This window comes from Castanea sativa, chromosome 2 (assembly GCF_040712315.1).
Source record: "Castanea sativa cultivar Marrone di Chiusa Pesio chromosome 2, ASM4071231v1".
In the NCBI taxonomy this organism is placed as follows: domain Eukaryota; kingdom Viridiplantae; phylum Streptophyta; class Magnoliopsida; order Fagales; family Fagaceae; genus Castanea; species Castanea sativa.
In genome coordinates, this window is record NC_134014.1 from 28960112 (window position 1) to 29104290 (window position 144179).

A 144179-nucleotide genomic window follows, 5' to 3' on the forward strand; every position below is an offset into this window, starting at 1 on the left:
GAGGGAAAATGACCAGTTTGAGTCATTTTTGGTTTTGGACCCGCATGAATGATTTGAGAGAAGAGGAGGGTAGCTGGGAGCTACTACAACTATAAACGAGAGCGGTGTGGCGGTGGCGGATACCACGTGCATCTCTCATTAAAGGCTAATTTATACCTTTTAAGGTCCCAACTACGGTTACGTCAGGAAACCAAACCAACCTCTCTCTCTCTCTGTCTCTCTCTGCAATTCATTGTGTTGCTAGTGCATGATCACATTCATATGCACAAACCCAATAATTCCGGGTCTTTGTTTTTCAAAATTCCGTTTCTTCATTTGCAATGCTTTATACCCAGAAAGCATTTTGAAGCTAATTGATCACAGCTATAAAAAATTCAATTTCTTGTTGCCTATTTTTCCAAGGTACGTGGCCCATTTCTTTCTTGTCTTTTTTATGAATTCTCTCTGGGTAGTTGTAATTGAATCTTTTAAGTCTGATTTGGGTAATGGGTCTTTATCTTTTTGGCTATGTTATTGGTGTTTCGGGAAGAGATAGCTAAACCGGTTAATTATAGTTTGGAGTTGGTTATGGAACTTTTGTCGGTTGGGTGGATTTGGGAATCTATATTTACTACCTTTTTGCGGGTCCTATGTTGTTAGAAGTGCGTTTTTAATCATTTGGTTGGTGCCCTTTTCTTTGCAATCGATGTTTATTTGATACTGCACCTGAGAAACTTTTGCCTTAGGTGTGTTTGTTTGCTCCAAAGTAGAATTGGATAATATAATTAATGGAACAATGGATTTGGGGTTGAGTGTAATCATGCATATTCGAGTTTGCGAAAAAGGTTAACGGTGAAAGGAAGAGTTCCTAATGCCACAAAATCGGAATTCAATATTAGTCCAATTATACGCAACCGACGCATCCTTAGCTCACTTAGTGTATTTTTTTTTGTTAATATTTGCTGTTAAATTGGTCTTAATTTAGAAAATTTTGGTAGACTTTGTTGTTCACTTGAATTTGATTCCCTGGAAGAAACAAGTCAATTATGGAAGGCCTAGTGATTATTAGAGTAGCTTTTCTTCCAAATTTGTATGCATAAGTTTGTTGATGGACTTATGCTAGGGATTCTAAAAATTTTACTGCATAAGTCTTACAAACTCTCACTGATCACAAAGAAGTAATTCGGACGTTTATTATATTGTTGAAGTGGCACCATGCACATTCATTGCCATGTCGGTTTGTGGTAAAATTAGTAGTAGCCTTAGCATTTTCCTTGTTGAAGAATGAAGTGACTCATAGAAATTCAATTTGTTTCTTACACTTCCGGTCCACGAACTATTGCTTGCATATTCTCGGGCGAGGGCGGCATGTACGAATCTCAAAGGAGATCCACAATGGCTGGTGTAGGGCGTGTGAATGGGTATGCAAATGGGTTGGTTTCTATCGGGAACCTGCTACAATATACGAAGTTGATGAATTACGCCATGCTCTTGGAGGAAAGAAACCAATCCACAGTATTTTAATTGCAAACAATGGAATGGCGGCTGTCAAGTTTATACGTAGTGTTAGAACATGGGCTTATGAAACATTTGGCACAGAGAAAGCAATCCTGTTGGTAGCCATGGCTACTCCAGAGGACATGAGAATCAATGCAGAACATATTAGAATTGCTGATCTGTTTGTGGAAGTTCCTGGTGGGACCAATAATAATAACTATGCCAATGTCCAACTTATTGTAGAGGTATGTATCATAAACCCTGTGTTGTGCAGTTTTGAGTTTTCCCTTTGTTGATGACTACCATAGTTGTAACAAAAAAGCCAAAATACAAAACAATATAGGCACTTTCTAGCTGAAGAAATGTGATCACTCTCATTTATTTTGATATTAACTATTGATTTTTCATGTAGATAAAAAACATATAATAGAACTGGACAAGGCTAATTAGTTGAACAAAAAATATGAGGTCTGTATCAAGTAGTCAGGAAGTTGTAATGGATTTTTTTTTATATGCTTTTTTCTTCTTCTTAGAAATAGTTTAATTGTCCTGGCTAGCGGTTTGATAATTATAGTTAGTTAAATTATTCATGAATCACTATTGACGTTTTATGTTTTCCTGATAAATTGTAATTCAATACCCAGATGGCGAGAGATAACCCATGTTGATGCGGTTTGGCACAGTTGGGGCCATGCATGCGAGAACCACTGTTGCCGGATGCGTTGATTGCAAAGGGAATCATATTTCTTGGGCCTCCGGCTACATCTATGGCAGCATTGGGAGATAAGATTGGTTCATCATTGATTGCTCAAGCAGCGAAGTCCCCACCCTTCCATGGAGTGGCTCTCATGTAAACCTTTTTACTCTTTAAAATTGCGCTCTATTATTTATTTGCAAGGTCATTACACATCTAATATCTGTCTTCCAGGTTAAAACTTCAGCGGCAAGTTGCTTGGAATTAGTTCCGAAGAATTATATAGGGAAGCATGTGTCTCTACCACGAGAGGAAGCAATTGCGAGTTGTCGGGTTGTAGGCTACTGCAATGATCAAGGCATCTTGGGGCGGCGGCGGCAAAGGCATAAGAAAGGTTTGTTTTATGCGCGATAATAATCGGACAACTTATATAATCTTCCATAACTAATATTTCACGGTATTTTATCCCTTATATGGACAAAGTGTGTGTAAGTTTTTGGGTATAAGTAAAACTAATTAGTTACTTGTCATGTCAAGGTACTAACTCTACAAGCCTTACTTAACAATGTAACTGAAGTAATTTGCTTTGCATGAATTTTCTAGGTTCATAATGATGATGAAGTTAGGGCACTATTCAAGCAAGTTCAGGGTGAAGTTCCGGGCTCGCCAATATTCATAATGAAGCTTGCTTCCCGGGTTAGATAATCTGCGAATTGAGAATCTAAATGACCGGAGCTGCTATAGTCTAGATCATATTCGACTATCCATTTGGTGATTTGTAATTAGAGCCGGCATTTAGAAGTACGGTTACGATGTGATCGGTATGGAAATGTTGCGGCTTTGCATAGCCGTGATTGTAGTGTTCAAAGGAGGCATCGAAGGTAAGCTCATCTCTTATATGGCAAATTTAATTAATTGCTTTTCGGAAGCAAATGGCTTTCTTGTGTTTATCATTACAAATTCATGAATTTATGTTACTTTGTCTCTCTTTCTTTCATATTTTTTATCTCCAAAAATTTTTAATGCATGGTGTCATCCTGGGTATATTCTCTTATTGATCTAAAATGTTAAATAAGGCTACAAATACACTCAAAGCTGAATACGAACGAATAATTCAAGATGCACTGAACCGAGTGATGGTGAACCGGGCTTAAGTAGTAAGGTAGATATTAATTAGAAAAAACTCCATCAAGTACTTTTTAGATGATTGATTCTATGTAACATACAACTTGTCTCATGGTTGCATTTCAGGTCCAGGCATTTTGCAAACATATAGGACAAGTGTCAAGCAGATATGAAGTTAATAGCTATCACCTAATGGTGCAATCGGATGCTTAAGACACATCTATTACTAGCTTAATGGAAATACATTTATCAATGTTCCTGCACTTCAATTCTGTAAGAGAGGGGAACTCTATACTTAGTTATTAATCTAAAAGCTAGTGAAAAGCATTATTAGGACTACAATATAATATTACGACCTGATCCTTTCTTACTAAAGTCATCTGCAAAAAATTTCCTATTCCAAAATTTCCTACAATATAATCCTGATTTTCTTTTTTCTCTGAATTGGTTTTCCATTTTGGAACATGTTCACACGTAGGCTAGACCATGAGCATTCATAAATTAATTATCTCTTCTTCAATTTATATTATTCACATTTCTTTTTATTGTGATTGTGTTATTAAATCATGTTGAAAATTAAAATCTGTATAATTTTATATTCATATATTGAATCTCTGAATCCAATTAGCTTGATTTTAACTTACAGTTATCAGAATCAACTATAGTTTCTTTTTCTTTTTGGAAATTGTTGTTGCCTTGTTGGGTTCCAAATCATTCATGCAGAAAGTGGCAACCAGAAATACCAATGACAATCCAATCCTTGGTGTGAGAAAAATTCATAAGAAGAAAAGTTGAGTGATATTAATGTCAACCATGGTTGATTACATCTGTACGCAAACTTTAGGGATTGGGGTTATGGATGAAGGAACAACAAGATTTTAAAATTACTATCTTTTCTTTTTCACTTATTCAAGAGAACAAATAAAAGATAATTTTTATTTAATGAGTTAGGGTTTTCTATAAAGTTGTAAAAGCAATTTTTTTGAACTCTAAAGTCATACTCCATTTAATAATTTTTATTATCAAATTAATGCTATCTAAATAAATACTCAAAATAGTGACAATTGATTGAAGGGGGCCAAAATGACGGTGATGCGGGTGTAGAAGACGGTAAGCAACTACTCTTGACTTTGGCGGTTAAATCAATGGCCATTGTCTGCTACTATGGTAAAGTCTTGGGCTGCCAAGCCTAAGTACATCTAATTAACATTTGCCTATACCCTTGGATGCTTAGTTTCTGCCCAAAGAACAGGTTTTACTTTACTAATCGGTGCTTGAAAGTTGTGACTCAACAAATTGGTGATCGAGTTACGAGATTAGTTTTGTATTAGCCAATGGGTTAATTGCTTAGCAAAAAATTATTAGAAAACGAGTCTTTTTTTTGCTGCTTTGCGGAGTTCTGTTTTGTGTGTGTGTTTTCATTATTTCTTTGTGTGTGTTTTGTGTGTTTTGTGTGTGTGTTTTCATTATTTGCTGCTCTTCTTGGTTACATTTTTTTGTGTGTCTGTTTTGGTATTGATCTTTATTTCTTTTTGGTTGGAGATTAATTTATTTTGATACACCAATGATTCAGGTTTATTTATCATCAATGATATAATTCCTACGTTTATATTTTGTTTGTGAGTCATTTGCATGCTTGGTGGAAACTATAAAATAGATCGGTATTTCGAGAAAATGAACGGCATCATTTACAACTAATATTCATATCCGCTTTTTTGGGATTATTTTTTACTCAAAGAATATATTTGTAGTTACTTAAACCGGTCCAATTCATGTGATTAATTTATGTTGGACATGGTTTTGGGAAGGTTATGGATATGAAGTGCATCAAGTTCGAGAGAAAATAAAAGGGTACGTAGATCGGTCTCCATTAAACCAACTATTTAAAGACGTTGTGAGAGAGAAGCAAGTTTTTGCCTTTCATTCCAATACAATTTGCACTTGCACTAACTATTATTAATTTACTTGTTTGCAAAGATATCTTCACCAATGAACTGGATTAATCTTGTTTCATTTCTCTTTTAAATTTGACAGGAGAATAATAATATCTTCCGTTGAACCCAGAAATGGTAAAGGGCTTTTTCCTTAATTCTCCAATTATTTTAATTTTATTGATTAAGTAGGAGTTACACTCACACACACAATCCAATGAAGAGATGGATGTGTTACTTTAATCTGTTTGTAACACTTTATTACCTAAAATACTAATATGAACAATACCTTAAAAGTATTCTCACCTCATTGTTTCGGGATGTCTTACCCATATCGTTCTTCCTTGTATAAGAGGATAGATGAACCATCTGGAAAGGAGAAGTATGTGATCTTGTCTACATATACTGAAAGGCCAACCATTAATGAAATTAATGATGACTTCCAAGGAAAACCAAGGTAACTCACATTTTGATTGTTATATATTAATATTTTTTGGATAATTTCTGTTACTCTATGTTCTTGTTGCTGTTCACTTTCAAAAACCAGTGTCATGATTAAACCCTTTCATTTCATTAACAAATGCAGAAATGAAGCTAAGAATACCTCAGGAATTTGGTAAGAAACACCACCTATATGAAAAATTTACTGTACCATTAGTGGTGGCGTGGTACAAATGAAACCCCACCTACATGAAAAAATTCATAGCATTGAGCCCCCTAAATATGTATTCTGGAATCACATTAGTTGAAATGGGTGGTTCTGACTCTTTTTTTTCCTAATTGTGCAAGTTTGGATATTGCCCCCTTGTACCCAATGTCGTTTGTTGGTCAATATTTGAATTAAAAATGGCCTTATATTCTGCATTAGAAGGCTGTATTAACATCAACACTGTACCATTCAATAAATTTAGCTTTCAGTTTTAGGGAGCCGGTGAGTAGTTTCTTGTTTCACATATGGTCCGCTTGGTTGGGTGGAAAAAGGGGAGGATGAAAATTGTGGAAGGAAAATGGGAGTTTTCCATTGTTTGGTTGGTTGGATGGAAAATGATGGGTGGGGATGTCTTCCACCCAGGCCCACCAAAACTTATAATCCCAAATTTAAAGGAAAATGGCAATCAGGAATTTTGTGAGATTGAAAAGGAATTAAAGGGGTAAAGGAACTTGACGAGATTACGCCTATAAGAAAGGCATAGGGAATGAACTTGTTTTATAGTTTTATGATGCTTAGAAGGAAATTGCGGTGTAGCTTTTACGGCCAAGAAATTTGTCCCCTATTAGGCCATGTTTGTCATCTTAATGAACCCATGCTTTTGTTTATTTTCTGTTCATATTATACATCAAATTATAGAATTGAGTACGTGGTGTGCATGCCATCAAGATAAATTTACGAGCAATTACGAATTGAAGATATACATAAATGCTATGCGGAATAGGTACGGTGAGCTATAGCTCAGCGACTTCGTCCTCCCATAATAATGGATTGGATGGTAAAGTTATGGGCTCAAGACCTACTTGGTGCATGTGTAACTTACTAATACAAAGAAGGAAAAAAGAGGCAGAATGGGCTTATTATATAATTGTCATTAGGAAATTATAAACTGCATGTCAGGTCGAGAGAAGATTCTCATGGAAATTCTTGGAGTATTTATCAATCTTAGATTGTATTGAATTCTCTACCTAAATAAGTAAAACTCATTAGATATATTCTAGCAGACTAGGGAATCAAAAAAAATTGCTAAATTATATTTCTTTCTTTGTCGTGTAGTCCGTTATAAAACATGTCTCATTTGTTGTTACGTTTGTTTGCGGGTTCATCGGATAAAAATAGTCTAGCTACCGATGTAGCTATTTTATGCTGGAGAATGCCAACTCAAAGTTTGGTCATGATGATGATTATGCGAAGACATTTGCTTTGCCATGCTTGTTTCCTTTACTCTTAATTCTACCAAAGGTTTTTTGTTCTTTATCTTTGACCTTATGTTTGATTTTATAATATTTCCGTTGTGGCATCAATCATGCATCTTATCCTGTTTTTGTAGATTTTATATATTTTTATTTTGTTTGGTTGTTGATTGTTTTTTTTTTTCTGTCTTACTATGTACGGACACGAGGCTAAATTTGAAGGCTTTGCGGTTAGCCAAGGAAGTAAAGTGGCTGCTTTACAAGAATCTTCTTGTTGCCCCCGGTGCGAAATGGTAAACTATTTTGACGTGTGAGATTCTGTTTCGCTCACTATATTGAGTTGCTCTATATTTTCACAAGAACTCCTGTGTAATGTTTGATAGATTATCTTGATCTCCTGATCATTCTTGGATTTCCATAGAAAAGGAAAATATTAATAACTTTCTATTTGTGTGTATTGGCCATAGTCAAAAGGGGGTTCCTGTATGTTCATGTGCCCCTACAATATAAACTTAGGTTTGGAGTTTTCAATTCATGAATGACCAGTAGCACTGCCAAATATCACGCTATGAATGATCTATATATTTACGGAAAAGGACTTGTGATTGGTGGATGAGATCAAGGAGCAGCAATGTAGTAGGAAAATGTTCATTTAAAGTCAATCTAAAGAAATATTAAATGTTATGTGGAAATCCACTTAAAACATTGGCATTTAAATTGTTGGTGTGGAATCAAAATTGCCATTTCTTATATGCATTAGGGTCAGCTACTTGGATTTGAGTGTGTTAACATGAACCCCGATTAGATGGCTGGTTCGACCCATACAACATGATTTTAGTGTCATCCTAATTGAATAGTTTTGAACGCATGGTTTATTAAATATATATATATATATATAGATTTTTGATAAGTAATGGTATATTAAATATTTTATATGCTCGCTTTCTCTATATGTCTCATTCTCCTTGCTCCTATAAACCCCAAGTCTGTAATTTAGGTATTCTCTTGAAAATTGTGTTAGAGCCAGTTAAATAGCAAAATACGTGCAGCATATTTATAAGTTTGAATTTTTTTGGGTGATTATACCAAAGCCCTTTTTCCTAGAGTCATGTATATATATGCATGTATTTGGGACATTCTTATTTTCTTTCCCTCTTTCGAAAAGTAATTTGGGTCTAGCACATTTAATCGTCGTGGGATGTGGGGTTTCTTATATAGGCTTCCATGTTTTTGTATTTCCCTGGGTACTTTAATATTTCAGAGACAAACTATAGTGGTTAATATTCTCACGTTAATATATATTATAAATCAACAACATTTTTTCCCACACCGCCAATAAAACCTTCGATCTGTTAATTGAATTTTAAGTAGCTTCAGTTTCTTGGTTCCTGTGAAGAGTAGTGATTGACGATTGTAATGGAAAAAGTAGTTTTTAATGTTATGCAACGGGGGTTGTACCTCCATATTTTAATTATTGTGATTGAATTCTTCATACCAAGATTTTTGCTTTTAGTTTAAATGAGTGAAAATTGTCATTCTCATTATAATTTTGTTTGCTTACTCTATCTATCTTAAGTTTCATCCTAATTAATAATTTTGTGGACATTCATTAGTTATAACTATGGACATGCTTTAGTTGTGAGAAGAGTTTTCAACGTTTCCATAGTCACATATTGGAAAATGCATGCGGGGAAGAAAGTCAGAAATATGTAAACTGTGATTTTGGGGGGAGTTGGGTCTACCAAGAAACATTGTTCAAAAAGAAGAAGAAAAACATCCTCACATGACCATTGGAAATAGCCTTGTTTAGTGCTCCATCAATTATGTAATGTACGCACTCTTAATTTTTGTAGGACAATAGCAAATATGGATTTGAAGCTGGATTTGTCCCTCCATCCCTAATAAACTTTGAAAATAGCCTGCCAAGAGACCTTATGATTGTGAAGATGCCTCAAGACAGTTAACCACGAAATCAACTCCATATATTGAAAGTGGTTCAAGTCTCCAGCGACCATATGTCAATAAACTCACATCATATCCCACACCGCTAGATAAAATCAAACATTGGGTAGAAATGTTGCTGATTTCGTCATCTTTTGGAGGTTCATATGGCGGCGGGTTTTCAAGTTTTGCTTCGACGACGGCGAGATTCTCTTTAGCTTTAATGATTCTTTCTTGACAAGATTCTTCTAGCTTCCTCAAGTCTTCCATTTCTTTATATTTTTCCCTCGTACTTGCACCCCCTATAGAAAATGTAAATGAATGTAAACACGAGGATTTAGGAGACAAGAGTGATCTTGGTGGATGAAAGAGATGCTTGTAATGGTGAACTCATATCATACACGGTAGACTCTAGGTGCTACATTGGAATTCAATCAAAGTTGCCCGAGGTTTGGTTTCGTATTTGCAAGAAACATCTTTCACGTTTTTTTAGGCTAAATTTGTATGAAATAGAATTGATCAATTCTCCCTACCCTCGTCTCCCTTTTTTGTGTGATAGTTGTGGACGCTCAAAATGTAATGGTGCAATTGGCTACATTGGCTCCATTGGAAAGGACAAGTTTGGAGAGGAGATGACAAAAAATTTGTCTTCAGCGGGTGTTAATGTGAGTTTCTCTTCGTCTTAGACTTACAACTGTTCTATTTTGGTTATGTCTTCACCTTCTTCCTCATGTTAAGACGATTATCAAAATTGTAATCAGGTACATTATTACAAGTGAATTTTGGTTATGTCTTCGCCTGATTTTACCTTCACTCGCGAAATTGCGGACAATGTATGCTAAAGTAAGTGTTCTATCTTATAACTTTTGACGAGTCAACTATAAATTTTGCTGCGTAAAGATACTTGGTGATCTTTCACAGAAGCTGTACGTTTCTTCTCACACGATTGTATTTATTCTTAGGTTTGGAGGTTCATTTACATTTTCTATAGGGGGTGCAAGTACGAGGGAAAAATATAAAGAAATGGAAGACTTGAGGAGCAAGAAGAATGTCGTCAAGAAAGAATCATTAAGCTCAAGACAATCTCGTTGCTTTCGAAGCAGAACTTGAAAACCGGCCGGCATATGAACCTCCAAAAGATGACAAAATCAGCAACATTTCTACCCAATGTTTGATTTTATCTAGCGGTGTGGGTTATGATGTGAGTTTATGGACATATGGTCGCTGGACACTTGCACAACTTTCAACATATGGCGTTGATTTCGTGGTTAACTGTCTTGAGGCATCTTCAAAGATTTATGCTCTCTTTTTTCTTTTTCCTATCATAAAATGTATTGGTGTACCAAATTAATAACCTGTGATGTTGTTGTTGTATTGGTGCAAGAGTCTCCAAATAAATGATGGATACAATTTTCAGATACCTATGCTATTTATGTTGTAACTTCTTGAGTTCCAAATAATATATGCATAATTTTATGTATACAAAAATCTAAATTCTTCTGTTGATAATAAGCCATGTATATAAGGCCAGTAGCGTGCCTATGATATAAAGAAACTTAACTATTTAATTCCAGAAGTTGGAATTAAACATTAAAGATTACCTTAATTTTTGTTATTTGATAGTGTTTGGGAATTAGTTATTGAATTTGGAAAAAAATAATAATAATTCCTTTTCGCACAATGAGAAAAAACATAAGCCAGTATAAATCGATTTTTGCTTTTAAACTCAATTTCCTTTTCAATACTTTTCTATGAAAATCAAGTTTAAAAGGCTCGATTTTTGCTTCAAAAATATAGTGGAAATCGAGTTTAAAATGCTCGATTTTTTCTTCAGTGGGATTCTCAAAAATATTGTGGAAATCGAGTTCCAAAGACTCGATTTCTACTGGGATTTTGTTTTTTTTTTTTTTTTGGTTGCAGCTACAGCAGCGGTATTTAACCCACGGCCGTGGCATTAACTCTCACGAAACTCACACCCTCAGTAACACACAGAGAAAACCTAAAACAGAGCTCTCAGCCTCACTAACTCTCACTCACTCACCCTCACTAACTCTCAGTCACCCATAACTCTCTCACACCATAACTCTCTCACACCACTCACTCTCACAAAACCACATTGTCCACTCTCACTGCTCTTCCCTCTCAGCAAATTCATATCTAAGGTAAGGGTTTGCATAATTTGATTGTCATTGTAGTTGGGTATGTTGTCTATGGGTGTGGGTGTCAGAGTTTTACCATTTATTTTGTAGATAGTTAACATAACTTAGTTAATTTATCAATATTGTGAATTATAGAACTTGGTCTGATTTGGTCTCATTCGGTCTGATTTGGTCTAATTTGGTCTCATTCGGTCTGATTTGGTCTGATTTGGTCTAATTTGGTCTGATTTGGTCTAATTTGGTCTGATTTGGTCTAATTTGGTCTCATTCGGTCTGATTTGGTATGATTTGGTCTGATTTGGTCTAATTTGGTCTGATTTGGTCTGATTTGGTCTGATTTGGTCTCATTCGGTCTGATTTGGTCTAATTTGGTCTCATTCGGTCTGATTTGGTATGATTTGGTCTGCTTTGGTCTGATTTGGTCTGATTTGGTCTCATTCGGTCTGATTTGGTCTCATTCGGTCTGATTTGGTCTAATTTGGTCTGATTTGGTCTGATTTGGTCTGATTTGGTATGATTTGGTCTGATTTGGTCTGATTTGGTATGATTTGGTCTCATTCGGTCTGATTTGGTCTGATTTGGTCTAATTTGGTCCATTCAGTCCACTTTGTTCCATTTTGGTCAGGAAGATCCATCTTTGTGTACTTACATATATAATTGGAGACAACATGTTTAGGTTGAGAGCCCTTATTCAAAATCTAAATTTATTAAAACAAATTCTCGAGTTTGGGGGTCAGCTGTCTACCATTGCTACACCGATATTCATAGTGCTACATGTCTTGCTCAATAGCTCGGCATTGTTGAACCCTATCTAGTCATATCATTCACACTCACGTCAATACACGGATACGCATCATTTTGCAATGCCTTGTTTTCAAGGATGCGAAGACCCACGAAAAGTTTATGATGCATTTAACACAACTCGGTATTGTCTTGTCAAGTTCATGTCGGATGAAACACAAGCATGCTAAATACTCTTCACATGAATACCGTTCATTTGAATAGTCATAGCGATACACTGCAACTACGCAGAATAAGAGAATCTCACTATGACATTGGGAACATTTGAACAAAAAATTCGTATCGTAGTTTTCCGGCTGTATTGACATGACAAGCCTGAATATGTTAAATTTTATTATTGAATACACGAGTGGAATGAGGTTATAAATGTACCACAATTCTTTTCTTATTCCTACACCACTAACTTTGTAGGTTGAGTAAGCTATGAGTCGCAATGCCTCAACATCATCTCGTACACGTAGAAACAAGTTTCAATCTACTTCAACAAATGAATTATCACAAGTTCCGGCAGATCAACAACTACAAACATACACAGACCACTATGGAGGTAAATGGGTTGGAAAGAAGAGAGATTTCGTTAATATGCCAATATACACGTACGAGATTCTTGGAAGCGTTTGCCACATCATGGTCGGCAAACCTACAAAACAAAGTAAAGATACCACCGCAATGGAGTTCACCGTAGCGAACCACCATGGTCAACCCTATACGAGAAGAGGTGTGAGTTGGAGGTGTATTATCGATGGCACGGGTTACGAGTTCCTAAGGCACGCTCAGCCGAGTTACCTAGAGATGAGCCTGCCAACATACTTGCTCGCCTTGAACAAGAGAACAATCAAATGCAAAGGCGGTTAGACCGTTTTCATGCAGTCCAAAAAGCTAGGAAGCATCTAAAGGGGAAGGCGCAAGAGCGAGCCATGAAGTCTATTAATGAAATTACTGCGTTAGATGATGAAAGTGACATTTCAGACTTCTCAGATTCAAGCAATGATGACTTCCAAAAATTTCTACCTACGAACATTCAACGTTGTTGTTGATGTCTACACGTTTTGTGCAGACTGATCTGTTGTTGATCGTGAGGGCAAATGATCCTATTGTTCGTTGTTGGTATGTTATGAAAAGATGTACTTGTATTAGTGTTTGCAAGAATTATAAGTGCTTGGTGAAAATTATGGTCTAAACTCAATATTCCGTGAGTAAAACTCGCTTTTCTAAAGTAATACTGAATGTCATTATTTAAATTCTTTGACAAATTCTTTGAAATCAATTCGTCCATCTCCATTGTCATCAAAGACTACGATCATCCTTTGGCATTCCACTTCCAAAGGTTCCATGAGCCCCATTTGAACAGATCTAACATTTGAAACAACTAAACCACCGAGCTTTTTTTCTCAAATCAAATAATTTCCTACACGTCACGCCTTAACTCTCTGCTTTTGTTTCTTTTTTTTCTTTTTCTTTTTCCTTTTTATTTTTCTTGTAAATTTTAAATAAGATACAATTTTTAACCTTAGCATATCAATAAACTTCCCTATTTGACAACAATTGATTTGAAATGACTGGTGGCAATATTTATCCCATATTTTAAATTCATGGTTGAAATCTTTTTAGATCATTTAGTTGAAACACTAGTTGAAGTTATGTGATGAGAGGAAACACTAGTTGGAAAATTATTTTGTGATGTCATGTATTCTAAAATCTGACTCAGGACACTTTTTGAGACATTAGCTCTTTCACATGCAACATAACATGCTATAAACTCAAACATATGGCCTATGTCTTTCTTAGAAGGCCATTCTTCGACCAATCCCCTGACATCTTCACTATCTGACCTCTCTGCGGGAAATGTCCCTATTAAGCATACAAATAAGAGAGTTCACTGTATCTTGTAGCAATATATTTTGACATCCATTGTGGGAGAAGGGAGGAACAGTAAATTGTTATGTTCCCTGCTTCTCCCTTCTTGTTGAAGTTATGTGATGAGAGGAAACACTAGTTGGAAAATTATTTTGTGATGTCAAGTATTCTAAAATCTGACTCAGGACACTTTTTGAGACATTAGCTCTTTCACATGCAACATAACATGCTATAAACTCAAACATATGGCCTATGTCTTTCTTAGAAGGCCATTCTTCGACCAATCCTTTGACATCTTCACTATCGACCTCTCTGTGCGGGAAATGTCCCTATTAAGCATACAAATAAGAGAGTTCACTGTATCTTGGACCAATATATTTTGACATCCATTGTGGGAGCAGGGAGGAACAGTATGATTCTGACTCTGACAAGGCTTATGAGGATGAGAAAACTGGATACCTTGTAGCTTCATGGCCACAAGTCATTTTCTAATGAACACCACGTTGCAACACCGCAAACATCAGCAAGGTATTCAACTATCAGACGCAGAAGATCCAAAGCTGATACTGAATTTGAAGCTAATGCAGGTCAACAGTTGATTGTTACCATCCTGCAGTGTCATCTTGAGAGTGTAAGAGCCCTGTGAATACCACAAACCATCAGCTGGTTGATGCGAAACACTAGAGTAAAAAAAATAAAAATAAATGATAGATTAAATTGTTATATTGGACTGTGACAACTAACGAAAATGTTAGATATCTAATGGTAAATGGCAACAAAATTCTAGGAATTGGCCCCGTTAAAAATCGAGTTTAAAAGAATCGATTTACATATATAAAATCGAGTTTAAAACCCTCGATTTACACTGAAAAGCCGCCTTAACTGGCGCCTTTAAAAATCGAGTTTAAAAGCCTCGATTTACATTAGTTACCCAGTTTTTAGATTTTCTAAAATATCATCCCCGTGGAAATGGTGCGTTTGAATCTGCCCAAAGGAAATCAAGTTCCAAAGACTCGATTTCCACTGGGATTTTTTTTTTTGGTTGCAGCTACTGCAGCAGTAAACAAGATTTAGTTTTTTCCCTTCCCCTACAGCAATAAACAACTAGATACAACCAATCAAAGGGAGTAGTACATCAAAAACAAACAACCGGATTCAAACAGTTACTATTCATTGCTGGCTAGGGAAAAGCTGCACAACGCAACTAATGTGACAAGCACAATGGATAGCAAATAGTTCAATTACAACAACATTCAACAATAAACAAAATATAGAAAATAACAACTAACTAAAATTAACATAGTCTACATTCAGCAACAACATTCAACAAAGAAAAAAAAAACACTTGTACATAACCACAACATTCAGCACATGCATATACAGAAGATAACGACAAGTCCCACGTACATTGCCAAAACTTCAATCGGGTCTTCGCTCGCCTGACAAACATGAAAATACAATCGTTAGTTTCCAAATGCGAAGAACAAAAACCAAATGAAATTCATAGCATATTATATAAAAACAGTGAGAGCACTATTTTAGTTTGTAGCACTACCACTTGTCGAAGCCCCACGAGAATTGGGACAGCTTCTACGGTTATGCCCCTCTTGATGACACACTCCACATCGCTGCCTCGGTTGAATCTCCCTCAAGTTCGGATCTTCCCTCCGGCTTCCCCGTTCTCGTCGTACCCCATCCATTTCATTCCTTATTCTTGAGGCCACAGGACGACCTTTAGCCCGCAACAGCTGTGGTCAGGCACCCACCGTGGTCCGCGAACGTCCCTCCACAATGACTCTGACTTTGGCACCACAAAATTATGTGAATATGTGTGAATGGCGTTGTTCAAACTATAACATGGGTTAATATAGCTGGTCGCATCGAGGTGCAGACTTTGGAGAACTTTAATTGCGTGTGAACAAGGGATCTTCAAGCTTTGCCACTTTCTGCAACCACATATTCTATCAAATACGTGTACTTCATGACTGTGGTTTCCCCCTCCACCTCTATGGTCGTTGTACGGGGTAAGCACTTGATATACACCAGTTTCATGATTAAAATTCCTCACAGTGTGACCTGCAGTTTTCTGCGCATTTTTGTTATAGATCTCCATTGCATAATCACTCCACACCTTACCTCGAGAGAGATCTTCCGCAATTTTTTTATGTCGATCGTGGAAATATGCAACAAGTTTGGACCAAGTAAATTCAACCATTGCCGCAATGGGCAAACCGCGGGCACCTTTCAGTACCCCATTAAAGCACTCAGAGATATTGGTTGTCATTGCCCCGTAACGTCTTCCACCATCATGTGACTGAGTCCATTTGTCCGAGATCCTCCTTTGGTTAAATATGTATATGGCATACAACGTGCAACATGGCGACTAGTAGGGTCTACACCCCTCAGTAAATTAATCTCGGCCTCCTTAATGATTTGCATTATGGATTCAAATTTAGCTTCTTGGGTCGCATATCCAGCTTTCAAGGCCAATGCCTTTAGAATCGGGTCATCAAAGCGTACGTTGAAGTTGCTAGCAACATGTCGAAGGCAATATCGGTGATATACACATTCTGTTCCGTCCCTCCCTCTAGGCCTTTGTCGATTGGCATTTTTGATACCTTTATGTCGGTCAGAAATAATGCAAATGCCATTGGCAGGTGTAACATGCTCAATCGAACCCCTGAGACACTCTAAAAACCACCCCCAACTAGCCTCTGACTCCTTGTCCACAACAGCAAAGGCAAGAGGCAAAACCTTTTGGTTGGCATCGGTTGCCATTGCAATCATCAAAACCCCTTTGTATTTACCATACAAATGAGTCCCATCAATGCGATCAACTTTGGCCTACAATATTGGAATGCAGCAATGCATGGAGCAAATGCCCAATATACATAACGTAGTAACGCAGAATTCTCGTATGGCCTAGGTATGGTGTGATAGTTGTGCTTGGGTACCCGAATACTTATCCAAGTAAGCCAACAAAAACTTTCGCAAACTTTGGTAAGACTCCTCCCAATCCCCAAATATCTTAGCAATTGCCTTTTGTTTTGCGTCCCATACTTTATATTAAGAAAGCTCATGTTTATACTTAGTATGCATGATGTCCCAGAGATCTTGTATACGAGCAGTGTGATTTTGTCGCAATTTTCCCACAATTTCTGATGCAACAAAATTAGAATCCATCATTTTACCGTCTCTTCGCAGGCCAAAGGGTATACAAGTGTGTGGACCCACATAAGACGTGACCATCCATAGACCATTAAGTTTAACCTTCATGAATGCCCCAACGTACCACTTGCAGTTGTCGTCAACGCATGCAGCACACAATTTAGTTTTGGTCGACCTCCGGATTATAAAATTTCTATTATCATTTGCTGCGTATATTATTAATGCACGCTTCACCGCCTCTTTATTTGCAAAAGTCAACCCTTTATGAAAATGCATCCCATCTTCCCAAGTAGAAACATATGGTATCTGAAGACGTGAAGGATCAACCATATTTTCCTAAGTATTTGCGGAAAATGAGTCGGCAGGAGGTCTGTAGGCAGTAGTCGTATTTGTATCAGGCTGGATGCCAATATTATCATATGCATCACCTTCATCATGGTACTCCATATTTTCCTCTTCAAAATTGGGAACAACTTCATGGTCATCCATATCGTTCTCAAAGTCACCTCGCTCAATCCTCTCTTCGTATTCATCCACGTCATCAATATTTTCACCATCATTCGCGGCATGATCTTCGTCTTCGTCTTCCTCCTCTAAATGTGTCTCTTGAGGATGGAAGGGTTCACCAGTATTGGCAACATGATCTTGAGATGGGAACGTATAACCTCCCATTGTATATCCTCCCATTGTAGTACATCCATCATCTAGGGCTGTAAATTGTAAAGCCGTAGTTGTTTCTTGCACCACCTCAGTATTTATGTCAACAAGCGGCTCCGAACTTACGTACAACTCAGCAGCATTTACTTGGGGCATTTTTTGGATCCTATTAAACATCATCTTTACATGTTTGTCTTCTTTGATCGCCATATACCCGTAATTTATCCGTTCATGAAGGACTTCTTGTGGGTAACGATAAATAATCTTGATGTCATACCAAACAGGGTTCAAACTCAATGAGTGCATTATTTTGCTCTTCAAATCATCCAACGTCTTCAACTTACGACGTATCATCATGTAGTAGCATTCAATACCCGGCCCTCTAAATGGGAATCCGTCAATCTCTCCAGGATTGTCAAGGGGTCCACCATAGTATACATTTATATCAATATTCTTCAGAGATTGTGAACCTATTAGAGAGTAAAGTATAATATGTTAGTGACATATTTTATCTCTTTTATTTAACATCAATTAGAAAACCTTGAATATCTACTCAAAGTACAAAAATTACAACTTCTCACCCCACAATTGCATATACTCACCCCACGTCACATACGAGACACACTCAATCGTTATCATTTCGTACTCAAACAAATAAAAAAATTAAAGACAAAACTCACCCCCATTACAAAATTTCGACTCAGTTCTAACAAAAATAAAAATAAAAATAAAAATAAAAATATCAAACCAAACAACAAAAGTCATGACGATGTGCAAATGAATGAGTGCAATTTGATCATGAGCAATCAAAATTAGACATATCATCTAATTTCAAAATCAAGGCATTAATATACAGTTAAATATACCATATGTGATATACAAACTCAAATTTAATACAAATTATGGAGAAAAGGAAGCAGATAAATTCACCGAAAGCTACCAAAAAGACTTCCTAGGTCATGAATAATATATATATATATATATATATATATATATATATATATATATATATATATATCTTTCTCCTCACTTTCTAAAATAGATATATATATATATATATTTATATAAATATAAATATAAATATATATATATATAGGTAAGAGTGAGGAGAACGTTACCTGACATGAGGATGTGCAAATATGCTACTAGGAATGTATGAGAGTGAAGAGAGGAGCAATGTTTGTGTGAGAGTTGAGAGAGGAGCAATGTTTGCTGAATGCATATGATGAGATGGTTTTACTGAATGTGTGAGAGAGGAGCAATATTTGCTTTTCCTATACAGTTTTTTTTTTTAAGATTCCTGAGAGACCTAGGAGACCTATTTTCTAAAGAAATACACGCATGCCTTCTTTTTCTGAAAATTCACGTGCCTTCTTTTTCTGAAAATTCACGTGAAGGTTGGACTAACTATTTCATTCAACTAACTATTTCATTCAACACCGATCGAGCGGACTGCGAAGACTCAAGACCGGTTTCGGACGGACCTACATGGAAGTGACGAGATGGGACCCAACGGCTGGGGAAAGAGCCCACCCTGAAAATCGAGTTTATGAGACTCGGTTTCCATTTCAGGAAACCGAGTCTTTAATACTCAAGATCTAAGAAACCCAACGCTGTGGAAAGAGCCCACCCTGAAAATCGAGTTTATGAGACTCAGTTTCCATTTCAGAAAACCGAGTCTTTAATACTCGAGATCTAAGAAGTACACACCTCCAGCCTTTTTCTGAAAATTCTGAAAATTCACGTGAAGGTTGGACTAACTATTTCATTCAACTAACTATTTCATTCAACACCAGTCAGAGCAGACTACTGAAGACTCAAGACCAGTTTCAGACCAGACCTACATGGAAGTGACAGATGGGACCCAACGCTGGGGAAAGAGCCCACCCTGAAAATCGAGTTTATGAGACTCGGTTTCCATTTCAGGAAACCGAGTCTTTAATACTCGAGATCTAAGAAACCCAACGCTACGGAAAGAGCCCACCCTGAAAATCGAGTTTATGAGACTCGGTTTCCATTTCAGGAAACCGAGTCTTTAATACTCGAGATCTAAGTGGCGTTTACGTGGCAAGAATCGAGTCTCTAATACTCGGTTTAAAAATCGAGTCTTATAGACTCGATTTCCAGGTGGTGGCCACCTGGCAAAAACGCCACATCAGACTCGGTTTAACTCAAAAACCGAGTCCCAAAGACTCAATTTTTTGGCCTAAAATCGAGCCTCTGAAAATCGAGATGTTAGTTCATGATATAGTTTCGGAACCGGGCCTGCTAACTATATAGTTGGGAATTGAGGGTTATTTTACTATTTTCTCCGTTTGTTGGAGGGATTGAGTTTTAAAGTTGAAAAAAAAAATTCAACTATTAAGGGCCGGTATGAGATCCGCTTATTTTATTAAAATGTTTGTTTAAGATTTGCTTATTTTGCTAAAATTGAAATTTTTTTTTGTTGAAAGTCCTATAGGTAAAGGTAAAAGTTATCTGAAATAGTACAGTGAGACCCATAAAAAGTACAAAAAAGTGCAGTAGGGCCATGAATAGTAAAATAAGCTGGTTTTTTAAGATGGAGCTAATCACACACTAAATATAAAAATTGAATAAAAGTAAAAGAAATTAGTGAGAGAATTGGAGCGAATTGCTTGAGCAATTGCTAAATGTAATTGCACCGGATCCTAATCCCTATTATAGGACAGTCCCATTTTTTTCTTTTCCTTAAGGGTCTGTTTGGTTGGAATGGTGGAAAAGTGGGAGGATAGAAGATAAAGAGATGATAGAAATGTGAGAGGATATAAAGGTTTTTAGTTTTCCCTCATGGTGTTTCGTTTGAAAGTAGAAAAGTGGAGGGATAGAAAATATAATTTGTATAAATTTATTTTCATGCCCCTAATACATAAAAAATAAGAAAGAAAAAAAATTACAGATGAAAAAAAAAAGCACCAAAAGTGTGCAGAGGAGGACAAAAAAAGCTAAAGAAAGAAATTTATAAAAAAAAAAAAAAAAAAAAGGAAAACGACAAAAATAAAACTAAAGGAGATTAAAAAAAGGAAAAGGACAAAAAAACTAAAGAAGGAAATTTATAAAATAAAAAAGAAATAGCTGACACATAAAAAAAAAAAGACAAAAAAGCCAAAACGTGTAAAAAAAAAAAAAAAAAAAAAAAGACAAAAGACAAAACAGAAAAGAAAGCAAGAAAAAAAAAAAAAAGATTGAACAATACTTTAGCACGTTAGCAGAGAGAGTAGTTTTTCGCCCAAACATTTTTCTCTTTTATTTTCTCTCTATTTGTGAGAGAAAAATTTTTGGTGAGCCTAGGGAGAAAACACCCGGGCCCTATCATTTATTTTTCTTTCTTTCCACCCAACCAAACACACTCCAAACAAGTTTTCCTTCCCATTTTCTCTCTAAAGTTTTTCATCTACCCTATTTCACCTCCAAACAAACACATCCTAAGATAACTGCAAAGATGGACTTGTTGTTGAGGTGAAAACGACTTATTGAATTACTCATGAATATACCTTTCTAAAAGAAAAAAAGAAAAAGAAATTAGTCACGAGTATCATTCCTATGATTATTTTTATTTATAGCGGCCACCCCTAAATAATTAATTACTCCAAAAATATGATTTGATTTCAAAAATATGATTTGATCTCCTTGTTTTCTGTTGAAATAAATCTTTCAATAAAGCCTATTAGGTGATATTAATTGAAAATTGACATTGACGGCATAACTGCATAAGCATTTTTTGATAAGCATTATCGCATAGGCATATATGCACTGGCTAACAGCAACATGACGTTTGGTATGAAGGAATCCGCATTACTTCTAGCATCCAGATTCCGGGGAATGTGATTCCTTGCAATCTGGATGTCTAGGAATGTAACTATTCCTATATTTGGTTTCATTGGGAATCTAATAAGATTCCTAAAAATGTGAGATGATAATGTTTAGTTTATTTTCAGAAATCTTAAATAAATTATTTATTTTTCATATTCCATCTTTAGATTTGAATGTGAACTACCAAGTCATTTAAAAAAAAAATCTTCCTCTAAATAAATAATGAATAACAAAATATAAACTATAAATTATGACCAATTCATTAAAACTGTAGTCTAACATTTCAAAATGACAAGTACAATACAAAAATAACTATTTAAATTCTCAAATGCTTTATTCTTAATAATAATTTTTAAAAGAGCTTAATCCATAATAAAACAACTTGAAAACGTTTAGGTCTATAAGACCATAGAAGTAGCAATAAAAATAAAAGTAGTTCATCAACAATGAAACAAATGCAATCTTTTACATATATAATGTATTCACCCCTGCATCTGTGAACACTTGATCTGAGATACAAATGATTCCAATGTGTTTCAAAATCCAAAAATGCACATACAAATATGATGGGTTCTTAAAAATTAAAAATTTACGCATTCTGTATCATTGTATAACAAACATCAAAAGCACCAGATATGATACAAATTATTGACATTGTACAGTAACATATGAATCTATAAATAAAGCCATTAATCCATAAAAAAAAAAATTACAGATAAAGCCACCAATCCAGATCTATATTTCTAACAACTAAACAAAACCAAGATCTGATATACGAATAAATATATTAACAAATTTCCATGAAAATAAATCCATTAATAATTTGTTGAGCAACACACACACAATTGTAAAAGTGAATACCTGGAAATTATGGAGTGTCCCCTTCAAACTTTTTTTTTCACATGTAAAACCTAAATAGAACTTTGTTAAAGAATATATCAACAAAGTTGTCTATCTTATTTATATTGTTTTGGTGGGAAAAGATAAAGACAAGGAAATAGATATTGATAATTTGTTTTATATTTTATCTTAATTGCTTAAATGATAAGGAAAAATGGTTAAAATTGTTAATTTATAAAAAATACAATTTCCTTTAAGCTTGAAAATCTGGATACCCAATTGATTTAAAGGGAATCTATATTCCTACTGAAAGGGGGTTAAAAAGGGAATCCAAATTCTCCTAGCATCTGATTCCTTAGCGTGATTTGCAACCAAACATGGGAATCTTTAAAAAAATATTGATGATTTGTTTTGTATTTTATCTTAATTATTTAAATGATAAGAAAAAATGGTTGAAATTGTCAATTTATAAAAAAATACAATTTCCTTTAAAATTAGGAATCTAGATACCCACCTAATTTAAAGAGAATCCACATTCCTACTGAAAGGGGATTAAAAGATGTGATAATAGCTTAATTTTGCATATTTATATCATTATTAGAAAGCATTATCATACTTATTTTGAGTTAATTCATGCATTTTATAGTTGGTTTTGGAATAATGCTAAATAATCAATTTTGTGCTTAATTGAATTTTAATGCATGAATTTGTCTTTTGTAGGATATTGAAATTAAATAAGTAAATTTGTGCAAAGAAGAAAACTAATGGACTTTACTTTTACAAGGGCCTTGATGAAGTCAAAGAAAGCCAACCTAATTAAATTTGAGTCCAATTGGAGCAAGGAATCAAAGGAAATTTGCACCAAGTCCAATTTGGATTAGGATTCCAGTTTGCAGACCAGTTAGTATTTAGAGCATAACTTTCAACTCAAATGTCCAATCGAGATTATTCAAGTTGGGCAAGAAAGCTAACTTAAAGGATTACAATTTTCTAGTTTACCAAAAGTCTGAATTATGAAATTAAATGGGCTGAAAACGTCAATTAAGTGAAGCCTAAAAACTTGGGATTTTCTCCAAATGGAAATTCAACTTGTAATAGGATTCCTTGACCTATTTAAAGGCTCTTTAGGGGAAAATTCAAAAGAGAGTTTCCGTAGAACATAAATTAGGTTTTTTTAAAGTTTTTTTACAGTTTTTAGAGTTTTAGGATTTCAGCCTGCGCACCAATTAGTATTTGAAGCATAACTTTCGGCTCAAATGTCCAATTGAGATGATTCAAGTTGGGCAGGAAAGCTAACTTAAAGGGCTATAACTTTTTAGTTTACCAAAAGTCCGAATTATGAAATTCAATGGGCCAAAAATATCGGTTAAGTGAAGCCTAAATACTTGAAGTTTTCTTCAGATGGGAATTCAACTTGTAATAGGATTCTTTGACCTATTTAAAGGCTTTTTAGGAAAAAATTCAGAAGAGAGCTGTTGTAGAACATAATTTATGTTTTCTTAAAGTTTCTTTACACATTTTAGAGTTTTATTTGTATTATGGCTTGCTAAAAGCCTTGCTAAAAAGCCTTGCTAAGGCAAGGGTTGAAACCCAACCATTTATTGGTATGTTCTTAACAATTATTTATTGGTTTTTATATTTTTGATTGTTTTACTCATCTAGAAAAGTGTTTAGCTCTGCATAATTCTTTGATTTATCGTAGACTTCGGACACATTAAATTCTTAGTATTCCTTGCGAACTAATTCACTAGTTTAGTTTTGCCTAAAATCAATCAATTTCATAAAACTACCTTAGACAATTAATTCTTGAGTTTTTATTGTTAAATCATCTGACTAAGATCATCATTTGTTTGAATTTTAGTTGAGTTATAAAATAAATATTGTTAAGCCTACCAATAGATGTGTTGTGTGTGGATACCTAAACCTTAGCGCCTTACTATTGTTATTTTCTCTCAATTTAAATTACCTTTACTAAACCATCAAAAATCTCTTCAATCAAATTTTGTTATTTTAGTTTTATTCTCTTGTGGGTTGCTAATCAATTCCCTTTTCCCTGTGGATTCTACCTTAGACTTACCAAGTTATTACTTCGCAACAATCCTGCACTTGAGAGTATTATTTAAGACGCAGCAAGGGGAATCCAGATTCTCCTGGTATCTGGTTCCCTAGTGTGATTTGCAACCAACATGAGAATCTTTAAACATTCCTAAGAATCCTAAAACATTACCCCGTACTAAACGCCACACAAAAATAAAACAATAAGTAGGACACTCTCAGCAAAAATAAATAAATAAATAAAGACATTAAGTATGATACAAAAATCATCGAGAAGTCCACAATCTTTCGAGTTAAATTCATTTTTTTTTTAATTTTAAAAATAACTAATTAAATATATGCACTTTCCTATATTTACAAAAATTTATTCATTTTAATATTTTTCCTTGTATTGTTGATTGAAATAATGGAATTGATCCAATTGGATAACTTGACAGCCTTTCTTTTCTTTATTTGGCTTTTGAGTGGAGTTGTAGTGTGCTTTTGTGTTAGAACTCATTTCCCTCTCCCTTGCGTGTGTGTGTTTTCATTAAAAAAAAAAATAATACTTAAAAAAAACTTTAATTATTTTTTAACGCTAAAGTAGGCAATCCACTAAAATGATGCAATTGCTCACTAAAGTTTTCCTTAGTTTCCAATTTGGGGTCAAAATGGCCAAATACTATCTTTGGACAAAATATTTAGCAATCTATTACTATTTGAGAAATATTTAGAAATGTTCCACTATTTTGAAACTCGAGTTCATGAAGCTTTTGTTTTACATAGAACTCGAGTTTATGAAAATCAAGTTCCAAAAAATTGTGACATGGTGGCAAAGGCTAATCTGGTATTTTATAATTTAAAAGTCCACGTGGAACTTGAGTTTAGGAAGCTCGAGTTGCTTGTAATATAAATGAGAAATTACACTAAACCCACCTATGGTTTGACTCAAAGTCACTTTGCCTACATGTGGTTTGAAAAGTGTCACTTTGCCCACCTGAGGTAAGGTCCGTTAGTCTCATGTTACCCACATTTGTTAATAATAGGGGTAAATTTGTATTTTTGCTACCCTTTTATATTTATCACCTCTCAAAACATAAAAAACTAAAAAAAATCAAGAGAAAAAAATATCTAAAAATTAGGTTTTATAAAATTTAAAAACATACATAATATTGTTCTTGTAGTTGGGTTGATTGCTCCTATGGTTGAGTTTTTGTAGTTGGGTCGATTGCTTCTATAGCCACCACCAACAATTTTTTATTTTTATTTTTACAGTTTTCTGGTAATTTTTCATTTCCTAACTCTATAATTAATAATTTCCTGTAATTATACATGAGAAGGGCAGATCTAACATTGTCAGTTCTTAAGAAAGTTTGGGTTTTGTGTATTTGATCTAAACTTTGATAGAGTACGGGACATGAACAGGGGCAGCGGCACTTGAAGGGTAGGGTGATCATAGGACCACCCTGACTTAAAATTTTATATTTGTCTACCCTTCAAAAAAAAATTTGGGAACACCCTCAGTTTTTTTTATGCCAATAAAATTAAACTTTGCTCCATTATTTGTTTTACTAACAATATATTGAGGCTTTCAAGCAAAAATAAAAAGCCCAAAAAAAAGTTTTGAACTAAAATCTGAAAAAAAAAAAAAAAAATTATAACATAGCTCCAAAAAATTATAACATTACTTGGTTGTATGCATTGAAAGAGATGTAGCCTTTAGCATTGATAATGAAACTATCATGCAACCATTTCAAAATATAAAAACTCGTAGAAAGAAATTGCAAACTTTATGTATTTGCATATTTTTTTTATTGTTGTTATTGTCAATATATGTGATGATACCGAAAATCGCCAATAAGCTGCACAACCCTTACATGCCGAAACAACACCTGTACAACACCGAAAAAGAAGACCTCAAGAGAGTACCGGTGTGGTACCAGCCAAATACCCTCTAAAGGTTAAGTTAGAAAATTATCACAACTCTAGAGTGCCAGAGTTGGAGTCAGTTATGCATACCTCGTTTTTTGAAAGTTTTGGCCTTTTTATAGTAGTGGGGAACCGACCTTGGTGCCTTGGCAAAGAATGATATTTTCTTGTAGAGAAGGTCCTCATAAATGTGCATAATTTAAGGGACTCATTTCATATAGGGGCTCTACTGACTAGGGTTAATCGTGGAGCACAAGTTATTGTCATTTGAAGTTTCTTGGGGGCCAAGTAAGCTATGTCATTGCCACGTGGCTTTTTTGCCACCGTCAACCTCAGCATTCGTCCGGACCATTATCCGTCCACTGCAGGTGAACCATTCTCTTTAGATCATCCGTCCACCTTTAAGGAGTTTTGTCGCCTCATCTTTTTGTCCGTCGTCCTAGTGAAGCTACCTATAGTAGGTCTTTGTAAATTGTTGGAAAATTTCTCAGAAAAACAATCTGCACGAGCTTCAATCGATCGAGTCTAATTTTCGATCAATCGAGCCAAGTAGATTTTCACAGTAAATCCTGCAGAACACTCGATTCCAACTTTACAACTTAAACATATTTTGAGCAAGTCTAAAACAAGACTAAACGTTTTGATCATGGTTTGCCAACATTACAAATTGAAGTTTTAATACATTTAAACCTAAGGTCTTAGAACCCAACATCTTGTATAGTTTACTTTTAGGAGTAATGATAGGATCACATAATAATTGCACAATTTTTGTCACAACTCCTTATATAGTGAGTTGTGAGTGATAGAAGTGTGATAATAGGTCTATATGAGGACACATATCTACCACTCACAACTCGCCACATGATGAGTTATGGCAAAAGTTACAAAACTTCATATGATCTTAGCACTACTCTTACTTTGACTTGGAATTTTAAAACCTACCTAAATGAAAATTTCTTCCCAAAATTCAAACCGATTTCAAGCCTTGCCAATCCAACCCTAATCTGACTTTTATTTGCTCTGTCTTCCCGTCTGCTTCTTCTCTCTATTCAAACAACCAACACTATCTCCTCTTCATGGTCATTATTCGAGCCCACCTTTCCCATCACATTCTCATCCTCAGAAAGTAAATGACTAGGATCGATTGATTAAAGTCTTAAAGATTTGTTCCTCAATCTCTCTCTCTTTTTATATGATTTTTTTAATCTGGGTTTTAGGTCATACAAAGCTTCATTTGGTTGAAGTATTGAAGATTTGGTTCTGAATTTATTTTTAGAGGGTGAGTATTTGCATCACTAAATTGGTGTCATGACTGTTTATGATTATTAATTCGATTTTAAGAAAGTCTTATGAATATAGCCAAATTTGGACCTTTAGTTGTTAAAATGTTCATTTTTTGACTTTCAGGTGGAGGGTTATGTGGTAGGAAAGCCTAATGGGCATTGCACTATGTTCATGTTGTCATGATTAACTCTGGGAGATTTTGGCTGGTTTGACCCTATTGTAAGATCAAATATAATGCAAGGCTTTCCTTTCTAACAACATTCATTATTGTAGACCAACTGTTTTGAGTTATTGGTTTGGTCTAAAAATGCTTGATTTTTTTTTTTGGGTTGCTAAATAAATTATTTTGATGAAAATTGGTTGTTTTCTAGTGATTTTCTAGCAACTATCCTCCAAAGAGAGAGAAGAGACTCTAAGATTTCTGCCTGCCAATTAGAACTATGGATTTATCATTCTTTAGGGTAGTTAGGGTTAGATAAGGGAAGATACTAGGACACATATTTTTGGTAAAAATCAAAATTTAAGTCTTTGAATTTTTTTTTGGAGGTGTATTACATTCCTAGGTGCAGCTGATTGCGGCATAGGGTCCTTAATTCAAAATACACACTAACAGTAATGGCATTGACCGGAACTAAATCCTTATTGAATACTATTACTTTTCCATTAAAAGGGCTCATGCTTGTATTACTTTAATAAAATTTGGCTTAACATTGTGTATAATGTTTAGAGTAAATTGCTAATTTGAAAAACCAAGATGTAAAATTCAAACACCCCAAACTTTAGGGGTGTAAAATTCAAACAACCCAATGTTTATCAATTACATGAGTCAACAAGGCTACGTATTGATATAATAGAATGATGTAGGAATAATCTATTATTTAAATTTATAATTAACGTAGGAGTATTTGGTTTCCACTTTTTACTATTGTCATACCTACCCTTATAGTTTAGCTAAAATTGATCGACAAAAATAATAATAAATTAAGCATGCAAAAGTATTTTAACAAATGGTTTAAAGAACATGACATTTTGGAATATAAAAAAAAAGGGGTAAAATAGTTAAATTGAAATCAGATTTTTCCACGTCAGCATTTTTTTTTTTAAATTTATAAACCTGATTTTTTTTATATTAAATATATATACTCTTTGTCTATATCTCTTTTTAAAGTATATATATAAAACCGAACTTCTGTTAGCTCCATAATTTTTCACGTCAGCATTTTTTTTTTTAAATTTTTAAATCTGATTTTTTTCTTTTTATTAAATATATATACTCTTCATCTATATCTCTTTTTAAAGCAACCTTTAAGGTTATTTTTCTCGATCTCTCTCTCTCTCGCAATGGCTGATACCACTGACAACGCCACCACCACCGCCTCAGGAAAACACCACGGTTGCTGCTGCTGCTGCTACTGCCCCTCCGCCGCCGCCACAGGAAATCCCTGTTCCAAAGACGGAGACTAAACGCTAGGGCGACGAAGAAGACGACGAACCTTTGGAGGACATAGCAACTTCGTCAACTTCGCAGCAGGACAAAGTCGTCGCCGAACTCAGCGTCGAGGCCTTGACCATCAATGACACCAAAAGCACCGTCAACAAGTATGTCGATGAACCCCGTCGCCAAACTCAGCGTCGAGGCCTTGACCATCGATGACACCAAAAGCACCGTCAACAAGTATGTCGATGAACCCCAAGACGCTCACATCACTGCGGTACCATCAATTTCTCACATCACCAAGATTTGAATTTCTTTATTGGCCTAATCCTAATTAGGATTTCAATCAACCCAATACCTTTGCTGCTACTTTTGGTTAAAATATAATAAAGTATTGTTTTTTATAATTGTTTTAGATCCTAATTAGGGTTTTGAATCTTTATTATTGATATTAATTTTTGTTTTGATGCTTATACAATGTGGTAAGAGATAGTGTTCTATAGTTTTAATTCCTATTATTATGTTACTTGGAACATGAATGCAGAAACACACATGTATAGTTGAGTCTAATAGATATGTTTTGTTCAGTTTTCAATTTTGGGTTTTGATATATTAGGGGATTAATTTGATGTAGGTTACTGTGAATGATACCCCATATACATTGGTGAGTACTTTCGAGGACTTGAATCTGTCAAAAGAACTGCTGAAGGGTTTATAATATTATAAATTGAGATGAAATTCTAGAAGCCAAGTAAAATTCAAGCTATTAGTTTGCCCATGATTTTGACTCCTTCCCATAAGGATTTGATAGCCCAAGCGCATAATGGTTTTTCTGTCAATTTAAGGATTTCGTACTTAATTAAGTTTTTCTGTCAATTTAGGGATTTCAATTCCTAACCCCTTTTTCTCTCTATTCATTTTTGTTGAAGTCAGGGAAACACTCATACAAAATCAAATTCTATAGGTTTTGTAATTCCTCTATTTCAGAACCTGTACATTAATCAAGTTCTATTTCTTGGTTATATCTGTTAGGTGTTTGACAAAAGGCCTACAAGAGTTACTGTTGTACATGTATTGGAATAATAGAATAAATGAACTGGCATAAACTATTTGATTTGGATTGCTTTAATTGGAAATACACAATTATGCAAATATTTATGTGTGCTGTTTCAAGTCCACCCTTTGCAAATTATTTATAAGGCAAACAGTGTTATGGTCAAAGGTGAAAGTTCTTAATTTGAATACTTTGTCTTGGCTTTTGGATCCTTTGGGCATATTTTGATATGATTAGGCTAGGTGGCTATGCAGAATCCATTGTGCCATTTAGAATACTTAATATTTACATTTTCTTACTCTGCAAATTAAGTGCATTTGATTTATGTGTAGGAACTGAAGGCAGCCAAATCATGAGAAAGAGATTGTCATACAAATTGTCAGATTGCTTGCTGCCACCTCCAAGGTTTGATACTTTCCTCTACTTTTTTGTTTTTATTTTGTTAATCTCCGCCCATTCATTGGGGATTCTCATTTCTGTACTGCTGTTTACCTCTTGATTTCATTTTTTTCCTATAATGAATGTGTTATGTAGAGAGAGTTGGAGAGAGAGATCTAAGGGAGACCCTTCACTACTGTTAGACCAGTTCCCTCTGATATTGATGAAGAGATTGCTGCATTAATTGCTGATCTGACATAACCGGATGAAGCATGGAGTCGAATGTTTTGTCTATGAGATTGTTCTGGTACTGGATAGATTCCTTTTCTTCTCTTTTATACTCTTCCATAGATTGTTTGTTCTTCTCTTTTATGTTTTTTTTTTTTTTTTAATCTGAATCATTGATGCAACTAAATGACCAATCTTTGGAACTCTGGCATATTTCTCAAGGAGTCAATAGTTTATAGTTAGCATGTCTATTTACTGGGCTTGGTTCCTGCGGTTGTTGGGTAGTTTTGGGTTGCTGCTGGGGTTTGTTTCAATTTCGAGTTGCTGGAGTTTTTAATATTGTTTTTTATCTGAATTTGTTTTAATTTAGGCTTATGTTTGGATTTATCAAAATTTAGGCTTATGTTTGGGCATGTGATTTTTTGAAAGAAAAATTCTTTTTGTTAATAGAGAATGTTCATAATTTATGATTGTTTAAGGTCCTCGAATATTGTCAAGAACTGTTTTTTTTCTTTTTTGTTTCTCTAAAACTACACAATAAATTAAAACATGCATTTCTCTTTACAAAAACAGTCCTATGGACAGTAAGATTGACATGTCTTTCCATTTGATTTTTGAATTTGATTGTGATTGTCAATTATTCATATACTTACTAATATATTTATTGTTTCTATGTCTTATTGTGGTATAGATCGAATACTTTAGTGGGGTTTTTCAAACTTGGGCTTCTTCCCAGTTAAGTGATGGTATTATGATTTCTTTTGATTACATTTTTGTTTATGGTATCTTAATTTCTAATGTTGTTTCTACTTTGCAATTTTTATTTCATGTTAAATTATGCTTGATATGACTTTTGATATTAGTTCTAATTTCACATTAGCTACTGAAAGCATGATTAATGTGACTTAGTGTTTTGGGTGTGTGTATATATATATAATTAGAAACAGGACTTTAGATATTGATTTGCCATATTTATTATGTGTTTTCAATGTTTTTACTGTAGTTGCTGATATATACAAATGAAAGTATATTAATTTAGTTATTGAATAATTAACTTACTGTTGTAGATTATTGAATTATTTTAGCCTCATGTGGATTTGTGGTTGATTATATATACTTGGTGGCAGTATTCAGTTTTGATCTTAGCCTTCCAATCCTATAGGTTTTGCTTTCATGTGTTTCAATTTCATGGCTTTTTTTTTTTTTTTATTCTTCTTCTTCTTCTTTTGCTTATCTGGGATTTATGGTTTCATCATCGGGCTATATTTTATACTACCTCATGTATTGTTTTCATAAACTATTAATTCATGGTCAACTAGAATGCTTTTATTGTGAAGTCAATGTGACAGTGGTTTTGGGTTTTAAAGGTTTTCTGTTTTACTATGATATGGACATTAGCAAAAGATTTCTAAGTTTGTTTTGAGAGTGATGTTATGGTTAGCTCAAAAACCCTTTAATGTTTGTCCTGCCCTATATTTATATGTGGGTTATGCATTGTTCTCATTGTGAATGATTAATTTTATTAATTGTCTTTCTTATATTTGGAGGTTTTTTAAATTAAAAAAAATTAACGGTTTGGAGAATTGACTATTTTTTTTTTACTTGAATGAATTGACAGCAGATTTCAATGTGATAGTTATAATACACTATTTGATGTGCAGTGTGCATTTTTTGGCAAAAATGTTGTTGAGTTGGGGGGTTGCCATTCTTCATTACTTTGAGTTTTAAAATATGTTATCATAGCTTTCATGATGTTCAATAATAATTGGTATTTGGTAGTTGATTTCACGCTTTGAATTTCTAATTGTTAAAGCCCTATTTTTTTTTTTTTTTAAATGTTTAGTTTTGTCTTTTCTTTTCTATTTTTTTTATAAATCTTGATGAGTTTTTGTAATTGAAACCCTCATTGGAGAATGTTATTCATGATGTTCATTCTGTTTTCTTTTTAAGGAAGAGAGATGCAAATAAGATGCTTAGTGAAGTGCAAAACAAGAATTCTAGGAAGACCTCCATGGACAATGAGCATATGTGGAATAGGCGAGGCCCTATCACTGTTGGTGGGGCATCACACCATTACTATAAATATATATAAAGGGCATTTGTAAATTTAGTTATTGTTTAAATGCTTTGAACCAGATTCTCATGTTGTAGTTGCTTTATGGGATACATATGTTTGATCGTTAGATATTCCTTTTTTTGTTGATTAGTCATAAATTTAATTAAGCTATTTGTATGTTAGTGAGAAGAACATATATTTTCATGCTCTATGGTTCCATTACGTGCTTTGTACTTTGGAGATATGTTTGCATATGAAAGAGGGCGTTACTTTACAATTCTACCAAATTACTCTTGGTCTGAAAAGGTTTTGTCTTCCTCTCTCATTTTTAAGGGTTTGTTTACCCCGTGCATCGCACGGGTTAGCGACTATATATATATATATATATATATATATATATTTATAACTAGTAATATTTTCAACTCTATAATTATTACATAGTTACTGATTTTAAATAAAAATTATTATTACCAACTGGAATTAAAAATAAATACACTAGTTGTTAACCATGTGCATAACGCGTTCACGCATGAGGCTAATAGTAAATAACTATCCTCGGTTTATTTCAAAGTAAAAATTTTATAGAAAAATGTTTTCAACATTTTACTATATTTTTAACATTTTACTATATTTGTTTCATTGTAAAATTTGTTAAACTTTGAAAATACTATCAATTTTCAAATCCCTCATAAAATATTGTAAAAATTTTACCATAAAAACTTTCTTTTTTTGAGAAAAAGGTAAGCGAAGTTTTATTAAAAAATTAAACAGAATAATACTGGAATACAACCTCCAGATCACTAGGCAGATCTTCTATCTATACATCAGCAGATAAAACTGCTCTTCTAGCTAGGCCATGGGCCAACCTATTCCCCTCCCGACAAACATGTTGGAATTGACATTGCCACAACGTACACCCCAGTTGCTTGGTTTCTTGGTTTCTTTAATGACATGACCAAATAAAGTCTTGCACGAACCAAAATTCTCCAAAGCTCGAACAACCTGAAGACAATCCCCTTCTAGAATGACATCAAACAGACTTAATTCCTTAGCCAAGACCACAGCCCTCCTTGCTGCCATAGCTTCAGCTAGCTCAACTGAAGATGTATAACCAATTTTTGGACTTAAAAGCAGAAATAACATTCCTTGAAAAGTCCCGAAACACAACCATAAAAACTTAGTAAAACATTTTAAATTAATACATAGCCCCTTCCCCCTCAATCTGGTGGTGGTTGCCAATCCGTTGGGCTAGGCTACCATAGCCGCTGATCTATGATTGTAGTGCTGATGCCAAATGTCTGATCGTAGAACCTACGATTCTGATAGCTGAACCACCGGTTTTGGTAGTTGGTGTTTATAAAAAATTACATGCCATGCAAAATACCTAAAAATATTTTTGAAAACATTTTACAACAAAACAAACAAAGGGTAAGTGCATACTTTTGCAAACATTCTCTACAAGACTACAACAATAAAATTTTCCATACAAGATCTGAATAGTGAAGCATGAACCAAATGTTTATCTACTAATTTCATGAAATCGAACATAATAAATGGGTTAATTATAACTATTCACCCAAAATTATAAATCATTTACAATACGCCCCCCCAAACTTCCAAATTTGCATTTCACACCATAATTTGAGATTAATTTATAATATCCATCCCAAGAACTGAATTGAGGTCCAAATTAAGAGTTTAGTGGGTATCTATCCACCCTAAACTATAAAAATTCCACAATTGACTCCTGAACACTGAATTAGGGTGATGATAACAAAATTTCGAAGTTTAGGTGTACACTATAAAGGCCCCTACCCTACAGTTTAGGAAGGAGATACTTATTTTCTGAGCAGTCAAATACTCAACACACTTCATCGATGACATTGAAAAAATCCATGAGGTTTCCAAGTAAGTGGTACGGAGACAGAATGAAAGGCTTGTGCAGTGCTTACAAAGCTTTCCATGAAGAAAGTGGTGGAGTTTCAGAAATCTTCCAAGTTGAAGCGCCTTCTGCATATCTGTCACCCTTAACGTCATTCTCGGAAGCAAATGACTCAATTTCAGCAATTTCTTCTGGTGTTAGTCTCACAGACAGAGCTCCAATGTTCTGGTTGAAGTTTTGAATCTTGGTGGTTCCAGGTATGGGACACACGTAGTCCTTCCCTTGGTGATGAACCCAGGCCAATGCTAGCTGTGATGTGGTGTATCCCTTCCTCATTGACATTTCATTAACACGCTCGAATATGGTCTTGTTATGCTCCAGATTTTCAGGTTGGAACCTGGGTAAAAACTGCAAGCATTGAATACATATTTCATTTTAATTCTGAGTTCACTGCATAATAAATGAAAATCACTATAACACTACACATTTATCAAGACTGATGTCACTGCAGATAATTTGAAGGAAGTAGTGTTGTGCATAAAAGCAACGATGAACATCAAACAATATCTATGGCTATAGCCTCATTCTTCAAGTCTCCAGGCATCCATGCTGCCATATGCCTGTCAATTGAGGCAGGCTATGCTTACTTTATTCAGGTCATTAGTATGATGTGCCATTGAAGTATGTACAAATATATATTAAAACGACTGATGTGATCAAACCAGCAGAGTCCGGCCTCCAAACTTTCATAAATGACCATCATAGACAACTTATGTAGGTTACAAAAAATACTTAATTACATCTCTTTGTTAAATTACTGATTGTCCCAAAAGCTTAAGCTATTAGGAAATGGTGAATATAATCATTTAACCATAAGTCTAACGCTCTTATGATCAACAAAATAGCAGGAATCAATTAATCCATATCCATTTTGTGAAAACTAGCTTTCTGTAAAACCAAAAGGAGTTGATAGGAAAATATTCAACTCCTAGCAATATCTTTTTATTTCAGGTGTAATGAGTTAGGAGGAGGTGAAAACCATCAAAGAAAGGAACCAAATATTCTGATGGGCGACATGAGAAATTGAGGTGAGCGAGGGCTACGCAAATACATAATGAACACGAGATATTTGCACTACAAAGATTTAAGCCAATATTTAGGCATAGAAAATCATTTGTTAAGAAAAATTAGGAATATTTCTATTTGGATATTATTACCACAGAATAAAATTTTGGGCATAAGTCAAGGTTTAGATAGAATGTCGACTACTGAATGGTTAAGAGAAACTGGAAAGCAAACTGTAATTATCTGAGCCAATGGTTTCTTGCAAGGAAATAAAATCTTGGAATATTCATATATATATATACACTGATGATGCTATAAAGGTGTCATTCTTATTGTATGAGTAATTGAATTTGAAGCTCAACAGTTGTGTGGTAGATTCACAAACCTTACGAACATCGTTGTCCGACAAATTTTCAACAACCTTAGGCCCTGAAGTAAAGAATCCTCGTCCTAGACTGTATGCAACAATCCCAATGCCTAGTTCCCTGCACAATGAGGACAAAATTAAATTTTGAATCTTAATTATTCAATACCTTAATATGCAATTGTAACTGACACCTCACCTGCAAGTAGGAATTATTTCTTCCTCCACATCCCTTGACCACAAAGACCACTCTAGCTGCACAGCAGTTATGGGATGAACCGCATGTGCTCTTCTAATTGTTGAGGCAGAGGCCTCAGATAGACCTATGTACTTGATTTTACCCTCTTCAACAAGTTTCTTGAGTTCCCCAATCTTATTATATATAGAAGAGAAGAATTAGGGGAAGCTCAACAGCAAGCTTCTTCAAAGATGCATAATGGGACACTGTATTAAGGTACAATAGTGGCAATGAATGTAACCGCTAAGCTAGCATAAAAAAAGATTGCTGTAACATAACCATTCTACAAACAACAGCTTTTTTCTATGAATTAGACTAATTTAGAATACAAGAATGGTGAATTACAAGGCTCGCCAGTCATTGTTTGACAAGCATTACAGTTTAACTTATCAAGAACAGCAGGACAATATAGGCGCATCAGTAAATGATCTTTACCAAATGGTAGTTCCATTTTTTCACATATTTCATAAATAATCATAAAAGAACTGAATGATGGTACTTACCTAGATGATGGCTTCACTTTGCATAGAATTCATAGACTATCCTAAATTTCAAGAATATATATTGGAAACCCTAAACCATGGGGGTGATATCCAGTATATATTAGAAATGAAATCAGACATGTCCCATGCACATCCTAAATTTCAAAAATATATTCTGAAAACTGATTAATCTGGAGTTTGCCTAGGATGCAGTCCAAAACATTTTGGATGTGGAAATATAAATATGAACTAGGTGAAAATGATTTCTTGTAGCCTCATTCCTCATTACATAATCAGGGAGAGAGAGAGAGAGAGAGAGAGAGAGGAACACTCATTAATTTTATTCTTTATTTGGTTCAATTGAGTTTTTTGTTTTCTTAAAAAAAAATGTTTGTAACTTTGGTTGCCTCATTTTGATGAATTGATTGAAGTAAAACAAATGAGGTGAGCCTTAATTGGTTTGCTTTTGGCCCACAAAGTAATTGATGTTATATCCCTTATGACAACAAAGTCATACCAAGATATTCATTCGTTGCTGTAAAACCATCATGGAAGAGTAACATAAGTTTTCAGCTCTTACAAATTGAACTAGTCATAGAGTCAAGTGAGAAAATGAAGTAATCAAAGAGGCAAGTAAAAGATAATTTTAAATGTTTGCACCACCACAAGTACCGAATGGTGGAGGAAATCCATGTAGCATTTCCTGTTTAGAAGGTAGCAAGTAAAAGGCTTAGAGTAATATGCATGGGGGAGTAGTATTCCAAGATGAGAGTGAAAATGATTCTTCTTTTTTTCTTTTTTCTGAAAGAGATCCTCACAATTTGGATCTTCAGTCAAATGATATTAATATGTTATTTCAAGGATATATGATATGACTCTAACCCTATGTTTGGATGGTGGGAGATGTGGGAGAGTAGAGGAGAGGGGAAAAACATTCCGGCTACTTTTCTCCTCTCCTCATCGAATATTCCGGCCATTTTCCCCTCTTCTCTCCTCCCATATCATCCATTCCAAATATACAGTAAAAGAGAGTTTATCAAAAGAAAATAAATTGAAAGATTAGCATCGGATAGGACTCAAAACAGATTCAGAACAAGCTGTTCAAAAAAGTATCAAGAAATTAAACGATATACAAAGACAATAAGCTAAATATCATATAAATGCATGACAAGAATGGATTTCTCTACTCCTAACATTGTGAGGTTAATCCTGAATCAAATACAAATTCTCTGTTTCCACTAATTCTTGTATAATAAAGTCCAATTAAACCAATTTTACAAATCAACAGAGTTAGACTTATAAAAAAAAAAAAAATCCCAAATAAAATAGTTTGGGCTAAATGAATACCTTCCCGTTTTTAATTAAAGTTTCAATGCTCCATCAATGGCAAGGATGGTCTTAAATCTCAAGGTTTTATGTCCAACGTTCCTTGTTGTGTTGGAATCAACAAAATATATTAACGTAAACAAGAGGGAGTTATATGTATCTTCCACAAATATATGTGATGGTGAATATGATGCTAATTGAGGAGGTAAGAATTAACTTAAACTAACCGTGACTTCAATGGGAACACGAGTGTCTATGCGATGCTGGTAATAGAGATCAATATAGTCAACATCAAGGCGCTTCAAGCTGGCCTCACAAGCCTCTCTCACATAAGCTGGATCGCCACGGATCTCTCTCTTCCCATCCACAACCGTAACACCGAACTTTGTTGCCAATTCCACCTTCTCTCTTAGCCCTCCCTTCAAAGCCTGTAAGTGGGGTGGTGGGTGGTGGGTTCACGCGAATTCGAAAGCGATGGTAACATACATACAGTAAAGAAAAGAAAAGAAAGTGAGAAAAAGTCACCGTTGTACCTTTCCAAGGAGGATTTCGTTGAGGAAGGGGCCATACATGTCAGAAGTATCGAGGAAGGTGACACCAGTGTGGATGGCATGATGAATGAGAGAGATCATGTCTTGTTCGGGCTTTGGAGGGCCATACAAAGCGGACATGCCCATGCATTTTAAACCTTGCGCTGACACTTCCAGTCCCTGTGAACCCAGCTTTATCCTTCCAATTCCTGCGGAGGCCATCTTTCTTCAACAACGTTAACTACTACTATTAGTTTTAACTGCAGAATGAATGAATGAATGTGTTTCTTCTCTCTGCCTCGTGTATTTAAACTCAATGATCGACAGGTGTTGGTCAATTTGAGTGGCTTTATTTATTCAAAAATGCTAATTAATAATCTATTTAAATAAAGTTTTTATAAGGAAAGAAAGAAAAACAATTAATGTTTTGATAGCTTTTTTTCATTTTTCATAAAAATAATGTCAAAACTTTCTTAAAATGAATTGTTAACCAATGCTCTGAGGGTATTCGTTAGCATGACCCTTATCTATTTTCTGAATTTTGAAACTTTTAGGGGGTGTTTGGTTGATATTTTTCAAACAATTATTTTCAGTTTTTAACAACATCTCACGCATTTTTACACACTTTTTCACCACACGTATTTCCATAAATATTTTCAAATAATAATTTTCAATTTTTAAACACATGTACTAAACGGGCCCTTAAAATCAAACCACAAAGACAAACCACTGCAACAATAATGGAACTGTTGCCGTAAGCACATACGACAGGTAGCAATAATAAAATAAATAAAAATAAAAGTCCCTGTTAACTTTTTCACAAAATATTAAAAAATAATTTAGCTTAGCTCCGATACTTTGGAGATCTTCTTTTGTTTTAAATACACAATGGTAAGTAGTAGTAGGTTTTTAATCTCCACATTTTATCTATACTACTATTTAAGGGGTTTCCCTTATTTGGATTCCTCATTTTTTAGTTCAAAAATGCTCCTACAGTCCTATATTTAAGTAGAGATAAAATTAAAGAACAATCTGGTAAAAATACAACTCTAACTCCCACTAAAACATTGCGTAAAAAATGGGACCACTCTTCTTTTAATTTTTAAATTGATTTATTCACTTATAAATTAGATTTTTTTAAAATAAAAATTATATATATAAATAATTAAAAACTGTTTTTTTTTTCTACAACTAAAAAAAAAAGCCTCATCGCACGTGCGAACCGCGTGTGATAAGGTTAGTTTAGTTAATGGGTAATGTGACAGTTTCTCAATAAAATAAAAAAATATTCCAATTAAAAAGAAGTAGAGGTAAGCTAAATCCATTAAAAAAATGCTAAAACAACAATTTTTTCCATAAGGCCCACTACTAGCTCACATGACAAGTTATGAGTGGTGGAGTAAAAGTGATAGGTCTACAACTCCACCGTTAACAACTTGCCACATAAACAACTTGTAGCAGAAGTTATGATACTAGAATTATATAGAGACATTTTTATAATATCCTATTATTGGTTCCGCTTAATTTGTAAAGTAAAGATAAGAGTGAATCTACCTACAATAATAAAATAGTTTGTTTTTTTTTTATACAATAAAGAGTAATAATTATTAACTAATAGATCTTGGGGACAAAACCAAAATTTTATCTCTATGAGAGATAGAGTTTTACAAATAAAATATTTTAAAAAAAATATTTTTATGTGTTTGGTGTAATATGTAAAATTTTTCAAGCACAAATCATCAAAACTAGCAGCTTGGTCACTAGAACTGCTAATGTAGGAGGTTCGATGATCAGATTGCCATTCCACCTACTGGAGCAACAACTTTGGCAACCAAATCGCCAGTATTGGACTGACAATTTCAAGTATGTGATTTTGGTTACCAAACCACTAGCTCTGACAACCTAACTGCTGGATCAATGGCTACTGTGACCTAATCACCACAACGCAATGTCCAATAACAAGACCGTTCAAATAATGGCTTTGAGAATCGGACCTTAGACCTAACCACCAGAATAGGGGGGATGGCTGCTATGCATTTTTGTAAACTATTTTACCAAATTTTTAAAGGTAAAATGTTTTACAACTTTTTACAAAGGATTTTACGATCAAAGGAAAATATTTTATAAGTTTGACCACATTTTACAAGCAAACAAAAATCTAAAAATGTGAAAACATTTTACGGAAAATATTTTATTTCAAAACAAACAAAGCATCAATTTCACAACATGTCAAAGTAATCGATTATGAGTAGTGGACACTTTCTGTCTACTAACTTTTACATTGACCCACCTCTTTTTTTCTATCACCCACAATTGATTATTTCGCATGTTGTGAAATTGGTTGGGAAAGTAGGTATGATCAATTCTAGTTAATGTGACATGTGTAATGCGTTTAATTTTTTTTTTTAAATTGAGTTGTAAAACATGTGTCCTAATTCTTAAATTTTGTATATTTATATTGGACTATGCTCCTATCAAAATACAGTTCATAAATTTTGTATTTGACTAAATTATATTTTTTGTTTAGTCAATATTTGTTAACTTTTGGCATACCATGAAGAAATAATTAAGTGTCATAAAGTTGTAGTTCAAGATTAAGAAAGGAGACCCAAGACCAGCTCAAGTAAAACGAAGTGTCTGAAAGCTTCACACATGAATGTGGTGGGCCCTTTTTTTGTCGTATTGGGCTAGACTACCTCCTTTCGTGCTAGGCCCAAGGTGTTCTGGATTAGGAAGTTGGGACCGGTCCAATTGCAATTCACCTTGGTCCGACTTGTGCGCAAACTATGCCCCATTTATCAAGACTGTTGATCACATGCTTGTGACAAGTAGAACTGCTATAGTAATTACGGCAAGCAAATATAATACAGATAATAAAAGAGATTCATTTACTATTTAGACAAAAGTAAATAATTGGTTATTACAAGGAATGCATGTTTTATGAAATAATAACAAAAATAAATACGGGAGAAGTAGTAATGAGCTTATTAAATCAAAGGGAAATATCAATCTGTCGTGTCAAGTTATGTTATAGGGTCTAAGTCGAGAAAGTAGCCATTTCCTCAATGCGAATAATCTCTTCAGGAATAAATTAACTGCTTTGAGAGAACGGGCCTAAATGACTTGTGCTCAGAGAAGTCTCTTGCCTTTAGCAGAGAGCATGGGTCAGAGAGGGAGGGAGGAAATCAACCTATCTGGTGCATGTCCGCCATTCTATTCTCTCTCTTTTTATTTTTCCTGTTCTCTCCAGTTCTTTCTTTCTTTTTCCTTCGTTTTTATCTCTCGATGTTTGCTTAGTATTTATGATTCTTTCCTTAGAGGTTACTGTTGCCCTCCCCCTCTGTGCATAGTAAGGGTTATTCATATAATGTTTGCCACGACAGGCTTTTACCATTTTAGCCTTTAACCGTCTTTTTCTGGTGTGGGTGTCCTTGTCGACCATTACTAATTGGTTAGTCGCCCAACCAGCACCACTTACCTGTGCTGGCCACATCACTCCACATCACCAGACGAATATGCCATTTTTATTTGTTTGCTTGCAGTGGCATTCTTACCTACCACGGCGTGGGTGCTCTCTCTCTCTCTCCGTCCCTTATGGCATACACTTAGTGGTTCCAACTCAGCCTTACTTCTTTTAGGCGATATGCCATCCCAGCAGGACACTTCCCCCAAAAGAACTTGAGCAAGAACCTCAAAATAGATATTTTCCCTCTCCCCACCGCTAGACTATGCTCTCTTACCTCTGACCCATGACCCACCACTTCTTGTATTGGCTGGGTATAGGCTGGTGGTGTCTAGGTCTTGCGCGTGCCTCACTTTCATGCTCGTCCAAAATTTGCCTGCTGCTTATGCGTTTGCCGCGATTTGAAGGCCCGCCTGTTCATTCTGCCATCCGTCCTTAACTTCTTATGGCGTGGGCCATTTCTTGATTTCTTTATGGCTTGCTCCCTTAGGGGCTAGGCTTTGCCTGATTGTGGGCCTTTCCTCCTTTAGGTCATTCTTCTTGCTTTATTCTTGCGGTCTCGCTATTACTTCCTACCGCATCATTCTGCTATTGTTGTTGTAATGTCATTTGACCCAGACCTGCTGGGCCTCTTTGGGCTTGCTGCTTATTTCTTTTTTAGGACCCAATAAGCTTATTGGGCCTTTCACTACATTACTTGCAGGCTCCCATGTCCCATTTACTTCCTTTTGAGCATTCTTCGCTCATTTACTTTTCATGGGTATCCTTGACCCTTTCTACTTTTCCCATGAGCGTTTACTAACTCCTTGGGCTTCCCTGGTCCAATTATTCTTTCCTTCATCCTTGGGGCTTATGGACTCTCCATTGCCCCTTACTTTCTTTACTAGCATTACTTCGGGTCCACTATGACTGTTGTGACCCATTCTCACTTTTCTACATCATATAATGTCCATGAGTTTGCTACTTCTCTCTTTCTGGGCCTTTTTAGGCCCGTTTGCTTCCTTAAGATCCATTTATTTGCTTTATGGACCTATGATCCATTATTCCTGCCGCTTGGGCTTAATGGCGTGGCCGCGTCACTCCACATCACCAGACGAAGATGACTATTTTGTTTGTTTGCTTGCCGTGGCATTCTTACCTGCCATGGCATGGGTGCTCTCTCTCTCTGTCCCTCATGGCATACATCGAGTAGTTCCAACTCAACGTTGCTTCTTTTGGGCAGTATGTCATTCCAGCAGGACACTTCCCCCAAAAGAACCTGAGCAAGAACCTCAAAATAGGTTTTTTCCCTCTCCCCACTACTAGACCATGCTTTCTTACCTCTGACCCATGACCCACCACTTCTTGTATTGGCTGGGTATAGGCTAGTGGTGTCTGGGCCTTGCGCGTGCCTCACTTTCATGCTCGTCCAAAATCTGCTAGCTACTTATGTGTTTGCTGCGATTTAAAGGTCCGCCTGCTCATTCTGCCATCCGTCCTTAACTTCTTATGGCGTGGGCCATTTCCTGATTTCTTTATGGCTTGCTCCCTTAGGGGCTGGGCTTTGCCTGATTGTGGGCCTTTCCTCCTTCAAGTCATTCTTCTTGCTTTATTCTTGCGGTCTCACTATTACTTCCTGCCACATCATTCTGCTATTCTTGCCGTAATGTCATTTGACCCAAATCTACTGGACCTCTTTGGGCTTGCTACTTATTTCTTTTTTACGACCCAATAAGCTTATTGGACCTTTCACTACATTACTTGCGGGCTCCCATGTCCCATTTACTTCCTCTTGGACATTCTTCGCTCATTTACTTTCCTTGGGCATCCTTGACCCTTTCTACTTTTCCCATGGGCGTTTACTAACTCCTTGGGCTTCCTTGGCCCAATTGTTCTATCCTTCATCCTTGGGGCTTATAGACTTTCTATTGCCCCTTATTTTTTTTACTTGCATTACTTCGAGTCCGCTGTGGCTGCTGTGGCCCATTCTCACTTTTCTATATTATATACTGTCCATGAGTTTGCTACTTCTCTCTTTTTGGGTCTTTTTAGGCCCATTTGCTTTCTCGAGATCCATTTATTTGCTTTATGGGCCTATGATCCATTATTCTTGCCGCTTGGGCTTAATAGTCTTTCTATCCAATTGCTAGCTCTCTTCTGCCCACGTTGTTGGGCTTCCTCTCCCTACTGGGCTTCTCAAAATGAGCATCAACATTTATCCCCCAAAGCATATGAAGTGCTCCTGCGGTTCATATGTGAATAAAGACTTCCCTATCCCTCCTATTTTCTTCTTCTTCTTTTCCTTTGCAGGCTTTTTGGAATAGTGGACCCCAACTTGTATTTACATATATATACTTTTTTTTTTCTTTTCCTGCCATGAACAGTGTTGTCTCTTCAAATTTTCTAGTTTAGCAGTTATTCTGAAACACAACCTCCGCTTCATTAACTCCTTCCCTTATCCAATGATTGACCCATCACATCTCTTCGTATCGCTCTTAATGGCGTTGGTATTTAAGATAAAGTCCCTTCACATTTCGGACACAAATACTCTCTCCTTTCCCCTTCCTTCTCTGTGTCTTTCTTTCCAAACACTACAAACCATTTTCTCCGATCAACCGATACTCCATAAAGCCAGTGAAAAGCTAAACTTCTTCCCGTTGTAAGGGAAAAGAGGTTGTCAACGATCCTGCTGTGCGCGAGGTAGGCAAAGAGGCCGCCTATTCTGAATCGAATCATTCCAACGAGGAAGAAGAACAACGCGATCCCAATAGCGAGTGCGCCCCTCTTATAGATCCCTAGTACGATGTCCATGGCCATTTCCCTAAAGTTCTTGGTGATTATGTGCCGCCGCCACCGGGCTGTGTATGGCTTGCCCTTTGTCGCCATAATACAGACGTTTCTTGGGCTCCATTGGCTTCTTCAATTTCCGACCTTGCCATCCGCCAAGGCACTTCACTCCTTGTGCCCATTCACTTTGAATTTGGGTCCGGCGCTGCTTTAGGTTGGCAAGAGTGGATGGATAGGGAGTTGTCCGACACAGGCTTCATAGGTTTGCTACAACGGGCTGGTGTATTAAAGGCTATTGTTTTATCCTGCCGTTTATCTAACTTCAGAGATTTGTTCAACCTTCGCCATTTGGTCCGCCGGTGGTGCACCACTACCCATACTTTCTTTCTCTTCTGTGGTGAGATCACCGTGACTTTGGAAGATGTGGCGAATCAATTACTTTTGCTGATCCTTGGTGATGTCGATCTTGCCGCTTTAGAGTTTTCTCTGGAGGAAGAGGCCGTGGAGGCCGAGTTGAAGAAAAGAATAAGTGGCAATGCAAAGTTGTCATTTTGGATTGGTTCCCCTTCCAAGCTCTCTGTCGTTGCTAGCCGTGCAGCCTTTATCACGTTTTGGCTCTGTAAGTTTGTCTTTAGCTGTCATCCCCACTATGTTGTGAAGTCTTTGTATTTTCGATTAGCTATTAACATTTTTGCTGGGGCGAGTCTGCTGCTAGCACCTATGTTCTTGGGACATTTGTATGTCCAGTTAGATATCATGCGAAGCGATGAGAGTCAAACAGGTTCCTGCCATATAGTCACCACTTCTGTTCATAGTACCATCCTACAGCACTTGTTGTATGAGCGTTGTGTTAGGCATTTGGCGAAGTGTAGGCCCGTCCGTTTTGCTAAGGAGAAGTACCGTTCATACCCAAAGGTCATCACGGATTTCTGTGGTAGGTTTGACTCTGATTTTCCGTTGGTTTTTCGTTGGGTTGGTTTAAAACCAATTGACCATCCTGCTATTGAATTCTTTGATAAAGGGGTTGGGTTTTCATTGAGGGCATATAGGAATTTAGGTACAGGTTACACATGTGTGGATTCTGTGATGGTTACATTTGTTAATGTTGTTGGTAACACTACCCCGTTGATCGGCTTTGAGGAGAGGGGTATCACATATTTGGCAGCCACCAATGCTAGGTGGTTGCCTTACTTGGCTGATGATGGTGTCAAATTTGTACAGTACCCTACTAACAGGGTGAAAAGGCAATTTGGGCTGGATCAGGACATTCTTGATGATATTTCTTTACTTATGGAGTCTTCCTCTTCCGTCTAGCCATTCTTGCAGTACACAACCTTTGAGTTTTGGAGCTAGCGCTTTACCGCAGTTACCATCCCAAGTTTGCAGAGGGAGGGTGTTTGTATTGCTGCTATGCACGGGTACTGGCAGGTGGTGATGACCTCATTCGAGAAAGAGTTGTTAGGCAGTTGTGGATTTTCTCTCATTCCTCCATGGGCTTGGCGCAGTCATCTCTACCAACCCTCAATTGTTTCTGCCTTCTGCGTCCGTGTTGGCATATACCAGGAAGCAAAGTGATCTGCCATATTTGAATGGGTTGAGGAGGAGAGAGGATGGTTTTGGCATGCCGGTGATTATCCTGCGAACTGGGAAAAGAGGGTGAAGGTGACCAATGTCCCCATGCCCGCGAAGAAGAGTTCCTCCAAGTCCAAGTCTGCGAAGAAGAAGAAAGGTGATAATTCCTTTAAGACCTACTCGGACATTGTACCTTTTGAGAGTGACCTTCCTCCTATGGGCAACATAGTCCTAGAGAGCACTACTACTCTCTTTGTTCGCACCCATTCCAACAGGCGCCCTGCCGCAGGCAAGACTAGGCCCACTATTCCACGACCATCTACTGATGCTCCTCCTTCCAGCAGGACCCGAGGCAATAAAAGGAAGACTTCTCCTCCTCCAGCACCCACCACTACTGAGCTGAGAGTATATCATCTCTACCATTTCTTGTTCTTTATTATTTGTGTATAAGGTTCTTCTTGCGGCTAACCCCGTGTACCTGTTGGCTCGTCCCCTTCTTCTCGTCTTTTTTTTTTTTTACATTCTAAGTACAAGAAGGATTCATCTGCTACCCATCCTATTTCACTCAACAAGCCCGAGTTCGAGGTATGTCTCTTGCCTTCTTTCTTTTTTCTTTTTTATTTATTTATTTTATACATGTCATTAACCTTCCTCCTTGTTTCTCAGGCCGAGCCCGAACCTATTTCTGTGTATCACCCCACAGTTGAGGAGATTTTTGCCTCCATGGGTACACCTATGGAGTGTTTTTTTGATGGAGCTGATGTGGCGTTCTCTGCCACGGCTTCTGCCATTCCTGCTGCCACACAGGGAGTTCCTGCCGAGGGGGTTAGTGAAACCACTCCCATTCCTACCGCAACACCCACTCCCCAGGAAGAGGCCGTCGCTTCCACTACTGTTCATACCGAGGCTGTCTCTCCAGTCACACCCCTTGTTATCTCTACCAGTGACCTTTTCGTGACTCTATCCCAGGCCGTGAAGGATGGCTCCTCCTTAGTGGTTACCCCTTCTTCCCTCCCTAGCTCTGCCACATGTGGGCCTGATGTGGACTTATCTTCTGAGGAGTCTGAGGATGTTCTTGGGGACCGAGATGATGAACCTGCCAAGAAGAAGAGGATTTCTGAATCTGAAGAAGAAGAAGAGGAGGGCGCTGAGCACGAGGCCGAATTCATGGGTACATGATTCTTTGTTTTGCTAAAATTCCCTCTCTCTTTTTTTTTGCTATCTCCTTTTTATGTGTATATATTTGTGTCACCCCTCTGCTGCAGCCTCCCTTTATTTTGTATGTCCATTTTTCTGATTGTATAGACCTTTGAAGAGCCAGGAGTTGCAGCAGACAATGATACGCCTACAACCACTTCCCCTGCTACACCTACAGCACCTGTTTCTACCATTCCCACAACCCCTGTTTCTGTCATTCCCATAGCCCTTGTTTCTACCGTTCCCACAACCCCCATTTTTGCAGGCCCTAATAAGTTCTCTCTCCTCTCTTCTCTTCCTCATCCATTCACCATGAATTTCAGTTTGCTTGCTTCATGATTTCTTATACCATTCTTCACATCTCCTACTAGGTCCGCTTCCCATCGTTCCTTCTCAGTTCAAGGTAGGCAGCAGTTCTACCGCAATTCCAGATCCAACAAGTGAGGCCACAGCCTTCTTTACCCGTTTCGACCAGCACGAGGTCAATGACCTCGATCCTGTGGACTTCTGGAGTTCTAGGCCTCCCTATGTCGACTTTCATGGTTTTAGTAGAGGTGAGCAAAACGTCACCGGAGCCGACGTCATCGATCGGCGCCAACGAAACCGTCCCGACTCTAGCGTCGACTAAATGAGCCGAGGCTGACCTTCGAACTTCGCCTTCCGTTCCGATGCCGGTGCGGTGCAGTCACCGGATTGAGAAATCCGAAACTGAGACAGCACCAAACCGAATCGATACAGATCTGTCGTTTTGTTTTTTTATTTTATTTTTATGAAGCTGATAAAACGACGTCGTATGTATGAGTGTTATTAAAAAAACAAAAAAACAAAAAAACAAAACGGTGCGTTTTATGCTTGGTTTTTAGATTCTCAGGGGTATAAGTTCAAAATTTTCTCTCAAAATTTTTTAACTCTCTCTCTCGCTCTCACCTCTCTAGTCTCGCCTAATGCAGCGCCTCGCCTGAGCTCTACAAAACAATGGTAAGCTTCTTCGTGTTTTAAGTTTAGTTTGTCTTTGTGTTTTACTGTTTGAATGTTTGAATGTCTTCTCCTAGTTTGAATGTTTTTCTTCGCCTGAGTTTTACTGTTTGAATGTTAGAATGTTAAATGTTAAATATAATATTAAATAATAAATATAATATTACTGTTTGAATGTTGCCCAACTCCAAGTCGGCAACTAAGGCAAGTAGCTGCTTACATTAGTTACATATATATAAATATAGTATTATATATAATACACGGATGCAGGAGCAGGATGCTTACATATATAATAATACAATATTAACTATTAAGGTTGGGCCAAGTAGCTGCTTACATTAACAATATCCTAACTGACTATGTTATCTGGTTGGCTAATGGCTGTTTGTAGTTGCTTACATATATAATAATATAATATTATATATACACAGTAACATGGATGCATACATATATAATATTAAGGTTGGTGTTTGATTAAGGTTGTGATTTACTGATCTTTATATAAGACTTTAATAGTGGATTGGAAACTGCTGGAAAGACTATTATATTATATAGTCTAATAACTATGTCATTAGTCTTAGTTGTTACTTTAGTAAGTTTATAGGAACAATATAAAGTATAAACTTAGTAAACTTAGTAATACATTGTTAGTTGTTAGTTGTCAGTTGTCACAGTTTACTAAGTACTAACTTTTTTTTTCTTCAGCATTTCAATTTTTAAGGGAGACAGAGATTGAGAGAGTTAAGCATTCAATCCTTCATGGAGAGGTAATCACTAATCACCTACTATATTCAGCATTTTGATTTTAAATTTTTAGTACTTAGTAACAACTGCTTTAATTTTATATATAAAATTAGCTTTTATTTTATATTTATATTGAGAACGATATAATAAATTCCTTGTTAATATTAGTGACATGAATTGTTGAGTAATGACTAATGATTATTAATTTGTTAGTTTGTTATTGTTGTAACTAAACTGATTAATTATAATTTGATATTGTTGTGAAAACTTTTTTTTTTTGTTGATTGGAAATTTTTTTATTAGATGGATGTCGATGCTCCACTTGGATTTGGTGCACCTGGGGACCTTAACCCACCTCCTCTTAGTCTTGGTGCTAACCCTAACTCACCTGAACCTTCAGCACCAATTGGACTTGGTGAATCACTTCCCCCACTATCACCTAAACAAGGTGGTAAAGACCCATCTATAATATGGCAGCACTTCATTAAATTGGTTGGTTTTGATCTTGATAATCCTAGGTCTCAATGCAAGTATTGTAAAAATCAATATAAATGTCATGGTAAGAAAAATGGTACTTTGGGCATGTTGCAACACATGAAGGCACGTAAGAGCCTTTTCCCTGTGATGATAAGCAAAAAATTTTGTCTTTCCAAGCGAAGAGAGAAGGGGAAAGTGGTTCAAATGTGTTAGTGGTTGCAAATTGTAGTAAAGAGAAGATAAGGTTGGCGTTGGCAAGGATGATCATCATTGATGAATTGCCTTTAAATTTGTGGAGCGTCAAGACTTTCAAGAATTTATGGAAATAGTTGAGCCTAGGTTTCCTATTCCCCATCGCACTACCATTGCAAGGGCTTGTATGAAGATTTATTCTAATGAGGTGGATATATTGAGAGGGGCTTTTGTTGGGCAATGGGTTTGTGTGATAACGGATACTTGGACATCCATACAAAACTTGAACTACATGGTAGTCACCGCACACTTCATTGATGGGGATTGGACTTACCAAAAGAAAACCTTGAACTTGTGCCCTATAGCTAATCACATAGGAGACACCATAGGTAGAATGGTTGAGTCATGTTTGTTAAAGTGGAGTATAGACCAATTGTTTACAATCACCGCGGACAATGCTAGCTCTAATGATATGGCAATTGAAAATGTGAAGAAGAAAAAAAAAAAAAAAGATAGTAGCATATTGGGTGGTGAGTTCATGCATATGCGTTGTTGTGCACATATCTTGAATTTGATAGTGCAAAGTGGGTTGAAGTCCATTTATGAATCAATTTCCAAAGTTAGGAATGCGGTGCGATATGTAAGAGCTTCTCCCACAAGGTTTGAGAAATTTCAAGAATGTGTTGAAAATGAGAAAATCAAAGCCAAATGTTTGTTGTCCCTTGATGTGCCAACAAGGTGGAATTCCACTTATCTCATGTTAGAATGTGCTTTGAAATTTGTGAGAGCATTTGATAGGTTGGAAGAGGAGGATGGGCATTACAAACTTTTTTTTTGTGAATCAGATGGGAATGGGAAAAAGCCCATTGGTCCTCCTAACTATCTTGATTGAGAAAATGTCAAGACCTTTGTGAAATTTCTTGGCATATTTTATGAGGCGACACTTAGATTTTCTGGGTCTTTGTTTGTCACTTCTAATACATACTTCCATGAGCTAATTAGCATTAAAGATCAATTGCAACAGTTGTGTAATGTTGATGGGGATCCACTTTTGAAGAGTATGGCGGTAGAGATGAAAAGAAAATATGATAAGTATTGGGGAAGTATGGATAATATCAATTTGATGCTTTTTGTTGCTGTTGTTCTTGACCCAAGGTATAGATTGAAGTATGTAAAGTTTTGGTTTAGGGAGTGGTATGGAAAGGACAAGGGGGATGCGATGAGCTCTAAGGTTAGAGATGCATTAAAAAGGTTGTATGTGGAGAGAGTGGGTCAAAATGGAGCTTCGAGTTCTAGTGGTAATGGTGCTTCATTATCTAGGGACTCCAGACCAAGTGTTGGCAATGCTTCATTGTCTGATCGCATTAAAAGTTATAATAATAGGTTTAAGCAACACTTAGCGGATGAGGACAGTGTGGAAAGCAAATCTGAGCTGGATAGGTATTTGTTAGAATCTTTTGAGGACCCTGATGTGGAAGATTTTGACATCTTGATGTGGTAGAAAATGAATTCTTCTAGATACCTAGTTCTTTCTCAAATTGTCGTGATGTGTTGGCTATTCATGTCTCTACAGTTGCATCCGAGTTTGCTTTTAGTACCGGGGGCATATTTTGGATTCATTTCGTAGTTCACTATCTCCTAATACAGTTGAAGCTCTTATTTGTACCCAAAGTTGGTTGAAGGATGCAAAGAAAAAAAGACCAATAAAGTTTCGGGAGTGCATGGATAATGTGAAGGATATGGATGGTTTTGAGATTGACATTGGTAAATATATGTTTATTTTATTTGTTGTATATATCAATTGTTTATTTATTTACTTAATGTTTACGAATCATTTTATTTTGAATGGGATTGTAGAAATTGCATCGGTTTGCCCAATGCCTATGGAGGAGGATCCAAGCACCATTGTGTTGGATGATGATGAGTGATGTGCTGCTCTTTGCTTGGAGTTAATTAGTAGTTAGTATTATGTAAGTATACATTTGTTTGTGTTAATTATAAATATTTTATTGTTCATAAACGTTTCATTATTATTAACACGTGTTTATTTTGTTTGTTTAGTATTTTGTAGGAGTTCTAGAATAATGCGTGGTACACAGACTTACTGGACAAAGGACTTACAAGAATTAACATTCTTTTGCCTATATGCTAATTATATCTGTACATGTTATCGGTAGTAGACTTTTCACTAATGGTAGTTATTTAGGTATTCATTGGTGGGATTATTATTGGGGATACAAGCAATTAGCATTCTTTTGCCTAAATGCTAATTTAATTTGTATATCTTTCTTTTGGCATTTATGGACAGTGACAAATGGTTCCATAATACGTTGTTAAGTGGATACATTAACGCTTATTGTTATTGACACCGACACACACAGTGACACTAATGATATTATATGCTACATGATAGTATTTTGGGAGTTGAACTCTTATTAAGGCAATTTCAAAATATTTTTGCATGGTGAATGAAATGAAAGAATTTGGATCATTATGTGAACATATTTTTTGCACAAGTTTTGGAATATGCTTTTGTGTGTTGGTTGGATGTAGAAAAATATTATTTGGCATGTAATAAACTTTGCCCAATTTTTTTATTATTAAATTTTTTTTTTTTAATATTTCAAACGAACTAAACCGCACCACAAAAAACCGCATTGCTATAGGTCGGAAAAACGACCTTAGGCAATGTGCATCAATACCAATTATGAACAAACCGATCTCTATCGGTTCGGTAATAAATTTGGAAAAAAACCGCCCCTACCAAACCGCGCACACCCCTAAGTTTTAGGATACTTGAGGACTGTGCTTCTCACCTGGTGGCGATTTATAGCAACCGCAGTGACTTTATGCAAGGATTCCGATTTGGCCGTTCTACTAGGGAACACTTTCTAAAGCTGCAAGGGAGCGTGATAAATGATATTGAGCATAACTTTGTTGACACCGTTCTACCGAGAGGAGCTTGTAGTGGAGGACCACGATTTAGGAGCTCGTTAGTGTGGGGTTTGCTGTAGAGTTCATCCTAGATCATCTTCGTGAGATCGCTCGAGCCTTTTTCATAAGGAAGGTTCAACCTGCCATTGATGCCATTGATACACGCCTTGAGGTTCTGAAGAAGGAGGTGGCAGACTTGGAGGGTCGTCGTGAGTGCCTTCTTTCCAGCATTGGTGGATCCAGCCGTTTTGGAGACCAGACCTTTATCTTTGGACTTCGTTGATGATGATGTTGTTCCCTTTCTTTTTTATCTAGTACCCTTTATATTTCCCTTTTTTTCCTCTCTTTTTTTAGCACTCATCTAGCAGGTTTGCCACAATTTGGGTTTGTAACTATAAAATGCTACACTTTGTTACTGTTTTTGCTATTGCTATGACATGGAATGTTTTATAATACTTCGTAACTTTTCATTGCATACTTCATGAAAGCACATTACAATTCTTTACTTTGTGACATAGTCACTTGAAAATAAAACAAAAGGGAAACATAAAATTCATTAAACAAAATGGGTAATTTCATAACCTCTCCTTCTTCCTCCTTTTTTTCTACGCATAATAACGCTTTAGCCACTTCCCATTGATGGGATCCATCAGGTATTTGCCATCCATCTAGGTCAAACGGTAATACCCAGTGGGATACGTCTCTCTTACCACAAAGGGTCCTTCCCATTTTGATGCAAACTTAGACGATCCTGCCATGCCTCGCCTGATGTAGTCTGCTACTTTTAACACGAGTTGTCCTTCCGCGAACACTTTCTCTTTAATCATCCTGTCATAGGCTTCTGTCATCTTTTTTCTATATCAGCGGCTACGTTCCTGAGCTTCTTCCATATTCTTGTCAAGCCCTTCTAAGTCCTCACACCTTTTTGCCGCAAAGACTTCCTTGTCCTTTTCATTTTCCTTTTCTAGCATCTGCATAACCCTCAAGGAAGGGGTCATTACTTCTGCTGGGCTCATCACCTCTGTTCCGTAGACTAAAGAGAATGGTGAAAACCCGATGGCTGACTTCAATAAATTCTTGTAGGCCCAAAGAGCGTCTGGCAGATGCATTACCCATCCTTCTGTATACTCTTGACTCATTTTGCTGATGATCTTTATGAGAGTTTTGTTTGTCGCCTCCGCTTGCCCATTTCCTTGCGGGTAGTAAGGTGATGAACGATGATGTTTAACCTGGTAGAATTCCAGCATCTTCCTTACGTCACTGTTAACAAATGGCACGCCATTATCGTTGATAATCCTATGAGGTACCCTAAATCTCACAATTATATTTTTCTTGATAAAGTTTGCCACTGCTTCTCCCGTGACTTTGCGAAGTGGCATTGCCTCTGCCCACTTAGTGAAATACTCTATAGCCACCAGAATCCATATGTATCCATGCAATGGTGGGTTAACTGGCCCCAACAAATCAAGCCCCCAAGTATGGAAGGGCCATGGGGTAACCATACTGTGTAAAATCTACGGGTGGGTGTGAATTAAGTTAGCTTGTACTTGGCAACTATGATATCTTTTCACAAATTCTACCGTATCCTTTTTCATGGCAGGCCAATAGTAACCCATCTATAGCAGGCATCTGTATAACTTCTTCTTTCCTTGGTGTTCCCCACATTCTTTCGTGTGCACTTCTTTTATCATATCTTTTGCTTCCTCGAGGCCCAAACAGTGTGATGGATCTCCATCATATCCTTTCTTGAAGAGGACCCCGTTGTGTAGAAAGTAACGTGTTACCAGCCTTTTAAGCTTGTATCGCTCACTGTGTTTTTGTGGCAAGATACAATCTGCTAAGTACTGGGTGAATGGTTTTCTCCAGTCTTTGCTGACGAACAGAGCATAACTTTCTTTTCTGTCTACTGCAAGTTGGCAGGCCTCACATTGGACTTGGACTTGGACTTGGTCCGCGTCTCTTCCCATACTTGGCCAATAAAAGCCTACCTTTTAAGTCTGCGGTAAATTTTGATCTCTCCACAGGATCCGCAAGTTTTTTCGTGCACTTCCTTCAATTTTCTCTGGGCCTCCTCTTGCCCCACACATCTAGACAAGACCCCACTTGGCATCCTACGGTATTGCTCCCCTCTTACTAGGACGTAATCTTTTAGTACCTTTAATCTCGCAACTTCTCCTTCCTTTATCAAGGCCTCCTTTATGGGATTCTGCCAATCTTCTTCACAGTGCTCCTCCAGGAACCTCTCTTTCAATACTTCAATAATAGACTCTTTCCTCTTGCTGACTTCTATTCTGGTTCCCTTTGAAAATTATTTGTGAGCCTAATACGGCCAGCGTATTTGCGAACCGGTTTTCTCTCCTTGGAGCATGCTCTATTTCAAAGGTTCGAAAACTTTTCCTACATCTTCTGGGCCATCACTTTGTACGGGGCTAGACTGGGTTCCTTTAAGGAGAAGCTTCCTTTGGTCTGGCAGACTACTAGGTTCGAATCACCCATTACTTTTAAGTGCTTAATTCCCATTTCGAGGGTCGTGGCTAACCTAGTTAGATAGGCTTCATATTTTGCAGTGTTGTTTGAACAAGGGAATTCTAATTTGAATGATAATGCCATAGCCTTATCTTCTTCATGATACAAAACCACTCCCACTCCCCCTGATTGGGTGGTAGAAGACCCGTCAAATTTCATTACCCACTATCCTCTGACTTCTTCTGCCATGGCTACTTCTCCTAGAACTTCATCATCCAGCAGGAATTCTTCTTCTCTTGGGAACTGAGCCAACAGATCCGCTATAACTTGGCTCTTTATAGCCTTAGATGTTCTCGCCTTTAGATCATACTGTGACAATTGTAATAACCATTGGGATATTCTGCCAAAGAGAATTGGTTGTCGCAATAAGGCTTTGATGGTGTGGGACTTAGTCATCAGCTACACCTCGTAGGCCAAGAAATAATGACGCAACCTTTATGAAGCATACACAATAGCTAGGCATGCCCTTTTCGCTCTTGGGTAATGAGTTTCCATGCCTTTTAGAGCACGACTGATGTAATAAACTGGTTGCTCAATACCATCTCCATCTTCTTGGGCAATCAACGCACCTACGGCATACTGGTTGGTGGCTAAGTACAGCAACAATGGCTTCTTGCAAATTGGGGCTTGCACAGTAGGGAGGTTCATCATAATCTGTTGTAGCCTTTTGAAGGCCATCTGCTGTGCTTCTCCCCATTCAAAGCTTTGCTCCTTCTTGAGCAGTTTGCCGAAAGCAGAAGTGATGGATGCCAATTCAGGGATAAATCTTCAGATATATGAGACCTTTCCCAAGAAAAACATTTTAAAAAGACCTTGTTTTTTGCAAAAAGACTTCATTTTTAAAGAAAGAGATGGGAAAAGATTTTTTTTTTAAAAAAAAGAGTATTTTCTTAGAATAGTATGTAGAGGAAATGTTTTACCCAAGTATGTTTATTTTATGGCAACTTTAACAATGAGAAATGATAAAGGAACAACAATAATAAAGAGCAGAAAATAAAGAGCTTGAAATTTAAATAACATAAAAGTAAAGAGTCTAGAATATTGTAAAGATTGATTAAAAAAAAAAAAATCCTTTCTTAAATAGGTTTTAATCTCTTTCAAGCCTTATGAATTCTTCATCATAAAGAAATGAGAGTTCTAAGCCATCACCATTCTTATGAGACATATCCATATTTTGCTCTAATGAAGGTTTAAAAACCATTGAAGAGAGATGATATAAAATCTTTTTTTTTATTTATCTAGGTGTCTAGGTATAGTGTGTTTGTATGCATATGTGTGTGTGTGTGTGTGTGTGTGTGAAATAAAAGGGGAGAGGGGATGTGAAAGAAATTAAATGGGATGACACAAAATTAAAAGGCAATAATAGTAAATTTCCTAGATGTCTAGGTGGAATGGGATTTCTTCCCCTAAGAGTACTTCCCATACATAGCCTAAGAGATGGTCCAATACCCATCTGGGGAAACAAACACAACAATATAAATCAACAACAATGATATGAACATTGAAATAAAGAGATAGATATATACACAATATATACAAGAGCATAGAAAGTAAAGAAAATATGAACAAGAAGCAAATTAAAAGAAAGATTTTATACATATGGAGAATGATGATTATAGTATAATAAAAAGGGTGGAATGGGTGTTATTAAGAAACTAACCCAGCCCTATAGCCTTAACGACAAAAATTACAACAAAAATGGATGGAGCTATTTTTTTTGTGGGTTTCCTATGGAGAGAGAAACTTTTTTTTTTTTTGAATTTCTAAAGGTATTTTTCCAGAATTTTCTTACTATTTTCTAATTTTTCTTACTTTTTTCTCTCTATTTCACTTTTTTCTCTTTATTTCACTATTTTCTCTACCTATCTCTTCCTATTTTTCTCCATGATTTTTCTCAAAAATGGGGGGAGAAGGGTATTTCCAGGGGAATGAGGAAAATGGAAGGCTAGCATTAGTGTATCAGGATACACTAGTGCTAGCCACCCATGGCAAGGGGCAGCTAGCATTGGTGTATCCTGATACACTAATGGCATCCCACTTTTGCCACCTTATTAGCCTTTTTTGTCTTTTTCTGATTTCTGTCATGATCTTCGATTTGTTGTTTGGAGGTCTTTTCAAACTCCATTTTCTTCAAATTTTATATGCACGGAAAGCCCTAGATGTCTAGTTTCCAACAATTCTAGCCTCGCTTGATTTAGAGCTATGGCAGGAAGATGGTGCAAAATTGAAAAATCCTGTGACATTTTTTCTTGAAAAATTCATATCTTCTTATTCAAAGTAGATATCGTCGAGGCCTTTTGATGAAAATTAGCTATTCTTCAAGATGGTACAACTCGCTTGTTCCAGTTTTTTCCCAATTAGTATAGTTTATTGTGCCAAGTCAGGCAAAAAACTTCCAGTTTCCCTATTTAAAAAAATAGTGAAGATTTTATTAGATTTTTTGGTATTTTGGTGATATTTCATCTGTTTTAACTTCGATTTTAGCCCGTAAAATATCATTTTGAAGTAAAAAATATGTCCTACGAGACGGTCTAAAATTCAACATGATCAAACGATCATATCAAAAAGTCAACTTTTTGACCATACCTAGTTAGGGTTTTGGTCTTAATTGCTGTAAAATGAATTTTTCATTCATTGTGACTTTTTGATTCATCGTTTTAACATGTTGTACTTATTTTTACTCTTTTTGGCTTTGAAATTCATGATTTTGCACATTTTTCAAAATTTTTGATTAATTTGGTCTTTGCTTTGACGAGTGAATCGGGGCCGAACAAATATAGTATCAACAACTCCTCTCGGTCTTCTTTCAAGCTCTATGCTATTTTGATGCAGACTGGGTAGGTGATCTGACTGGCTAGTGTTCCATCACAGGTTTTTGCTTTTTGTTGGACACTTTTCTTGTCTCCTAGCATAGTAAGAAGTAGGACGTGGTTTCCCGTTCCAATACGGAGGTTGCATTGCTGACCCCACTGTTGAACTTATTTGGCTTCGATGGCTATTGACTGATATGGATGCTTTGCAGCCCATTGACAACCCCTCTATTGTGATAATTTCAATGCTATCTACATTGCCAACGATGATGTCTTCCATGAATGCACCAAGTACATTGAGATCAATTGCCACATCACTCGCCAACATCTCAAGAAAGACAATCTCCAGTTGTACTCAATCTCCTCTACCGATTAACCAGTTGATATCTTCACTAAGACTCACTCGCTTGGTCGTCTTCGAGATCTTATATCCAAACTCTAATTGGCTTCCTCATTGCCACCTCGAGTTTGAGAGGGGATGTTAATATATAGCTTAGTTTAGGCTAACCTATTGGGCTTAGCTTGGTATATTGTATTTGTAGTATACTCATATTATTTATACTTCACACATACTCTGCGTATATAGGGCTCTCTATTCTATTAATTGTACAATATTATACACATAGAATCTACATAAATATAAAGATTATTCAATCACTCTCTCTCTCTCTCTCTCTCTCTCATTGAGTCTGTGTAGCCTTACTTTGTTGGACATGTTATAATTTCATTGAATTGATATCTAGAGCATCCTTGATTAACATGTTCAATTTTTGTCATCAGTTCTTGACTATTGACTATTGACTATTGACTATTGATGCATGGTCATGTCCGTAGTTCATACCTTCTATTTTTATTGTTTTTTTTTTAATCGAAAAATGTGGCATTTGGTGAGTCAGAGAAATAGACGGAGAGATTTATTAAAAACATAGTCGGTTGTAGAGATTTTAAAGTGGACAGTCTGTCAATGCTTCGATAGATGTTCATATGTAAGCGAGATATTATTGGGGACCACAGATGCGTAGCATGATCTCGTTTACGAGTTACGACAAATGATATTAAAAAAAAAAAAAAATTTCCCTTCCGTACACGTGGCGAATACACACCAACGGTGAGCCACTCTCAAATCTCCACTCTCTCCTTCAGAATTCAGTGCTTATCTTTGGCTTCCTTCCTTCAAGTACAAACTCACCTCTACTCTATTCTAGACTACTACAGCTCTCAGCAATGGATTCTTTGCATGTTCCCTTGCATTGTTACGCTGCTGCTGCTACTTCTTCTTCTTCACGAAGTGATCTTCCTCGCAAGCACTTCCACTTCCTTTCCAATACCTCTTTCTACAGTTCCCGAATTTCTCTCCCTCTCAACATGGACGTTTCTAAACGCTCTTCTCGAATCATCGTCTGTGGCGTTTCATCTACCGAAACCGCCAGGTTGTTCATCTTCATCTTCATCTTCATCTTCATCTTCTCTCATTCCCTCTGTTTGGTTGCTGTGATTATAAATTTATTTCTTTCTAACTGGAGGAATCAATTCAACATCGAGTAGTGAACTTTAATAATGGCTTCGGAAATGTCTCAATTAGGAGGACTTTTATTTTAGTGATTGAAATGAACACAATTACTACAAAGTAAATTGGATCGATCGAACTAAGTAATTATGATTAACAACTAGGAACTTGATTAAACTAAATCAAAGAGCACAATATGAAAGCTTACTTGAATCTGATTGAAGATCACTAGAATTAGAATAATAAGATTAACTTTAAAAAAAAAACCCGGAATTATACTTTTTCATGTTCCATTTTTGGCAGAGAGGAGGAGAAGAAAAAGACTAAAAAGAAGATGAAGTCTAAGCCGGGACGTGGGAAGGTACAGTTGAATGTTAGGCTGGATCACCAAGTTAAATTTGGAGAGCATGTTGTGATTTTGGGATCAGCCAAAGAATTTGGATCTTGGAAGAAGAATGTTATGCTGAATTGGACGGAAAATGGATGGGTATGCGAGTTGGAATTGCAAGGAGGAGAGTCTGTGGAGTTTAAGTTTGTGATTGTTGGCAAGGGCAAGAGTGTGGTGTGGGAAAGTGGGGATAACCGCGTCTTGAAGTTGCCTAAGGGAGGGAGTTTTGGGGTGGTTTGTAAATGGAATGCAACAGGGGAGGCTGTGGAGTTATTGCCTTTGAGCTTTGGGGAAAATGAGGAGCAGGCGGAAGAGGATTTTGGTGATAATGGGTCTGCTATTACTACTGCTGCTAGTCCTTTGGAAGTGGATGCGAGTCCTTTTGTCGGGCAATGGCAGGGGAAATCTGCGTCTTTCATGCAATCGAATGAGCATCGAAATCGGGAATCAGATAGAAGATGGGACACTTCTGGTCTTGAAGGCTTGGCTCTCAAGTTAGTTGAAGGTGATCGAAGTGCGAGGAATTGGCGGAAAAAGGTACTGCTAGTGATAGTGCTTCTTCCTACATTTAGATTGATGGGAATTTTTTTATAATAGCTATATGTTACATTCCACATTTTATTTGTTTCTCTATGTATGTTGTCTTTTGTGTATTTAGCTGTTTTGTTTGCAAAATTGATCTCAGTGTTCGCAGCTGTAGTTTCTAGAATATAAATAACTATTTATAATGCCTTCAGTTATTAATTTGTAGGCTATATTGACAGAGTGATTATTCAGTACTTCGAGAGTATGACATGGTACTCTGTCCTCTCACATAATAGTGGGTCCTAGTAATTAAATTTATGGGGATCTACCATTCACGTGAGAGGAGGGAGTATCATGCCACTTTACTTCGGGAATGTCTAATAATTTTTCAGCTGGACATCAATATAATACAAATAAAAGGCATGTATAGTGTCTATATATTGCATGGTTGTTGTGCTGCTCTATCATTAATATGAGATAAACAATTATTGGGCGGCACCCAGTAAAGGTTGATGGGACATCATCTGTTTTCATGTACTTTGGTAAGGTTATTTATTGATGCAAATCATTCATATAGATCTACAAACCATAAAGGTGGAAAACCTTTTACATTTTGTATTGATTAGTAGAACCAAATGGTTGATAACTTGATATCTTAACAAATGCTTGAACGGTGAATAACATTGTGCATGTGTATACACACAAGTGCACAAACACAGGTAAAAAATTGAAAAGAAGCACCGAATGACTATTTTTCAGGTTGTTATAACTTAGATTTAACATCCTTAATCTATTGAATAATTTAAGTTGTTAGGGAAATCTAGTGAAGTAGGAAAGAATATATGATTTTCAATCAATCTTGATGGGGGCAATTCACTATTATACAGCATCCGTATTGTTGTTGTTGTTGTTGTCATTGTTTGCTCAGTTGTGGTGCTCATGTCATCTAATCTAATTCAAATGCAATTTAGATTATGTTAGTACTGAAGTGGAAAGAAGCACCTAACTCCTATTTTCATGTTGTTATAAATTATATTTAACAGCCTTAGTCTATTGAATAGTTTAACTTGTTAGAGAATCCGATTCAAGTAGATAAGAATATATGATTTCCTATCAATCTTGATTGGGCAATGCCCTATTATAGGGTATCCCCTATTGTTATTGTTGCTCAGTTGTGTTGTTTGTGGTATATAATAGAATAGTATTCGATCCAGTGAGGGCATATGGTTGGAGGACGCAGCCAAGATTCAAGAGGAATTCTTGAGAAATTTTCAAGCTATTTTTTCCCCACCTGATAGAAGGGAATGGCAGAACCTTGGTTTTGTGTTGCAGGGGCTCCCTATCCCTATGCTTACCTTTGAACAGAAGCAGTTCTTAGGCCATTTACAGAAGGGGAAGTTGCTGAGGCAGTGAGTCATATAGGTGCTGGGAAAGCCCTTGGACCTGAAAGGATACCAGCCTTATTTTATCAGAGCTGCTGGAGCATAACTGTATGAGTTGTTAGGAAAGGATGAATTTAATCAATTAACCAATATTCTCACACTTCCCCTGACATGTGGGTCCAGACTCCTCAATAAGTAGGGCCCAACACGTAAATTTTCAACTTTTTAAATGGGAGATAGAGTGGGAAAAAACTTCAAACTTAGGATTACTTATTCTAATATCATGATAAATTACCATCCCAAAAAAATTAAGATGTTAGGAAATCATTTTAACCAATATCTAAAAAATAATGTTTTACTTCAATAGTCCCATAATGAACGTTGTCCTTTTTGATGTGTGTTAAAATGAATGTCCAAAGCACTAATGATTTTATTTTCCACATTACCCTTAATCATAAAATTAAAACCAAACAATGTGTCTACCCTTCAACTGTTAGAGCATTTAAAAAGGGTAATTTCAAAAAGATACTATCAAGAGTGAGTTGTCATCAGAATTAATTTGCTCTCTCTCTCTCTCTCTCTCTCTCTTTGTGTTTGTCAAAACAGGAAACTAGTTAGGTGACAGAGGGAGTATTCTATTTTTATTTAATAATAGATAGAGGGAGTTTATTGTCCAATTCTTTGATTAACTTCATGTAATAACATCTCTTTTCATTCTTGCTTGCTTTCCCTTTTATTGATGAAGCTTGAAGTTGTACGTGAGCTATTAGTTGAAAGTTTACAAACTGAGGATCGGTTGGAGGCTCTCATATATTCAGCCATATATCTGAAGGTTATCTCTGATACTTTGGTTCTGCTTCTATCTTCAAGTTAATACTTGCATGCTTTTCTTAGATCTTCTTCTTATGCAGTGGATAAACATAGGGCAAATTCCTTGCTTTGAAGATGGAGGTCATCACCGGCCAAATAGGCATGCTGAGATATCCAGGCTTATGTTTCGTGAATTGGAACGAGTTTCTTGTGGGAAAAATATTTCACCTCAGGTGTTCTACCATTTTATTTGACATGGATATGGAGTAATGATTTCTCTTTGTAGTTTACAACACTCTTATATATGCCAATTGGTAGAGGTTGATATGCTGTTATTATTGTAGATACTGATCTGTTATGCACATACTAGAACTCTCAATCTTTTTGGATGTCTTAAACTGCAACATTCGAGTCTTTTTCTTCTCATCTCACGAGTGTTCCATTAAGTTCAATATTTATGTTAAGTATAATGTTGAGTTGGATAATATTAAAAAAGGAATTGATATTTGATCTTGCAACTTTATCTTTCTTATTTACAATTGCCTTCATTTAACATCTAAATGGGCTCACTTGCCTCCCCATTTCTGAATGCTGGCTCACTTTAAGTTAAGATGAAGTTCATCTTTATATGTGGTGTGATGACTTTTTTCCCCCCTTAGTGCCACCCATGAACCTTGATCTTCTTTAGCAACAAACTAAGTCTATAAGTCTAGGGAGAGTCAGTTCATGGTTATATGTGCTTGATGTGGGGGCCTTGAATTTCAGCAATTTGATCTCTGAAGAAATTGGTCTGTTGTTTTCAATAAAGTCCATGTTATAAAAAAGTTGATAGAGGTACTTTCCTTCTAATTTGACTTAAGAATACCATGTATAGTTGCTTAAATGCTTCATAAGTTCTTTCTTTACACATCAATCCTGGAGCTCAGATATACAAGTGCTCAGAACAAGGAAACAAAAGCTGTTTCAAATCTCAATTATAGTCAGGAAAATATGTTTCTTAGATGTGTTGGCCTTTCTAAAACTGCTTATGCCTTTAGTCATTGATCACTGTGCTAGGACTTCATTGGCTCGGGAATCTATTATTTAGAATGAAGTGCTGCAGGATAAGCCCAAAGTATTTCTAAATTCATTTTTGTGACCCCCCTCCCCCCCAAAAAAAAGAAGAGGAATAATGACCTTTATCTAGTAGGCTGCTTAACAAATGCCTTGCTATTTCAAAAGATGCATGATACATTTTCATTTCTTTTATGTTTATGCTTCTTTTGTGTCTCTCAGTTAATGGCTTTTCTTCTGTTGTTCAGGAAGTACTTGTTATCCGCAAGATTCATCCATGTCTGCCTTCTTTTAAGGCAGAATTTACTGCATCTGTTCCTCTAACTCGTATTAGAGATATTGCTCATCGGAATGATATCCCTCATGACCTCAAGGTTATTCTTTGCTGAGCTTGCATGGATTTTCTTCGTAATAATATGATCTGCTAATTCTGTTATTTTTTTATTTTTCAAATTCCAGCAAGAAATAAAGCACACAATACAAAACAAGCTTCACCGTAATGCGGGCCCAGAAGATTTGGTTGCTACTGAAGCTATGCTTGCAAGAATTACCCAAAACCCTGGAGAATATAATGAAGCATTTGTGGAGCAGTTCAAAATTTTTCATAAAGAACTCAAAGATTTCTTCAATGCTGGAAGGTTTGATATGAAGTTAAAAGTTCACATAAAATTATATACACCTCTGATTGCCTGAAAGCTTTCATGACACATTTATAACAGTTTTGAAAATTAGTTCTGCATCCCCAGAACAAAACTCACCTAACCTAATTTACTTATAATATATGAACAGTTTACTTTGGTATAATTATATGACTTGTCCCAACTTCCAAGTTCAAAAATTTGGAGCTGGAGAGTACTCCAATATAAAGTTTGTGCTTTGAATGTAATTGCAACATTCTAAATTGGTTGGTTAGTCATTCATTTATGACTGAGCTTTTTGCAGCCTTGCCGAACAACTAGAATCAATCAGTGAATCAATGGATGAGCGTGGCCTTCCTGCTCTGACATTGTTTTTGGAGTGCAAAAAGGTGGATCTTCATTTTTAGATCTTCTTAAATTTCATCTGTTGAGGTCATGTATTTTTATAGCCAGCAACTGAGATGTGAATCTGAACATACAAGGTATTGCTACATAACTACATTTTGATTGTAAACTCAATAGCTGAAGCAGCCAAGGATAAGAGTCAAGTTGCTATATGTAGAACGATTTTTCAGTTTTGTCAACTTAGAAATCTTCATGTGTAGCACCAACATGTGAAGTGCAATTGAAGCACAACTTATATTGTTTTGAATGTCTAGTCATAATTATTCTAGGTATAAATAAGATTTTAATTCGGATTTTTAGATCTTTTTATGCATTTATGCTTGCTCTGTTACTTATGTTTCTGAGAAGTATCTCCAGAAACATTCTAACAGGGGAAGCAAGACCAAGGGGAAGATAATCTCTCTGCTTATATATGTAACTATAACAGTCTGATTTACTATTCTACAAAGTCATCAGTTCTGAACCACAAAAAAGAAAAAAGAAAAAAAAAAAAAAAAAAGAAAAGAAAGAGTAAAAAGAAGAAATCATGAGCAATGGTCATCAAAGCAAGCACAAAGTTGTGCTTTCCACCTTTTCTACTTAATAGTACTTGTCTGATCTCCCCCACCCCCTCCCAAAAACAACACCTACCTTTATCCTTGAGCTGCTTTTATATCAATACATCCATTTTGTTAAGGGTTAATTAATAGTTTTTTGGCATCTGATCTTATATGTGGAAAATTTTATTTATTTATTATTATTTATTTTTTCAGAATTTGGATGCTGTTGAATCAAGTAGTTCTTCAGAAAACATTGCCATTGATCTTTTATTCAAAACCATGCAATCTTTGAATGCTCTCAGAGAAATAATTGTAAAGAGACTTGAAAGCGGTCTTAGAAATGATGCCCCTGATGCTGCGATAGCTATGCGTCAAAAGGTGAGATGGTGAGATCATTTTTCTTTGTTGCAACATTTAGCTATGTTGAAATTTGACCTCTCTATCTCTCTTGGGAGGACAGTGGCGACTATGTGAGATCGGGTTAGAGGACTATTCATTTGTTCTTTTAAGTAGGTATGTAGAATTCTGGGATTTCTTGTTATGGAGGACATAAGCACATTTTTTAATGTTTATAATGGCATGTTATTCATTCCAATAAATCTGAAACACTTTCCTATGAACCATTTGGCATGTTGGAAACTTGTCAAGATAGTCTCTGTCAACATGTGTTGGACATCTTTTAAGATTATTACAATAGAGTTTGTATTTATTTACTTCAAGAGATGCAGAATGATGGTTACCTTTCTATTTTTATATTTTTATTTTGAAATTTTTAAATGACTGAAAATTGCTTTTAAAAAATGCGATCAGACAGACCCTTATTGTAAAATTTTGGAAACTGTGTAAAAATACTGTTTTGTCATTTTTAGTTTCATCAATGTTGTTTTTTGATCGTTTCATATTAATTTCAAATTTAAATACAGTTAAAAATATATTTGGTCAGAATATGAGACATATAAACACAGATACATGTGCATCAAGTGTTTAAGCTGGCAATGGAATGCCATGACTGGAGTAGTAATTACAACCCATGTACTAGATCACTATAAATTGTCACCAAAAATTTATCATCTTTCTTTGTTAATCAATACTTCCTGGATTAAAAGCCTCGCTGACCCTCATTGATTTGAATAGATTCCTCAATGTGCTTGAAACTGTGGGAGGGGCTCATTGGCTGGCAAAGAGTGTGGAAGCTAGGAATATAAACTCTTGGAATGATCCTCTTGGTGCACTTGTTGTTGGCATTCATCAGTTAGGGTTATCTGGTTGGAAGCCAGACGAATCTGCTGCCATTGAAAATGAACTTCTTGCTTGGAGAGAGAGAGGTCTCTCTGAAAGGGAAGGTGCCATCATCTTCTTTTTGCTTTAGTTCTCTATTATATGATTAATATAATACAATATTTAGGCTTGCATCAAAATTCATAACCTGGGTCTCTTCCCCCACACCCCCCCCCCCTCCAAAATGAATAATGAAGGAAGTGAAGATGGCAAGATGATCTGGGCATTAAGGCTTAAAGCTACTCTTGATAGAGCCAGGAGGCTAACTGAAGAATATTCTGAAACGCTTCTTCAAATATTCCCTCAAAAAGTCCAGGTAAGAAAGGAAAAAGAAAAGAATTTGCTTTTCTTTTAGGTTGAAAATATCTATGTATCCTATTATTAAAGATTCGAAACCTGCATGTGGGTCTTCTTGGATGATGATTTTGTAAAATACTATTTTTCTTGTGTGTTAGAATTATGAACTGCAGCGGTAATTCTTTTTAATGTTTCGTGATGCTAAATTACTACAATATGTGAAAAAAGAAAATGGCAAAACCATCTCAGTATGTGATGCTAAACTTTAAAATGAAGTGACCTGAAGTTCATAACGTTATGTCATGGCACTTGCAGATGCTAGGAAAAGCTTTTGGAATCCCTGAGAACAGTGTAAGGACATATGCTGAAGCTGAGATTCGTGCTGGGTATGACAACTTTGTTTTAAATATTTTGGACAAAATTTCTATTTATCTGTAGGCTAATACGGTTTGCAGATTTATCTAATGTTAGTTTTCTGGACCTTGTGATTACTGAATTGATTATCTAACTAGTATTCTTCTCTAACTTCTACTGGCAATGTCATCTGTAGTATAATTTTTCAGGTTTCAAAACTATGTACCCTTCTTTTAAAAGCTGTTAGAAGCACAGTTGGTTCTCAAGGTTGGGATGTTCTTGTTCCAGGAGCTGCTCTGGGAACATTAGTTAAGGTAACCTCAATTTCCTTGATTGAAATAACATCAAATACTAGGTTGTCCAGCCTCCCCTAACCCCCCGCCTCCCAAAAAAAAAAAAATTAAAAAAGAATCAAGTAAAGAAAGAAATTTCAAGGTTGATGTTCAAATTGCCTCTGATTTGGTTGATTTTTGTTCTAACTTGCAACTTGTAAAGCTTTTGGAGGTCTGTACCCTTCATTTAAAAGCTGTTAGAAGCACACTTGGTTCTCAGAGTTGGGATGTTCTTGTTCTGGGAACATTAGTTTGCAGTAAATTGCGTCTTTGCCCTATATAGGCTATAAAGCAATTGAATAGGCCTTTAAAGAAATTTCTGTCTGCTAAAGTCAAAATGAAATAGAGAATAGGCCTTTAAAGAAATTTCAGTCTGCTAAAATCAAAATGAAATAGAGAATATTGTAGAGAAGGTGGAAGCAAGGAAAGAGAGAACAAGAACACAAGGGAATTATGTGGTTTGGCCCCTTGGCCTACATCCACGGGACAAGAGCACAAAGGGCTATGTTTTCTCATATACATTTCTTGATACTACATTACAATGGAATCCATATTTATGATGGAGATTATGCCTAAAAGTCAATGATAATTTAAAATTGAATTGGATATTGATTGTCTCAATCCCATTATTTTCTCTAGCAATCAATGTCTTGATTTGGTATTTTACTTTCCAACACTGTCCATAAGAGCTGACCATGTATTCATCCTTCTTTATAAAGGCATTTCGTTCAAATCCATGAGCATGGCCTCCACCCTAGGTGTTGGGTAAAATTTAATCTTCATGCTGTTTGTTTTAGGTTTTGTGTTCCATTGCTTGGCATGTGAGCTTAAGTTTTTTTTTTTTTTTTGGGGGGGGGGGGGGGGGGGGGTGGTGGTGGTGTTATAAGTCACGTGAGCTTCACATTGTTGGTGAGTGGTGACAGGCTGGATCAGAGAACCTGCTATACAAATTTTGGCCCATTTCTTTTTTCACATCTTCCTTAGAATTTCCCTAGGGAATTCTTTTGGAAGTTTGTGGCAGCATGAGCTAGTTTGCATCATGGAAAAAGGAAAATTTCTTTTCCTAAAACTCAAGACCACTCTAATAAAGTCATAAACATTGATTTCAGCTCAATAATCCAGATTTTATTCTGTTAAATGTGTGATAATTCGTCTTACTCTATACCACCTGTAATAAGCAGTTAAGCACAGAGGGGCAATATTCTAAACAAAGGATCCTGTGTATACCAAATTACTTCCCCCTACCAAACAGCAGATCCACTACTCTCTTCGGCATTACCCATCGAACCCCATATACAGGAAGTTTAAACTACACAAAGCAATGACAGATAATTCACAATTTCATGTGATAAATTACTACTTGATCCCAAAAGCTTAAACTGTTAGATAATGTATTTAATCACTTATCCATTTTCCCCATAGTGCATGGGCCCTTATTTCCCCTTAATAATTGAGCCTTAACATGTGAGAATTATAACTTTCTAAATGGGAGATAGGGTGGAGATCTAATTCGAACTCAAGATTACTTGCTTTGATACCATGTAAGCCAGAGATTTGGCTTAGGGTAAAAACCTTATTAACCCTAATACTATCTATTATTTATATATTAGGCCCTAAATACAATATGGCGAAACTACCCTCATAACACATCTTAAGTGATCATCTTTTTATTAAAAGGGACCACCCTTGTCTTTTAACAAAATTTCCTCATTGAATACTAACTTTCCTTGTATTTCCACTTATCTATCTTAACATTTTCATTTCATCTACACTCATTTTATAAATATGTTTCTTAATAGCCCAACATTTTGTACCATGAAGTATAACTAGTCTTATAACAGTCTTATAGAATTATACCTATAACTTTATAGGCATTCTACATTTAAACAATATTTCTGATAGGCTTTTCCACTTTATCCCCCTGGTTCTTACCCTATGATTCTCATCCTTTTCAATCTCTCCATCCTTATGAATTATTGATCTAAAATATCAAAAGCACTCACTCGTTGGTATCTATGGACCATCAAGTCTTACAAACCCTTTATCTTTATTTCTATTTTTATTTAATTTATATTCCATTTACTTTGCTTTAGTTCTACTTAGCTGAAAACCTTAGATTCTAAAGTATCTCTTTAAATTTCTAACTTGACACTAGCTCAACATCAAGTTTCATCTACTAAAACTATATCATTTGGGAATGGCATACACCAAGGGACTTTCACTTGAATTGATCTAGTGAGCTCATCCATGACTAGTGCAAAGAGATACGGATTTAATGTTGATCCTCGACGCAAAACCTATAGTGATAGAAAACTCACTTGTATGCCTCTACTTGGTCTCAACCTTTTGTCCGAAGATAGCTTCAAAATAAAACCCACATCTTAGAAGCAAATCTGGTTTGGATCTACCCAAAATATTAAGGTCTAATAAAAAAATAGTAGATGAGTAACCACCAATGAATCAGTGTCAACATTTCTCATGATGGAACCAGCCAATGGCCCCTTCCCCTTTGTTAACTTTTTAGTAAGTGCTTCCATAACAACAACAAAAATAACAGGAGAAAGGATCCCCTGCCATAAACCCTTCAAACTCACCCCTCTCCCTTCCCCCACCACCTCTCCCCCTGCCACCACCATCACTGCCTCATCCATTTTCATTCCCACCTTACCCCCCCTTCTCCTTCCCAGCCTTGCTACCCCAATTTCCTTATGCCCCTTTCTTTTGGCCGAATCCCTTTGGCCAATCCCAACAACTATGTCCTATCTCCACAATTGTTAAAAACATTCACCACCTTTCAGACACTAACCCGCCACCACCCCCCACCAATCTCTCAGTATCCAACCACTCATCACCCCTATCTACAAAGCTTCTTACTCTTTCTCTACCCCAAGCTGCCAAGCCTTTTCCTAAACCTGAGGTGCTTAAGGGGAAATCACATGTTTTTCGGATAGGTTCAAAAAAAATTTCTTTGGTTTTTGATGGTGGAATATTTGATTCTTTTTCCATTACAGAACATCGGGGTATCTTTCATGGTTCTATTCGTATGGGTTGTTTGGGCTTGGACTGGATTATTGCATGCTTATCTGAATTAAGTCAGTGGGATTTTAGGAAAAAACATTTTTACAAATGTTTTAGGGAGAGCTCTAAGAATTTGGAGGGGCCACCAAGGGCCGACGCAACCTCTGGTTTGGTTTCCTATGTGTCTTGGAAAGTTGAGCTTAAAGTTACCTCTGTCTGAAGATAATCCAAGTGTTGATGTTGTTTCTCCGGCAAAATTGGTGGGTGAGGAGTTGGTTGACATGCTTCGATGCAATAATTTAATGGGTCCTAATCTTCTCTCCTCTTGATGCTTTGGCAACTGACCCAAGTGGGGAGGTAGAGACTTTGGGTTTTGGAGAGGAGGATTGTCATTCCTGGGAAGGTGGTCCTTTAGCTAAGTGGGATCCCAATGAAGCTTTGGTTTTGTTTGCAGAGGAGTGTGCAACAGATGATGGTTTTCCAAAGGAGGTTTTAGAGCCATCGGTTTGGGTGAAAAGGATGATCAAGGGTTTTGGCAAGAATGTGGGTTTTCCTATTGACTCTTGTGAGAGTCAGTGCATTGTTTTTTTCACAAAACTGGAGAAAGTTTGGGAAGAAAAAATTGAAGTTGTCAATTCTAGTAGGACAGGGAACAAAAGTAAGAAAGATACCAGGGAATTAAGGAGTTTAGTCTCTTCCATTAATTATGATAGGAAGGTTGGTACAAACTCTAAAGGTAGTTTGAAATTCATTGGGTTGGGCACAGATCAGTATCCATGAATTTAAAAATCCTATCTTGGAATGTGAGGGGTTTAAATAATTTTCATAAGAGGGTTATTTTGAAAATTTTGCTTAAGGAGTGGAAGGGTGATGTTATTTGTTTACAGGAAACCAAATTGGACGGTACAAACTCTAAAATTGTGAAAAGTTTATGGGGCAGCCCATTTGTAGATTGGGCAGTTTTGGATGCAATTCACACTGCTGGGGGTATTTGGTTGGCGTGGGATAGGAGGGTGTTTGAGAAAGTTGATCATTTTGTAGGTAGATTTTCTGTTTCTGTTTTGTTGAAGGGAGTGGTAGATGGTTTTGAATGGGTATGTTCAGGGGTGTACGGTCCATCTGATGACAGTGCTAGGAATGAGTGCTAGGAATGATATGTGGGTGGAACTTGATTCTATAAGATTGCGGTGGAGTTCGGTCTGGTGTTTGATTGGTGATTTTAACATCATCAGATATTCGGTAGAGAGGCTTGGTTGTAACTCTTTTAGCTCAGCCATGTTTAAATTCTTTATAACTTTTTTGAGAAACACAGTATGGTTGATCTGCCTTTGGAGGGAGGTGATTACACCTGGTTTCATGATTCTAATAATCCTTCCATGTCCAGAATTGATAGGGCTCTGATTTCAGCTGACTGGGAGGATGATTTTTTGGATGTGACACAAAAGTCTCTTCCTCTGGTGTTGTCAAATCATTGTCCTATTTTAGTGGAGGCAGGAGGTATGTTGAGGGGGAAGAGTGCTTTTAAATTTGAAAATATGTGGCTGAAAGTGGAGGGTTTTGTGGATCGCGTTCAGCAGTGGTGGAGGGGTTATCACTTTGTGGGGCCTCCAAGTTATGCTTTAGCTTGTAAATTGAAGGTTTTGAAAGGTGATTTGAAGAATAAGCATGTGTTTGGGGATGTGGCTTTTAGGAAGAAATGTCTGTTGACTGTGTTGTTGGAGCTTGATATGAGAGAAAAGCTGCAGGTTTTGTCTCTGGAAGATAGATCTAGAAGAATTGCAATCAAAGCTGATATCGAGCATTTAGCTTCTTTGGAGGAAATTTCTTGGAGGCAAAAATCCAAGGCCTTGTTCATAAAAAAAGATGGGGATAATAATACTCGGTTTTTCCATAGGTTGGCTAACTCACACAGGCGAACCAATCAAATTAGGGGGGTGGAGGTTGAGGGTGTGCTTTATGAGGATGACAGGGAGGTTCAAGCTCAAGTGGTGGAATTCTATAAGAATCTATATCAAGAGCTTGAATCTTGGAGACCTATTATTGATGGCTTGGAATTTGCTTGTTTGGATGAGTCTGAGAGACTATCTTTAGAGAGGGAGTTTGATAAGGAGGAGATTCTTGCAATTTTAAAGGAGGCTGAAGGTGATAAGGCACCTAGGCCAGATGGTTTTACTATGGATTTTTTTTCTAAAAGTGTTGGTAGAAGAAGATGTTATGGCTTTTTTTGTGGATTTTCATAGAACTTGCATCTTTGAAAAATCCCTTAATGCCACTTTCTTATGTTTGATTCCTATGAAGACCAATGCTATTAACATTAAGGACTTTCGTCCTATTAGCCTTGTGGGTAGTTTGTATAAGTTGCTATCAAAAGTGTTGGCACATAGGCTTTGTTGTGTTTGGATAAACTTATATCTAATTCTCTAAATTCTTTTGTTGGGGGGAGACAGATTCTTGATTCCATTCTCATTGCTAATGAATGTATGGATTGTAGAATGAAGAGTTGTATTCCAAGTGTGATTTTCAAGTTGGATATTGAGAAGGCTTATGATCATGTGAATTGGAATGTTATGTATTATCTCATGGAGATGATGGGTTTTGGAGAGAAGTGGGGGAGGTGGATGAAGTTTTGTATTTCGAAAGTCCAATTTTTAGTTCTTGTTAATGGCTCTCTAGTGGGTTTTTTTGGTAGTACTCGGGGCCTTCACCAAGGGGATTCCTTGTCTCTACTTCTTTTCCTGTTGGTGATGGAAGTTTTGAGTAGGTTGTTGAAAAGAACAGAAGAGGGAGGCTTTATTAGGGGTTTTCAAGCGAATTCCCGCTCACAAGGAGGTTTGCATATTTTTCATCTTCTTTTTGCTGATGACACTATCCTTTTTTGTGATGCAATTGGGGAACAACTTTTATATATTCGAATGGTGATGATTTTCTTTGAGGCTATCACAGGCTTGAAAGTTAATATTGGGAATAGTGAGATTGTTCTAGTGGGGGTGGTAGGAAGTTTGGATACTCTGGCTGGTGTCTTAAGTTGCAATGTTGGTAGGCTGCCCATGATTTACTTGGGTTTGCCTCTTGGAGCTCATTTTAAGGATCCATCAATTTGGAATCCTATTATAAAAAATATGGAGAAGAAGCTTTCTGGTTGGAAACGTTTATATTTGTCAAAAGGGGGTAGATTAACCTTATTGAAAAGTACCCTATCAAGATTTTCCACCTATTTCTTATCCTTGTTTACTATCCCTCTAGCTGTGGTAGATAGATTAGAAAGGATCCAAAGAAATTTCTTGTGGGGGAGTTCTGAGGAAGCTTTAAAATATCCTCTTGTTGCTTGGAATAAGGTGTGTTGGCCAGTTGAAACAGGAGGTTTGAGTTGTTTGATCAAGCCCTGCTTGAAAAATGGTTGTGGCGTTCTGGAAATGAAATCAATCACTTATGGCGTCAGGTTATAGCTACCAAGTATGGAGAGTCTAGTGGAGGTTGGTGCACTAGAGTTAGTAGAGGTGCTCAGGGATGTGGAATGTGGAAAAATATTAGGAAAGGTGTTGAGAGTTTCTTTGGTCATGTGTTGTATGTGGTGGAAGAAGGTCTTTGTATTTGATTCTAGTATGATATTTGGTGTGGGCACATTCCCGGATCTTTACCCTGATCTTTTCTCTCGTGCTATAGGTAAAGGAGCCTGGATTTCTGAGTTGATTATTATTTCACCAGATGGTGGTAGTAGGAGTTGGAATATTCATGTCCACAGGTCTCTTGATGATTGGGAGGAGGAGACAGTGTTTGCTTTTTATGAGCTTATTTATTTCAAAATGCCTAGGGGTGAGGGGACTGATAGGTTGTTTTGGAAGTTAAGCTCGAATGGTGTTTTTGATGTGCGCGATTTCTATAATTCATTATCTGCCCCTCCTACCTTTCTTTTCCCGGGGAAATGTATTTGGAGTAGTAAGGTACCTACAAAAGCGTTTTTCTTTTTGTGGACTGTAGCTCGAGATAGTATTCTTACTATTGACAACCTTGTAAAAAGGAACTTGTCTTTGGTTAATTGGTGTTGCTTGTGCCGTTGTGATGGAGAAACAGTGGATCATCTCTTACTTCATTGCAAGTTCACACACGCCTTATGGAGTGAAGTGTTTTTGATGTTTGGTTTGCAGTGGGTGATGCCAAGGACGGTTGTTTCTCTTCTTTTTGCATGGGAGAATTATTTGGGATTACACTCCTCTACGGTCTGGAATATGGTTCCAGCCTGTTTAATGTGGCTAATTTGGAGGGAACGAAATACCTGCACTTTTGAGGACATTGAGAAATTTGCGGATTCTTTGAAGTCTTTGCTAGTTGGGACATTGTTTGGGTGGTCTCGTACTTGGGGTTTTACACAATGTATTTTCATTTTTGATTTTGTGCATTCTTTCTCTATTTGATTTGTTTGTATTTGTCTCTAGTACATTCTGTTCATCATCATGAACATGATGTACTTTTTTTTTTAATGAAGACATCTATTACCTATCAAAAAAAAGAAAAAGAAAAGTGAATTGTAGATACACCAAAAGAAATCCATCTCCATTCTTCCAAAATCAGACCGCTCTACATGTATAATATAAAATGTATATACAAAAATATATCCACCTCCATTCTTCCAAAATCAGACCACTCTACATGTATAATATAAACTATCAATGTACATGGTTATAAGCTTTCTCCAAATCCAATTTACTTGAATCATGGCCGTTTTATTTCAGATTATTTGCTTCACACAAACTGATGAAGCTATTATTTCTTGTTATGTGTGAGTGTGTGTGTGTGTGTGTGTGTGTGTGTGTGTGTGTGTGTGTGTGTTTGTGTCTGGTGCTATAAACTCTCTTAAGATGCATAAGTCAGCTTGTTGCCTGTCATTTCGCTCTGTACCTTGGCCAATATGTCATGACACTGTTATCCATTAACACTGGAATACTTGACTTCAGGTTGAAAGCATTGTACCTGGTTCATTACCATCATCAGTTCAAGGACCTGTTATTCTTGTTGTCAACAAAGCCGATGGAGATGAGGAGGTTTAAAAATGCTATATCTTACTAACACTTATTTTTTGTATATCATCACATCGTAATACATAGCATCAAGTGTGTAGACATTTAAACTTACAGTTGAATATCTACCAGGTAACGGCTGCTGGGAGCAACATAGTAGGAGTAATACTTCTGCAAGAGCTTCCTCACTTATCTCATCTTGGTGTTAGGGCCCGACAAGCAAGTCTCTTCTCACTAAGCATGTCATATTTCTTACAAGATGTTGAATTAAAATATGTTGATAAAATATATTTTTAATGGTAATTATAGGAAAAGGTTGTCTTTGTGACATGTGAAGATGATGAGAAAGTTGCTGATATAAAAAAATTTACGGGAAAATCTGTGAGGTTATTTGTCTGGAATCTCTCTTTTTTTATTTTTTATTATTATCTAAAATTAGTATTTTTGTTGAATTAATCTATAAGTTTTTGAAATTCCATTGTTATTGATGAGCTGCATCATGTGATCTCATGATTGTACTTTTTCTTTTTGTTTCTGCATTTGTGGAATTTTACAGGTTAGAAGCATCCTCAACTGGTGTTAACCTATTTCCATCTATACCAAATAATAGCATTAGCGATTTTGCTGGGAAAGCTCTAGCAGGTGATGGTTCATCCAGAGTTGTATCCCCAGGACCTCATGAGCCTTCCTGGTCTGCTGTCAAGGCCCCTGACTCCAATCAGGTGTGATGTTGTTTATTTATTATTCTGGCTTCCTCAACTCAAAATGTCAGATGCTTTGACGAAGTGGTAATAGATGTATCTTTATCCAGGGTTCTATTACTGGAGGAGTTTTACTGCTTGCTGATGCAGTTGCGCAGAATTCAGGTGCAAAGGCAGCCACTTGTGGTCACTTAGCTTCTTTATCAGCTGTTTCTGAGAAAGGTAACAGATGTGGTGTCAGGATTGCATCTTTTCTCTTTTTCTCCCTAAAAGAAAATCCTTAACAACATGAGTGTCTTATGAAAATTTATCCTTCCTAATGGCCATAATATAAACATGACAGCTGTCTCCTTGTTTCCAAACTATTTACTTAATTTGTCTCCTTTTGAACTATTTATTGATTGGTTCATAGTGATGCTAGTTTTGTAAAATTTATTGAGGTAGTTCTGGATTGCAAGCTTATCTTAGTTAACAGGAAATCAAATGATGGGTCCGGTTCACTTCCCATTTAAAAGCCGCCCTTTCTCTCCCATTTTAATACTGATGAACGTGGCAAATACACAATCCAAGGTTAAAAACAAATCCATGTCAAATACAGTTATCTCTTTTAGTTTCGTTCTTTCTTTCTCTCTACAACAAGACTTCCCCCTCTTATTTGCGTCTCTCTCTCTCCCCCAAAATCACTGTCATCACCTGATCAAAGGTGCCAAGATCAGAGCTTTCCAGAGAAGAAGGGGTCAATGCTCGTAGTAATCAATGATAGAGAGAGTAATTAATAATACCCACTGTCAATGTTACCAGAGAATTGGTCATAGCATTAACATCTAATTGAAAAGAACAATTCAAAAGATTTCACAAAATCAAAAAATTCCACAACCTGAAAAGCAATAAAAAATACAGTTTGATCAGAGAAAAGAAATTATAAAAAAAAAAAAAAAAAAAAAAAGCACAAAGAAACCCAAAATGGACAAGATGTGAGTCTGTGCTTGGGGAATTTATATCATTCATGGCATGTTGGACAAGGACCTGAGTGGTGTGCAGTCCAAGAGAAGGTGGAGTTAAGGACAACGATGGTAAACTGCATACCTACCTCCCTCGCACAGTATAGCTTGCTTTGTTTCCCATAAGGCCTCAAGGATCTTTCACTCTTTTTAATTTCCTAACCCAGTGTCCCGTTTTGCCCCTTCTTCTTTGGCAAGCTTTGATTTCGATGCCTCTGAAGCTTAGGCGGTGGTGGTAATGGGGAAGGAGCGAGAGGCAAAGAAGAGGAGAAAGGCTTGTTGGGAAGGGCAGAAAGAGACAAATTAGGAGAGAAATTTTTATTTGGCGTGCCTTCTTTGTAACCTTTAGATTGTATATGCCATGTGTTGTTCTTCAGTATTAAACTGGGAGAGAATGGGAGACTTTTAAATGGGAGGGAAGCCGGATCCTTAAATGATATGTTCATGTGGATTTGCAGGACCATCATGCATGTATAATCCCTTGACAGCTACATTCAATGCGGAAAACATGATATTCAGTTGTAATTATTTATACATATTGTTTAGAACATGATGTACTCTTGGAAAGTAGTCATGGCCTCAAAGTTGCATTTTAAAACATGATATACTTTCTGGTTTTCCCCAAAACTTGATCTGATGTTGATGGCTTAGAGGCTGTTTGGATTTGCTGTTTCCATAACTTATAACTCTGTTTCTATAACTCATAACTAAAAAATGGTGGGACCCATGGCTGAGAAGGTTGTTTGGATTTTGTTTCCAGTTTTTGTTTCCATCACTCATAACTCTGATTTTTGAGTGATGAGTTATGGAAATTGAAAACACATTTTAAGTGTTTTCAGTTTCCATAACTCTGTTTTCAATGGAATTTCCGTAATTAAACATTAATTGAGGGACCCACTAGTCAAGTCAGCCGCAACTTTTGACCACTTTTTATTTATTTTTTTATTTTTTTATTTTTTTTTTCTCACTGGGTTTGGTGAGTGGTCTTCTTCTTCTTCTTCTTTTTTCTTTCCTTTTCCTTTCACACTACTTCTTCTTTTTTCCTTCTTCTTTCACTGGGTTCGGGTTTCTGGGTTTTTTTTTTTTTCTTCTTTCACTGGGTTCGAGCTCCCCCCGCATCTCCACCTCCATCGCCCTCTTCTTCCTCTCCCTCCTGTACTCCTCGTAGTCATTCGGGCTCGTCGGATTGTACTCCTCGATCACCGACAACGTCACCCCAACCAATGCCGGCTGCGCCGAGTCTTCCTTTATCAGCAATGGCATTGCCGAAGCCGCAAACGATGTCACGCTCTTCGGCTGCGCCGCTAGTGCTGGATTGGGGGTTTTGGCCTTGGTTTGAGATTTGAGAATGTTTTGCGGCGGAGCGAAGACCGAAGAGGACTTGTGGAGAGTTGGTGGAGCCATCTTGGTGCTGCTGGACTAGATGGTGGTGTTGCTGGGCTTGTCTTCGTCGGTCGAAGAGGGTGGAGGGAGGTCTCCATACAACCCAATGCAGAAAAGACCAAAAAGAAAGACATGAGAGAGAGAGAGAGAGAGAGAGAGAGAGAGAGAGAGAGTTATTAGGGGGTGTGAGTGAGTCAGGCATGAGTCCCACAAAATAGTAAAATATTTGAGTGATAACAAGTTGAGTGATGGTGCCAAACGGGTGTGTTTGGGAAAATTGGGATATTTTAAGTGATGAGTAATGAGTGACAAAAATTGAGTGAGGAGTGATAAGTGATGACCAAAAAAAATCCAAACAGGCCCTTAACTTCTGTTCATCATGCTTATTAAATTATGGAGAATAGTGCCATTACCTGTACTTCCTATTAACCCATGATATCAGAACTATTGCATGGGCACATTATAATATGTGAAATTTCCATGGGGAATTTAGTCGTACATGGACATCATATATCCAGGAAAAAAAAAAAAAAATCATCTCAATCTCTTCTTGTTGCGTGCACATCGTAGATGGGGGAGGAAGTGACACTAAGCCATATGGCCATTAGCAAAAGAAACTTCAATGTTATTTCAAAGAATATGCAAAAAGAAATGCTCCTATATCAATATCATTAGTAATTTTTTATTTTATTTTTTTGGCTGAATTCCTATACCATTAGTTGTGCTCAAAGTTTTGTATATTGATTTATAATTACCTCTAAATGTAATGTAGACCACACTAGAACCATGACCTTACTTGATCATGATCTGTTTTATATACCACATTAGAACCACTAGGATTTTAATAGGTGCCCATCCATGATGTCTGGATCTTGCACCTTGACAGCTTGCTACCGCGACATTATTTGAAGCCAATGTTATGGACACTACCTTGACTGGTTGCTAAATAGAGTTACATGAAACCTTAAAATAATAATTTCAACAAGCTGCATTAGAGTGTAGCTAGAGAAAAATTGCTGGGCATACTATTCCATAAAATGGAGGACTAGTTATTGATTCTCATTAATAGAAAATTTTGGTTAAATTCTTGTCTCTAATGTTTTGCTAATCTTCTCATGGATTTCTTGTTTTAAAAACAGTATACAGTGATCAGGGGGTGCCGGCTTCATTTCATGTCCCAGCAGGGGCAGTGATTCCCTTTGGCTCAATGGAATTGGCATTAGAGCAAAGCAAATCTGTTGAAACATTCAGGTCTCTCCTAGAACAGATTGAAACAGCCAAACTGGAAGGTGGTGAACTTGACAAACTGTGCTGGAAATTACAGGAACTGATCTCATCCCTACAACCCCCAAAAGACATCATTGATAGCATAGGGAGAATATTTCCAGGCAATGTGCGCTTAATTGTTCGTTCAAGTGCCAATGTTGAGGACTTGGCTGGAATGTCAGCTGCTGGACTTTATGACTCAATTCCCAATGTTTGTCCTTCAAATCCAACAGTTTTTGGAAATGCTGTTAGCCAAGTATGGGCTTCGTTATACACTCGGAGAGCAGTTCTAAGCCGAAGAACTGCTGGTGTGCCTCAGAATGAAGCTACTATGGCAGTTCTGGTGCAGGAAATGCTTTCACCAGACCTGTCCTTTGTACTCCACACACTTAGCCCAACAGACCATGATCACAATTCTGTCGAGGCTGAGATTGCTTCAGGCCTTGGTGAAACTCTGGCCTCAGGTACCCGTGGAACTCCCTGGCGTCTATCCTCTGGGAAGTTTGATGGCCTGGTGCGAACCCTGGCATTTGCGAATTTCAGTGAGGAGCTTCTCGTACTGGGTGCAGGTCCTGCTGATGGGGAAGTTAGCCATTTGACTGTAGACTACAGCAAAAAGCCATTGACAGTTGATCCAATTTACCGTAGGCAGCTTGGTCAGCGCCTTTGTGCAGTCGGGTTTTTCCTTGAACAGAAGTTTGGCTGTCCACAGGATGTGGAAGGATGTGTTGTTGGCAAAGATATCTACATTGTCCAGACACGGCCACAACCTCAGTAAAAAGCGTCTTTTTTTCCTTGACTCACTGCTCGCTTTTAAAGTAGGTTGGCAATGTATGATTAAGCACTATTGATCTTTGCAAATGTAAATGATAGCTACGGTTTGGAACACTTATCCATTTATGTGCACTAGAACACGGTTGTATTTGCGATCTCAAGCAACTCAGTGGAAGTGTGGCTTTTTTATGCTTGGTGCTGATAGCTCAGATGTGTACAAGTTCTGAAGATGTAAACACAGATTTTAGCTTAAAAAGTCTAAAAGAGATGCGAGTGGGAATATCTGTTGTAGCATGGAAACACATAAGTACCTTCTTTTCAGTTCATTTTTGATTGAAATGCTTGGCAAAATAACTTCCACAACCATAAATAATGTTTTTGGACGTGACAGTGTTCCATAATACTAATGTTTCATTATCTCCCTCCCCAAAATTCATGATAGCGGAGGTGTTACGAGTTTCTTTTTGGGAATCTGCACATTTAAAATTGGGCACTCCGCACTAGCTTGTGTTCTTTAAGCTCACAACCGTGGCACTCAAAAATAAACATACAAGAGGAACACCACAGGAACTTAAGACAGGAAAAATAATAAATTATAATTTTTTTCCTTGAAATTTGGTGTAACTTTGATTTTAATTCCTCAAAAAAAAAAATTATAGGTTTGATCTCCAAAATTTCAAAAATGGGAAAATTCAGTCCCTCCATCTGCATTTTTGTTTACACAACATGATCAACGCGATCTGAAGTACCCATTTTTTTAAAATCGAACAAACCACATGTTTATTAACCACAGGTCTAATAAGGTGAGCGTGAGACCTTATCCTATACATTCATTTTTTATATTAAAGATCTCATATGAAAGATAAAAAAATATTGGGAAAATTGCAGTGAATCCCTTTAAATATAGGCGGCTTTTGGTTTGCTTGATGTTATATGAAGTTGTAATGTTACATTATCGTAATCTCATATTCTTTTTTTTTGAGAAATCCGAACATGTATTCAATAAATCAACAGAAACTTCTATCAAACATTACTAGAGTGGTAGCATCACTATGAATGTCTTCTAACCAAATTTGAGAAATCGGGGATCCTTTAGCTAAGTTAGCCAACTTATCAGCAACACCGTTTCCTTTGCATTATACATTGGAGAAAGCAAAGGATCTAAAGGTCGATAAAAGTTGAAGAGAATCCTCAATCAGGTGGCCAAAAGGTGCCAGGCAAGCCTCCTCTGAGTTGAGAGCTTTGATAATGATCTCAGCATCTCCTTCAAAGACAACCTCTTGTAAACCAATATCCTTGGCAAAAGATATAGCTTTCCTACAAGCTAAAGCTTCTACATCCTCAATTGATGGTGGCAAGGCAACCCTTTCAGAAAGAGCACCAATAACTTGGCCTTCGTGATCCCTAATGACCACTCCCAGCCCAGCTGCAACTATGTCCTTAAAAATAGCACCCTCAAAGTTGGCCTTGAACCACAGGCAGGGAGGTGGAGACTAGTGCATTATAGGAGAGGGCTGCAGTGGATAAGAGGGCAAGTCTTGGGCTATTTGGAATTCCCGTAGTCACTTAACAGAATCGGCATGAATCTTGGAATATGGCAGAGATGGTGAGTCTAAACGAGCAGCATTTCTTTTATACCAAATGCTCCATGAGATAAATGCAAACCGTTCTACTAATTGTGGAACCTGAGCATTGAGGATTCCCATGAACAGGTCCTAGAAATTGACAAAGTGTTTCGATAGCTGTGGTCTGCAAAATTCCTCCTCCCACCAAATTTCTTTGACAACATAACAGTCCCAAAGAGCATGGATGGTGTCTTCTGCTTGGTCACGGCAGCAATCACCAGTATCATTTGTGGTAATCTTCCTTCGGAAAAGATTTCCCTTAGTTGGGAGTGAATAAGAGCAAGCCCACTGTAAAAAAAGCTTAATTTTATTTGGGATGTCAAGCCTCCAAATTTCTGTCCAAAAGGCGTTGTTGAGAGCAGGATTTGAAGGCCCTGGTTTAGCAGTAGAATCTGATTCGGCTAGAATACGATAAGCAGACTTAGTAAAGTACACACCATTCTTTGTTTTCCTCCAAATGCGGGTATCAATAGACCTACAAGAGCTCAGTGGGATGCTGAGAATATTCTGAGCTTCATGAGGTAGAAATTCATCCAGCACCCGGTCCTCAATCCAGCTAGTACCTTCATCATTCAACAACGCGCAAACCTTAGAGTTTGCTGGGAAGTTTTTAAGAGGAGAGATTACCTTACTAGAGTGCAAGCCTCTGGTAACCATTTGTCGCCTCTGATCAGAACACTACGACCATCACCAATACACTAAGCTGACCCCAAATCAATGACCTTCCAAGCCTTGAGAATGCTTTTCCAAGCATAAGACCCTTGAGTTTTAACCCCTCTGTCCATGATAGAGCAAGATGGAAAATACCTTGCTTTGAAAACCTTGCAAAATAGAGAATCTTGATTGTGTAGTAATCACCAAACCTGTTTCCCAAGAAGTGCAAGGTTGAAGTTTTCAATCTTCCTAAAACCCAATCCTCCTTGAAATTTTGGTAGACATAGTTTATGCCAAGAAATTCAATGAATTTTGCGCTTGTCACCTCTATATCCCCACCAAAACTTTCGAATGAGTGATTCAATATCTTTACATAAGCATTTTGGCAGCTTAAAGCAATTTATGGTGAAAGTCGACATCGCTTGCAAAATGGCTTTGATCAAAACCTCCCTACTTGCCTATGAGAGTAGCTTTTCCTTTCACCCCTGGATTTTGTGCCAAATTCTTTCACGAATATAGCTAAAGCTTTGTTCCCCCCCCAAAGGAAGGTAATCCCAGGTATTTCTCAAAATAGGCAGTGACCAAAACTCCCAGCCTACTTTTGATTAAATCTTGAGTTTGTTGGTCCGTGTTTGAACTGAAAAAAAAAGCTGTGTTTTCTCATGATTGATTTGCTGGCCAGATGCCAATTCATACTTGTCCAAAAGTTCCAGTACAGAGCTGCAATCATGATCGTTCGCTTGACAGAAGAGCAAACTGTCATCTGCAAAAAACAAGTGAGTAACTTTAGGCCCATCTCGGTAGAGAGAGACACCCTTGATTGCTCACTATTCTCAGCTTGCTTATAAGTGCATGTAAACCTTCTACACACAAAAGGAAAAGATAAGGCAACAATGAGTCTCCTTGCTTGATACCTCTTAGAGGTTGGATTAGGCCATGGGGTTCACCGTTAATCAACATCGAGAAGGAAACAAACCGAATGCAAGAGTTGATCAAATCAAACCATTTCCTCTCAAAACCCAATCTGTCCATCAAGCTTTCAAGAAAACTCCATTCAACACAGGCATACGCCTTGCTCATGTTTAGTTTCAAGGCCATGGAGCCTGTCTTCCCAGTTCTTTTATTTTTTAGGTGGTGCAAAGTTTCAAAAGTTACAAGGATATTGTCTGTGATGAGGCGGTTTGACATGAAGGTACTCTAAGATTCAGACACTAGTTTAGGAAGGCTTTTTTTCAAGTGATTGGTTATGGTTTTAGAGATGAGTTTGTAAATGAAATTGCAAAGGTTGATAGGTAAGAAATCTTTGGCTTTTTTCTAGGGATTTTATCTTTGGTAAAAGGCTAAGGATGGTTTGGTTGATGTTGGGGGGTATAACACCTATATTGAGGATAGACAAGGTAGCTGCAAGGACAACTGCAATGACAAAGAGGGGAGGCATACCATCTGGACTGGGAGCTGTGATAGCTTTCATTTGTTTCAAGGCTTACTCCACCTCCACTGTTGTGTGGTCCTTAGTCAGTTTCCTATTCATCTGTGGTGTGACTTTCCTCTCTATCCCCTACAGGATTGAATCAAATATGGAAGGGCAGCAGTTGTAAATAGTTCTTGGAAGTAATTGACCTTTGCCTTCCCAATTTCCTGCTCTTCCTCAATCATGGTTCCATCCTCCCTAATTTGCTTGGAAATAAAATTTCGACGATTCTGTTGGTTAGCCCGGCTACAAGAGTAGCTTGTATTGAGGTCTCTAGCTTTCAGCCAATTCACACTTGATCTTTGCTGCCACATACAATCTTCCTTGACCCTTAAATCATAGACTTCCCCCCTCAGGATCCTCACTTGCTTATGGTTACGTCTTGACATTGATAATGCCTCAGCTTGGGCTAGAAGCTTTTTCTTCTGGACTAGTAGGCTTCGGATATGGCCAAATGATAGTCTGTTCCAAGTTTGCAATTTTGTTCGACAAGAATCAACTTTGGTAACCAAATTACTCATTGGACAACCAGTATGGTGGCCTTCCCAAGCGCTCTTAATCACCCTTTTACAACGCTTGTCTTCATCCACATGGCTTCAAAACGGAAAGGCTATCCTCGTTTGTAGAAGCGAATATTCTCATCATTAGAACAGATCCACAAAGGAAAATGGTCAGATAAAGAGCCCAACATATGATAAAATCAAACAGAAGGGAACATTTGAGACCAAACAAGTGTGGCTACTCCTCTGTCCAAATGGATCCATGTAACCACTTATTACACCATGTGAATGGTGAACCAACAAACCCCAAGTCCCTGAATCCACTGAAATCCAAAGCCCCTTTAATGTCCACCATTTGTCTTTCGCGCCTAAGCATCCCACCCGTTTTTTCCTCTGCGTTCACAATTTTGTTAAAATCCCCCACACAAAGCCAAGGGAGATTTAATTGGAGAAATAAGTGCTTAAGTAGTGCCCAAGAGTGTTCTCGGTTGGCTGTTACCGGATTTCCGTGGAAATCAGTAAAACGCTAGGCGTCATCCACTCCAGGGTTGACTATGGCATCAATGAAAGTTGGAGTTGAACTTTGTACCTGCAAATCAATACCATTTTTCCAATACAAAGCAAGACCTCCGCTTGTATTATTTTGAGGCACTATTAACAAATTTTCCAGTTCTAGCTTATGACAAAGGTTCATGAGAAACTTATCTTTTGATCTGGTTTCCATGAGGAACACGATTGATGGAGACTGCTTCTTCACCATTTCAGTAAGTTCAATAACTGCTCGTGACTTCCCCAAACCACAACAGTTTCAACTGATGCAGTTAATGGAGATCGGCGTGACTGGGAAACAGCCATCGCTGCTGGGAATGGAGAAGGGACATCATTGTTTGAGGGAGTTGACTATTTGGTTGGGCGTAAGTCCTCAGGTTGGACAGGATTTCTCTTGGACTTAATTAATAGTATAGTTGAACTTGGGGATGGCTCCTTTACCTTTCTAGTAAATCTGGTCCTTGTGCCTTTTTCCTTGGGCTTAGGCTCGAAAATCCCATTTTTTCTCTCTGGCTTCATGCATGCCAAAGGGCCTTTATACACAACATGCCCATACATGGGCTTTTGACATGGAGTAGGCTGAAAGTTATCATTGGGCTTTGATGGTGGGGGTTGGACCAAAGGAATAAAAAAATCCCGCATACTCTTATTTTCAAAAGAGTTGACTTGCTTAGTTATAGTAACCAAATCTTTGCTTACGAAATTTAAGCCTAAATCCTTGTCAATCTCTTCTAGGGTTTCCTCGAAATCAGTCACCATTGAAGAATCATGCAAACTTTCCTTATTACTCACGTTGAATTTTGGGCTAGTTCTGTTCTGCACCGTCACTTCTTGTTGGGCTGATGAAGAACTGGAATATTTCTTTTTCATCCCTATATTATCCCTATCCTTACTGTTGAGCCAACGTTGGTAATCACGATCATCATAGGTGACCAATCTGCACCATTAGCAGAAAGTTGGACGGCATTCATACTTCAAAGCAGCCCAACCAATGACCCTACCCTCCAACCATATTTTACGAACCCTGCTGATAGGTTTGGATATATCAATCCTGACTCTCATGCGAAGATAACCGCCTCTGTTTACTTCTTCTTCCAAATCTATCATTTGGAGCAAAGACCCTATTGAGCTTCCTATTGAATTGCAAAATTCTGCTGTCATGTAATGCACCGGGATATCGTGGATTTGGATCCAAAAAGAAGCAAACCAGAAGGGAATAGCAGAGATAGGAATGTTTTCCACTACCCTCTCCAGAATAACCAAATGCTTGTCATAGGACGAAGGTTCGTGTTCCAAAACTCTTTCCAAGTCGTATTCGTCATCGAAGTCAAAAAACAACTTGCTATCCCCCATATCTTTGATCTTGAATTCCTTTTGGGTTCACCATAGGGGTTTAAAGGTGCGTGCAACTAATTCTATGTTCACCGTTCTTCTAGTTAGAAACTTCGCTGCCAAAAGGATATGTGGAGAGAGCGACTCCTTAGAGCACTTTACCCCCGATTCCTCTTCATCATCTAGTTTCAGGTTACACCAAAGCCCCCTCTAAAGCCTCCATCAGGGGTTGAGGGGAAGAGATTTGAGATGGAAAAGCCTACTGAGTAGCCAGCCACTCGAGAGTACATGAAACTTGTATGGAGACAAGGATTGGAAAGTTCCACTACTTTAGGTTTTCACAACGAAAACCCTAGAGAGGCAGAGAGCGACCTATCTATTTTCAGAATCATTGTAATCTTATATTCATGTAATCACATTACCTTAATATGACGTTAAGGTGTTTAGTTCATTAAATCATATTTCAATCATAATCCAAGAATGTAATAAATTGATTGAAAATAGCCTCAATGCCAAAAAATGCCAAAATTACCCTTGAACCCAAAAATACCATTGGAAGACGCAACAATGACCAAATTAGCCCTAAAACCTCAAAAAAAAAAAAAAAAAAAAAAACACACACACACATATACATGAAATCTAAAAATTGACCAAAATACCCTAGGAACTTCTAAAATTACCAAAAATACCCTAAATCTAATGAAAATGACCAAAATATCCCTAGAAACCTCAAAACGACCAAAATAGTCTTGAAATCTAAAAAATGACCAAAATACCTCCAAAATCACTAAAATGACTAAATACCCCTAAAATCTCTAAAATGACTAAAATACCCCCAAAACGACCAAAAATACCCCGAAATCTTTTAAATGACCAAAATAGTCCTAAAATCTCTAAAATGACCATAATACCCCTAAAATTGCTAGAATAAGCAACAAAAAAAAAAAAAACCACGAAACCTCGAAAATGATCAAAATATTCCAAAACATCTAAATGATTAAAATACACCCGAAATCGCTAAAATGACCAAAATGCCCTAAAATCCTCTAGAATGAGCAAAAAAACTTGAAACCTCTAAAATGACCCAAACACCCCCAAAATCTCAAAAAGACCATAATACCCCTATAACTTCAAAATGAACAAAATACCTCTAAAACATCAAAATGACCAAAAATACCCTGAAACCTCTAAAATGACCAAAATATACCCAATCCTATGAAATGACCAAAATTTCATTGAAATCTCCAAAATATCCTAAAATATTTAAAATGGCCAAAATACTCTTTAACTTCTAACAAAAAATATTCTGGACCTAAAAAAATGACCAAAATACCCCTAAAAACACTAAATGAAATAAAATAACCCGAAACCTTTGTTTATTTTGAACGTTTTAGATATTTTAGACTAGTTTTAAAGTTTCGAGGTAGTTTAGTTATTAAGATGGTTTTGGGTATTTTTGATGATTTTATAGGTTTCGAGGTATTTTTGGTCCTTTTAGAGGTTTTAGGGTTATTTTGGTCATTCAAGAGGTTTTAGTGTATTTTTGGTTGTTTTGAAGTTTTGGGCGTATTTTGGTCATTTTTAATGATTTCGAGGGTATTTTGGCATATCTAGTGCTTTTCAGGGGTATTTTGGTTATTATGGTGGTTTTGAAATTTTTTTCATCATTTTAAAGGCTACAGAGGTATTTTCATCATTTCAAATGTTTCAAGGGTATTTTGATTATTATGGTGGTTTTGAAATTATTTTCGTCATTTTAAAGGCTTGAGAGGTATTTTGGCCATTCTACTCGTTTCGGGGTATTTTTTAGTCATTTTATATATTTTGGGGTATTTTGATCATTCTAGTGGTTTCAAGAGTATTTTGGTCATTTTAGAGGTTTCTAGATTTTTTTTTTTTTTTGTCATTTTAGAGGTTTTGAGATTTTTTTTTTTTTTTTTTGTGTGTGGTCATTTTAGAAGTTTCAAGGCATTTTTGCTCATTTTAGAGGTGTTGGAGGTATTTTGGTTATTTTAGAGGTTTTACAGTTATTTCATTAATTTTTTAGGTTTTGGGGTATTTTCATCATTTTTTAGGTTTCAAAAGTTCAAAACTTCATTCACTTTTCCATCTCACACTCTCACTCTTCTCTCTCGATGCCCTCTCACTCTTAGTCTCTCTCAAGTCTTACCCACTCATATTTATTTAAACAATTTCTTATTGGGTTTGTAATTTAATACTTGTTTTAGGTTTGTAAGTTATTTCATGCTTACTTTAGATTTGTTTTCATTATGGCTGTGATAATTGAAACTTGAAACTAGTAGGCATAACTAGCAGTGTATATGGTACACTGTTACGAACATTATGGTTAATGCTTGTTAATTTTGTTTTTTTGTTTTTTTTTGTTATAGGTTATATTTGTTTGACATGTATAATTGTGTATGGTTTATTATCATGGATTTATATATATGTGTGTGTGTGGTACTTTTAGTTTACTTTCAATACATCATGGGTTCTTTTTCGTCTTTTACATATTTGTGTTATTTTTTGTACGTGCAAGTTAGATTTTTAGAGGATTCTCAAAAAAAAAAAAAAAGGTTAAATTTTTAGAGATGATTTTATGCTAACCCCTAAACGTAACAAGAGCATATTTAAACAATTAAACACCATTTTGTCAAAGATTTAAAATGGTATTTCTCTACTAATAAAATGAGGTTGCAGAAGCCTAAAGAAAGTATATACGATGCTCTCTTGATGGAACAGAAACTAAACTACTAGTTTCTAGTAATAAACCTCAAATCCATGAGGGGTTTCCCTGAATCCACAAGGAGAAGAAAACTAGAATCCACCAGAGAAATAATTTGACAAAAAGTTTGTGTTTATTGATAATAGTTTGATTTGCCTCTGATGGCTACAAAGCATATAAATACTAAGAAAAATGTCTAAAACTCCAATTCGCATAATTACGCAATTGGGTGATAAAATACTGAAATTTACCAAAGATAGCAAAATTGAGTTAAATGCGGAATTATAAACTACTGATCTTAAGGGTCATTCTAAAACAGACAGGACCTTATTTTGACTTTTAAACTAAAAGTTATTAAGGAAAAAACAAATATTACTATAAATAACAAAAACACTTTTTTTTGGGCCTTAACGAAGGATTTTGCCTAAATTTAGACAACACTCATAACATGAGTCTAGATCAGAATGCCGTTTCCCTTCAACCTGCCAAATTTCATGCAATTCCAACATTGTTGCCCCAATGGCCTCTACCAGCTCCTCCTTTAATCTTGCGTTGTGACTTCCTGCAAACCTGTTGCTCTAAGGAAGAGCAAGAGCAAACTAAATAAAGAGACAAAGACAAAACATTACGTGGAAAACCCCATGACAAAGGGGTGAAAAACCATGGTGAGGACCAAGGATTTGGTGTCCATACTCCTGCACTCCTTTTCAATGAGACTGATACTACACTTTTTTCTCTCTAGTAGTAGAGAATTCTTTCTAGTTTAAGAAAGTATGCGCATTGGATCACCTATTTCTATGTAGTTTGGAGTACATTTGCGCAGAAAGCAAGTACCCAAGCAATTTTGCACTACAAACTCGGAAATTTCAATGAAATTTTCCACTTCCACTCTCAGTTCATGGACTTCCGAATTTCAATTTGGCCCAAATGAGGTACTAATGAAAAGCTCGTGATACCAGTTTTCATTCATGCCAAGTACACAACTCAACAACTTTTAGTACAGAAATTACAAGCACACGGACACAATGCCCAAATACATTTATGCCGAAGTTATCCATTTTCGTGACTTCAAATTGTACGCTTGGATTTTTTGCACCTGGAGCTTCTCCAATTAAAACTTGTCTAATTCTCTTACAATGCCTCATTCGCGTTGATCCAACATCATTTGACCCTAATCCAATATCTTGATTTAAGGTTATAGGGCTTAGTCGATTTGGTCTCTAAAGCCTTGAGTGTTATCTTTTATAAATACAAAAAAATTTCAATTAATTGGGTGTAGGAGTGTGCAAATAACTCGTTGATTCGCCAAAACCGACTTAATTCGCCAAAAAATCCAACTTGTCAAGTTGGGTCGGTTTTTAGGGTTTGGTAGGTTGGATTGGATTGTCAAAAAAAATCTTTACAGTGGGTCGGGTTGGGTGCGGGTAAGCAAATTCTCAAATTTACATAACCTAACTTGACCCATCTTTATTTAATATTTATTTAAAAAATATGTTATTTGATTTTATATTATTTACTATTTTGTTTATCAATTGTGTTGGAATAGAATTATATAACATCTTACTAACTATAGAATAATAAAACTAGTTCATTTTTTTTTTCTCATCTGAATTGAGATAAAAGTATTTGATATCTAACTAACTAAATGAAATGTAATTTGGTTTGATTATTTGTGTTGATTTGATGTACTAACAATATAAATTTGTTGCTATTGTACAGGTTTATTAGGTTATATTTGTGTTGGTATTGTACTAATGCTCAATTAAAAAAAAAAAACTGTCCAACCCAGTCCAGGTGGGTTGGACCCCTATGATAAGTTGGGTTGAGTTATATTTTTTTTTCAACCTACCCATGAGATTTTTTTCAACCCGCCCATGAGGGGTTTAGATTGAAAAAACCCCTCAACCTAACCCAACCCGACCTAACCTATACACACACTTGCTTGGGTGGCATGAAATATTTGGACGAGAGTTACGGGTCAAAACAGGATGAAAAAGAAAAACAGTTTATATAAATGGATTCTTTTGCACACCTTATTATAACTCTCCTAAATAAGTTACTTTAAATCCATCTTCTCATAAAAGAATTCAAATAACAAAAATAAGATTGTTGTCTCATTTCCATCATTTACTATTTCTTTATCATTTTAATATTTATTTATTTACTATTCCTTTATTAACTGCCAAGCGAGTGATAAATGAAAATATTCCGGAAGCAGTGCTTCCTCCTATAAAATGAATAGTGAGTTTTATTATAAATTTAATTAATTAGATTTACTATTATGTGAGTAGAAAATATAATGCTCTCAGAGTACGGAATAATTACAATTTATTTTTCCATAAGGACATTTATTTAATTGGGACATCTAAAAAGAGACATGTGGATTGCTTTACAACAATGCTACATATATAGCAATTTTCTCAACCTTCTTCTCGAAGGTGGCAACTTGTGATTAGCTTAATTGCAATATCACTTTCATAAGAGATTACTACCGACATCACTTTTGTTATACACAAATCACAACCCACCACTTTAGAAATTTTTTGTGTATCTAGACTTATTATTATTTTTATGGGATGCAATAAATCTAGGCACAAGATATTTTTCATAATATATTGTTGATATGGCCAGTTATGATTGGTACATAATAAAAGTAATGTCAATAGTAGACTCATGTGAAAATGATGTTACTCTAAGCGCAATATGTTATTTCAGCAATTGTAAAAAATGTGAAAATTATTATGTACCTAGTGTTACTTTGTAACAATTCTAACATACTTAACGGACATGATAAATTTGAAAATATGACATTTGCAAATATAACTGCTCTTTTTTATCAAACCAAGACACTAATTAAATTTTGGTATAAACAAGATTCAAACCTAACTACTTATTTGATGATAAAAGATTTTACCAATTGAGATGATAACTAAAACCCACTTTTATCGTTTATCCTTTATTTACAGTCTATTTATGAACTTTTATAACCTGAATTTGATGTATAAATGTCACGTTCCAATCGCATCACAATGTGATAGCTAAATTTTATTTTGATACTTTACGAGGAAGAAGAGGATCTTTTGCACAACCTTTGTCAAAAACATTACTTACCAAGAGGTAAAAAAATAAAAAATAAAAAATAAAAAATAAAGTATACGTGCACATGCAAGTCATTAGACTGGGAATCACAATAGGCCCACAGCTAAAGCATGTATCCAGCGGTAATTGAATTACTTTTTATTTGTGGTCTCCTGTAGAATAGTTGTGGTCTCATGTAGTTCATAATATGTACAAGTTATATGTGTCATGGAAGAATTGGCAAAGAAAAAGTCGGGCCTGGGATGGACCGCGAAATTGAAAAACCTGACAGATCACTCACCTGCAACTGCACCTGCACCTGCACCTGCACCTGCTCCAACTTTAGCGGTTTCTTTTCTCCTACTTTATAATATCAACCCCATGTATTCCAACTGCTTTTAATTTTCTTTACTTTAAGGTTCTCTCTCTCAAATCCAACGTTAACCATAATTCCTGTCGACCTCCAGCTCTTCCCAAGGATATAGATAGAAAAAGATATAGAAAAAAAGCACCCAATTTTAGTATTATTGGCCCTCTAAATTTGGCACAAAGTTGGAAGTGCTACAAACCAACTTTCAACAAAAGCTCCGTTCTTCTTCTTCACCAATCAGCACGAACTCTTACCCATTTTGTCTTTTGGGGAAAGTTTATTTGAGGAAAAAAAATATGTCGGCTGCTGTGGGAGCTGCTATTTCTGCAACCAAGGATGTTACCTTCAATCCTCAAATGGAAGAAGAAGAGCTCATGAATAAAAAGAACAACATGGTTGGTGGTGAACCAAGCCGGCTCCCAAATAGTGATAATGGCCATGAAAATGATCATGAAGATGATGATGAGCCAGAGGAAGAGGATGATGTAAAGTTGAAATCTAACAAGGAATTGGACCTTGGTCCTCAATTTTCTCTCAAGGAGCAGCTAGAAAAAGATAAAGTATATATATGATTTTCCTTTTTTTTCTTTTTTCTCTTCTCTCTTTCAATTTTGCATGGTTGGATGAAGAAAACTTTTTAAGTTTGGTTTTTGTCTTTTTTTGATGCGTGTGTTGTTTAATTGCTCTTATATTTTTGTCTCCTGAAGGATGATGAAAGTTTGAGGAAATGGAAGGAAAAACTTCTTGGAAGTGTTGATCTCTCTGCTGTCGGAGGTATATCTCTGTCTTGGGTTAACATAAATTAGGACTCTTATTATTAGAAACCAGCTTTCCTTTTAGCCTTTTCGGTAAATTTTAGGCTAAGCTACTCATGTTAACTGCCATTTCTTAATTTCTTCCAAATGTTTTACTAAAACCATAGAAAGCAGCTTAAATTGTTAGCCATTCTGCAGATTCATTTCAGCTCTCACATGTTTTTTGCTTGACACCCAAAAACAAAAACAAAAACAAAAACAAAAAATCCTAAATGTTTTGAAACTAAGATATCTGCATTCTATTATTGAATCAGAGAGTAAAGAACCAGAAGTGAAGATGCAAAGCCTCACAATACTATGCCCGGGGCGACCAGATCTCATTTTGCCAATTCCATTTGGTAACAAATCTAAAAGGATTCTTTTCACCCTCAAGGAAGGAAGTCAGTACCGCCTCAAATTTAGCTTCACCGTCTCCAACAATATTGTCTTGGGCCTCAAATACACTAACGTTGTGTGGAAGACCGGTATGAAAGGTATAGAAGCAAAGTTTTTCATTAATTAGCATTCATATCATTTAACTCTTAAACCTTTTGCATCCATTCTCTTACATATGTTAGTCATGAAATTCATTTACAGTGGACAATTCAAAGAGAATGTTGGGAACTTTTAGTCCTCAGCAAGAGCCTTATACGTGTGAAATGGAAGAAGAAACCACCCCTTCTGGCATGTTTGCAAGAGGCACTTATTCTGCGAGAACCAAGGTAATTAAAGTAAACAAACTAATTTCAGAATTAAAAATTAAGAACAAATAAAAAAAAATACTTTGCATTAATTTAGCTCTGTTGATTTTGTCTCAGTTTGTGGATGATGATGGAAAATGCTATTTGGACGTGTGTTACTACTTCGAAATTCAAAAGAATTGGCCAAAACCCTCTTAAGGTCTTATCTGATATTTTACTGGCATTGGCTTGGTAGTGCTTCAAGTGATCACTTTAGTGTAGAGTGATTTTCTTCGCCTGGTATGTTGTATCTTGTACAAATGGCAAATGGGGCATCCATGTCTTGATTCCATTGAACTACACCACTGTACATGTCCTGCTTCCTCCTCCTGCTCATCATTATTGATCGTCATGTTCTGCTTATCTTCTCCTCTCTATAATTTTTACTTTTTTTTTTTTTTTTTTTGAGATTTTTCTGTAGTATGAGTCTGATTTCAATCCCATTTGTCTCAAATATAGTAGATGTATTTCTTAAATGGAACTTCAAGTTACACATGGTGTAACTCTTTTCAATGTTACACCAATCCATAACTTTTTATTACATATTTTTATTGGATTACATAACTTTTTATTACGCATTCAAATTTTTAATATTTGAAAACTTAGTGATTAGATTACTTTTTTTTTTTGTTACTCTTAATATGTATGTCAAATTTTGTGTTTATTTAATGTTATTTAGCATATTATTTACAAACTTATGTTTTGTATATAATTTTGAAGTTAGAAAAACTAAAAATTTAGTCATTTTATGATAAGACAGTTATTAAGTTTTGATAATTTTGATATGTTACAAGTATGGAGGCTATAAGAAGTTAACATAATCCAACAATTGATTTTTCATGTAATTGTCAAAATATTTTCAATGAAAATTTATGGAGTAGTGTAATATATCATAGAGTTGATTATATTGGATGTAATTTGAACATAACTATAAGTATAGTTAGGTTCAAGTTACACATTGTGTTTTTTAAATATTGTTAGACTATTTATATTTTTTTTACTGAATATAAATTTTGATAAATCCACTTAAAAATTACATTTTTTTTTTTATATCTTCAATTTTACCAAATTTCAAGATAATAATCATATATCAATCACCATATCATCTATAAAATGTTTAAATTTTATTATTTTAAAAAATATTATGTAAAATAAAATTTCTAATAGTAAATAACATTCAATTGTTACAAAACTTGATATAAGAATTGTGGGGTCATGGATTTTGGGATTTGGCCGAGGGCATGTGGTTTTGGCCAAGAGTATGTGGTTTTGGCCAAGAAGCATGGGTGGTCCGAGTCCAAGGAGTACTATTTCCTCAGATAAAGCCAAACGCAAATCTGATATAGATCCTAATAATCAAGGATGACCTTCCAGGAAGTTCTAATGATAGCAACGAGTATCATGAATGTACAAGAGGGATAAGGACTAAAAAATATCTAAGGAAAAACTGCTACCACCGCATTAATGAGGAAGTGACCTCTGAACAGTATTATAACAGCCTTACAGCCACCCCAGAAGACTTTTAGAGGGGCTGATGGGACAACCATCAACTGTCTACATGTGGTCCACGTGTAGGGTAAGGATGAAGGGAGAGATGTAATATAAATAAGGGTAGAGATCCCAGAGAAGGGGGGAGGGGAAAAGGAGAAGAGAAAGTACTATAGCAATCTCAACAACTCCTGTAACCATTGTCATCAAATATATGCTAGAACAGAGCTCCTCGGACTGTGCTGAGAACCAACTTTCTCGCACAAACTGGGTTCAATTCTTGTTGGCTCATCATTCAAAACTATATTAACTGTTATCCAAGCACTAAAACCTAGCTCTTTGACCCACTCTCTACAAATTTATTATACTGGGTTCACTGGGCCAAGATCCCTTATATTTTGGGCTTAGTCTGAAAATTGTGTCCCTACAATTGGCGTCGTCTGTGGGAAGAGCTTGTGTGATAGTGAGTACAACGGTTAAATATGATACAATTACGCCCCCATCAATAAGAGTCCCTGTGGAAAGTCATTGTGGTGGCCAGTTTGCTATGTGAGCAAGTCACTACATGAGGCACACAGTTGTTGTCCTAACTTAGCTTTCGCTCAGGTCTATACTACAAAGTACGGATTATACGGGGAGGATTGCTGAATGGGGCACAGTTCTGGGAGCTTTTGACATCAAGTACATGCCTTGTACCTCTGTCCTGGGCCAGGTCCTCGTGAATTTGGTGGCCGAGTTCGCTGAACCTCCATTAGAGGAAGTGGCAGCAACATATGAGCAATTCAAAGGGGCTTTGCGGCGGGGTTAGTTCTTGAAGGTATATATTGATATCTTCTAATCTATTGAAGTGGTTAAACAAAACCTTAGCTATGTCGGGTCCTCAGACCTCCTGCTTTGGGGAAATTAACACACATTGGCATCTATTGAAGTGGTTAAACAGAACCTTAGCTATGCCGGGTCCTCGGACCTCCTGCTTTGGGGAAATTAACACACACTAGCATCTTTTGAAGTGGTTAAACAGAACCTTAGCTATGCTGGGTCCTCGGACCTCCTGCTTTGGGGAAATTAACACACACTAGCATCTTTTGAAGTGGTTAAACAGAACCTTAGCTACGCCGGATCCTCGGACCTCCTGCTTTGGGAAAATTAACACACACTGGCATCTTTTGAAGTGGTTAAACAGAACCTTAGTTATGTCGGGTCCTCGGACCTCCTGCTTTGGGAAAATTAACACACACTGGCATCTTTTGAAGTGGTTAAACAGAACCTTAGTTATGTCGGGTCCTCGGACCTCCTGCTTTGGGAAAATTAACACACACTGACATCTTTTGAAGTGGTTAAACAGAACCTTAGTTATGCCGGGTTTTCGAACCTCCTGCTTTGGGGAAATTAATACTCACTGACATCTATTGAAGTGGTTAAATAGAACCTTAGCTATGCTGGGTCCTCAGACCTCCTGCTTTGGAGAAATTAACACTCATTGGCATCTTTTGAAGTGGTTAAATAGAACCTTAGCTATGCCGGGTCCTCGGACCTCCTGCTTTGGGGAAATTAACACACACTGGCATCTATTGAAGTGGTTAAACGGAACCTTAGCTATGCCGGGTCCTTGAACCTCCCGCTTTGGGGAAATTAACACGCACTAGCATTTATTGAAGTGGTTAAACAGAACCTTAGCTATGCTGGGTCCTCGGACCTCCTGCTTTGGGGAAATTAACACACGCTGGCATCTTTTGAAGTGGTTATACAGAACCCTAGCTATGCCGGGTCCTCGGACCTCCTGCTTTGGGGAAATTAACACATACTGACATCTTTTGAAGTGGTTAAACAGAACCTTAGCTATGCCGGGTCCTCGGACCTCCTGCTTTGGGGAAATTAACACACACTGACATCTTTTGAAGTGGTTAAACGGAACCTTAGCTATGTTGGGTCCTCGGACCTCCTGCTTTGGGGAAATTAACACACACTGGCATCTTTTGAAGTGGTTAAACAAAACCTTAGCTATGCCGGGTCCTCTGACCTCCTGCTTTAGGGAAATTAACACATAATAATGTGAGAAAGTTAACACTTCATGACATCTCTCTTCAAAGTGTTTAAACTATAACTCAATCATGCATCGGTCCTCGGACCAGATGATGTGAGAAAGTTAACACTTCATGACATCTCTCTTCAAGGTATTTAAACTATAAACTTAATCATACCTCGGTCCTCGGACCATATACTTTGGGGAATTATCATTTCACAACATCTATTTGTTTCTCACTAAGTGTCAAGACATGCCCAAAATTATAACCAAATCCTCAGATTGGTAGCTCTGAAAGGAGAAATTCACAGTATAAATATGGGGCGCTTGAAACGACACTCCCACAAGTGTAAATCAAAGGATCAAAGCAGAATCAACTCTTAAGAATTCAAAACCCCACTTTTCTCCTCGGATGCGAGGAGAAAATCGGAGTTTTTAGGGGCTATTGTGGGGTCATGGATTTTGGGATTTGGTCGAGAGCATGTGGTTTTGGCCGAGAAGCATGGGTGGTTCGAGTCCGAGGAGTACTATCTCCTCAGATAAAGCCAAACGCAAATCTGATAGATCTTAATGATCAATGATGACCTTCCAGGAAGTTCTAATGATAGCAACGAGTATCATGAATGTACATGAGGGATAAGGACTCAAAAATATCTAAAGGAAAACTGCTACCACCGCATTAATGAGGAAGTGACTTCTGAACAGTATTATGGCAGCCTTACAACCACCCCAGAAGACTTTTAGAAGGGGCTGATGGGACAACTATCAACTGTCCACATGTGGTCCACGTGTAGAGTAAGGATGAAGGGAGAGATGTAATATAAATAAGGGTAAAGATCCCAGAGAAGGGGAGAGGGGAAAAAGAGAAGAGAAAGCACTATAGCAATCTCAAAACTCCTGTAACCATTGTCATCAAATATATGCTAGAACAGAACTCCTCGGACTGTGCCGAGAACCAACTTTCTCGCACAAACCGGGTTCAATTCTTATTGGTTCATCATCCAAAACCATATTAACTGTTATCCAAGCACTAAAGCCTAGCTCTTTGACCCACTTTCTACAAATTTATTGTATTAGATTCACTGGGCTAAGATCTCTTATATTTTGAGCTTGGTCTGAAAATTGTGTCCCTGCAAAAATAAAGATAAAATATTAAAAAATAAAAGAGATTTTTAAAATTTTAATCTAACAAATATTTATTAGGGGTTGTAATCCGAATCCAATAGATCTAACTTTTAACTTCTGCTTTTACGCTTTCCAAAGCAAGGTGCCAAAAGGCAGGTCAATTTGTTGGTGGTCCAAACGGTTTTAATATGACCCAATCGATTCAGAACACGAAAAGAAGGTATAGAGAAAAGATGTTATTTGATGGGACCATATATTGCCTTTTCCTCGTTAGTGTTGAATAGATTAAGGTACCTGGAATCTAATGACATTTTTTAGAATTTTGAGAGGCGTTACCGATTAAACTAACTAAAATTTATCTATCAGTTATTTCTTTGTGTTTATAATAAATTCTATCGAAAAATAGTAGTAGCAATTTAGTTAATTATTGTTGTACACAGTATACATATTTTAAGAAAATCTGAACTATCGCGTGCATTTGGTGCGGTGGTCACTCTACAGGTATAAATGTTTGTGGGGTTAAGGTCGGAATTCAAGTCTCCAGGAGGAAGTTTCACACACATATACACTTAGATTAGACTAGAGTAAAAATTCTATCTTGTATAAAAAAAAAAAAAATCTGATTTTAGTTATAATAATTGTAAAATCGTATTTTCGATCCGTATATATGTACAGTAAGATAATGATTACTCTAGCAATATGGCCCCTTTGGTTTATGATGAATGAGATGGACAGGATGGTTCCTGGCCATGGTTTTAGTTAGACCGTTGGTCACTTAATAATTCATAGTTGTTCTGTCAACAGAAATCTTGGTCTAAACCAGAAATTACCAATCCGTTAAACCATCCAATTCCAATCAAACACTGCCACTGAGGCTTCAATTAGTTGTTGGCAAAACTAATCATCAAAATCATCAGGGTAGTTAAAGAGCATGAGTGTGTTTGGTAGTATGGAATATATGGCAGCTGTGGCGGTAAGTGAAGAAATATTTACTAATTAATTCAATATGATTTTGGTATCGCATCTACGTGCGAAATTATATAACTAATTTCTCGTTTGCTTTAATTATTACTCAACTAGTTTTTTTGAGGGTGAATTACTCAACAAGTTGAATTGATGTTTACACTACAGAACACTCTATCAAGCATTATGCAAAAAAGACATACTTTATTTGAAAATTATTCATTTCATATTTCAGATATTATTTAAGATGTGCAGTGTCACGTCATTTATATTTTTAATTAAAGCAGCACTTTTTATGCAAGATCCTAACGCTTCTTCATTTAAAATGGATCCATTAAATAATATTTTAAACCTAAAGATGTATATAGTATCACAGCATAATTTCATATTAAAAACTAAAATTTTAAGTGAAAAACTCTCTTTTTAAGTGAAATTGAGAAAATCTTGTGATATTAAATCCAAGATATACAATTTTACCATTAAATAATGCAAGTGCTGCATCGTTGACCATTGCGGTTATAAACTGATATGATCCTAATTGGATTTGCTCATTCAATGAAAATTCTGAACGAATGATATGTCTTGACTCTTGAGGACGGAGAACCAGCGGTATCTGCCCTTTGGTTGCTTTTTAAGCATGAGATTTTGACACTTGCATGTCTACCATTTTATCAGCAAGATCTCTTGAAAATTAATTGTACATGCCATGAACATGATATACCAATTTCTTACAAACTTTCCAGCAAAATGCCTTATATCTAAAACTAATTAGGAAAATGCCCCTATTTTGAAGCTTGATTTTCTAAAAATCGAGTTTCAAATGTATAACTCGATTTTTGGAAAATCGAGTTATAACGAATGTGGACTTAGAAATTTTTTTTTTTTTCTAGAACTTGAGTTCCACCTGAATTTTTTCAAGGAACTCGAATACTTCACATGGAACTCGAGTTCCAGAATTTTTTTTTTTTTAATTTTCAGTTCGCTATAACTTGATTATGCAAAAATCGAGTTTCAATTGAAACTTGATCTTTAGAAAATTAAGGTTCAAAATAGGAGCATTTCCCTAAATAGTTTCAGATATGGGGCATTTTGTTGAAAAGTTTTGGTGAAAGGGGCAAATGCCCACTTTGTCCCCCCCCCCCCCCCCCCCACACACACACACACACACACACACACACACACACACATATATAGTGATAATATTGTGAGAAATTTGCAATTTGGTAAAATTGATTTCTTGATTTTCATTAATTGAGTTTACACGTTATATACAAACCCATGATACACTCTGTAACTAACTTAACAAACTTCTGAATCAGTTACAATTAGGGCTATAAACAAGTCGAGCTTTGTCGAGTAGTGCATGTTCAAGCTTGGCTTGTCAAGAAAAATCAAAAGCTCGAGTTTGGCTTGAGCTTGTGACAAGCTTAAAAATAGTGTTTGAGCTTGAGCTCGTGGGAAAGCTAAAAAGTTTGAGCTTGGCTTAGCTTAGCTTGATTAATTAGTCAAGTCAAACTCAAATTTAATATCAAGCTCAGACTTGAGCTCATGTCAAGTTTTTAAGCCTAAGATCTAAAAAAAATACATTATTAAATGCTTAAATCTCTAAAATTAAGAAAAAAGAAAAAGAAAATAGTATACTAATTTTATTATGCATCTAGTCTTACTTATGATTAGCTATTATTCAAATTAATAATTTATATAATTAAATTCATTCATTCATCATTCCTAATCTACAACTTCAGTAATTGTTCAAAATATAATTTTTACATTCATGTTAGATGGTAAAGGACTAGAACAATACATGTTTGTAACTATTATGAATGAGAAAATACTAACATGTTTCAAAACTTTATTTTAGATAATTGATAGGGAAGGATCATATGTGGCCTACTTAGTTATTTATTTATTTTTAAATGTAATTATAGTCTAAAGTGGTTTTTGATCAGTTTAAAGGGAAGGAAAAAATTAAGGTAATGTAGGTAGTGGTCTCATGTTGGCCATGTCATTATTAAGATATGTGTAATGAGTATATTTAGCTAACACATATAAACTTATAAATGAGTCTATGCTTGAATTGTTGTGTATCAAACCTTATAGCTCACGAGCTTGTTCGTGAACAAATTTTTTTTCTTGAGCTTGGATTGTTTATTAAACGAGCCTACAACTAAGACTCAAACTTGGCTTATTTATAAACAAACAAACATGAACAAGCTTTTTATTGAGCCAAGCTTGAGTTGTTCATGATCGACTTGGTTTGTTTACAGCCCTAGTACTTACAGTGAATAACTAACCAAGACACGGTGAATTAAAGACTACCTAACTCTAATTGCTAAACTACAAGTCGTTGAGCGTACAAGTCTTATTTACAGAACATAAACTACATTGCCGTTTATGCAGCTTCTTATTCAACTTCACTATTTTCTCTTGACAACTCTATGCTTCTTGCTCTTGGTAACTTGATGCTTGATTCCTTGTAGACTTTTTCTATTCAATTTGCTTGGATGAGTGCAATTCCACCTACTCTGCAATTGAACCCTTATCTGCAGAAGTTGAATCTTCAAGTTGCTTCACCGCAACTTTCTTGCTTTGGCTTCGATACTCCACCTCAAGATGGACTGAGGAAGAGTAAATGTTAATCAATCCCATCTTGGACACTAGCTCAGAAAATTGTTTATAACTCAAAGCCTTGGTTAATAAGTTTGCTAGCTGACATTGAGTTATTACATGAATCAATTTGATGACCGTAGCTAGAACCTTGTCCCAAACAACATGGCAATGAATCACAATGTGTTAGGTCCTCTCATGAAACACTTGATTGGACCCTATGTGCAAAGCTGATTGACTATCACAAAACAATAAAGCTTCTCTATCATGAACAACCTGCAAATCTCTTAACAAATAGAGAATCCACACAATTTCACATGTTGACACAGCCATGGCTCTATATTCTGCTTCAGCTAAAGACCTTGAAACAGTTGATTGTTTCTTTGACTTCCAAGAAACCAATGAGTCCCCAATGAAGATACAATAACCTGTGATTAACCCCCTTGTTTTAGGACAAGAGGCCCAATCTGAGTTAGTAAATCCTTTGACATGAAGCTGTGATTCTACTGAAAAGAAATACCCTTTCCTGGTTCATTCTTCACGTAATGAAAAATCTTCAAGACAGCTACAATATGAGGTTTCCTATGCTTAGCCATGAATTGGCTTAGTTTATGCACTGCAAAGGTGATATTTGGCCTGGTGATGATTGTGAGAGACATGTCCCTCAAAAAAAGAGATTCGGGTACCTTTTAGGGCACCTATCTTTTTGGGTAAGTGGTATAGAGTCACCACTCATTTTTTATGTACAAAAAATAAGAAAAACTAAATACAAATTTACATGACTGAATGTTCCATTCATAGATAAAAATACAAGTTCGAAAATTTGAACTTTACATGGCTTTGGGTCCTAGTTATAACCTACCAAATATACATGGCTTTTTGGTCCTAGTTACAATCTACCCAATATATATATATATATATATATATATATATATATATATATATAACAAAAGATAAAGCTAAGTCTACTTAACCAAAAATCTAAATCCGGAGGCTAGGTTACGAAATGAGAAGGTACTAGACATCCATTCTGCCCAAACAGAGTCTGATCTTCTAGACTCTTGTGACCAATGTACTATTTTATGCATGTTATGTATGATATGTTGAACATGTAAAATAAACTAATTACAAAAAACCATTTTGAATGCATCCTCTTTTTCATTTAAAAAAATTCAAATATGTTTTTATGATTAGAAGAAATTGATTTTGGCATAAAAAAAAAATCAGATCTATTTTTGTTTATGGAAAAGATTTTTGAAGAGAAAATTCAAATTTTTTTTTTTGCTTAATGAAAACAAAGTATTTTGATTGGTTTTTAAAATATTCAAATCTGTTTTTATATTAAAAAAAAAGATTTTTTACGTGAAGAGGATCTCATTCACAAAATAATTTCATGCTTCATGAGTCAAACAAAACAAATAAAAATATATGATCTCCTTCTTTATTTCAAATATCTACATGCATTAAAAAGTCAGATCTGTATCTAAAGAAAATACAAAATCTTTTTATTTTAAGAAAAACTCAGATCTACATCTAAGAAAGATGTAGATCTGTTTTGTTTTAAAGAAAATTCAGATCTACATCCAAGAAAGATGTAGATCTGTTTTGTTTTGAAGAAAAAAAGAGTTAATTGCATGCAAATCTTTAAAACTAAGAAACCGATTATAGTAACAATAAAAACATGATCATATTTTCACAATCTACATTAACAAGTCAAAATATGAGTGTTTAAAAACAAGAGAGCATACATCATCAAGATTATAGAAATATAAGAACCAAAGGGTTAGAGAACAACCTCTTGCATGAGCACACTTTGTTCTTGAAAGGATGTTTTAGGATTCAAAGAAATTTTTTTAATTCTCTTTGAAACCTAAAAACCCTAATTTAGGCAACAACACTCAGAGAAAGAATAAGAAAATATGGCGATTTGAAAGCCTAAAACTTATGCCTCTTAGAGCGTAGCAAAAATGTGTTGAATTATGAGGTTTAGTCTCTATTTATAGAGGTCAAAGGATTCTAAAAAATAGGTACGGACAGTTAGGGTTTAAATCCGAGCGCATCCTTTTGCAAAAAGGTCGAAAAGGGTGTGCCTTATCGTCACCCGAAGGTCGTTGGGCTAAAAGCCCAACCAAGTGCAATTCGACACTTTTAGAGTTCCGTTCGGCACTCCAAATGTGCCGAATTGGCTCTTGGAGACCGAACGCGCTTTCGTGTTTGGGTGCCATTTGGACTCCTCTTTTAGCATTTTTTGGCCGATCCTTGTATCTAGACGTGTTTTTATCCTCCGTCTATGATTTTTTTTATCTCTTTTCTGGATAATTTAGGCTTTTTAAGAACAATTATCTTGAATCATTATCTTAAACAATTATCTTGTGGATAATCCCTTAAAATGGATCTTGATAAAGTTTAGATTATCCACAATTTTATTGTTATCCAATCATCCCTTTTATTCCTATGCATGCATCCCCATTTTAAACACTAATTATCAACCAATTACAAAATTATTCAATAAATTTTAATCGTTTGACCAATCAGAATTAATTTAAATTAATCGTGTGTGGTTGACTCTTCCTAAACACAATGCATATGGGCAAACTTGATCATGCGATATGTTTCGATTCGACGGTCCAATTTGAAAACTGGAAACACCGTCGTGACCGTTAGAATCTGAAGATCATTGTTATGATATGTAAAGAATGACATGATGCATGTAAAGCAAGAACAAATTATTGCATGTGATGTGGAAACAAAATGATGCATGTGATGCAAGAATAAATTGATGCATGTGATGCAAGAATGATTTTTGGGGTACATGGATGGTCACTCTAGTCATCTTCTTTAATTAAATCATGGGTGCAAAATTGAGTGTCTAGAGAATATCCTGCATTAACAGAGCTTGAAAAGTGAATGTCAATGTAAAACGAAGGCACTGATTTCAGCGACCATGATTTAATTAAGGTTAAATTTTCAAAGATTACCTAGCCCTCGAACATAAAACTTTGGAACATAGAACTAGTCTTATCTTTTGACAAAAAGAATGAAAATACCGGACTTAACTGGTAGTTGATGACTCTGGACATGATTCTTGGCAATTGGGGTGACCAAAGGACTTTTCTATCCTGGTCTTGGAAATGGAATTTTCTGGGATGAGGATCAAAGGTCTTCTTCTACTTTGATCTGGAATTGTTGAAGATCAAAGGTCTTCATGTACTTCGATCTGGAATTGTTATGTCGATCAAAGGTCCTTCTCTACTTTGATCTGGAATTGGATGGTGATCAAAGGTCTTCGTCTACTTTGATCTGAAATTGGATGGTGATTAAAGGTTCTCCTCTACTTCAATCTGGAATTGAATGACGATCAAGGTCTTCATCTACTTTGATCTGAAATTGTTGAAGATCAAAGGTCTTCCTCTACTTTGATCTAGAATTTTCTTTCTGCAAAAAGGTCAAAATTTAGAGTTAGACTTTTAACTTATAGGTGCTTTGTGGTCCCACTGCTTCTGAAATGTGTCATTTTCATTTTTCATTTCTAGGTTTGAACTTTATCAAAAAAGCTTTGATTGACAAAAGATTTTTCTTTTGAGAAACTTTTTTTTTTTTAATTTGGAAGTTTTGAAATTTTTATTTCAAATTTTGAGACCTTTGAGATTTAGAAATTTTTTCTTGAAACCCGAAACTTAAAATCTGAAATTTTAAGCCTTAGAATTTTGAAAATTGAGGCTTGGGATTTTGATCATAAAATTTGAGGCTTGATTTTTTTTTTTTTTTTGAAAACTGAAGATTTGAGTTTAAAATTTGGGCATTGAGAATTGAAATTTGAAAATTAGGGAATGAAAATTTTGAATTGAAAACTTGGATTTTTAAAAGATACTTGAAGACTTTGGAAAAAGTTTTTTTTTTTTTTTTTGGATTGACTCAGCCTTGGCTAAGTTTAAGCATGTGGGGGCCGAAATTCCCCCCCCCCCCCACTTCCCTTTGTCTCTTTTTTCTTTTTTTGTTTCATCTTTCGCTACCTCTCTTCCTCAATTGTCACTATTCACTCTCTTCTTCCCCTTGGATTTTCTTCTTCATCTCATCATTTCTTCTTACAAACAACACTTTTCTAAGTTTCTCAAGTTTCCCTCATCCATCTCCATCAATATTTTTCTAGATCTTTGTATTTTGAGCATTTTCATCAAACACCCATTTTGGTGAAAACCCATCTTTCAAATCCATTTTTCTTTGCATCAAAATGGATTTTTCTTCCAAAAGGCCTTCTTTTCTTAGTTTTCATGGTAAGAAATATGATCCAACATTTAATTGGCATAAGGAGGATGGACTTCTTCAAGACCCTAGGACTCATGCTCCATATTGTCATGTAGACACCAAGGTGAGCTTTTCTTTGGTTTCTTTGCTTGGAAAAATTGCTGTTGCATGTTTTATTGAAACTTTCATGGTGAGATTTTGTCATTTGGTTGTTTGAAATTTGGGGCATTGCTTGATTGGTTATGGTGGAAAATGTTGGTTTTGAAGCATTCGTGAAGTATAATTTTTGTGATCATGGTGCAATTTGGATAATGTGGGTGGCCTATGGAATTTTGACAATGTAGGTAGATATTGATGTTGTTGGATGAATTTTGGTTTGGATTTTGGGAGTATTGACATTGTTCATGATAGATATGGAAAAAGTTTATTGACATGTGTAAACTTTGTTTTATGAACATGGCATAAATCTTGTGCGTATATTTGTGGAAATGGAATTTTTTTTTTTTTTTTTTTACCTGGAAAATTTTAAGGGTATGAACTTTGAAAGAATCTTATTGGGCATGTGATGTTGGTTCTTGGAAAATTTGTGTGGTTATGATTTTGGCTATGTGAGAATTTATTTGTGTATGGGCATGAGGGATTTTTTCTTGGTCATGTAGTTGTGTATTTATATGTGGCTAAGGAAAATTTTGGTAGTTGTGTATGGACATGTCAAAAATTTTGGTTGTAAAGTTTCAGTGGGGCATTAACTTCTGTGGTGGTAGGGCATTGGATGTGAGAATATTTTTTATTGAAATGTTTTTGGTCATGTGGGTTTAGTCATAGAAATTGATGAGTTGAATTTTTGTGTTGCAGAGTCTCAAGAGTCGAGGTAGTCTCCAAATGTTGAAAAGTGCATGGCCAGCATTGTCTCCTACAATCAAAAGCATTATCAATGAAGCAGGCTTTGGTACTTTCTTCGAAGCTCTGTTGAATCATGAGACTTATGAGTACAAAGATCTTCAGTTACTTCTTGCTTTGGCAGAGCAATTCTGGGACACTACTTGTACATTCCATTTTCCATGTATTGGGAAGGTAATGTTGACACCTTATAACTTCTCTGTTATCATTGATCTGAGGTTGGGTGGTGATGAATTCTTGTCAATGACTCCTTTACTTCAGCCGAACTCAAAAAACTTCTAGGTGTAGTGCCTTCTAGAATGAGGAGTAACAACATCCCTTTGTCTTGGCTATGTGAAAATATTCCTCATTGTGAGACTGCAACAAAAGGTGCCTGCATGTTGATGCTTCTTTTTATTGGGATTTTCTTGTGTCCAGATTTAGGCAGTACTGTGAATTTGCGCTACTCTGATGCACTTCATGACCCAACTCTCTAGGCGGAGTCTTGCAAGCTTGGGTGGGGCTCCATTTGTATGGCAGGTGAGGTTTGAAATTTTTTTTTTTGCTATGTGTAAGTTTTGGGAAATTATTTTGGTTTTGTGGTTATGGTGTTGTGGGGATTTCAGGTTCGGATGTATGAGTATTTTGGAGTGGGCCATGAACCACAGGAGGAAGTTGCTGGCATTTTTCCTAGATTTCTCCGTTGGTTGCCCCAGTATCATTTGTCTATAATCTCCCAGCGTTCTTTAGAGATTTGGTACTTGGTGATTGACAATCTGACCATTGATGATATGTGTTCTTTCTTCCTTCTCCTTTTGAATCTTCGGCACTTAGTTATGATTCAGTCTCTTCTCTTTCTGAGTTCCTTTTTGTTATTTTTCAGATGAACTTAAATCCTTAGACTGGATGTGAGGGGTATGCTGAGTGTGAGTAGGCTCTAAAACTGAATGGCTGTCAAGTATTATTTGAATGTGGGCATGGAAAGTATTGGTATCTTGGTGGTCATGTGTTGCCCCAAGTTGACCATGTTTATCCTCCTACAACAATTCCAGTTCCTCCTTGTCTCTCTGTCTGGTTACCCGACTTTCTAATTGATGAAGAGATTACTCAGGCTCGTGTAGGCTTTGTTGTTCCAGGAACAGAAGGATCTTATTCTGAATTTATTAATACTTGCCTGCAAGGTTGCTTGGCTAATCAAGGGGTACTTCTTTTCTTTTCTAAAGTCAAATCTTCATTTTGCAAATTCTTTCCATATTTCTGCTTGGTGACAAGATTTGCATGTTGGATTTTCAGCCTCCACCTTCTGAAGGAGAGGAAGAGGGAGATGAAGACGAAGAAATTCCTTCTCCTTATCGTGTTGGTAGTTCTTCTAGTTCCTTTGCAGAGACTTATCCTCATTTCCCAGCATGGCAGTATGATGTGATGAATCCTGATGGAATATATAGTTTCATGCCCTTGAATAGGCTAGAGCACGTGCGAATATTCCTTGGCCCGATCCGGTGTGTTCTTGAATTTTCAATTCTTTGACCTTGCTTCTTCTTGGCTTATTGAATGGTTCATGATCTGGCGGATTTGTGCTTCAGGTTGGTGTGGATTTTGTGGAGGAAAGCATGCGGATGATAGAAGGCTTGCAGTCATTGGCTTGCGTTCAATCTTCCCAATATGTGCTCAATGACGCGAGCTAGGTATGCCATGCTGCTTTCTGAGTATTTCTTGCTTGAACTGTGCTTGATGGTGAAATTAACACTTGATTCTACTGATTTGTCAGGCACATAGAATGGAGGTTGCTGATAACACCAGGAGAACTTTGGAGGAAAGGATTAGGAGCTTCAAACTTGAAAATCGCCAATACGATCCTCGCTTTTTTTCGAGTCAATAAGGTAATACTAAAGGTGGCTCCTTTAGAGGTGGATCAAGAAGATCCTCACGCAAGCGAACTCGGAGTCCCAATGATGTGTGACTTGTGTTTTTATTTTTCCTGCAAAACAAATAGAAGTGTTCCTTAAACAATCTTGTATTAATTTCCATGTTTTAGCTCTTTGCCCTTTGGATCATGTAGAGACTTTAATTACGATAAGTTTAAAGTTCATCTGATGAGGTCTTGTAGTACCAATTTAAACTTATCTTGCTTGGCTTTGTTGGAATTTGCACTTACTTAAATGAGGTGGAGCCGAATGCCATTAGTTTAAAAGGAATGCGTGATCTTTTTTTTTGAAAATCTTGATGATGATGATTTTTTCCTTGAAAAAATGATGATGGTCTTCTTTTTTTTTTTTTGAAAATACATGAGGCATGGGCGAATGCCCCTAGTATGGAACATAAATTCATGAGTCTAAAAAAAACTTGATTTGATCAATTTTGATAACAATGATGCCGGTGATAATGATTTTTTTTTTTTGAAAAAAAATGTGTTGGATATGTCAAAATATCCCAATTTGATTAAAAAAAAATCTTTTTGAGTGTCACATGATCTTTAAAAACTATTCGAGAACATGAAACTGCATGGAATTGCATAAGTGTAGGACCAAGGGGTGGTGCGCCACTTGGCAAATGAGGAGTGCCATTCGGCACTTTTGGAGTGCCGTTCTACGCTTCTAGAGTGCCGAATGGCACTGGGCCACATCATGACGCTCACACCATGGTGGGCCAACTCCTCACGCTTTTTCCATGTGTATTTCGCGTTTTCGCGTTTTTTGAAACATGTTTACTTCAGTTGTGATCATGAAATACTCTCCTAATCAGCTACAAACTCTATGAAATCTATTTCAAAGCTGATTAGGAATTGATATAGCTCATATAAATAAATCCTCCTGCGACAATTCTTTGCATAAAGGTTAGCAAAACACAATAATCACAAGTAAAAGTCATCCATGGCTAGCAATCAAAATTTTTCTCATCAACAATTCATAATATTAATAGATGGGTCATACCTTTGATTTTAGCACCAAAACCAATTTTACAGCCTTCAAACTAGAGGGAATTAAGGCTTCGAGGAATGTCAAGAACAAGTGGGACTTCCTTCGCGCTGCTGTGAAATTCTGGGATCCGGAAGATCATGTGTTTCGGTTTAACACTGCCGAACTCTGTCCAATAATTGAAGAGTTTTTCGCTATTCTGGGCTATGATCCAAGCAGAAAATCTATTGTAGTTTCTTGTGTTCCCAGGCATTAGGAGTCTTTGTCTGATGCTATTGGTCTTCCTACTTCCATTACTGATAGTATGATTGAAGGCCATATGGTGAATCTTCAAGCAATTATCTCTCGGCTGATTGACAAGCGTACTTATGGGGTGGCCGACAATATGCAGAAAAACTTCAGTCTGGGCTTATGCTTTGTGGGAGAATTTTTACTTTGCTCTAGGAGGCATGGTTTTATGGATGCTCAAGCCATGAGTGTTGTGAGTCAAACTAAGGATGGTGACAACCCTGTTTCTTTAATCTTGGTAGAAACCTTTCTAGGACTAGATGCTGTATTTCATGGTGGAGAAACTCAGAACTTCTTAGGGAGTCTTTTGACTTTGCAAATATGGCTGATGGAGAGACTAGATATGATTACCAAGCCTACCACCGGTAATCATGGATCTAGCAGTTTTCTTAGCAGGGCTGTAATCAAAACTGAATGTCAAACTGAGAGTGATTGGGTGAAGTTTCTGGACAAGAAACCTAGTACTTCAAATCGATGGGATTGTTATTGGTGGAAGTGCCCACCCACTCTACTGCGGTCTCCAGGATCAGATCACATCTTCCTTGTTGGATTGTGGAGGGTAACTTTCAACAAGGGAGATAGACTCTTAAGGCGATTCAAATATGAGAAAGGAATGCCTAGTGGCAAAAGAAGAACTTTCTCTCCTGTGGACACAAATCCTACTTGTCTACAAAATATGCTATTGGGTTTAGAGATGACTGACCGAGTGGACCAATCTTTTGTCAAGGTTCACTGTCACAGGATGACTACAGAATATTTTAACTGGCTGATAGACAAGATTGTTGACAAGGAAGTTGAGAGGGTCGCTATGAGAGAACAATTTCTCAGAGACAACCGGGAAAGACTCGACAAAGACAACTATGAGTTCAAAAGAAGAGATAGGGATGATGAAACACCTAACACAAAAGAAATTAATGACCAACAAAAAAAGAAAAGATTGAAGACAAAGTGACCTTATTTTTTGGCTTTGAGCATGTTTATTTAGAAGTTGATGTAAAAACTCTTATTTTTAGGAATTATTTAGGGTTTGCGGGTTAGGGATTTTGTTTTATGGTGTACGCTTTTGGGGTTTGTGTTTTTCTTTATGGTTTGGCTTAGGGTTTGGGTTCTTGGATTTTGTGAAATGATATGGTCTAATGAAATGGTTGAATTTTGGTAACTTTGGTTAATGGGCAAATGGTGGGTTTTAGGAAATTGTGACCGACCCAATGCATGGTTGCCTACATACCCCTTTGGATAGAAGGATCAGGTCATCACGTAGTTCATTGATTTTTTTTTTCACCTTAATTTTTGCCTAGGCCGCCCTTTCGGGTTTTCAACCTAGCAAGCTCTCTCACTTTCTTTTTCTTTTACTCTCCTTTTGCGTAGGTCGCCCTTTCGGGTTTTCGACCTACCTTTTTTTTCTCTTTTTTTTCGCTCTAATTTTTGCCTAGACTACCCTTTCGGGTTTTTAGCCTAGTGAGCTTTTTTCTTTTTCTTGTTTTTTTTTTTTTGGCTTGGATTGCAACTACCACTTCAGACATGGTACTTCTTCAATTGATCCATGTTGGTTGGCTCAGTGAAAGGGTTTGCATCTAAGTCCATCAATCTTACTGCTCCTCCAGAGTATATCTGCTTGGTGATGTATGGGCCTGCCCAATTCTGCTTGAACTTCCCGTTTGCATCTTAGACCAGGGCTCAGATTTATTTCAACACTAGATCTCCTATCTTCAGACCTCTGGTTCTTACTCTCTAATCAAAAGCTTTCCTAAGTCTCCGTTGATATCCCTGAATGTGGTACAAGACTTTGAGTCTTTTCTCATCTATAATGCATAACTGGTCATATCTGCTTTGCAACTAATCTACTTCAGGGATTTCACTTTCCAATACTGTCATTAGTGATTGGACTCCCATTACAACAGGAAGGATTGCTTCCATCCCATATACCAATGAGTAAAGGGTGGCTCCTGTGGAAGATCGGATTGATATTCTGTACCCCCAGAGTGCATAGGGCAATTGTAGGTGCCAGTCCTTGTAGTTCTTTATGCTCTTCTTCAAGATTCGTCCTATGTTTTTGTTAGCAGCCTCAACTACTCCATTAATTTGAGGACGGCAAGGTGAATACTTGTAATGCTGAATGTTGAATTGTCGCAGTAGCTTCTCTGTTTCTCCTTTAAAATGTAACCCATTGTTAGAGATAATTTCATGTGGCACCTCATATCTGCAGATGATGTTGTTCTGAATGAATTGAGCAACTTTCTTTGAATTCAGAACCTTGTAGGAGGCAACTTCTACCCATTTAGTGAAATAGTCTATGGCAACGAGTATGAATTCGTGGTAATTGGATGTTGTTGAGTGAATCTTCCCAATAATGTCTATTCCCCATGTAGAGAAGGGCCAGGGTGATGTAATAGTATGTAATGGCATGGGCGGCATTTGCTTCAAATCTCCATGGACTTGGCATTGATGACATTTTTGAACATGAGCCGCACAATCGGCTTCCATAGTAGTCCAATAACAACCTTGTCTCATTATCTTCCTTGATAGCATGTGTGCATTCATATTTGGCCCATAACTTGATTCATGAATCTCCTCAATTATCTGCTGTGCCTCTTTAACGGTTACACCAAGGAGATGAATTCCATCATATGATCTTCTATAAAGTCTTTCACCACAAATAATGTAATTAGTGGATAACCTTCGAATGGTCAATTGGTCGTTCTTGTCTGCAGATGGTGGGTATGTTCCATCCTTGAGGTACTGTAGGATGTCTGAATACCATTCACCTTCCCCATCCTTTCCCTCATCTTCTTCTATTGTTATGCAGTAGGCTGGTTCTTCTTTCTGTTCCAACACTATCGGTCTAGCTTCATCTTCTTTGGGCCCATCCATCATAGATGCCATTGTTGCTAAAGCATCTGCAGCATCCTTAGCACGTACTGGTATTGGATCTTGCTGAATTTTGATGTCCATTTCTAAAGACATTCATGATAAGGCATAAGCTTTTCTTCTTTGATCTTCCATTTGTTCTGAATTTGAGAGATTACTAAAGCTAAGTCTCCATATACTTCCAAATCCTTCACTCCTAGACCTAAGGCTACTTGTAGTCCCATAATGCAAGCTTCATATTTAGTGGCATAGTTGGTGGCAGAAAAGTTAAGTCTGCCAGAAAATGGAATATGTGTCCCTTTTGGTGAAATTAAGAGAACTCCAATTCCACTTCCATTTTGATTCGTTGCTCCATCAAAATATATCTTCCATGATTCTACCTCAATCTCCATGATATCTTCATCTGGAAAGTCTCCTTGAATCTCTTCAGCTTATTCTGGTGAACAATGGGCTAAGTGATCAGCAATTGCTCTCCCCTTCACAAATTTCTGAGTCACATACTTAATATCAAAGCAAGACCCATTTAGTAGTATTCCCATCTTGTACAGGTTTTTCCATTAAGTACTTCAAAGGATCCATTCTTGCAATCAACAGAATCTTGTAAGCAAACATATAATGTCTGAGTTTACGAGTTGCCTAAACAAACGTTACACATGTCTTCTCTAATGGTGAATACTTCTCTTCATAAGGCAGCATCTTCTTACTAATGTAGTAGATTGCATTCTCCTTCCTAGTCTCTACGAGGTATTGAGCAAGTAGAGCCCCCATTGCTGTATCTGTGGAGGTGAGATACAACAACAATGGCTTTTCAAGTACTGGCGGGACAAATATTGGTGGTTTCATCAGATAACTCTTGATCTTCTCAAAGGTTTCTTGACATTATTCATTCCATACTGTAGGGACTTCCATCTTAAGTAGTCTGAAGATTAGTTCACATGTCATGGTGAGCTGGGCTATGAACCTGCTGATGCATTGTATCCTCCCTAGAAATCCTCGGATCTCCTTTTTAGTTCTTGGAGGCTTTATCTCTACAATCACCTTGATTTTGTCAGGATCAACTTCTATTCCTCTTTGGCTTACCATAAACCCTAACAACTTTTAGGATGTAACTCCGAAAGTGCATTTCTTGGTATTCAATCGTAACTTGTAGAACCGAATTCTTTCAAAGAACTTCCTCAAAGCTGGTATGTGCCTTTCACGGTCTTTAGACTTCACTATCATGTCATGAACATAAACTTCTACCTCCTTGTGGATCAAATCATGCAAAAAAGTGGTGGCTGCACGTTGGTAAGTAGCACCAGCATTTTTAAGACCAAATGGCATGACCTTATAGCAGTATGTCCCCCATGGTGTAATGAAGAAGGTTTTCTCCATATCTTATGGAGCCATCTTGATCTGGTTGTACCCTAAAAATCCATCCATAGACGATAGCAGAGCATGACTCACGATGTTGTCAACCAAGACGTTAATGTGAGGCAAAGGGAAATCATCTATCGGACTGGCCTTGTTCAGGATCTTGAAAATCTACACACATTATGACCTTCCCATCTTTCTTTGGTACCAAAACCACATTAGCTAACCATTTCGAATAGTTGACCACTCTTAGGAATCCAGCATTATACTACTTCTCCACTTCTTCCTTGATCTTAAGAGTCCACTTCGGCTTCATTCTTCTCAATTTCTACTTGACCGGCTTCATGGTTGGATCTGTGGTAATGTAATGCTATACTATATCTGTATCAATCCCAGGCATGTCTTCATATGACCAGGCAAAGACCTCCTTGAACTCTGACAGTAGTGCCACTAATGCATCTTTCTCTGAAGTGGTTAGGGTATTGCCCATTTGGATTATTTTGGGGTCATCCTCAGTTTCCAAGTTAATGGGTTGGGTTTCTTCTTTTACAGGTTCTAGGTGTCCTTGTTTTAATTCCTTATTATTAAGAGTTTCTTTACCAATTTTAGAAATAAAAACATTCAAAGCCAACAAATAATCAGAATCAGAAATCATATTAAAAGGAAAAGAGTTCTCAACAGACTCAAAAGACTTGACAGACTCAACTAAAGCAGACTCAACTGAAAAACTATCACAAACAGACTTAACAGGAATAAAAATACTATAAAAAATAGAATCAATAGGGATAGAAACAATGTTCTTGGCAGGGGTGGCATGCTCAGCGGTCTTAATCATCTTGGCAAAGGTGACTGACTTGACTATCTTGATCATCCTCACAGAGTCCTCCATGGGGTGGGCGGCTCCCTCCCATGCCCAGTTCTTTAACTATGTCGTGGCTTCCATAATGGCAAGTGGCTCCCAGTAAGCTCCTTCTTCCCTCAACATCAGTACTGCGGGATCTACATCCATATAATCTGTAGCTTCTTCTTCAATCTCCATGTCTATAGGCTTGCCAGTCACAAAAGCATCCAAGCACTTATGCTATCCATCCATTCATCAAACAGGTTGTGCTTGCCTCTGTTGCCCAAGTTAGTGGGTAGAGGGAGATGCTTTGGCTCGCCTCCTTCTTCCCTCTCATCACTACATTCAGCATTCTCAAGTGTCATGATTCAGAGACTGTGAACCATCAGCTTATGGTCTAGTGCGGCCAACCTGGCATCTATGTCATCCTCCTCTTTAGTGGTGGGTGAACTTGGTTCTGAATCATAATACGACCCTAATTTTGGAACTTCTCTTCCATGCTTGTCATACCTAAGGCCGGACCTTGAGCTAACATTAGTGATATCACTTCAATCTAAAAGGTGCCGATAGAGATATACTTCATGGTACATTCGATTAGCTTGTGCATTCTCTTCTCTTGCATTCTCTAACACGTTCATTAGTCTATACTAATCACTATCAGTATCACTCTACTTGTTAGCTTCAGTGTCGTCTTCAATGTCTTGATTATAATAGTCCACACCACTATCATATTCTTCATAAAATATGTCTGCATCCTCATCTTCTCTAACACTAGGGGGTTCACCCCAATCATCACCACTGTATGAGCTATCATAACTTCCATTGCTGCTGTCATCACTATTGGTGCTTCTGTCGTCATCATTATGTCCATTATCATTGATGCTACTGTCATTACTACTATCACTCTTGTCGTCGCTTTCATCTTCATCATCACTCGGGGTTGCTCCCCTTTCCTCATCTTCGTTATGGGCTCTTAGTTCATACGGGCTCTTCAATGCATGCTGACTAGCCTCCCAATACTCTTCATCTTCGATGTTATGAATAGGATCTCTAAGAAGCGTAGTCATGGCATTAGGATCCATGTAATCAGTGGTTTAGTGGTCCGGCTTTTTATAAACTTCCCATTTAATGTAGGAGTGTAGGGCTTCAGTGGTTTTGGAAGACAAAGGAGTCCTTTCGCTTTGGGTTTGGCTTGGGCCATCTTTCTCACTTCCATTTCTAGCAAATCATCATCAGTGAGCTTGTAGCCTAGCCCAAAAGGTGGTGTGGCAGTAGGGATCATCGAGTCCTAAACAATTGGCTTTTTCATAGTTCTCCCCAAATTCATCCCTAGAAAGTAGTTCATTCTCCTCATCATTGCTACCACATTGTTGTTACCATAAGAAGCAAAGTCCATTGGGATCTTCTCAACTTCTTCCTCCTCCTTTTCAGAAATAGGCATTTCAATCACAAAGCCATCCAAGGTCAATGGCTCTTTCTCGAAATCAATACCATAAATTGGTCTTGGCACAATCAAAGTATCCCCATAGATGGTCACAATAGCTCCTTCATGTGGAAATCGAACCTTTTGATGTAAGGAAGAAGGTACGGCTTCCGTGTCATGAATCCAAGGTAGCCCAAGGAGCATGTTGAAGCATAAGGCTATGTTATGGACCTGAAAATGCACATTTTTGACCATTGGTCCTAGGGTAAGCTCTAATGTTATGGTTCCCAAGACAACTATTCTACTGTTTCTATATGCCCTCACATGTTGATCAGTAGGGCGCAAAGTCTTCAATACTGACGCCCAGGTAGCTTGCAGTCTTCAAAGGACACACATTCAAAGCGCTTTCATCATCTATCAAAACTATCGATATCCTCTTCCCTATGGAATCTACAGTAATATGCAAAGGGTCGTTGTGGTGCTTCCCCTTCTTGGTCAGATCCTTGTCAGAATAAGAGATGGTGAGTTCCCTATTTAGGGATCCAATCATTGCATTTAGATATTGGGAGGTTCTGGTTGTACTTACTTGAATTTGGTTGAGAAGGTCTACTAGGTTTTGGCGGTGTTTGTATGGGGCCATGAGTAAACCTCATAAGGATATGTTGGCTTGTGTCGTTTGTAGTTGCTTAAGGACTTCATGTTCCTTTATAGGTGTCTATTGGGTAGATCTATTCAAGGCTTCCACAAGGTTGTCGGTCTCTAAATGTGGGGGGGGGGGGGGTTTGAAGTGTCTCCCCCCCCCCCTTGTGATGTGGGCAATTTTTGTTGGATTATCGGGATCAGTGTTTTGGGGTTTGAAATGTCTCCCCTAATGTATAGGTGTTTGGTTGTTTTCTTGGGATTTGAAGTGTCTCCCCCCACTTGTGGATGTTTGGTAATCGTCGGGTTCTAATTCATCGTTCCATATGTCATATCCTGTGGTAGTGGTAGAGGTTCTATCCATTAATTCTTCCCACGCCATCATGAAACATTCGGGGAGGTCATTGATCAAGTCGGATGGATCCTCCTTATTCTCCTCTTCAATCGTCAAGCAATTAATCCTTGGTCCTTTCCCAAAATTGTGATTAGGAAAGGGATTGTTAGTGATGCTCGGCCTTGTAGGCGGCGCAATCACCATGTTGTCTATTAAGTCTTGAATTGCATGACGAAGGGTGAAGCAACGGTCAGTGTCATGACTGAAGGAAAAATTCTGGTTTTGTATTTCATACAAAACCCACAGCGGAAGGAACGAACTAGGATCTATTTCATTCATGATTGATAACGTGCACAATGTAAATTTCAAAATTTAAGAACAAGATAGCGTACCTTGGTGTGGAGAAATTCAAAACAAAGATTAGAAGCACTTGAGAACACTTTTAATCTTCACTCCAATTCCACTTTACGCCCAAGATGTGTGGTCTCTCAATCAATTTTCAAAGGGAGAATGAAAGTGTGTCTCACACTCTCTCACACACCGTTTCTTTTTCTTTTCTAATCTCATCTAATAAAAATTATGTATGTTTCTTCCTTTATAACTAACTTATTATCTAATTGGGCTGGCCTATTGGGCCTTTCCAATTGGGCTTTAGAGTGTGGCTTGGAGTGGGACCAAAAGGGACCAATAAGACACTAGCTCCAATGGGCCTTGGGCTTTTCCGTCAACTCTTGACAAGTCCAAAATTACCATTAATTATATTTAATACCACTATAAAAATATAATTGCACTCTAGGCCTTATTAATAAATTATATCCCAAGACTTTATTATACACGTAACCCCTTCATAAAATATTCGTAGTAACACAAAGTCATAAATGTAGACTGCCACTTTGTAAATTACTACATCTTATCCTTGAGTACCCGGTTTAATTCTTTAAAGTTATTCATTATATATTTATGAAATCCAATTTCATAAATATATACTTCAGCAATTTCTTACTAAAGTGGTTAGGCCTAACTCTCTGAATAACTGAAACCATTAAACTTATCTCAAGGGAATATTTTATATCTCCATTAAGAGACTATGAATTCCATCTTGAGAATATATGTTCCATCAACACTAAATGTGGCTGCCCAACATACTGAGGTTTTGACCGTCACTTCAGATCTCACTCTTGATATATCAAAACAACCTACACTTCATGATCATGTCCATTATTCTCTCAGGATTAAGAGTTCATGCAAATAGAAGTCGTGAGATTTATTATTCATTTGACAGTCGTTAGAAGAATAATAAATCTCACAACGGTCCTGTTCAATATGTTTTAACTCTTAAAACATATCAACATATCAACTAGAAGTCTCCACTTCCATGATCAAGACAAATCATCGTAGTTGACACGTTATAGTCTTCGTAGATGAAATGCCCAATTTCATCACCGACTACGAACTATAAATTCTGAGTTTATAAAGAACTTGTGATTTACATCTTCTGTGACTTTTCACATGAATCACATACAATGCATCTCATGGACTATATGATAATGTCTCATATTTATGTTACCATTATATTAGATAATAATAAAATAACTTTATCAATCACAATATTAAGTCATACATAATGTCATACATAATATCATACATAGCATCATACAATAGGATTTAAGGGCACTAATCCTAACAATCTCCCACTTGCCCTAAAGACTATTGTGTACTAATCTAACTCCCATTCCTTCCAAATGTGACTCGAAAGTCCTTTGAGGCAAGGCTTTAGTAAAGGGATCTGCTAGATTATTTGCACTTTCAATCTTTGCTACCACAACATCTCCACGAGCAACAATGTCTCGAATGATGTGGTACTTCCTCTCAATGTGCTTTCCTTTCTTATGATTCCTTGGATCTTTGGATTGTGCAACTGCTCCACTATTGTCACAAAACAATGTGATGGGAACTTGCTCCATTCTCACAACACCAAGATCAGAAAGGAATTTCTTGAGCCAAACAGCCTCCTTTGCTGCTTCACAAGCAGCAACGTACTCGGCTTCCATGGTGGAGTCCGCAATACAAGATTGCTTAACGCTCCTCCAACATATGGCTCCACCTCCCAAGGTGAAAACACATCCTGAAGTGGATTTTCTGAAATCTAGATCTGATTGAAAATCTAAATCTGTATAGCCAATGGGATTCAAATCCTCACTATGGTAAACAAGCATATAATCTCTCGTTCTCCTAAGATACTTGAAAATTTGCTTTACAGTTTGCCAATGTTTTGGTCCTGGGTTTGATTGATATCGGCTAACCATGCCAACTGAATAACAAATATCTGGTCTAGTACAAAGCATGACATACATAAGACTTCCCACTGCAGAAGCATAAGGAACTTGTCTCATCATATTTTCTTCCTCTTGAGTCTTAGGCCTTTGGTCATCAAACAGAGGAACTCCATGTCTAAAAGGAAGCAATCCTTTCTTGGAGTTTTGCATGCTAAACCGTTCTAGAACCTTATCTATATATCCAGCTTGTGATAAGCCTAACATCTTATTCTTGCGATCTCGCCAAAGCTTGATCCCTAGAATAAATTTAGCCTCACCCAAGTCCTTCATATCAAATTGGTTTGACAACCAAACTTTAACCGATGACATTACCCCTACATCATTCCCAATGAGCAGAATGTCATCAACATAAAGTTTTAGGAACATTACTACTTTGTCTCGATATCTTTTGTACGCACATGGTTCATCAAGATTTTGTTCAAAACCAAATAACTTGATTGCTTGATCAAATCTGATGTTCCATGACCTAGATGCTTGTTTTAGTCCATAAATGGACCTATTCAACTTGCATACCATATGCTTTTGGTTCTTTGCTGTGAAACCTTCTGGTTGCAACATGTATATTTCTTCTTCAAGATTGCCATTAAGAAATGCAGTCTTGACATCCATCTGCCAAATCTCATAATTATAATGAGCAGCAATGGATAAGAGAATTCTGATAGATTTAAGCATGGCTACTGGCGAAAAAGTTTCATCATAATCAATACCTTCTTTTTGTGTATACCCTTTCGCCACTAGTCTTGTTTAAAGGTTTCAACCTTTCCATCTATCCCTCTCTTTCTCTTGTAAACCCATTTGCAACCAACAGGTTTAATGCCGTTAGGCGCCTTTACAAGATCCCATACATGATTGGAATCCATAGAATCCAATTCAGATTTCATAGCCTGGACCCAATGATGTGCATCTATATCATTCATTGCTTCATCATAAGTGTAAGGATCCGATTCAGCCTCTTCTGAGATAGCCTCATAAGTTTCTCCCAAACCTATAAATCTTATAGGAGGCCGAATAATTCTCCCACTACGACGAGGCACCTGTGTACTAGACATCTCATAAGTAGTATCTTGTGGTGTATCTAATACAGTCACATCATCCCTAGTGTCATCCATTGGTTGTTCAACTACAGATTCATTCATTTCAGCCAAGACAACTCTACTTCTAGGAGTAAAATTATTCATATAGTCATTTTCCAAGAATTTGGCATTTGTGCTAACAAACACTTTATTATCCTTATGACTATAGAATAAACCTCCAACTGTTTCTTTTGGATACCCTACAAAAAATACCACTTCTGTTTTAGACTGTAACTTGTCAGACTTTCCTTTCAATACATGTGTTGGACAACCCCAAATGTGGAGATGTCTCATACTAGGCTTACGCCCATTCCACAACTCTACAGGTGTTTTAGGAATAAACTTCGAAGATACTAAATTCAGAAGATACATTGCAGTATTTAAGGCATATCCCCAATAAGATATTGGTAGTTTCTAATAACTTAACATGGACCTAACCATTTCCAAATTAGTCATATTACTTCTTTCTGCTATACCATTTTGTTGTGGAGTTCCGTGTGTACTCAATTGGGATATAATCCCATTTTCAACCAAGTAATCCTTAAAATCACCAAGAAGGTATTCGCCACCTCGATCGTATCGAATGGCCTTTATGTGTTTACCCAATTGATTTTCAACTTCAGCCCTAAACTCTTTGAACTTTTCAAAAGTTTCGACTTCCGTTTCATTAGGTACACATAACCAAATCTCGAGTAATCATCAAGTGAAAGTAATGAAATACTCATAGCCACCTCTTGCTTGGATTGACATAGGACCACAAACATTCCGAATGTACTAGTTCTAGCAAATCTTGGGCTCTTCTACCCTTTGCATTAAAAGGTCATTTGGTCATCTTACCTTCCAAATAAGATTCGCAACCGGAAAACCATCAAAGTCCATGGCCGTAAAGTCCATCTTTGATTAGTCTGAATCCTACTTGAATTAATAGCGACCTAAACGCAAGTGCCATAGATATGCATGACTAGTAGAAGGAAACTTTTTCTTTAATGATTTCACATGAGAGTTACTATCTAATTCGAATTGTATAATTCATGCTTATCGAGTTAAAATATAAAGACCATCCACAATATTGCCGTAACGTATAAACACTTTATCCTTCTTTATTACAACATTGTCTTTCAGATAACACAATATCCATGTTTACCTAAGTAAGTTGCAGAAATTAAATTCCTACAAACATTAGGTACATACAAACAAGCCTTCTAATATTAAAACTCTAGACTTAAAACACAAATTAAACACTCCAACAAGCTTCAACCGAATCTTGCTCCCATCGCCCAAAGTAAGAAATAGTTCTCCCTCATTCAACTTTCTAGTCTCCTCGGAACCCCGCAAAGAATTGCAGATATGATTAGTACAACCTGAATCCACACACCAGGAATCTGTTGGATTCTGCACCAAACATATTTCAAGAAGAAATGAACTTTTCATACCCTTATTCTTGGCAGCCTTGAATGTTGGACAATTCCTCTTCCAATGTCCTTTCTCACCACAATGGAAACACTTTCCTTTGGTTTTCTTTCCTTTGTTGGCAACCCCTAAGGCAATTTGTTTACCATCTTTCTTAGTGAAGTCCTTCTTCTTCTTCTTCTTCTTCTTCTTCTTCTTACCCTTGCCTTTCGACTTAGGTTGAGAAGTAGAAACTTCACCCACATTGGCTTCAACACTAGAAGTACCAAGGATACCTTCCGCCGCCACTAACTCATTCATTAATTTAGACAAAGAATAAATCTTTTTGTTCATATTATAATTGAGTCTGAATTCCTTCAATGATTCTGGTAGTGACTGGAGTATCATATCCACTTGGGATTCTCCATCAATGTCGGCACCTAAAACTTCTAATGTGTTCAGATTAGCAATCATCCTAAGACAATGCTCCCTCACTGAACTTCCTGCAGCCATTTTGGTATTATAAATTTGTCTCATGGTTTCTTGCCTTGCAGAACGGCCTTGCTCACCAAACATCTCCTTCAGACTATGCATTATGTCCGAAGCAAGTTCTACATCCTGCATTTGATGCTGTAGAACATTTGAGATAGATGCTAGGATGTAGCACTTGGCCATTTCATTAGATTTCTGCCAACGATCATATCGTTATTTTTCCTCAAGAGGAGCATCTAATGAAGGAAATTTAGGACATGGTTGAGTAAGCACATACTTGTGCTCTTCAGCAGTAAGAACAATGTCCAAATTTCTTTTCTAGTCAACATAGTTAGATCCAGTCAGTTTGTTTTGGTTAAGAATAGAAACAAGTGGGCTAAATGATGCCATGACAAAATCTGAAAATAATAAACATGAATATAATAAGTAAATTGGACATTATCGATTTAGCATAAAATCATATAATATAGAACCTTAATAAAACCATAAAATAATATATGCAACGACAACCCAATCTCATATTCAATATCCCTCAGCATAGAGTGAACATAAAATACTATGATTGATTGAGAACTATTCTCATTATTAGTGCTATCATGATAACTCTTATCAAACACTAATAATATGCCATTTTACATTTAGCATCTAAGTAATAATAGTAAGAACTCAGCCTAGAGGATACTATAATACTTAGTCTAGTGTATACCATTGTCTAGAATTATGTGTAACCATATTTCATCCCTTTAACAGGCTTATTTTGTAGTACCATGATAAAACACCCTCTGCATGGAATGCAAAGCTCGAAGCTAAGACAAGGTGTTTATCAAACCACTATAAACCATGAAATTCAATCTTGTAGGACCATGAAATAAATACTCTCCGCATGGAATGCTAAGCTCGAGGCAAAGACAAAATATATATTTCACACTACTATGAACCAACAATGGAGGCCGTGAGATCCAACCCTTGAATCTCTCTCCCACTAGATATTTTAAAATAAAGGTTTTTAAGATCAATAATGATAATAATGCTAGACACGTGAAAAAATATAATCATAATCTAATTAGGAATAAATTTCATTAAACTAGCATTAACATATATAAATATATATATAACGTAATAAAAATCCTTATTATATATAAAAATCTATATTATATATAATATAATATAATATACAAATTAATATATATAATATATATTTAATTACATTACGTTATATATGTATTATATATATATATATATATATTGTTGTCAGAAGGTTAGAATCCACACGGATTCACTTTCTTCAAAACAAATAAAATGGTCAAACCATTGTCATGTAGTCCAAAAGGTGCAAGCAAAAAAAACAACAAAGCAGTGCATTAATTTTACCGTTACAAAATAGTTACCAAATGTACGGTTTGCAATCTAATAACCATACAATCCAAGTACTGTACGGATATATATCTATATATCCACCAAGTCAAGGCAATCCATCAATGCAATCTACAAACTATGATGACCAAGGATATATATATATATATATATATATATATATATATATATATATATATATATATATATATATATCTACATATCTGCCGAGTCATATATATAGGGAAGTTAATATACAATGCATTATGTAGATGGCCATAAACATCTAGTTTTTCTTGCATGGTTCCAACAAAGAAACGATTCCTTTTCAAATTCTAAAATTCAACCGCACACTATACAATTATGATATGAAAATCTGGCTCTGATACCAATTGAAAGAAAAATTCAGGTTTTGTATTTCATACAAAACCCACAGCGGAAGCAACGAACTAGGATCTATTTCATTCATGATTGATAACGTGCACAATGTAAATTTCAAAATTTAAGAACAAGATAGCGTACCTTGGTGTGGAGAAATTCAAAACAAAGATTAGAAGCACTTGGGAACACTTTTAATCTTCACTCCAATTCCACTTTACGCCCAAGATGTGTGGTCTCTCAATCAATTTTCAAAGGGAGAATGAAAGTGTGTCTCACACTCTCTCACACACCGTTTCTTTTTCTTTTCTAATCTCATCTAATAAAAATTATGTATGTTTCTTCCTTTATAACTAACTTATTATCTAATTGGGCTGGCCTATTGGGCCTTTCCAATTGGGCTTTAGTGTGTGGCTTGGAGTGGGACCAAAATGGACCAATAAGACACTAGCTCCAATGGGCCTTGGGCTTTTCCGTCAACTCTTGACAAGTCCAAAGTTACTATTAATTATATTTAATACCACTATATAAATATAATTGCACTCTAGGCCTTATTAATAAATTATATCCCAAGACTTTATTATACACGTAACCCCTTCATAAAATATTCGTAGCAAACACAAAGTCATAAATGTAGACTGCCACTTTGTAAATTACTACATCTTATCCTTGAGTACCCGGTTTAATTCTTTAAAGTTATTCATTATATATTTATGAAATCCAATTTCATAAATATATACTTTAGCAATTTCTTACTAAAGTGGTTAGGCCTAACTCTCTGAATAACTGAAACCATTAAACTTATCTCAAGAGAATATTTTATATCTCCATTAAAAGACTATGAATTCCATCTTGAGAATATATGTTCCATCAACACTAAATGTGGCTGCCCAACATACTGAGGTTTTGACCGTCACTTCAGATCTCACTCCTGATATATCAAAGCAACCTACACTTCATGATCAGGTCCATTATTCTCTCAGGATTAAGAGTTCATGCAAATAGAAGTCGTGAGATTTATTATTCATTTGACAGTCGTTAGAAGAATAATAAATCTCACAATGGTCCTGTTCAATATGTTTTAACTCTTAAAACATATCAACATATCAACTAGAAGTCTCCACTTCCATGATCAAGACAAATCATCGTAGTTGACACGTTATAGTCTTCGCAGATGAAATGCCCAATTTCATCACCGACTACGAACTATAAATTCTGAATTTACAAAGAACTTGTGATTTACATCTTCTGTAATTTTTCACATAAATCGCATACAATGCATCTCATGGACTATATAATAATGTGCCATATTTATGTTACCATAATTATAGATAATAATAAAATAACTTTATCAATCACAATATTAAGTCATACATCATGTGATACATAATGTCATACATAATATCATACATAGCATCATACAATAGGATTTAAGGGCACTAATTCTAACAATGACTAGGGACTTGGTGGTAGGCACATGTTTTATTTACATTAAACCTTGAGGGCAAGGGGTTTGGAATTGGTCTTAGGTCCAAGAGCTTCAGTAAACCTTTTGCTTTTTGCTTATCAAACACTTGGCTCATGGGGATGTACAACTCATGAAATTCTCTTTTAGGCTTAGGCCCTTATGGTACTTGCATAAGTGCAATAGGTGCAATCAATTGATATGGATTATTTTTATGAATATTAGAAATTTCTACAGCCTTGGAATTAGATCCTATATTCTTTTTAAACCTTGGTGGGTCATCAGTTTTTATGGTTCCATTGTTTAAAGCATCCTCAATTTGGGTTCCACTAGCAATTAGAGCTTCAAAATTGGGAAAGTATTGTGCAAACAAATATTTATAATACACAGGTAATAAGTTCTTTACAACCGAGGTTAATTGTTCTTCCTCACTAGGCCTACTCATCATCTGTGCAGCCTTAGCTCTCCACTTGGTAATGAAAGTGGAGAAGGACTCCTTTGGCTCTTGTTTGGTAGTCTAAAGGTCTCTTTTTGTGATGTCAACTTCCGTATTGTACTTGTATTGCTTGTGGAACTCTCGGCAGATGTCTTCCTAACTTCTTGCTCTTGCATCGTCATGTTGAGGAACCACCTAAAAGCGGCTCCGGTCAGTGTGCTTTGGAATATTTGAGCAAGCACTTCCTCGGCCGCGCCTAAGGGCCGCATAGCCCTCATGTAAATCTTTAGATGGGACTTTGGGCAACCGGTCCCATCAAACTTGTCAAGGGTTGGCATCTTAAACTTAGGTGGCAATCTTGTATTAGGGAACAATGAGAGAGAATCGTAGTCCATAATGTCCTTCATCTTATGGGCTTTTCTAATCATCTCCTCCATTTTATTCATTCTCTCATCGATCTTCTTCTCACTTTCTATGGTTGGTGGATCATGATCAATCTTGTCTTCCTTTTGACTACTCTTCAGATTCTGGAACTATTGCATCATACGGTTCACGTCTTCCCTCAGTTGAATCTGGCTAACTACCATAGTATTAAGTAGCTCTTGGGTGTTCATGGGTTCCTCTGTATTTGGGTGTTCTCCTTCCTCTGCCATAATATAGGGAGCTTTAAACTTCTGATGGCTTGTACTACCTTGGAGGTTGAAGATGGGGTTGTGATGTTGCAACAGTGGAGTTTCTTCTATGCTTGATGGCTTCATGGTGATGGGAGTGACGGGCTTGGAACTAGAGCTACTGGCTTGAATGTCGGACTTGTGCTCTCTTTGTAGATTTCCTTCTGATCTTGACCAAAATCTCTCCTAATGACAGGCTTGGTTAGGTTAATCAAAGCTAAGACCCCATCAACATCCGTTAATCAACCAAAACAAACACACACAACATGCAATGCAAGTTTAACGAGACCGACCTAAGGATAGGTTCTAAGTCATTACGTTGTAGGGTGGGTTTGTTGTTTCATTGTTTCCCATATCTTAGACGTTACACCTCCCAACTTGTAATGTAATGAACATTGCGTTGGTCCAAACAGCATGGTTTGTCCTTTACAGTGAACAAGAAATGATCTAGTGACTTTGGGCTATGAGTTGGTAAGTTTGCCACTGGGTACCCGAATCTAATGAAGACCGGTGATCCATGGTTACTACTACCACAAAATTATTGAAAAGGGGTGCATATATATTGTTTGGATGGCACACACAGTGATATTTAGGGAAAGATGTAACAAACAATACATACAACAATATATCATACAACAACATATCATACAACATCCCATCAAACATAAATAAACAAACAACAACAATATCATGCAGGACCATGCAAAACAATAGTACATATTTGGTTACTTAAGTCTAATATGAAGCTTAGCCCTCGACATCTCCAGTGCAGTCGCCACTGTGAGAGACATGTCCCTCAAAAAAAGAGATTCGGGTACCTTTTAGGGAACCTCTCTTTTTGGGTAAGTGATATGGAGTCGCCACTATTTTTTATGTACAAAAAATAAGAAAAACTAAATACAAATTTACATGACTAAATGTTCCATTCATTGATTGAATATATAAAAATGCAAGTTCAAAAATTTTAACTTTACATGGCTTTGGATTCTAGTTACAATCTACCAAATATACATGGATTTTTAGTCTTAGTTACAATCTACCCAAAATAAAGAATAAAAAATAAAAAAATAAAAAAGATAAAACTAAGTCTTCTTAACCAAAAATCTAAATCCGGAGGCTAGGTTACGGAATGGAAAGGTGTTAAGCACCCATTCCACCCAGACAGAGTCTGGTCTTCTAGACTCTTGTGACCAATGTACTATTTTATGCATGTTATGTATGATATGTTGAATATGTGAAATAAACTAATTATATAAAAACATTTATGAATGCATCCTCTTTTTCATTTAAAAAATTAAGATCTGTTTTTATGATTAGAAGAAATTGATTTTGGCATAAAAAAAATCAAATCTATTTTTGTTTGTGGAAAAGATTTTTGAAGAGAAAATTTAGATCTGTTTTTTTCTTAATAAAAACAAAGTATTTTGATTGGTTTTAAAAAAATTCAGATCTGCTTTTATATTTTAAAAAAAAAAGATTTTTTACGTGAAGAGGATCTCATTCACAAAATAATTTCATGCTTCATGAGTCAAACAAAATAAACAACAATATATGATCTCCTTCTTTATTTCAAAAATCTACATGCATTAAAAAGTCAGATATGTATCTAAAGAAGATACAAAATCAATTTTTATTTTAAGAAAAACTCAAATCTATATCTAATAAAGATGTAGATCCATTTTGTTTTGAAGAAAATTCAAATCTACATCCAAGAAAGATGTAGGTCTGTTTTGTTTTGAAGAAAAAAAGAGTTAATTGCATGAAAATCTTTAAAACTAAGAAACAAATTATAGTAACAATAAAAACAAGATCATATTTTCACAATCTACATTAACAAGTCAGAATATAAGTGTTTAAAAACAAGAGAGCATACATCATCAGGATTAGAGAAATATAAGAACCAAAGGGTTAGAGAACAACATCTTGCATGAGCACACTTTGTTCTTGAAGGGATGTTTTAGGGTTCAAAGAAATTTTTTCAATTCTCTTTGAAACCTAAAAACCCTAATTTAGGCAGCAACACTCAGAGAAGGGATCAGAAAATATGGGTGATTTGAGAGCCTAAAATGTATGCCTTTCAAAGCATAGCCAAAAAGTGTTGAATTATGAGGTTCAGTCTCTATTTATAGGGGTCAGAGGATTCTAAAAAATAGGTATGGACGATTAGGGTTTGAATCCGGATTCATTCTTTTGCGAAAAGGTTGAAAATAGTGTGTCTTATCGTCACCCGAAAGTTGTTGGGCCAAAGCCCAAACAAGTACAATTCGACACTTTTAGAGTGTCGTTCAGCACTCCAAATGTGCCGAATTAGCTCTTGGAGACCAAACGCACTTTCATGTTTGGGTGCCATTTAGACTCCTCTTTTAGGGTCTTTTGGCTGATCCTTGTATCTAGACGTGTTTTCATCCTCCATCTATGATTTTTTTTGTCTTTTCTGGATAATTCAGGCTTTTTAAGAACAATTATCTTGAACCATTATCTTAAACAATTATCTTGTGGATAAATCTCTTAAAGTGGATCTCGATAAAGTTCAGATTATCCACAATTTTATTATTATCCAATCATCCCTTTTATTCCTATGCCTGCATCCCTATCTTAAACACTAATTATCAACCAATCACAAAATTATTTAATTAATTTTAATCGTTTGATCAATCAGAATTAATTTAAATTAATCGTGTGTGGTCGACTCTTCCTAGACACAATGCATATGGACTGTGCAAACTTGATCATGCGATATCTTTCGATTTGATGGTCTGATTTGAAAATCGGAAACACCGTCGCGACCATTAGAATAATGATGCATGTGATGTAAGAATAAATTAATGCATGTGATGCAAGAATGATTTTTGGAGTAGATGGATGGTCACTCCAGTCATCTTCCTTGATTAAGTCATGGGTGCAAAATTAAGTGTTTATAATGGTCAAGTAGAGTAGCCTGCCTACTAATCTTCTAAACTGACTTGGATCATCGAGCAATTCTCCTTCACACTTGCTTAGTTGTAAGGTTGGCTCCATAGGAACTTTTGCAGGTTTGCATCCAAGTAAACCAACGCCTTCTAATATCTCTAAGGTATATTTCCTTTGACACAAGGAAATGCCATTTGCTGTTCTAGCCACTTCCAAACCAAGGAAGTATTTCAATTCACCCAAATCGTTTAACTTGAACTTTTGGTCTAACAAAACCTTTAACTCGTCAACATGCTTTCGGTCATTACTTGCAACCCGAACATCAACAACATAGACCAACAATACAATAAATGAGTCACCTTGTTATCTAGTAAAGAAAGAGTAATCTGCCTTGGATTGAAGAAAACCAAATCCAATCAATGCAGCAGAAAATTTTGAAAACCACATTCTAGATGCTTATTTAAGACCATAAAGAGATTTGTTGAGCTTGCAAACTACTTGTGAATGCTCCCCCTTACTGTGAAAGCTTGGTGGAAGAGCCATATAGACCTCGTCATGCAAATCTCCATGGAGAAAAGTATTATTCACATCACGTTGGCTGAGAAACCAGCCTTTCACAACAGCCACAGCAAGCACAAATTTCACAAAAACCATTTTTGCCATAGGGGAAAAAGTTTGAATGTAATCTAGACCTTCCTTTTGGGTGAAACCCTTGACAACTAACCTAGCTTTGTACCTCGCAATTTACCCATCTAATTTATATTTCACCCTACACATCCATTTACATCCTATAGGCTTTTTACCTAGTGGAAGTGTAGTGACTGTCCAAGTATTGTTAGTTTCTAATGCTGCTATTTCAGCATCCATGGCTTCATGCCATTTGGGATTGCCAACTGCTTGGTGATAGAATGTTGGTTCAGGGACAGTGGAAATAAAATAGTAAAAATGCTTGTATGCAGGTGAAAGGTTAGCATAAGAAAGATAATCATGGATAGGATGAAAAGTTCCTAAGCGAGAGGGAAATGGAATGTGAGTTGAGGCCACTTGATTACAATGATAAGCTTGGAGATAAGAAGGTGGTTTAGAGGGTCTGGTGGATCTTCTAGGGACATGAGAAACAGAATTAAGAGGATCTGATGGACCAGGATAAGAGCTAGGTACAATAGATGTAGTAGTGTCAGTAAGAGCATCAAATGCACCAGGAAAGTCTTCCTCATTAGGATCATGATGAACCTGGATGATAGTGTCATCAGAAACTGATGAAGCAGAAGAAGGGGCAGTGGACAAAGGAAAATCAAAGAAAGTAGGTGAAGGAATAAAGGGTATGGTAGGCAAGGGAAGATAGTCTCATGAAAAACTACATCCCTAGAGATAAAAACAGAATGGGATTCAAAGTCAAAGAGTTTGTAACCTTTGATATTAAAGGGGTAGCCTAGAAAGATAGATTTTGTAGCTCTGGAGAGAACTTATGTTTGTGAGGACTAGTATTGGTAGCATAACAAAGACAAAAAAAGGTTCTAAGATGAGAATAGGAAGGAGCTTTATTGAAAAGAATCTCATAAAGGGATTTTGTTAAAAGATGAGAGGGAAGCCTTTTGATCAAATGGACAGCAGTGAGAACACAGTCACCCCAAAAGGCTAAAGGAACATTTGATTGAATTTGTAATGCCCTAGCCGTGGCAAGTATGTGCTGATGCTTTCTTTTCACAACTGAATTTTGTTGTAGAGTATAAACACAACTTTGCTGATGAACAATACCGTTTGAATTATAAAAATCAGGCATATTGAATTCAAGGGCATTATTTGATCTAATAGATTCGATTTTAGTTCCAAATTGAGTTAGGACCATATTGTAGAAAGAGACAATGATGGTTCTAACATCAAATTTAGCTTTTAATAGGAAAACCCAGGCTGCCCTTGAAGCATCATCAACAATAGTGAGAAAAAATTTGTGACCATTAGATGTTAAAACTAAAAATGGTCCCCAAACATCCACATGCACAAGATCAAAAGAATGAGAAGGTCTTTTATTATCAAAAGGGAAAGGAAGCCTCTTTTGTTTTGCCAAGGGGCAGACAGTACAAGACTTAGTACAACAATGTTGAAGAAAGGGCATTAAATGAGTTAAGGAATGAATTTTTACATTAGAAGGGTGTCCTAGTCTTGAATGCCAAAGATAAAACAAATTACTTTGAAGAGTAGAAGAACAAAAACTAGTAAAAGATTTGAGATTGTGCTTGGAGAGAAAATCAGCAAGGGAAGTAGTGGCTTGAGACAAGCTTGAATCTTGTAACAAGTATAAACCATCATGCATTTGGTCCATTCCAATCGTTCTCCAACTGATAAGATCATGTACAAAGCAAAATGTAGATAGAAAAACAAGGCAAAAGGGCTGAAATTAGTTAAGGCACTAACTGATAAAAGATTGAGGGTCCGTTTGGTTAAGATGATGGAAAAGTGGGAAGATAGAAAATGGAGAGAGGATGGAAAAATGGGAGGATAGAAAAGATTTTAGTTTCCCTCATTTGTGTTTGGTTGGGAGGATAGAAAATGGAGAGAGGATGGAAAAATGAGAGAATAGAAAAGATTTTAGTTCCCTCATTTGTGTTTGGTTGGGAGGATAGAAAAATGGAGGGATGGAAAACTTTTTTTTTTTGTTGAAAATAAAGTTTGTATAAATTACCATCATGTCCCTATTAGATAAAACAAAAAGTAACACATTATACTTTAAAAAAATGGTGTATAGATCGACACTTCAATAAAAAATAAATAAATAAAAAGTATAAGAAATTAACCCAAAACTGTTTTCTAAAAAAAAAAGAACAAAAACAAAAACCAACCAAAATTAATGAGAAAATAAACATATGAGCACAAAAAAATAAAAATAAAATAAAATAATAAAAAAAGCCAACACGTTGTAAACTTGGAGGTGAATTCTAAGAGGATTTTTGGAAGCTTATTTCATGAGCTTCTCTCTCTCAATTTTCTCTCCATTTTGGAGAGAACTTTTTGGTGGGCTCGAAGAGAAAACACATGGGCCCCACCATTTATTTTCCTTCCTCCCCACCCAACCAAACACACTCCAAAAAGTTTTCCTTCTTATTTTCTCTCTAAAGTTTTCCATCCACTATATTTCACCTCCAAACAAACACACCCTAAAAGTTAATGAGGGAACACAAAGGAAATTTGTAAGGGTAATGTGAGATGAAAGTTGAATGATTCCAATGTGAGTTACAACAGCAGCTTCCTCATTAGACAATTCAACCATAGTGTGTGAAATTTCAATGAAAGAAGTTAACAATTGCATGGAACAAGCTATGTGATCACTTGCACTAGTGTCAATCACCCAGGTTTTAAGTCCATAAGCTCTCCTATTTACAATTTTATCAAAAAATACTTAATGCTTAAAATTGATAGAGGTACCTGCAACTACATTGGTTGGTAGTGCCACTGCATTAGCAACATGTGGATTTGGACCTTGTGGAAATTGCTGAGTAGAACATGAACCAATTAAGACTAGGAATTGTTGATATTGATCATGAGTAAAAGCTAGCGCATGAGAAGCAACAATAGCTGTAGTGAAATCTACAGTGGCAGGAGGAAGATTGCCTTGAAGTAGTTTAAGATTTGATGAAACCTGATGAGCTGAGGCATTCTTGTTGTTCTTGAACTTAAAACCTGGAGAAAAACCATGCAATTGGTAACATTTTTCTATTGTATGACCCAATTTTCCACAGTGAGTGCACAAAGGTCTCTCCTTTCCTTTGGTATTGTGACCAGAAGTAGCGAAATTTCGTAACTTGGTGGCTAAAGCAGTTGATTCAACCTTGACTGAATTTCCAACAGACCTTTGCATCTCTTCTTGAATGAACAAGGAGTATGCTTTGTTGATTGAAGGGAGTGGATCCATTAGAAGGATTTGAGTCTTGACTTGAGAAAAGGATTCATTGATTCCCATAAGGAACTTCATCATTGCCTCATTTGCTTGAAGATTTGCAAGTCTCTAATTGATGCCACAAACACACTTTCCACATGCGCACAAAGGGAATGGACTGAAATTTTGTAGTTGAACCCACAACACCTTCAACTGAGTGAAATAGTCAGTAATTGATTGTTCTCCTTGATGAAGCTCAGCAATTTGCTTCTGAATATTGAACACCTTAGACCTATTTCCTTGACAGAAAGTGTTAGGACATATGTGATTCATGTTAGGAACATATGTCATCATGTATAGGCTAATCCTTTGACAAAACACACTTTACTTGTAATTGGGTAGATCTAGATGTATTTAATGCTTCAAGGAACAAGATTTCAAGTTCAATGATAGAGGACAGTCACTCATTATACCTCCTTTATTTGATGGTACTAACTATGCATATTGGAAAGTATGCATAAGAGCTTTCTTGCAATCTTTAGATGAGAAAGTGTGGCAAGCTATGGAGACAGGCTGGCCCAAGCCAAAGGAAGCACCGGCTAATTAGGATGATGCTAAGATCAAGGTGGAAAACTTCAACAGCATGGCATTGAATGCTTTATTCAGTGTGGTCATAAATGAGGAGTTCAAGAAGATATCATTCACTAAAACTGCGAAGGAAGCATGGACCATTCTCCAGAAAACCTATGACGGAACCAAGGATGTCAAGGATTCAAAGCTTCAGAGGCTCACTACTAGCTTTGAAGAGATTAAGATAGAGGAGGATGAGTCATTTGATGAGTTCTATGGCAAGTCAAGGACACAGTGAACTTAGCCTTTAATCTTGGGGAAACTATTCCTGAACCCAAGATTGTGAGAAAGGTATTCAGATCTCTACCCAATAGATTTCATGCCAAGATCACCGCTACTGAGGAATCAAAGGACATCGACAAAATTCCTTTGACAGAGCTAGTTGGCAATCTGCAGACCTATGAGTTGGGTTTGATAAGGATTGGGAAATCGAGTAAGGGTAAGAGCATGGTGTTGAAGGCCAAGAGCAATGACACAAATGAGTCTTCAGACGATGAAAATTCTAAAATGAAGTCCTACATTACAAGGCAATTCAATAAGTTCATGATGAATGTCAATGCGAAGGGCTTCGACAAGGACTGTAGGCAATCTAGTTCTTCTCATTCTAAGAGCCAAGATAAAAGGAAGAAGGATGCTAGGGATGGAGGTCAATACACTGTTCCCTCAGGACCCAAGTGTTTCGAGTGTCAAGGCTTCGGTCACATGAAACAAGAGTGCCCTACTTATCTCAAGTCTCTCGGGAAGAGCAAGGCATTTGCTGCTACTTTGAGCGACACCAAACCTGAGGATGATTCCAAAAATGAAGATGAAGGAATCCTAAATGCCTTCACCACCACTGTTAATCCTATTGAGGGGATTGTAGAAGATGTGGATGAAGAAGAGGACTTGGTGGGATCAAAGTTTAAGAAGATGGATGAACAAGATGACATCCACATTGCCTATGCAAAGTTATACAAGGTCTCCAAAAAGCATGAGAAGTTGTATAGGTTGGCCACCAAGAAGCTCAGTGATGTGGAGCTTGAACGAGAAGAAATCTCCACAAAGTTTGATGAAGCCAATCAGAATATTGGAGCACTGAGATTTGAGAACAATTTCTTGGCTGAGAAGACCAAGAAGCTTGAAGCAGAGCTGTTTCAAGTCAGAACTTAGTTGTAGAGGACTTCAAGTGCAAAGCTTAATGAAATGCTCAGCCTTCAGAAATCTGCTTCTGATCGAACCAATTTAGGGTATGATTTCTCTTCTCCTAATTGCTTCCTCTAGTACTATTGTTTTTGTTTCTCCTGCTAATAATGTTGAATTTGATAACAATGATGTTAAAACTGTGATAGCTAGTGAGAACATAGATAAGAGTAAATCTATCTTTGGAGCACCCCCTAAGCTTGCTAAGAAAGAAATCAAAAACCCTAGGACTAAAAAGAGTAATGCTCATAAGTCTAATCAAAAGAAGCAGCATCTCTGTCATCATTGTGGAGCAACTGCACATACTTGACCTAATTGCTATAAGTGGCTAGCCACTCAATAGAGCAACAGCATGGTCTCATCGGGAAACTAGAGTCAGTTCCCATCCTTTCTTGCTCCTCTTGGAGATCTCCTCAAAGCCTTTATGTTCCTTTCAAACTTGAATGGTTGCAATTCTTCCCCCTCTCCACTAGTTCAAGGGTTTGCTAAAAGGAAAGGTTCCTCCAAGGTATGGAAGAAAAAGACTCTAAGTGATTTAGTCACTTTTTTTTCTCTCTCTCTATTTTTGTGTTTGCATTACTTGTGTGTTCTACTTTATTGTTTTGAGTCAGTCTAGTTTTTATGCATTACTTTGCTTAATATGTTTTTGTTTGTTTGTTTTCAGTTTTGCTTTATTTTTTAAAAAATAAGAAAAATATTGAAAAATCAAAAAATTACAAAAACAGTGTGTGTTTGTGTGCATTGGTACTTGTGTATCTTAAATGGCCAATGAAACAAAGTTTTCTAAAGTTTGTATCTCTTGTAGCTTAGATGAGCATCTCTACGCATAACTAAGCAAGTGAACTTTATGGCTCGTGTTTGTTATGAGTAAGATTAAGTTATCTCTTGTACTTAGCACTCGTATAACTCTTTTTTACGGGAAGGACTAGAAAATCCTAAGAGAAAGGCTTAAATAACCATCTCACCACTGTTGCTCGCCAATCATGAAATGACATATGTATGCTTTGGCATATCAAAAGTGCAATGTCAAAAGTTTAACATAATTGGGTATTTCTTTTCTCTCTCTTATATGCCCATGCATGATATGCTTAAAAGAAAATATGCAAAGAAAATATGCAAAGAAAAAATAAAGCAAAAAGAATCAAAATGCTTTAAAATATGATTACAAGCGTGTATTCTAGGAGATGTGAGAGTTAAAGGATGTACCTCGAATGTGATAGTCTCCATCAAGCAATTATGATCGTGTGTGAGTTAAATTGATTTGCTCATATATCAAATCGTCATAACATGTAAACACTTATGCAATCTTGCGATGTTTTTCACACACAACACACAATATTCTTTGCTACTTTTGATACAATGTGTAGGTACAATATTCTTTGCTTTAAAATATGATTACAAGCATGTATTCTAGGAGATGTGAGAGTTAAATGATGTACCTCGAAAGTGATAGTCCCCATCAAGCAGTTATGATCGTGTGTGAGTTAAATTGATTTACTCATATCTCAAATCGTCATAACATGTAAACACTTATGCAATCCTGCGATGTTTTTCACACACAACACGCAATATTCTTTGCTACTTTTGATACATGTGTAGGTACAATGTGATTTGGCCATCACAAGAAATACATGTGTTAATGTATACCCACTAAATTGTCTTGACTTATTTTTGAAATATAAAATTAGTTAGACTTGTTTAGTGTGTGTGTGTGTGTGTGTGTGTGTGTTTTGGATCTAAATGCTTGACATTTTTCTTGACTAAGAGATGTTTTTGAGAGATAAAATTGTTGTTTGGATCTTTAGTTGAGTAGCATGCTTTATTGCATTCAAATCTGTGTTTTTCTCTTCGTGAAAAACTGTTTTAACCAATCTCGACAGCTTCTCAATACCTCTCAACAGCTAGGCTATCTATCGAGCTCTTCAGCTTCTTTTTATCGCAATCTCTATAGCACCTTGATCCATTGAGAAAGTTTTCGTCTCCTCGATAGCTTCTCGATCCAACGAGTCCCTTTGCTGTGGAAACCTCTAGACAGCTCCTCAATAGCTATTTCTCGTTTTTTAATTCTCGACACCTCTCAATCCATCGAGAAAACAGGAATTCTATATAAAGGGTCAGCGTGATTTTCATTTTATTTCTATTCTATCTCTCTCAATACTTTCTGACCTCTCACCTTCCGAAACACCTCTCTTTCACTCCAAACCTCTTCCCCAAGTGTTCTTCGGTCTCAAGATCATTTCTTTTCTCTGGTAAGATTCTTTCTCATTCATTTCTTCATGCATTTCATCTTTTGTGACCTAACTTTTGGGGTTTGTTGAAAAATTTGGAGTTTTTCAAAATTAAAGAGGTTTCTGCAGAATTTTAGGATGGGTTTTGTATATTTTATCCTAAATGATCATGCATTGCATCACATTTTCATTATAACAATGTTTCATGCATTCTAGATGTGTGTTTACTTTGTTGCAAACTTGTGTGCTTGTAGATTTGGATTGAGCTGAGCCCATGATACTTTTAAGTTTACATGTCACATGTTCATACATTTTTCATGCATACATACCTTCATTTCTTTATATTCATATATTGAATTTTTTTTGGTGCTCTTCTGCTTGTCTCCCTCTCTCTCCTTCTTCCAGCCTACATCATGGCACCTAAGCTTAAATCCACTCCATCTCAGAACCCTCTTCATTCCGAGGCATCTTCCTCTGATCCTACTCCTTCTCATCTTCGATTCCGTGATGAGAAAGCCCATAAGAACTTCTCGGAGAACTTTTCTCGACAAGGCATTCATTCGGAATGCCAAGTCGTTCTATCGAATTTCTCCGATACTGACCTACCCACTGTCATCTATAATAGGGGTTGGGAATCACTGTGTGGCATCCCGATCACATGCCCTTCTGTGATCATACAAGAGTTTTACTCCAATATGCACGGATTTGATTATCTAATACCTCATTTTTCTACTCGCGTTCGAGGTACACTCATTATGGTCACTCCGGATATTGTATCCGAGATCCTCTATGTCCTGAGGGTGGTGCATCCTGACTACCTCGGTTGTGAGCGTCTTAAGACTATGACTAAAGACGAGCTTATGTCTCTATTCTGTGAGACTCTTTCTTCTTAGGGTGATAGTCAGAACATCCGTTGCTCGACCTTTTCTAAAGGTCCGAGATTCCTTAATATGGTAATGACATTTTCTCTCCATCCATTGTCTCACTATAACTCTATCACAGAGCCTCGTGCTCAATTTTTGTTATCCCTTTTGGAGCACATTTCTATTGACTTCCCTTCTCACTTCATCCTCTCCCTCATAGATGTCTATAGGGATACGACGACTCGTAATAAGCTCATCTTTCCTTTAGCTATTATGAGGATTCTTCGCCATTTTTCTGTCTCCTTTCCCGTTTCTGATCATTTCCCTGTCATGTGTGCCATTGATGCGGCGACTGTCAGATGGAATGAGGCCCAGCTTCGACCAAAGCGGCCATGGACTGAGACGGCGACACCTTCAACTTCTTCAACTCCATCCACATCCGCTCCTTCTTCTTGCAGGCAGTGTGACTCTTGATGCAATCATGGAACAGCTTCAGCGCATAGATGAGTTGTGTTAGGGAAACACCCGTGTCAGTCGTATTGCACAATGACAGGCTCGCCTTGGTGGCTTCCTTGCGTCTCCTACTCCTTCTCTAGAGACTTCTAAGGATGAGGACGACGATGGTGGCTCTGATGACGGTCGTGATGAGGATGATGGTGCTAGCTCCTCCAGCGATGATGAGATGACTGCTTGAGTTACTTGCCCTTTATCATTCGTGACAAAAAGGGGAAGTAGTTTTGGGTATAAGAGTAATCATGTATTTAGGGAGAGAGTTAGTACATAAGAGATTTTTGTTAGAGGGAGTGTATATACATTGAGGGATGCAGTAAGGACTTATGTATCTTTTCTTTTCTTTCTCTTTCAGATACTTAGTTCATGTACTTTTGGTCTTGTGATCACTTTGTGATAGAAAACCTTGTATTCATTATTGATATATATCTATATATATATATATGATGAGATTGTTATTACAGTTCTTTCACCTATCTCTTCACGTGTTGTTTCTTTTCTCTCTTTATGCACATGCTTCTTATATATTTGTATGCAATATTTTTATTTTTGTTTCATACCAAAATGCCTTAATGAGTTTTGTTTAAAGTGTTTCAGAAATGTCAAAGTCTTCTTGCCATGAACTCTCTTCTTGCAAAGTTTTTCAAGAGTTTGTGTTAGGATAGATTTTATTGTATTCAACAAGTGAGTATGAGTTGAATGATTTATGACTTCTCTCATATGTTCATTTGTTTGTTGTGGTTTTGTCATGGATTGCCAAATGAGGAGATTGTTAAGACATATGTGATTCATGTTAGGAACATATGTCATCATTTATTGGCTAATTCTTTGACAAAACGCATTTTACTTGTAATTGGGTAGATCTAGGATGTGTTTAATACTTCAAGGAACAAGGTTTCAAGTTCAAGTATTAAAGTCATGCAAGTCTATCCAAGAATCAAGTGATGAGTGCTAGTTTTTAAAGCTCGATAGCTAGTATCTATCGAAGTTTAAAAAACTATTTTAGCTCGATGCTCGACAGCTGCTCGATAGATAGGGTATCTATCGAGATTTAAGAAAATCAAATTTTCAGTTCTGATTTCATTCCAATCTGTGAGTATATGTTTAGGCTTTTTTTCCTCACAACCCTAAACATATACAAGGATTATTTTAAGGGCCGTCACAAAGAGCACAATTGCAGGAGTGTGAAGCAAAGTGTTGTTCATGCAAATTATGACCGTAAACCTAATTTGCCATAGTTCTTCTTTCTCTTGAAGAAGCTGCTGTGTTTGTACACCGTAGGGTTTTTGTGACCAAGGATTTTCGTGATCTTTATCGTGTGATAAACTGAAGAACTTTGCAGCCAACATCATTCTCAAGTTGGTGATTAAGTCGCGTACTAGGATCCGCGCATCTATTGGTTAGTCACGTACTAGGAGTCGTGCATTAAAATGAGAGATTGTCACTACAGAACAAGTCCAATTGGGTATTGGGGTAAGGTTCAACTGTAGGTTGGTATTAGATATTGAGATTCCTTTTACTTGTAACCGCTTGTTTTGATAATAGTGGATTCTCAGGAGTGGTGAGCTTAAATTCACCCGGTGGGGTTTTTTCCTTGGATGTTTTCCCCATTCGTAAACAAATCACATTGTCAACTTTATTTTCCGCTACATTTTATTTTAGTTGGTGATTCATTTGTGCTACCACGTATATTGCATATTAATTTGATTAATTAATAAACTTGGCTAATTAATCAATTAATTCATCACAAGGGGTCAATACATTCTTGGCCTATCAGAAAGTATCTTTAAAATCAGTCCAAATCTCTAGGGTTGTGTCCCTGTATATGATACTTGCTTGAATCTTGGGAGAAACTGAATTGATGATCCAAGTTCCAACCATATTATCAGCTCAGATCCAGGCTTGAACAGCTAAAGGAGAATCCACCAATGGTGAAAAAAATGGTTAAAGAACCATCTATAAAACCAAGCTTGTTCTTGGCAATGAGTGATTTTCTCATAGATCTTGCCCAAGCAGGGTAATTTTCACCTCCAATTAAAGGTTGAGAAGTGAGCACAGCACCAGGATTCTCTCCATGATGCAAGAACAGAGGATCATTTGGATTGTATGAGTCTTATGGTGGAGATGAAGTTTCTGAGGAAGTGTTTGCTGTTGCAGCGGCCATTGAAGAGCTTAAGGAAGCTTTACAGAGATCAAGAGTGGCATCGAAAGAGAGAAATTTTAAGAAAGAAGATAAAGAAATCAGTAGAAAATTCCCAAATTGAAAACCCTATAATTTCAGAAACTTCTAGAGAGTTGCTCTGATACCATGTGAGAAATCTGCAATATGGTAAAACTGATTTCTTGATTTTCATTAACTAAGTTTACACTTTATATACAAACTTGTGATACACTCTGTAACTAACTTAACAAACTCCTGAATCAGCTACAGTGAATAACTAACCAAGACATGTAAAGACTAACTCTAATTGCTAAACTACAAGTCGTTGAGTGTACAAGTCTTATTTACAGAACATAAACTACATTGCCGTTTATGCAGCTTCTTATTTACAGAACATAAACTACAAGTCGTTGAGTGTACTGTTTTCTCTTGACAACTTGATGCTTCTTGCTCTAGGTAACTTGATGCTTGATTCCTTGTAGACTTTGTCTATTCAATCTGCTTGGATGAGTGCAATTCCACCTGCTCTGCAATTGAACCCTTATCTGCAGAAGTTGAATCTTCAAGTTGCTTCACTGCAACTTTCTTGCTGTGGCTTTGATAAATATATTTTCTGGAAAATATTATCCCACCATGGTTAAGTTATCTTAGGCGGAGGTGCCTCTAACTTAGCCATTTTTCCACATGGTTTTTCCTTTTTGACTTTTTGTAAAAGGTTTTCCGACTTTTTCTATTCCATGGACCATGATTTTTCTCTCCTTTCTGTACACTCCGTAAAATTACCTTTAAATGGGATCTTTTGGACTAGAGTGGTAATAGCTACACATTGTGTGTATGGGACAACTGTTAAAATCGTGTTTTCACAATTATAACTGAAATTGCATTTTTAAAACACAATTTTAGTTGAAGTGTGTACAGTGGCAGCATATAACTCAACATATGCAACAATTATTAGCATTTGGATTATAAGCACTATGGCATACATATAATACGAGGCTGGTGTTGTGCTAGGTTTTGGATTAGTGTGATGCTATAGAAACTCAAATTTCTATACAGTTAGCCTAATTAAAGCCTAGTACACTGATTCAGTTATGAAACAGGATAAATTATTAAATGTAAAAGATAGTTATTCAATTCGAAATGACTAATAATTTTTAGTTAATTTTCTGCTTAAGTTTCTTTCATTCCTTCACAATACATAAATAATACACATAATAAGATAACTATACTAATAATTAGGAACTAACTCCTATCAAATACAAATTGAAACAAAAACAACCTAATCTACTACTACTAATTTATTATTCAAATTCAATCAAATTCAAACTTCATCAACTGCTACATAATTATCTTCCATGTGGCCTTGGGACATAACAGTTTGAACACGCTTGGCAGCACAACCTTCGTCATTAG

The 144179-nt window shown here is 36.5% G+C and overlaps 5 protein-coding genes, 3 long non-coding RNA genes and 1 pseudogene across 11 annotated transcripts; 6 read left to right on the forward strand and 3 right to left on the reverse strand.

The window, feature by feature from the left end:
- The window catches only part of LOC142625165 (acetyl-CoA carboxylase 1-like), a 3660-nt pseudogene extending 214 nt beyond the window's left edge, over positions 1-3446 (forward strand).
- A 6127-nt stretch (positions 3447-9573) lies between these two features.
- Positions 9574-10563, forward strand: LOC142623506 (uncharacterized). Its single transcript, XR_012842157.1, has 3 exons — positions 9574-9734; positions 9831-9912; positions 10032-10563. It is a non-coding gene; the product is annotated as an uncharacterized LOC142623506 (long non-coding RNA).
- An 18377-nt stretch (positions 10564-28940) lies between these two features.
- Positions 28941-33054, forward strand: LOC142625789 (uncharacterized). 2 transcript variants are annotated; one of them, XR_012842404.1, is made up of 5 exons: positions 28941-29341; positions 30451-30523; positions 30653-30803; positions 31416-31470; positions 32675-33054. It is a non-coding gene; the product is annotated as an uncharacterized LOC142625789 (long non-coding RNA). The 2 variants fall into 2 exon arrangements; XR_012842403.1 differs by having other exon boundaries at positions 31416-31459.
- A 492-nt stretch (positions 33055-33546) lies between these two features.
- Positions 33547-38948, reverse strand: LOC142625788 (IN2-2 protein-like). 3 transcript variants are annotated; one of them, XM_075799512.1, is made up of 6 exons: positions 38671-38948; positions 38365-38565; positions 36291-36463; positions 36113-36212; positions 34733-35070; positions 33547-33877 (listed from the first exon to the last, which is right to left on the reverse strand). In XM_075799512.1, exons 1-6 carry the CDS (start codon positions 38887-38889, stop codon positions 33874-33876), a joined length of 1035 nt encoding a protein of 344 aa, XP_075655627.1. In that variant the 5' UTR covers positions 38890-38948; the 3' UTR covers positions 33547-33873. The 3 variants fall into 3 exon arrangements, with proteins under 3 accessions (XP_075655627.1, XP_075655626.1, XP_075655628.1); XM_075799511.1 differs by lacking the exon at positions 33547-33877 and adding an exon at positions 33907-34164; XM_075799513.1 differs by lacking the exon at positions 33547-33877 and having other exon boundaries at positions 34922-35059.
- Positions 38949-45124: 6176 nt separating this feature from the next.
- On the forward strand, positions 45125-46210 carry LOC142625166 (uncharacterized). The gene has a single exon (XM_075798862.1). The coding sequence runs from the start codon at positions 45125-45127 to the stop codon at positions 46208-46210; it is 1086 nt and encodes a 361-aa protein (XP_075654977.1).
- Positions 46211-59475: 13265 nt separating this feature from the next.
- Positions 59476-81315, forward strand: LOC142623571 (phosphoglucan, water dikinase, chloroplastic). The gene is made up of 19 exons (XM_075797010.1): positions 59476-59753; positions 60134-60755; positions 62871-62957; positions 63037-63168; positions 64237-64362; positions 64448-64626; positions 64931-65015; positions 65784-65948; positions 66031-66083; positions 66705-66913; positions 67046-67164; positions 67461-67531; positions 67696-67813; positions 75802-75888; positions 75997-76083; positions 76174-76250; positions 76421-76586; positions 76676-76787; positions 80089-81315. The coding sequence occupies exons 1-19, from the start codon at positions 59548-59550 to the stop codon at positions 80991-80993; spliced, it is 3606 nt and encodes a 1201-aa protein (XP_075653125.1). The 5' UTR covers positions 59476-59547; the 3' UTR covers positions 80994-81315.
- A 605-nt stretch (positions 81316-81920) lies between these two features.
- On the reverse strand, positions 81921-86171 carry LOC142626471 (uncharacterized). The gene is made up of 2 exons (XR_012842510.1): positions 84183-86171; positions 81921-84031 (listed from the first exon to the last, which is right to left on the reverse strand). It is a non-coding gene; the product is annotated as an uncharacterized LOC142626471 (long non-coding RNA).
- A 562-nt stretch (positions 86172-86733) lies between these two features.
- Positions 86734-87141, reverse strand: LOC142625167 (uncharacterized). Its single transcript, XM_075798864.1, has one exon. It carries the CDS (start codon positions 87139-87141, stop codon positions 86734-86736), a length of 408 nt encoding a protein of 135 aa, XP_075654979.1.
- A 5968-nt stretch (positions 87142-93109) lies between these two features.
- On the forward strand, positions 93110-95386 carry LOC142625851 (rho GDP-dissociation inhibitor 1-like). The gene is made up of 5 exons (XM_075799587.1): positions 93110-93853; positions 94001-94067; positions 94363-94581; positions 94685-94809; positions 94906-95386. Exons 1-5 carry the CDS (start codon positions 93590-93592, stop codon positions 94984-94986), a joined length of 756 nt encoding a protein of 251 aa, XP_075655702.1. The 5' UTR covers positions 93110-93589; the 3' UTR covers positions 94987-95386.
- The last annotated feature ends 48793 nt before the right edge of the window (positions 95387-144179 follow it).

What these genes read in the sequence shown, in the direction of transcription:
- LOC142625167 (XM_075798864.1), bottom strand. Translation starts at nt 87,141, where the DNA reads ATGGGGGATAGCAAGTTGTTTTTTGACTTCGATGACGAATACGACTTG.
- LOC142625166 (XM_075798862.1), top strand. Translation starts at nt 45,125, where the DNA reads ATGGATAGGGAGTTGTCCGACACAGGCTTCATAGGTTTGCTACAACGG.
- LOC142625851 (XM_075799587.1), top strand. Translation starts at nt 93,590, where the DNA reads ATGTCGGCTGCTGTGGGAGCTGCTATTTCTGCAACCAAGGATGTTACC. An exon ending in TGATCTCTCTGCTGTCGGAG is followed by an intron (nt 94,068 to 94,362) that starts GTATATCTCTGT and finishes TTATTGAATCAG; the next exon opens with AGAGTAAAGAACCAGAAGTG. An exon ending in GTGGAAGACCGGTATGAAAG is followed by an intron (nt 94,582 to 94,684) that starts GTATAGAAGCAA and finishes ATTCATTTACAG; the next exon opens with TGGACAATTCAAAGAGAATG.
- LOC142625788 (XM_075799511.1), bottom strand. Translation starts at nt 38,889, where the DNA reads ATGGCCTCCGCAGGAATTGGAAGGATAAAGCTGGGTTCACAGGGACTG. An exon ending in GTGTTCCCATTGAAGTCACG is followed by an intron (nt 36,464 to 38,364) that starts GTTAGTTTAAGT and finishes ATATATAATAAG; the next exon opens with ATTGGGGAACTCAAGAAACT. An exon ending in CTTTCTTCATGGAAAGCTTT is followed by an intron (nt 34,165 to 34,732) that starts GTAAGCACTGCA and finishes AAATATTTTTAG; the next exon opens with GTATTTTGCATGGCATGTAA.
- LOC142623571 (XM_075797010.1), top strand. Translation starts at nt 59,548, where the DNA reads ATGGATTCTTTGCATGTTCCCTTGCATTGTTACGCTGCTGCTGCTACT. An exon ending in AGGTCTCTCTGAAAGGGAAG is followed by an intron (nt 66,914 to 67,045) that starts GTGCCATCATCT and finishes TGAATAATGAAG; the next exon opens with GAAGTGAAGATGGCAAGATG. An exon ending in TATTCCCTCAAAAAGTCCAG is followed by an intron (nt 67,165 to 67,460) that starts GTAAGAAAGGAA and finishes TGGCACTTGCAG; the next exon opens with ATGCTAGGAAAAGCTTTTGG.